Source organism: Accipiter gentilis, chromosome 8 (genome assembly GCF_929443795.1).
Source record: "Accipiter gentilis chromosome 8, bAccGen1.1, whole genome shotgun sequence".
NCBI lineage: Eukaryota > Metazoa > Chordata > Aves > Accipitriformes > Accipitridae > Astur > Astur gentilis.
Genome location: NC_064887.1, coordinates 3,205,796 through 3,349,064, shown reverse-complemented (window position 1 = coordinate 3,349,064; position 143,269 = coordinate 3,205,796). Strand labels below are relative to the sequence as shown.

Genomic DNA, 143,269 nt, shown 5'->3' with positions numbered 1-143,269 from the left:
CAGTAAGGAACTAGTATTATTCCCACTCGACAGAGAAAAATGGAAATGTTTTGCCCCGGCCCTTCTCTCGTCTGGAGCGGTTTTACTCTGCCACTCTCATGGTGTAACTCTATTTACGCTGTTACACGTGACCGTCAGTGAGATGGGATTACAGCACAGAGAGATGAAGTGATTTACCCGGGGCCGTATGATAGGAAAACCAAGCGTCAGAAGTCAATGACTGTGATACCCAAATCGAATACAAACTTCTCTAGGCTATGCTGTAGTATTTTTTCCCGAAATTCAACGAATCATCCTTAAGAACTCTCCTTAGAACATCCATTGCCTCCCTAGGGTAAGACTAATCACAGGAAATGTACATTTGCTAATCTATAGCAAAAATACTTTGCGATAAGGCATGCTTAGCACCAACTTCCACGGAAATAACATTTCCAAATGCACTAAACTGAGAAACTGCTTGATTTTGCAACACACGCCCCCCTCTCCGAGAGTGCAGGGCAGGACAGTGCTGTCCCTTCCCCAGCCCCCAAATCTCGCTGCTTGTTCTGCCAAGTAGTGAAGGGGCTGGAAGTTTTTGGAGCCCTGCTGTTAGAGTACAATGTTGCCTAAGCAAGCATTAAGAGATTATGGTAATAATAGGTATGCTTACTCCAAATAAAAGGTTTCATTAATCAAGCCATATTGAGATAAACCTGTCAGTGGACAGAGGAAACTAGAAATCAAACGCTGTGAAAGTTCTGACAGATTGTTAAATAGAAACCCTTTAAAACTGAATTTAATTTACTGTGATATTACAGATATTTATGCATCAATAGGCAAGTGCAGATTGAGTTCGGAGGTCAGCTCTGGTGCTTGAAAAATAAACGCGCAGAATGAAACAAAAGGTGACAGTTACCTTTGTCAGAAATTACGGTTTATTAAACTAAATATGAAGCTCCCATCTGATTCGTGTTACACAGAAAGCCACGGGGCTGGGGCATAATTTACTGCGGTAGATGGGTTAACGAATAATTACAGAAAATACTCCCTCTTTTTTTAAAGTTGCATCTATAAACTTTACCAGAAGAAACCAGGCACAAATATTGCACCACAGAAGCGCAGTACGGTACCAAGGGGCTGCGAGCACAGAGACCTTTCAGCAAGATCGTTCACTAATTACACCATTAAAGCGCTGCTCGCCCATTGGGCAGTGTGTGTTTGATTTCTATACCTAGCGTTTATTTACTTAATTTCTCCTCTTGAATTTTTTTGAAACTCTCCGTTTTCAGATTCGCAGCTTCTTGAGAATCAGGACATTCTTCTTCCTGCCTCTTCCTCTTCCTTAGCGTCATGCATTCAGGCAAGTAATGTGGGAGAAAGGTAAATTTAAGGAGAGATTTCTGTCCGGGTAATTCTGCCAGCAAGTTGCACAAAGTTGTTTGCAAATTCACCCATTCACCTGGGCCAGAGCCACAGCTCAGCCTGTTTCACGTCATTCTTTGAAGGAATAAGACCCCAGAGACCAGTCGCTGAAGTGTCATGGGCAGCTAGAAAATAAAACATCGTTCCAGTTTCAAGGGATTACCTAGCCTCGTACAGACAGGCATAAATCTTTTTGCCAATGACAGGACGGATCCGTATCTAACATTCACCTTTGACTTAAACATAATGGCTAGGTTGCATAGCATGTTTTTTGTTCAAACGGATGGCTGCAATTTGAAGGGAAAATTTGGACCTAATGAGGATTCAGCTAAGCCAACAGCAAGGCTTCTGCTGACTCTACCAAGCACAGAAAGAAGTCCTTGAATACAAGCAGTCCTAAGTAAAAATAAGTATGTCAGTGCTATATGATATGAACGTATTTATCTGCCAAACTTATATGAGATCATATCTAAATACATGACTCCAAAACATATAAGTATATTACATTTCACACACACAAGAAACACGTAAAACATGCAGGACATGTTAGCTAAAGCTATGCTAGACATACGTCCTTCCCAGAACAACAGCCCAAAAAATCCTTACCAATCCTTACCCTCTTATTCACGCAAATAATTACTGTAATGGAGAGCAACCACATGAGTAAAGTTGTTCAGGATCTGGCCGATCTTTCTGAGAAAATGTCCTTTTTTGTCCTCGTAAGGGATGCAGGACCGGGCCATTAGTGGTTAATAGAAGCCAAAGGGGCAGGGTACTGTGACAAAATCTCAGCCGTGTACCTTCTCCGGTCATCGTCTCTCCGTGAGCAGCGCCCGTTAACACAAGCCAGCCCTGCAGGACCCTTCCAGCCATCACTGGAGTAACTCAGGAGCTGCGTTGGTTGTAGCTTCGATACAGGAATGACCATTGCTCCAGGTCGAGGTTCACTAAGAAATGAAAATACAATGGTAAAATCTATCAGGAGAAAGCAAGGAAGGAAGATATTTCATATATATGAAGATGAAAATTTACCTTACGAATTTTAACAAGGCTTACCCGGAAAATGAAACTCTAGTTCAGCTTTAGAATACAGTTAACTTGAAGCACGTATTTAAGTCCCATTAATTTACACGGTTTAAATGCTACGCTGAGTAATTCTGGAAACACGGGCTATAGGGCTGGAGGAAGTTCACCCCTTTGCTTTGAGAAAGACCCTGACAGATCTAACAAAGCCGGACCTGGAACTGCAGGCTGTAGGGATGGGTAGACGTCGGTTATACTCCAGAAACAAACCGAACGCGTAAGAGAGGAGCCACCTCCTCACCTGTCAAGCCCGTGTGAGCTTTACCCCGTTCTGAAACAGCACCGGGGTCTGACCTGATGTAAGCCCTAACCCCATCCCAAGAGAAGTGCAATTAGTTTAAAAACGCCTTCCCGAGCTGCAGATACACGTACGCACAGGCGGGGCTCAATGGGCGTAGGGACCTAATGACCATTTTCACCTTGGAAAAACTGCAGCCGTTTCCTATTCCCGAGCAGTTCGGACGTCAGTCAGTAACCCCCAAACCCAGAGCCACGAAGGACTAAGAACTCATTGGAAGTGAATCCGAAAGTCCTTTTTCATTGCCGCAGCGCAGTTACCTGCGCTCTGGGGGCCCAACGCTCTTAGGGTGAAATGTAGCGTGCCCTCGTGCGCTGAGCAGCGATCTCTTTTGGATTTTGAGGAGGAAAGCCATCTCCCCGCTTATTTGGAGCAGGGCGGAGAGTAAAAGCTGAGGATGAGGAGGACTTGGCAGAGCCTGCAGAAGGGTGAGGGTGCAATCCCACGAGGACAGACCCGAGCGCTAGGCACTAGGTGGGGTTGCTCCCGGTGAACCCCAGTATCTCCCTTTGCAGCACTGGGGAACAATAAACGCTTTTCCGTAGTTAAATGAGTTGCACAAGTTAAATTCATTCATTCCCATTCGGTGTTTTGAGATCACTGGCTTGAAAGCTTTATGTCAGCACAAATGTCTCCTTATTATGAATGAACGTTAACTCTGCATTGGTGCTAAGAGGTGTAACAAGCAGTAATGAGGTAAAATTAATAAATGGCCTATGTAGACCAACTACAAGGAGAAGTGTGTCGTAGGCAGTGGAATATTTTCCCAAGGGAAGTAGGGAAAAACCCCACAAATTGGGCAGCTTTAAATAAACCCAAGGAAGCAGAAGAAGCCCTCTTACACCTGTGCTGCGTGAGTCCTCAAAGCAAATGACCTGCAAGTATCGCCCAGAGCCATTTTCACCAGTAAAACTTACAAGCAGCGGTAAAAAAACTGAGTAAAGAGGAGCCACGACGCCTGCCAGAGTTTCCAGCGGGGCTGAAAGCCGCCCGAGCGGCTCCTTTCCACGGCCAAGGGCTGGTGCAGGGGATGGGTCCCCGTGTCAGCCGCCCAGCCGGTGGGACGGCAGCCCCCACACACCTCCACGACCCCCCCACAAGCCCTGTGAAACTTTCCTGCCCTCCCGCACCGGCCACGGCTGCAATAAACCCCACAGCAGCCCCGAGACAGGAGCGAGCCCAGCCCTGGGCAGGATTAGATCTTTTATCCCCAAGCGATCCTCCCCGCTGCGCAGACCACGCTCGTCCGTAGCAGAGAGCTGCTCCACGTTTTATTTATTTAGATGAGTTTACAAAGCAATTAAGACATTTTGGCAAATGCTGAGGTGCAGATTTCCTCCCTTATGATAGATCATTCCTGGCTTTTTTTTTCCCTCTCCTTCTGGACAGATAAATGTTTCATGGTCCCACAGACATATTTTTTCTCTGCCCAGTTGCTTAGAATCCATTTAAACATGCCTGTTGAACTCCTCCATCATGTAATATTTTAACAACAGCCCCTAAATAAGCTTTATTTACAGACTGTAAATGCTGCCTGATGAGCTCAATACACTGTTTCTTCACCTCCTTAGCTGGAGTTCCTCTCGGAAACCTTTTCTACCTGGGCCAAAGCAGGAAATCCAACCAAAAAAAAATAATAATAACGTCGATGTGGTTTAAGGAATAAACACTGAACCTTCACATCCTCCCCTTTTGATTAGGAGTACCACCCCTTAGTGATTTTTGTCAAAATTAAAACCCTCCCTGGTTTTATCCGTCCTGTCCTAGGCACGAGCGAGGTTGCCGACGCGTGCTCCCATCACACGAGCGCTGGAAACGCTCATCCGGGCTCCGCGCTGCCTGTGAGCCCTCAAAGAAGCTTTCGAAATCAGTAGGGTTTTACAACATGCCCTGTAAGGCATTAAAATACTTGAATAAAACGTTTAATAAAGATTCTTCTAATAAGGCGAAGGATCTAAATAGAATTCACAGAAGTACCCTAGTGGTCAAACTGACAAAGAAGCCTTGTGGGGAATGGCAGGAGGCAGCTCTGCTGGAAATGGTCCGTGTTGCCCCAAAAAAGAAGAAAAAAACCTTATTTTGGGCCCAAAAAATGGATTTTGGAAAAAAACCCACAGACTTTTTTCTTTCTGAAGCTGCTGGTTCTGTTTCCAAGAGGTCTGTGGAAGTCACCCACTTTTCATAGAAAAGTTGTGATGACTCAATTCTATATTTTGAAGGTAGGGGAGGAAAATGTTGGACCGGTGCAGACACGTGGCAATTCGGGACGGCCCTTTGGTGACTCCCCTCACTCTGCCACTAAGCCAGGACTTGGAGGGGTTTAGTGACGCGTATTTTCTTTACAAAAAAAAAAAGCAAAGAGTCCCCTAAAATGTGCTAGAGCACTCTCCAGATAAGGAGCTACCTGGTTTAGCAGGTGAAGAGGTGCTTGGGGAGTTTTTGATGGAGAGATTATGGACCTGATTACATTAATACCTAGCAGGGGTTTTAACCTGCATTTTGGGTAAAATTCACCGTTCTGCAGAAGGCCCATAAAAGGCCTGTGCACCACTTACGCTCCACCAAGGCACCATTTGGATGGTGTACGTGGAGCTGCGGTGATGCATAGGCCCTGCGCCGGCCGCCTGCGTCAAGAGGGGGTTCATCCGTTACGTATCAATAATATTCAATGTGTTGGGGAAAAATATTAGCAGAGTAATTTTATTAACAACAGCGATAATTCACCGCTTGTCTTTCCGTGCTTAATAAAGGGAATCGAGGGTGTTATACACGAGCCAGAGGAACGGCTTACAAAACTATCCTGGAAAAAAACAAACAAATGAAGCCCTGGGAAGCATGAGAGCACGTGGAGGGGGAGCTGGCTCCCGCTGACGTCCTGGCTGCGCCGATCTGTAAAACTAAATCCTGAAACAGCTCGTGGCGCTCCGTGGGCACTCTCACGATGTGCAAAACCTCACGGGAGCGTCTCTGAGTTAAGTACGTGTTAGCGTCACGCTGGGAAGAGGACCGGGCCAGCCCATGCGGGGCTCGCGGCGATGCTGCTTTCGGCAAAGGGATTTCCTCACATCCCTGGAAATCCTCTTAGCTTCTTCTCAGCCATTTGCATCTCACGGGCAAGGGGAACAACGGAGACAAAAACCTGCTGTGCCCTCCTCACACCTTCTGCCTACCTGCAAAGTCAGTATGAAAACACACACGGGCAGCGGTTTGAAGGAGCTTCCACCGCTGCCTCTCTGCGGACCCTCATTTTGGGTTGCGACCCTTCTCTTTGGGTTGCGTCCCCTCTTTTGGGGTTGCGTCCCCTCTTTTTGAGACGCATCCCCATGTTTGCCACCACATCGGCACCGTTTGCGCCGTCCCTTTGGGCCGTGTGTAGATGAAGGGAAAAATCTTAGGTCACGTTGATTTACTCCCCTTCCTCAGACAAATAAAGGCATCTTCATCTGAAATGTACCTTCCTTCCCAAGCCCATCGAGCCTCCCCTCTCCCTCCCTGCATGAAGAAATCCCCAGGTTTTGAAGGAGAAATGATGGCCCGAGAACATTCCCTCACCGACCAGCCATTCCCTGGAGGGTGAGGACGTCGCACCCCGGCATCGCACAGAGCCGGGCCGGGGGCTGCCGCCTGCCTCCCCCCCTTACCACCCCAGGAGCTGGGCCAGGGTCACCCCTTCCCACCCATCCCCTCCCTCAAATAAAGCAAATTTAAAGGATTTTCTTGAGATTTGCCTCTGCGGGTTTTTTGCTCTGTATTTATTATGCCTCACAGAGGCATCCTCCAGGGACAGGGATTTGAGCAGGTGCGTAGAGGGTGAGTTTTAGCCATTTTGTTGGAGATGGTCGGGGCGGTTCCAGGAACCGTCGCTGCTGGATGACCGGGACTGTGCGGGAGTGCAGAGCGAGCACAGGCTGCTTGCGGGCTGCAAACTGGGGGACACCTATCTGCTGGTTTAGTGTGGGAATTTGCAAAATGAAAATCTGAAGAATAAACACATTTGTATTGAACAACTGCCAAACGGTTTTGGTGGTGTGGGTTGTTTTTTTTTTTAATTGGATCTCAACTAACTTTACCGCCGTCTTGCACAAAAGGCAGCAGAGTTCCTCTGCTCTCACAGTCCAATTTGCCCGACAATAATTCTGTATTTTAGCGCACTTGACTAATTTTGCCCTCTCCCTGCTTTGTAAAACACCCGAATCTAAGCTGTACTGGCCTCCACTCTTCTGACAATCTTGCTTTTATTTCACGAGTCCCGAGAGAATATGTTACGGGGACACCTGAGCACTTCTACCTGCTTTTGCCAGGTCCCCGGACGGTTCCTGCCTATGGCCAATACTGGGACGATCCCAGCACCGCTGGGTGCCCCCCCCCAGCACCCATCCACCGCCTTGGTTCAGCTCCCGTGGGAGGGGAGGGCAGAGAGAGGAGGCAAAGGACCGCATAAATACGCACCTAAAGGAAAATAAACTCCACGCGGGGGGAAAGTTCCGCGGCCGCGCAGCGCTGGCAAAGCCCCCAGCTTGGGTTTCCCTAAAGGCGAACTGGGGCTAAATAATGAATCGATCTAAAATTAACCGGAGGAATGGAAATGCTCTAAAAATAAGCCAGCAGCTGCCGTGGTCGCAGCCCCCCGCTCCCGTGGGGAAGGAAGGGGGAGCTTGGGCTCACCGCGGCGCGGCCGAGAGCCGGCTGGGCTCACCGCGGAGGCTCCGCGGATGTTCCGCGGGGCTGCGCGGAGCGGGAGAAGGCGAAGGCCGGGCCGGTGCAGCACCCCGAGGGCAGCCGGCATCGACGAGGGCTGCGCGGCGGCCGGCGGAGCGTTTGCCGCGGACTCTCCGCGGGCGCGGAAGGCGAGAGAGGGGGCTGCTCCGCACCTCGGTGCGGACAGAGCCATCCCCTCCCCCCCCCCCCCCAAAAAAAAAAAAAAAAAAAAAAAATTAAAAATCCAACTTCGCCGCCTGCCCCGCTGCTGGCTGCTCCCCAAGCGGCAATATATTTATTTATTTATTTTTTAATTGATAGATTTTTTTTCCTTTTTTTTTTTTTTTTTTTTTTTATTTTTTTGGTGTGTGTCTTTTTTGCACGGCAGCCTTTCGGAAACCGGCGGATCGCCTCCCCGGTAGCACCGACCCTGCGGGGGAGAGAGGTTGGGGGTGGCCCCGGGGGCTGCGGAACGTTTGCGGGAGCCCCCGCCGCGCTCCTGCGGGGCAGCGCCGGGCAGGGAGCCGGCCCCGGGCCGCTGCGAGCCCCCACGGCGTGTCCCCCCCCCCCCCAATCACACCCTCACACACACCTCCTCCTCTTTTCTCCTTTTTGATCCACGCAGCGATCCTATATTCTCCCGGCTTGTCTCTTTTATTCTTTTGTACTCAGGCGTGTTGTCCTGGCCAGCAGTGTGAACGGGGGCTTTGTAAAACGGGACAGATAAAAATGAGCAACATCATATTGTTTGACAGAATGATCCAAAATGATAAAGTGCCTTCTCCGGAGGGGGTGAAAATGGTGAATTCCTAAAAAACAAGAGCGTCGCTTCTCTCCTCTGCCTCCCTGCGCTGCTCGCGGTAGCCTAAAGGGATCTGCCGCCTGCACCAGCCCGGATCACGTCCAGCCACTCTTTTCAATGGGAAGTCCTCTTTTAAAAAGCCTTCATTTATTTATTTTTAAATACATAAAGAAGGGGGGGGGGGGGGGGGGGAGAGGCTTCGGCTCGGGACCCCCCGTTCTCCTCGCGGCGAACGAAAAGCACAATTTTCGAGAGAAAGGCTCGTTTTGATTAAATCTGACATGCTGCTGATAACTCCATGCTAATGTGAAATAATTAACATAATAGCCATAATTAAAAGCACGCTAACAATGCCATAAATTTATCACACAATTTTACTAGCTTTCTGCCCCTAACTGCTCTCTCATCGTTAATTAAACGTGTTGCCTTTTACAGAATGGATGTTTATACATTTCCAATACAAATAAATCCGAAACCGTTTTGGAAACATGACCAATTTCGTTTTACACTGAGGTCCGCCGGTTTTACAGGCGATTTATTACAATTAAAAAAAAAAAAGGAAAAGAAAAAAAAAAAAGAAACCAAACACGTGCAAATAGAGGCCTTAAAAAAAAAAAAAAAAAAAAAAAAAAAAAGCAGATATATTTGAAAATCTGCATCTTTAGCCCAAAACCCGGCCGGGGGAGGGGGGATCCAGGCCGGCGCTGTGGCCGGCTCCGGCCCCGCAGCTCCGGCCCCGGCCGGGGGATGTTTGTGCGGGATGTGCGGGATGTGTGTGTATGTGTCCCCGCCTGGGATATGTTTATTTTCCAGGGATTTCTCAGCCGCAGCCCCTCTCCTGCGAGCCCCTTTTACCCCCGCACGTTTATAACGAACCACAATGCTGGTTTAATCCAGGTCAGGTCAACGATTTATATAACTCATTAGTGAAAGTAATAGGCTTAAGGAGATGAAAGGGGACACCTTCGGTTTCTCCTTCCTTTAAAACGATTACAGAAGCAGAAATTGCCCCAGCTCTGCCTTTCCTCCTCAGCCCCCCCCCCCCCAGCACCCCCCCACCCCCGAGGCTCAGCCTCCGGATTTATTTTTAACTCGCCTCGCAGCCGGGATCTCGCTTTGCCATATTAGAATCAAATTGAGTTGTAATTAATTTCTCCCTCTCTATCATAAGTTATTCCATCCTCCCTTTCCCCGCCGCTTGCCGTGTCTCTATTTGACTCCGTATCGATCCGGACGATACAGTTTGTTTTTCTCCTGTTGCTAAATCTATCTGTCTATATGGGCGCCCACTTTCTATTTCTGGCGGTGGCATTATTGTGGGTTTCCACCTCCGCATCGCCTGCTTTAATTATTTTTATTGCTTTGCGGGGCGCAGCTCACGTTCAGCCCTTGAACTTCGGGGCTTCCCGGGAGATTTCGGGGAAAGTTTCCTGATTTTTGGAAACCCATTTCTCCTTCCCCACTCCACCCGGCTAGGCTCCTCAATACTTTCCAGCCGGGTGGGCTCCTAAATACTTTCCTAAACTTCGCCGCCTGAAGCCCTGGGAGCCCCAGCAGCCCCCCCCCCCAACACACACAGACACACACACACCCCCCCCGGCCCGCGGAGGGGCGCGGAGGGGCGCGGAGGGGCGCGGAGCGGGGCCGCCCCGCCGGGCCGGGCCCCTCAGTCGGCAGCCGTGATTGAACACGGGATTAGCACAATAGAGCCCTAATCGAGGGGAAACGTTTCTTTTCACGCTAAGCACCGTAATTAATGGTATGAATCAATTAATTTGACTTTTATTGTGTCGAAGAAAAGCGCAACAAATGAAACAGGGGGCTGCGGAGTCGGTCTTTTTTTTTGCCTTCCCTTTTCCCTGGGACAGCTTTTGGGGCGGGGGGGGGGGGGGGACACGGACACGAGTGTGAGTGTGTGAGTGTGCACGTCGGTATGTGAGTGGGGCGGGCGGTACGCGGGTGCGGAGGCCAGGGTCACGGTCCGCGGAGATCCGCCGGGAAACGCGTAAAAAAGGAGCCGGAGAAGGGAGGGGGGGGGGGGGGGGGAACAACCCCGCGGGGTGGCGGGTCCGCGGCCGCGCAGGGAGGGAACCGGCCCCGTGGGAAGATTGTGAAACTGTTCGCTCGTGGGGGCATTTTCCTCATTTAATTGTATTCCCCGAAATCCGACAACACCTGCGAGAATGACCAACAACGAGGGGATGGGGATGGGGATGGGGATGGGGATGGGGGGGGGACACGAATTAAAAAGCAAAGCCCCGTGAACCACCCGTGGCCGAAGTCCCGGGCGGGGGTTCCTTCTCCGGGGCGCACCGGGACACGGGTGGGTGGGTGGCCGGGCCCCCTCCCGCCCCGCCGGGCGCCTCTCCCCGGGCCGGGGCTTACCTGGGGCCGCGTCAATACGGTCCTCACATTCACACACACTCCCTCATTTCCTACTTTTTCATATGCTAAAGCCCGCAATGATTAAGTCGTTAACACCTCTGGAAAAAAAAAAAAAAAAAAAAAAAGAGGAGGAAAAAAAAAAAAAAAAAAAGGAACCGGCTAAAAGCTTCTTTATTTATAGTTTCCCTTTGTTATTTTACGTCTTTTTTATTTCTCCCCGCGACTAACCTAATAGATTAATCAATAGCCATTCTCTGATCTTCCGTTCCCAGCTGGTGCTGCTGTTGGAAAAAAAAAAAAGGAAAAGAAAAAAAAGAGGAAAACCACGGAAAAGTGACTGCAGAGCCCGAACTTGGCGGGTTTAAGCGCTCTTACGGCGACGCGTCCGCTGAGCCTGCGCTCGGCTGCCGAGCGCACCGCGGCGGCCTCCGGGCACCGACAACGACATCGGGACCCCCCCCGGGGAGGCAACTTTTTGTTTTGGGAGGGGGGGCGGTGGGGAAGAAGAGACAGACACACACACACGGCTGCCGGTTCCCGGCGGGCTGCGGCGGAGCCGTCGGGACGGACGGACGGGCGGGCGGGCGGCCCGACGGGGCGGGCGGAGCGGAGCTCGGCGCTGCTCTTTGTTGACGGTCCATGAAACAAACTCGAGTTTTGCATGACTTCACAGCGGGGCGCCTGACGTCACGCGGTCACGTGGCGCCGCCTCCGAGTATATCTTTAACGGGAAAGTAATCTATCAGGCAGTCCGGACCGCGCCGCTCTTCCAAAGTGGCGAGCGAGGCCCCGCGACGCCCCGGCCTCCTGCTCTCGCCCCCCCCCCGCTCCCCCCCTGCCCCGCCCGGCCTCCGGGAGCTCCGTCCCCTCCCTCCGCCGAGGGGGGGGACCAAAAAAAAAAACCAACTCCCCCCCCCCAAAAAAACCCCCAAGCAAACCAAAGGCGGGCAAGAGGAGAGGAGGATCAAAAAAGCCCTAAAGCAACCCAAAAAGCCCAGAGCGCGAAAGGAAAACGACCCACACCCGAGCAACCGAGAAACAACCCAGCCGACCGAGCCAGAAAGACAGAGCCGAGGGCGGCGGAGCGGTGCGCGGCGGGGGCCGCGGCCGCGGAGCGGAGCGGTGGAGCGGCGGGTGCCCGCGGAGGCGCGGCGGCGGCGGCGGCGGCGGCCCCATGCCCGGCGCCCAGCGGCGCCCATCGCGGCGGGCGGGAGCCAGCGTCGCCGCCTGAGCCCCGATGCCCGGCGGGGGGAGCGGAGCGCTCAGCCGGAGGTGACCGGGCGGCCAGGGCAACAGCCCCGAGCCGCGGGACGCCGCGGACGGGAGAGGAGCGGGAGCGGCCGCCCCATGCCCCGCGGGGACGGCGCCGCGGCGGGCAACCGGGCCGCTCGGGTCTAGCCCCAGGGACCGGTCGGAGGAGCGGCGGCGGGTAGGGGGCCGCGGGGGGAACCCGCCGCCCCGCCGGGTGCGGGCGGGAGGCCCCGCCGCCGCCTCCGCCGCCGCCGCCGCCGCCGCCGCCGCCGCCTCCGCCTCGCCGCCGAGCGGGGATGACCCTGTCGGGCGGCGGCAGCTCCGGCGACATGTCCGGCCCCGCCGTCCCGGCGGCCGAGGATGTGGATATCGACGTGGTGGGCGAAGGAGACGACGGGCCGGGCAAGGAGAGCGACGGCGAGGCCGGCAGCCCGGCCGCCCTGCCGCGCCTGCCGCTGGACGAGGCGGCGGAGCCGGCGCCGCCCGCGGAGGCGGGCGCGGAGAGCGGCGGCGGCGGCGGCGGCGGCGGGAGCCCGGCCGAGGCGGCCCCCGGCGGCGCGGCCGACAAGGGGGGCGGCGAGGAGGGGGCGAGCGGCGGCGGCGGCGGCGGCGGCGGGGCGGCGGCGGCGGCGGCGGCGGCGGCGGCGGCGGCGGCGGGGCAGAGCAAGCCCAAGAGCAGCCTGGTGAAGCCGCCCTACTCCTACATCGCCCTCATCACCATGGCCATCCTGCAGAGCCCGCAGAAGAAGCTGACGCTCAGCGGCATCTGCGAGTTCATCAGCAACCGCTTCCCCTACTACCGGGAGAAGTTCCCCGCCTGGCAGAACAGCATCCGCCACAACCTCTCCCTCAACGACTGCTTCGTCAAGATCCCCCGGGAGCCCGGCAACCCGGGCAAGGGCAACTACTGGACGCTGGACCCGCAGTCCGAGGACATGTTCGACAACGGCAGCTTCCTCCGCCGTAGGAAGCGCTTCAAGCGGCACCAGCAGGAGCACCTGCGGGACCAGACGGCGCTCATGATGCAGGGCTTCGGCGCCTACGGCCTGGCCGGCCCCTACGGCCGCCCCTACGGGCTTCACCCCGGCGCCTACACCCACCCGGCGGCCGCCGCCGCCGCGCTGCAGTACCCCTACATCCCCCCGGTGGGACCCATGCTGCCGCCCGCCGTGCCCCTGCTGCCGTCCGGCGAGCTCGGCCGCAAAGCCTTCAACTCCCAGCTCAGCCCCGGCCTCCAGCTGCAGCTCAACAGCCTGGGAGCCGCCGGCTCCATCGTCAAATCCGAGCCCAGCAGCCGTCCCTCTTTCAGCATCGAGAACATCATCGGCGTCCCGGCCGCCAGCTCGGCCGCCGGAGCCCAGACTTTCCTGCGGCCGCCCGTCACCGTGCAGTCGGCTCTCATGGCCCACCAGCCCCTGGCGCTGGCCAGGACCACCGCCGCCATCGCCCCCATCCTCAGCGTGCCTACCAACATCATCGCGGGGCAGTTCCTGCAACCCGCCGCCCCCGCCGCCGCCGCCGCCGTGCAGGCCAAGTGGCCGGCGCAGTAGCCCCCCGGCCGGCGGTAGGTAGCCCACCGCCACCCACCCCACCCCCCCCCGGCCGGCGGTAGGTAGCCCACCATCCCCCGGCCGGAGGGTTCCTGCAGCCCCGCCGCCGGCCGCCCCCTCGGGGCTGTGTGTGTGTGTGTGTGTTTGGGTTGGGGGGGGGGGGGGTGCGGGGGTCCGCGGTCGCCCCGCTCGGGCTCCGGAGCCGGCGTCGGGGTCTTTCTCCCCCCCCCCCCCCCCGCCCTTTCTCCCCAACGGCCACCGCCGCTTGTACATATTTGTATCAAAAATCGCTGACGTTGCTTTCGGGGTTTTTATTTTTCTAAAGAGGCGAAATGACGGTCGCGTTTAGGAGCTGCGAACTTTCACTTTTTTTGAAGGTTCCGGCGCTCCGAGCGGTTTTATCCGAAGTAAACGAACAAACGAGGAAAAAAACCACAAAAAAACGAAAACAAAAAAAAACCAAACAAACCCACACACACACACACAAAAAAATGTATCCAAAAAAAAGAAAAACGATAAGCGGGGGAAATTTTAAATAGGAAACGAACGAACGACGACAACAACAAAAAAGAATTTTGGAGGAAAAAAAAAACCCACAGAGGAGGAAAACGCTGTCAACTCTATTATAGAAGTCTGTTTATATATGAATGAATATATGTATTCTAAATGTTATCCCTTCGTGTTGTACACAACTTTGTAAATAAATTTTTAAAATGCTCTGCCCGTCTTTGTGTGAGAGGCGTATCTTTGAGCACCCACCCGAGCGGGGGGCCGCGGAGGCTGGAAAACGGGCGGAGGAGCAGCCGCGCCCGCGGAGCGCCGGCTTTCTCCTTCCCACCGAGGTTTGGGTATCGCCGGGCTCGGTGCGGAACCGGGTGGGTTTCCCACGGCCCCGCGGGTTCCTTCCGCGGCCGCGCAACGGCAGCCACCGGCCCCGCTCCTTGCCGGACCGGCATCCCGGCGAGTCCTTCCAAATTAAACCTTCCCCGGCAGGTCCGAGGCTCTCTCAACCGTGCCGTGATTTTTTTATTATTATTATTATTATTATTTCCCTCCCCTCCCCCAAAAATATTAATTTTTTTCTCAGCCTGACTCCGGCTCGGCATCCCGGGCGCTGCGGGATCCTGCCCCTTCCCGGCCGGACTAGGTACGCTTTGGGTTGGCTCTAAGAGCAACGGGTTTAAAGAAAAGGCGTTGGGGCGATCTAAGCGACGTTTATTCTTTATTTTGCAAGGAACCAAAATTGACCGAAAAAAATAAAATTCGAGCCGCGCCCGTGCGGTGTCCGAGCGCGGCTCTTTCGTTCAGGTCGGGGAAATAACCGGTGATAAAGGAGCGGCCCCGCGTTCCCACGGAAAGGGAACGGCCTTTCCCGGCTAATTCCTAATAACTAAGTTTTAAGGGCAGCTGCCAAAAAAAAAAAAAAAATAAATGTACATTTGCGTGCATTTTCGGGGCTAAAATACAGAGACGGCCGAGATGAAAAAAATAATAAAATTAATAATCTGTGGCGCGTTGAAAACCCCGCTTTGGGGGGGGGTTTAGTGTGGCGAGCTGGCGAGCTGTCTCGTACTTTATTCTCTCCCTCGCCAAACGTGGAATTTTGGAAAACCTTCGCGGATTTGGCTTTTCCGCCTAAATAATTCGCGTTCTTTGTTAGGAAAAACAAAGCTGCAGCGGGCGCCGGGGTTGGCTTGCGGGAGGAGGAGGAGGACGAGGGGCTTCTCCCAGCCCTGACACCCACCGGCACCGGGGGATTTTCACCGTCACTCACTCCCTAAAAGTGTCCTCGCTTTCCCGGTAAGCAGTAAATATTATTTCTTCCTAAGTAAATATTTATACCTCCGCACGCCCGGACTAAAATAAAACCAGCAGCCCGGCGATGAGCTAGTTTGAACTTTCGAAAGAAGGACTCGCTAATCAGCTGCCGGGGAAAGGGAGAAACGGGCACCTGAAGCGAACCGGGCCGGGGGTCGGGGGTCGGGGGTCGGGGGGGGGGGGGGGGGGGATTCGGTGTCCGGCCCCCACCGGGGGCTCCTTTGCCCGGCGGATCTAAATTTGTTTGTGCTCGGCGGCTATAAAAGTCACAAGTTGGTTCACAGTTGTGTCTGGCTAATCGGTTTTACACAAACAGCAAATGGTAGGTGATTTGGGCGAACACGCGCGGAGGTTATTTCTATCTTTAGCGGATCCCCCTGGGAAAAGGGAAAGGAGCCTCTTCTTGAATTCGCTTTTAGGCTCAAGAACCTGCTGATCCAGGGCTTCCAGAGGACACCGGATAACAGGGGCTCATTCCATTCCCCGGCCTTTGTTACTTATAAAATTACTCGCTCATATTTCCCCACATAGCAGCAATACCTCGGGCTCGGCATCTGCGGAACCGGCAACTTTCCTCCCCGCCGGCCCCGGGAAGGGTTTCTCCCTCCGTTACCTCCGTCCTCTCCTTCTCCCCCCGGCTTTCCCCTCCAACCCCCGTCCCTCCCTCCCTCCCTCTTCCCCGATCGCCGAGGAAAGCGATCGGCGGCACCGGAGAAGCCTTTCCCGGGGAAGAAGGGCCCGGCAGCACCGGGAGGGAACGGCACTCGGGGAAGGACGGCGGCGGCGACAATCCGTCCGTCCGTCCGTCTGTCCGCCTCCCCCGTGGGAACCGCTGCCTTCCCGCAGCCGCGGGGCCGGCCCGGTTGGGGCAGCGGGGACCCTGCGGGCAGGTGAGGGCTCCCGGTGGCGGCGGGGGGGCTGCAGTAACGCACCGGGACCTGCAGGGGGCGCGTCCCCCCTTCCTCCTCCTCCTCCTCCTCCTCCTCCTCCTCCTCCTCCTCCTCCTCGACCCCGGTCCCGGGACCTCCCCGGGGGGGGACCGGGAGCGATCCCATTGCCTGGAATCGCCTGGGATGGGACCGGGATGGGAGCGGGGGGGGGGGGCACGACTTAGGGGGGGCGGAGGGTCTCGTAAAGCTACCGGCGGGGCTCGGGGGGTGGGGGGCGGTCGGGGGGGGGGGTGTACGAGAAATCGGTCCCCAAACGGCGGAGGGTTTGCAGCCGGGCCGGCGAGCGGCTTTCCAGCGGAGAGGGGCACAGCCCTCGCCGGGAACGGCGGCGGGTCGGGGACGGCATCTCCCGGCAAAGTTTTCGGCAGCCGCTCCCTTCAACCAGATAACAGAAAGTCTTTTTTTTTTTTTTTTTTTTTTTTTTCTTGTTCTTCCTCTTTTTTTTTTTCTTTTTCCTTTTCCTTCCACAAACTTGTGGGACGCATATGGTAAAACTTGACACGGTCGGTGACAGATGCCTATTAGTATAAGCCGTGTCGTGTCTGGTCCCTGGGGTGTATTGAAAGTAACTAGATCCTAAGCACCGGGAAAATGACCATCCTCGCAGCCCGCAGAGTTTACCCAAAGTCGTTCCCCCCCCCCCCCCCCCCCCCAATTATTTATTACAATCGCGGACCCGCCGCTCTCTCCGCCCGGAGAATGTACAATGGGGCTGGAGATAAGATCTGGCCCTAAATCCTCTAAACCACCAGGTTGCTTGAAAAAAAGGGCCGAGATGGGCTCAGCAGGGCCGTTTCCTCGGCTGCTGCGGGTCTCCCGGGGAACCCTCTCGCTTTCGCAGCCGCCGGGCTCGGGGCGCTGCGCGGCCGCGGGAGTTGCGCGTCCGTGTGTCCGTCCCCCCCCCCCCACACACACACTCCCCGCTAATTGCTCTCGATGCCGCCCGTTTAGAGCGTAATTGATCTCTGCCCGGGCACAGAGCGGGGCTGAGAGTTAACGGGTGTTGAAAGCCTGCGGTCCGCCCCCCCCTCTCCATCCAACCCCCCACCGGCCGGGCAGCGATCGGAGACCCCGCTCCGGAGCTGCGGGAGGGCAGAGCTGAGGCCGGGTTTGCCGGTACCGGCGGAGGGAACACCGGGGGGAACCGGGTGGGGAAGATTCCCACCCGAGACCTTTCCTTCTCGGGTGTCCCACGGAGAGGGGGCCGGAGGAAATCATCCACTGGAGACACCAGAAACCTTTGGGACACGGGAAGCTTTTGGGGATCGCTCCGAGCGAGGGGTCCGGGGGTGGGGGTGGGGGGGCACTGGGGGATGCGGTTCGCCCCGGTCCCCACCCCGCCGGCCCGGGCTCCGAGTCTTGGGCCAGAAACAAAGGAAAGGGGGCGAGTATTTCGGTTTGGGAAGCGCCATCCCTCGTCCTTCGTGGGGGTCTCCCGCTCCGAGAAAAATGCCACGGAGACTTGTTTTAGGGGGGTCGTGGGTGTTCCCTGGGTCAGCAGGGCCCGGGATTTTGGGGCCTCGCCATTTTGGGGGTGCACTTCCAAGCGATTTTAAAAAAGCGGCGGCTGAGGAACCACGGCGAGAGCGGCGCGGAAGTTACGCCGGCCGGCCCCGCGGGTCCGCGGCTGCGGACGGGGCTCGGCTCGGGCACGGCGCTCCGGTTTAGCGCATCCCCCCCCCCCCCCCCCCCGGGGCTGCCTTCGAGACGACCCGCGCCCGCTTAAACCTCCGCGGAGCTTAAGTCTCCGCGGGAGACTGCCGGGGCACCCGCGTCCGCCGTCCCCGCAGTCTCCCCTCCCTCCATCTCACCGGGAACTGGTGCAACTGGACAAACACTGCGTTCTCCAGAGCCAACACTTCTATTCCGGGGACTTTTACTGAATTCCGTTTTACTAGTCCTAAAACATTAAGCGTTATGTACTTAAAAGATACAGAGCATAGGTATTACATCCACAGAAAGTATTTTAGTCAGTGAATGTTCAATGTAGCAGGTAGAGATGAACTTAGCACGTCTTCCAGACTGAACTGGGAACAGACTCTTCAGCCATAAAATGCACTTAACAGTCTATTTAATAGTGGCGAGGTCCTTGAAAATGCAATATCCATGCTAATCTTGCCTTTTTCTAAATCAGAAATGAAAAATAGGTCAGTAAGGTAGAACCTTCCCCTTCCATTTAAAATGTGACATTTAATCTATTTAAATAACTAAGTAAACTTTATTAATTCAAGATTTGGTAAGCAAGCTGAGAAAGTAGGCACTTCCCAACTTTATTAAGATGGCAATAGGGGAGAGGGAGCGTCCTTGAACTCCAGGTTCAGCAAAATCCCCGTTTCCTTCAGCTTCAGCAAAAGGGGACAAGCCGGGACACGCCAAAACCGCCCAGCCTCCCCTCCTCTCCCCTCTCCTCTCCGTTAAGGGCTGAGACCTCTCGCCCTGTTTTACGGGGGGCTCGGAGCATCCCCCGGGCGCCGAGGCAGGAGCCTTCCCGGGGCAGGCGGGGGAAGCTCCGCGGTCCCCCTGCGCCCACCCCCCCGGCACTGCCTGCTCCGAGAATCGTAGGAATTTAAGAAAACAAACCCGAAACCTCAAGCCTTTCGAATTACTTTATTAAGTACTGGTATTTCGGGGCGGGGGGCGGGGGGGGGGCAATAATCAATCTCCCTGCGGGTTACGGTAGTGGTTTCAAAGGCGTTTGTTTCTCTTGCTGGGGAAGTGAGGAGGCTAAAGAATCGTGGCTACAACGATCCGTCAGCGCAGCCCGGCTGTCTGTCCGCACCCGCACCTACCCCCCCTCCCCAAAGCCTGACAAACGTGCCCGCTAAATTACGGGCGATTTTATAGTGCCGGGAACCCGGGAAAAGGTCAGATGGTGAATCTACAATTGAAAACGTCTCTGGAGTTTGCTTCCCCGCTCGCTCCTGCATCACGGCTCAGCTCAGAAACTAAATCCTGGATGAGTTGGAAAGCAACTTTTTATAGCCGCAGCCTCTCCCAGGACTGCCTTCCTCCCGCCCGCCCTAGGAAAGACTTTCTCATTATTCTGACCGCATTTCGCTCCAGATTTATGGAATACCTGGGAGATATTTGCCTTACCACCGCTCGGCTTTACATCAACCCTACGAGCCGGGGTGGAGGAGAAGAGCCAGCAGACCTGCTGAAGCCTCCCGAGAACGCCAAGGGTTAAGAAAAGCCGTTTATCCGCTCATTATCGGTTTTCTCTTTACTACCGAGAACCAAAACCAAGTCCCGCTTGCCTACTACCCCGCGGTATCAATGTGTCCTTAATGCCTTTTCCAGTCATTGATCTGGTCAAAGTCACCGCAGAAATACTAGTGACAGAGACTCAATGCCAGGCGACGTGACCGATGCAAGTATTTAGAAAGCATTCAATAAAAAAGCTTTCCCGGGGAGTGAATGATTTCACCTTGCAACAAAGAGCGCTCAGCTAATTGAAATAATGCACTTGAATGTGCAGCCAGGCACTCCTGCTCGCCCATGCCGGCTCCAGGACCAAATTATCAATAACCCGCAAGGTAAAACCTGAAAACTCTTCTTTTTTTTTGCAGTAGGAGCCCATAGGCAACGCTCACGGACTTGGGGGTGGCGGCGTAGTACTGCTGTGCTGCGTCGCCCGGCCTTGCGGTTCGGGAGCGGGCTTTAGGGAATTCAGGGCATGGAAAATCCTGGAGGGAAGACGAGAAGGAAAGGATCGAGGGGCTGGGAGAGGAAAAATTGAAATAGGAATCTGACCTGGTGATTCTCCCCCCTGGCTTCAGCTGGGAATTCACTTTGCACCGCGAACCTTCAGTGTCATATGCCACGCCAAAGCTGTACTGGGGCTCAGGAGGTGTAACTCTTCCCGTCTTCTAATTTCCTCTGTAGTTGATGAATTTTTAGGACCGTGCTTATTGTACAGATTTGTCACCTCCAGACATCCCTTAGGATCTTGTTACTATCCTAAACTGGAAGCATTTTCTTCAGCAGCTATAGGAGTGATTAACAGCTTTTGGTAAAACATGTAAAATTTGATGATGGTAATCGGCCATTTTCAATAGGATTATGGCTCCAAACACCTTGGCAGGCCAGCAGACTACTGTGATTTTTACATTTATCTGTACAAGACCGCAAACTTCTGGCCTCTTCATACCGTCCTGCTTGAGGTAACACTCAGAAGCGACAGTTGCTGAGAACGCTGAAATTACGGCAGGCGTAAGACGGACCAGGACATCCAAGTAAAGGGGACTCAACTGAAGAATGGTTGGGAGAGTGGAAATTAGTATTCTGTAGGTTATTGCACTAGAAGAACTTAAAGAAAAGCCATCTCTGGGGGTATGCAATACTGTACGTTGCCTAATGTTTATGTATTTTGAAAAGAACTTGCACATGTAAAAAACCAAAAAATCTATGAAGAATTTTGTTTTCCTATCATCTCTGGTTGCGTTAACGTTGCTATTGTAAGTCATCAGATACTTCTTGACCATACTTCCATTTTGTACCAGTTGGGTTTAAATCCTTTACCACCTGCAGTCCTGGGATTCCAGTCCAAGGAGAGCACCACTGGCAATTCGCCTGGAAGATTTGGCCATGAAATCCTCAGTATGTGGTGTCAGTTGTAAAAAATAGTCAGTTTTCTATTAAATTTCATATCCCAACCTCAGTGAGACACACAACCAGAAGAAAAAACACAGCAATCCAAACAAAAACGGAGAGCCTTCTTCTAAGAATCGGGAAGGGTTGTCTAAAGATGATCTAGTATCACTTATGTTACGCTATGTACTTTGTCAAGACCTTAGAGAGAATCAAAGAGGGTAAAACTGAAAGGTTGTAAAAGAGAGGTCTACGGTGCCCAAGATTTTTCTCCTTCACGTTGGTTCCCCTCCCAGGCATAAAGGCTGAGGGGCTGCTTCCCAGCTCTCTGGCGCAGTTAAAGAACAAGTCTTCCAGCTGCTCCTTTCCTTCTGCAAAACCAAACGAAACCCCAAACACTTAGATTCGTCGCCTGAATAAACAGCTGGTCTTCCCGTGTGTCAAGACTATGCTTTTCACCAATAATACCCACTAATACATTTTCCCACTTCCCTTCACCGCTGTGACAGACGTAAGCACGACCTGCGCCATGAAGGAACGCATGTGAGCAGGGTTAAAAAAAAAAAAAAAAAAAAAAAAGAATAAAGGAGCATCTGCTTCTGACAGCACCAGCCGGGGTAACACCGAGCCCGGGGCAGGCCCCTGCGCGGGGCTATCGCCGTTTCCACAGCGGCCGAGCACCGAGGAGCGCTGCCACGTCTCCTGAGGTACTGCTCGTTCAGCCACCTCTCCCAGAGACCTCCGAGGTGGGCCGGAGCCCCGCGGCCCAGCTCCGTCCATCGATCTCCCCCCGTCTCTCCACACACGCTCCCGCCAAATCCCATCCCCGATCGCCAACCGCCACCCGAGGGCAGCCGCCGTCCCGCCGCGGGATGCGACTGCGCATGCGCAGACAACACACGCACAACACCCCCTCCCTCCTCACTCCCCCCTCCCTTCCCTCCCAACCGCCTCACTCCTCACGCGCATGCGCGCTGCCCGGCCTGCGCCGCCTTACGGGCGCGCGCGGGGGGCCGGAAGCCCCTCCGAAGGCGGAAGCGCGTGCGCGCCGGTTGTGTCCAGTAAGGAGCCGCGGGCTCGCGCCGGTTTAACGGCGGGAAGGGAAGGGACCGGGCCCGAGGGGACCGGGCCTGAGGGGACGGGACGGGGCGTGAAGCGAAGCCTGGGTGGTGTTAGCCCGCGGGTCCGGTGTACCGCTCCTCCCTTCCCCTCCGTCGCTTCCCCGGGGCTACGGGAGGCGGTTGTTGGGACTGAGGGGAAGCGGGGGGGTGGCCCGGAGCAAGGCGGGAGGGAGGCTGAGGGTCGGGTCGGTGGGCGCTGGTGGGTGAGGGCAGCGCGGCTGGGGGAGGGCCCGGGGCGAAGTCCTGCTGCAGCAGCTGAGCCTCGTGTCTCTTTCTGAGGAGGCTGGGGACAGAGGGAGGGGGGTGTGTGTGAGGAAAATTGAGGGATAAACGCCTCTTCTGACGAGGAGTAGGGAGACAGTAGGCTTGTAGAACGTTCGTTTGTACTTCAGCAAATGAAATTCTTTGCGGTTTTGAGCAAGGAAAGGACGCCGTTGAGCTGCGTGCTGATCTCTTTTAAAACAACGACTTATATTAAGGGCCGTGCATCTATGACTGAGTTTCGTAAGCTTCCCTTTGGCAAGGAGTGGGTGGTTTGTATCGGTGCTATTCATCTGAATCTTCGTGGTAGGCAGCGTGGAAGGATGTGGGTTTTTTTGGAGCTGTGATTTTCACCTTATGCTTATAGGTGGCATCTCCCTTGAGAGACCCTCTGGTGTTGCTCATCCAGAGGCGGAAGGCGAAACGTTTGACGCTTGCCAAACCAGCTCTGTCGTCTCCTGAAAAGTCTTAGTTGTTTAACGTTGTTACCCATGGGATCACAAAAACTAGAGAGCCATGCTTTAGAATCTAATAAAAGCGTGGTTTTTGTTTTGGGAGGTATGGAATAATTATTAAAGATGAAAAGGAAGTAGGAAAGAATATTTTAAGAACCGCTTTTGAGAGGAGAGGAGGAAGGAACTCTGTACCCCAGAAAATGACAGTTACTCCAAGCGCAGGGAATGGCAGATGTAAATGAGAGGAACAGTGATGGGGGAGTCTGTCTGCAGGTGAGACTGGCATTATGTAAGAATTGAGAAGGTACCATTAAGTAATAATTGCTCTAACTGGAGGTAGAAAGGAAGGGCAGGTGTGAGTATTTTACAGAAGGGAAAGGCCAGGCCTGTGACACTTGATTTTGGAAGTCATATAGGGCCCAGGTCTTACTGGACCCAAGTTTAGGAGGCACGAGAGTTCACTTCGGGTAAAATCATCTATAGAGTTGACCTCAGTATCTTTTATTTGGATAAATGTGCCTAGCTTGTGGTTTAGGCACAGGTGTACCATTGAAAGCATGCAAATATCAGTGTTCATGTTTCTACCTATAGATGGTGATCTACTGCTGTCATAGATTTATATTGTTAAAGTAAGTTTGTGGGTTTTGCTCCCCCCCCCCCCCCCCCCCCCCCCCTTGGTGGTGGTGTTGGGTCATACCTTTCTGTGAATAGCAAATAAATATGGATTTAGTTTGAGCAGAATAACTGAAACATGTCTTAGATGTTGCTTGTCTGTTACTAAAACAGGAATTCAGTACTGCTGCTGTGTTTTGTTGTTGTTGTTGTTGCTTTTTTTTGGCAGTGGCAAGTATATTAAAGTCACTTAAGTCGGATGATGCCCCTTCTGCAAGGAAAGTCTTTGGCAGTTGTACCCAGGCTCATCCACTCTTCTGTAATGTATCTGTTGCTGACTGGGGAGGGAATGGTGCTGCTGCTGCTGCTGATTTGGCAGAAGTACAGCTTATGGATTTACTGCTGTCTCTCACTGTCAAGACTGGAGTAGTTTCTTCTTCAATTTTTTTCTAACTCAGGCTAAAATATTTTTGATTCTCTGGGTCAAAGTTTGCATATTCTATAGCTAGTGGTTTTTTGCGTAGGGCAACATCATTACTTTCCTGTTTCTTGATTTCTGAGTTTGAGGAATGTGGCCTTTAACTTTGCAGATCTAGCAACATTTCTTATTGTTACTGGATCCTTAGTATGGTCAAGCAAGCTCGGTGGGAGATCAGTCCTCCTGCCTTTTTGGGTAGAAGAATGGAGAAGATCTCTTGAGCCTGGTAGGTTTCATCTGGTATATCCTCTAGGGATAGTGTGCTTATGCTTGGGAAGGGAGAGGTGGAATTTCAGGCCCCCTTTTGAATATCAGGGAGACTGAAGTAAGATTCAGATCAGGGATTTTTCATCATTAATGCCCGATGTTTGCATTCCTACGTCAGTAGTATGCATTTAATTTTTTGATTATGTGCCGGCTCATGACTGTATTCCTGTGGAATTAGTTAGAACACATGATACAGAGTTTATGGTGGGCTCTCTGCTTTTATAGTGGCTGCAGGAGAACAGACAATAATATCTGGTCCAGCGATAAGACCTGCCAGTACATAGTTAAATTTTAAATAGTGTCTTGAGTATGTTTAAACCAACAGAGAAGCCTATACCAGATCTACCTTTTTGCATAATTTGGCTGTGGTGTTCTCAAGAAAATAAGTGGTATTAACTTAATTACTGGGACATTTACTCACTTTTTAAATCTGTGGGCTTATGAATGATAGATTTTATTTTTTTTCCTAGTGAGCTATTAATCCAGGAATTTTTATAGACCTCTTTGAAGAGTTTTTTCTTGTTCAGTGGCAAATACTAGTTTGTAAGCTACTTAACAGACATGGCATAAGTATTTTGACTACCACTACAATCTTCTCTACTGGTCTCTTGTAGAATTTTCTCTTGTCACTCACAGGTAAAACATGCTACGTGTTTGTGTAACAAATTGTGTGGAGCCTATTAAGATGAAGCTTAAGTATGTATGTGTATGTACAGCGTAGTGTTGATCTGGTATCTGAATTCTCTTAAGTGGTTTGAAATCTTTTACCCTTCTTGCTGCTGTTTTTATGCATTTTGTCAGATACCTTTTCAGCTTCTAGCTCAGAAGTGGGAGAAATTGCTTCTGGGCAGCATTTGGCTTCATGGTTAGAAATTCTCCAGTACTGAAAACCCCTCCTGATCGTAGTGAGCTTCCAGACGCAAGACAGTAACAGAATGCTGCTGTGGGGGGAGAAAACGGGTACTATCAGTAGTACCATTAAATGCCTAAGGAACAAATACATGGACAGTATTGTAGCGATGTTTATGGTGTTTTTTCAGGTACCTTTTGGCTTGTTACAAAGACCAGCTATGGAGAAGTGGAGCTTAATGACAATTACTGTTTTACTAGCACTTACTGTACGCTGGACTGTATCGCTTGGTTCTTATTCAGGTAATACATGTTCATGGTCTGTAAAACAACCACATGAAGGTGAATTATGGAGCTTGTGATAAATTAAAATAAACTTGCATGTAAAATCATGAATAGGAAGCAATGTGTTTTTTCAAGTATTGTCGTATTTTAGTGCCTCTCTATTTCCTGAAGGTTCACAGAATACCTTGTCCTTATTTTTCTGAAGTGTGCAATGATTAACGTCACAGCTGCTTGGAACAAAATGCTGGAAAAAAAACCTACCACAACTTTTTTTTGGGTGTGGGGAGGAGGGGTGACTGTTAGTAATGTTTTAGGAGGAGCCAAAGAACAGCTGGCTGTTTACCCCTGTGCCTTTGTTGTTTCAGTAGCTGCAGAATACTATTGCAGTCCAATTGTACATTTGATTAATTTTGTCCTTTAAGTTCTATAACAGATATAGCCTTACTTTATATTTAGATAAAACTGTACTGGAGATAATGAAGACAGTGTAAAGGTGACGTGGAGTGAACGATTACGCTCTGCCTTGTAGCTATACTTCCTTCAGATTGTTTACAGCGTGAACTAGAGCTGTATTCTTTTAATGGATGAGTTTTTCCCCTCCCCGTCTCATAATGCTTGCAAAGAACTAGCAAGTTTTTTTCTTCCAAACCTCTCAATGCTATTCCTATGCTTAGCATAAGCTTGCACAAAGCTTGCTCTCTGCAAATTAAAAAAAAAATGAAAATGAACCATTACTTCCCCATCAGCTAAAAGAATCACAAGCTCAGTCAACTTCAACTCTGGTTTTCTGTTAAGGCAATTGGGAGTCTCATCCCGTGAGTAGCTGGAGCTGTTCAAGTAGTATTCTAGTGATTTTAGACTGGTAACTCCTGGGTTTCATCTATTTGAAGGAATTTGCTTGCAGATAAGTTGCATGCATGCCTTCTTGCACGGTTGTTTTATTTTGAGTTTGCTTTCTGAAAGTGCCATTATGAGAGATCTGTTTTGTCGGTAACTGAGGCTCTTTTTTACCCACCTATAGGCAGGAAAACAAACACCCTGTCTTTTGCCACGCAATACTAATTTTCTGTTGCACTGCAAGTATTTACAATAACATTGCTACCTAGGTTTTTTAAAGTTGATTTAATTTCATGCCAATCAAGACTCTGAAAGAGAGTCTTAATGCCTGAATTAAAATAACAGTCTTGTTTCCTACACAATGATCCTATAAATTCTTTTGGAATAGAAAAAAGCTGAGACTTTGGTCTGATCCAATCCAGCTAGTTATTAAAGCATGGGCTTAACTTTGAGCATTGGCTGGCTGAAAAAAAGACAAATCTGAATGTTAGGAAGGGCTGTCAAATTCATAAGTACACTGGAATTTTTTTTTTCCTCTTTGACTTCTTCAGATGTAATAAACCTTTAATGACGGGAACAAGAAAAAAAATTGGGCAGAGTAGTGTTTAAACTGACGTGGCTGTTTTGCTTTCACTGCTGCTCGATGCAATAAAGTTGAGCAAAGGATTAGAAGTAGTCATCCTTCTCTGAAGCAGACTCTGGTAGAAATGCTGATTCGGCATACTCTGAAACCGTGCGTGGCATGGATGGCCAGAAGCAAGGAGGTTAATTCTGCCCTCATTTACCATATAGTCTTGGATTGCTGTATCATTTCCATTCTGTTGTTGCTTGCCATCTAGCATGCTTTTGGATCTGCCTCTGGAATTAGGGTCATGATGGTGAGAAAGCAGATAACTTATACCTAGTTTTGAAAGATTACCATTTACGATGACCTTAGATCAGTTGGTCTTGAAGAATTATTGAAGAAAAATTTGGCTTCATAGATTAAAGCATAAATTTTTTTAATGCATTGCCAAACTCCTGCTAAATGAGTGGAAGCTAAATACTTATGTTGAAAGGCAGCTTCAAACACTTAAAAATGTCTATTTCCAGGTAACAGTAAAACTGAATAAGTCCATCCTAAATTTAAAGTATTTGTGACCCTTTTAAAATAAAATACTTCATTTTTATTAATTCTGAGTTCTGTTTGGCTGTATACTTGATTCTGGCTGTAGACGGAAGCTAAACATGCATCTTCAAACTAACTGATGTGTGATCAGTCTCTGTATTTGGCTTTTAGTAATCAAACCTTTGGATTAAGATCTCTTTTGATCATTCTGAAACCAATTAATTTCCTTTTTTTGGGGGGGGGGGAGGGGGAGAAGCTGAACACACAAACATACAGAGAACACACACATGGATATACACACACTCTAAAATTTGGATAACACCTATTTTTGTATTTCAGTAATCCTATGACAGGTTCTTTATTCCACTAGATTTATAGTTACAGAATGGACACTGATAAAACTCCTATTCTCCAGTGACCTCACTTATTTGGAAAACTTTTAGTTTAATGTGTCATATAGCGGAGGCAATCTACTCTTTCTACTACCCAGGAATAAATTAGTGGAAATAATCTGTTCTCTCCACTACCCAGGAATAAATAGTACATATCTGAGCTTGTGTGACTCCCACAGACATAGATCATGTGGAAAAAAATATAGATGGCTTTCCTATATTTTAAAGAAACTCTTAAATCTCTGTCTGGCTAGTGTCAATATTTTACTGGAAGTACTATCAGTCCAATTTCTGTTCTCAATAAGCACAGGTTAATAGAAGTAAATAAACTCTGTGATAAAGATGCTTAACATACTGCCTTTATCAGAGTAAGGCTTACATTGAGGGAATTGTTTATGAGTAGGTATCTGAAGTATTTGTATTGATAAAGCTTTTTTCTATGGAAAAAAAAAATAATCTTAGTTTCCTGAGAGACTTATGTATGCATGTATAACAAGTGTCCTTTAACATAATTCATTTTGCAGAATTGCTACATAACAATCGCTCAGTTGAAAAATGTGAGAGACAATTCCGGTAAGCCAAAATGGAGCAGTTATTATTTAGAAAGCTTTGTAGATTATAAGAAAAAATTCTTCTAAACCTATTCCGTGTATTGAATGATCTGATTTAGTAAATAGCTCATCTTAACTCTTTATTAAGAAACATGGGGAAAGGGACAGATGCAGTATTCTTGCTAGCGTTGCAAAGCAGGCAGCAGAGGAAAGGGAGAGGAACTGGAGGACTTGCAGCAGGTCCTAATTGTAAGTAAATTTAAAAATAAGGCTGGTTGTTACTTTTAATAGCAAGGTACAACAACATGGCTGAAACACAAATGAGAACGTTGTCAATTACTATATACTAAGGAAGTGTAGTATTTCACACAAAATCAGTGTAAGATGTCCATTATGTACATTTTCTTATTTCAGAGAAGGTGCCACATTTTTCATCTACACTTGGAAATGATTTTTTTTTTTTTGTATGAGGAAGCAATTCTTCACAGTGGAATATCTTGATAAATGCTTATTGCAGAAATATCCAGAAAGCCAAAGGAACGTGTAACTTTTTTTTTTTTTTCCTCACTGTTAGACTGCATAGCAGATGAGGTCTCTATTTTGCTCTCAAATATCATAGAGGAATGGAGAATAAAATTAGTAATATGTGAATACGCAAATACATATCTGGAGGAAGAGCAGTCTGCATAAACTGAATAAATTCCTAAATACTCTTGTCATCTCTCTTTAGGTGCAGGAAAACCACCGATGTATGGAGACTATGAAGCTCAGAGACACTGGCAAGAAGTTACTTACAATTTACCCATCAGGCAGTGGTATGTAGTGCTATTGTACTTCAGGTTACAAAGGGGTAAATGTAATGAAACTTTAGTTTGTATCTTACTTTAATATACTGTTAAGTTTAAGACCTCTGCAACATCTACTATCATCTGAACTATTCTAAAATCCCTTTTGTAGTAATAGAATATCACCCTGCTCTTAGATTGAGGTACCATTTTCTTCACAAGAAAGAAAAAAGCTAAAATTTGGAACTTTGACTTGCTAGCTATGAGCTTGTATAACAAAATATTCTGACTCGTATGTCTCTCTGTTGTGAAGCTCCAGCTTTGTTTTGAATTGACTGGAAAGATCAAGAAGCAATTTCTTTAGCAGGCTTATATAAAAGAACATAGAGAATCTTGTTTTCCTGGTTTAGAAAAAAGTCAGTTCAGCTTCTTGAGTTCCAGTTCTCTAATGCATAAAAACTTTCATCATTATCAGCACCGACAAAGCCAAAACGAACTCTGCTTATCTCTCCTAAGCTAAAAGGCAGGGGCATGACAGTAAATGCAGAAACTTGGATTCTTGTGCTGGAGGCACCGGTTCTTTTTCACACCTGCAAGTTCATTGTTCACACCCGTGTTCTTAATATAGATTTTAAAATGTAGGTGCCTGGAATCTAGATTTAAGAAGAGTTAATTTGTAGAGATGACTTAAAACAGTAGGAAAGTTATTCCAAATACTTTATTTTTAGATCATTCCTAATGTTCCTTGGAGCTTGCATGGAACGGTAAAAATTATTTAGTCTGTATATACGCTACAATACAAGAGGGTATACGTTGGAACTCCAGGTCATTTTCCAACAGGGATAGTGGCATTCTGTTTGTCTGGTGTAATTTTTTTCCTCTGCTCTCTGTTGGGGAACAGACCGATACGACAGAATAGAATATTAATTCAATTGTAGTTCTGTAAATATACGTGGGACCAATTCTGAAAGTATGGCACTTTGTGGAACTCTGCAGATGGCTCTGTATTGTGTCTTCAGATCATCGTGTTGTATCTATATTCTCATTTCTCTTCTACGTTTTTCTGGGATCTCCAAACCCCTCATTATATCAGAGTTGGGATAATGGAGAGCCAACATAATAATAGAGTTGGCAGCTTTGATCCACTCTGCTACGCGGAACTATATGTACTTAAAATTAAGAGTTATAGCAGTCGTTACTTCTAGGCATTCCCAGGGGCCAGATGAAACTATATTGCAGGCTGGAATTAGCCTATGGGCTGCTAGCTGGGCATCTCAGTCTTGTTGTATTTGCTCTTCGTTTTATTTATGACAAAAGTTTTTTTGCGTTGGATCTGCTTTGGGAATTGAATCTCTAATGCAGCGAAGTCATATTCAGTTTTGGGCGTTTGGAAGAGAACTTCTTGGCTGACATGCAAGGCATTACGTTCTAGAATACTAAGCTGTCTTTCCCCTCCCGTGTTATAGAAATACGCAGTGTGAAAAGATGTTCTACTCTGGCATGTAAAAATAGTGTTCAAATTTGAAGATGAGATTCTAATCACTTACAGTGCTGTTTAGTTGTTTAGTATTTAGAAAAGCTGTCTATGCAGCAAGCATGTGTTCTTCTGTAAATTTGTCTAGGTAGATACAGGGAGCAGCTCTCTCGTGAGGGCATAGTCCTAGAAGATCTCTTGATCTTTTCACAGACTTAATTGTCATGTTTACTGTTAAACAGGCATGCATAGGTAATATAGCTCCATGTTCCATGCTTATTTTCTTTGATCCCAAACAAAGATATGTTAAAAAAAAAAAATGTTGCAGTAAACTACAGTGTGGTTTGTAGTTAAAGAAATCTCACACAAGGAAACTGAGCCAGAGGCCAGAATTTAAATATTTCTTTTCTTATATTATTCTTTAGAGCCTTGACATTATTTATTAAAGGCTACTTTAAAAACATACTTTCTTTTTATACTGCTAATTTAAATTGTGAAGGGTTTTTTGCTAATTATTACTGGATATAGGCATTGTTTTTTCTGCTGCAACTATGGGTTTATGAAGGGTGAAATTGAAAAAAAACCCCCAAACTGGAAAGTTTACTACTAAGTTGCAGACTACTATGATCTGCATGAAGAATCTGAACTGCCTTGGCATGAGCAATCTTGAATCATAGGATAAGAAGCAGAGATGCAACTCAAAGAAATATGATTTATCATCAGTTCGTAAGATACTTCAGGCAGCTCATAAAGAATTCAGGAAATATCATTTACTATAATAAATGTCAAAAATTGGCTGCATTTGAAGAGAGAAACTGGAAAAGCCAAGAGCTTGCCCCTTGGCAGTTAGAGTAGACTAGTCATTCTGTTTCACTGTGAGCTGTAAAGGGTCTGATGCCTTACTTCTGCAACTTCTGTTTTCCTTGGGTAAAACCTTCTGTTTCTCATTTGGAAGAGGTGACTTAATTTTCACTGGTGCTAGCCTTCCATAGAAGTACCGATACAACATAATTACAAGTGGGAAAATCCCTTTCCTTTCTCTCACGTGGTCCACCTGAGTTTTGAGGCAGAAGTAGGTGAAGTGGTTGTGACTGACATATCTGATTGAGGTTCATGACCTTGTCTTGGTTATTCAGGGGATGTTACTCTGATAACTTGTGTTGCCTTCTAAGGAACTTTTTAGCCCCCTGACTCCTACGTTCATGCTGACAGAATTGCCTAGGTGCACCTGCTGTGGCATGGTTTTCTTTCAGACCTATGCTGCTTTTTGTTTATCTGTGTAATATCTTTATGCTACCCTTCCCCACTTCTGTTCAGTTGCTTTCCAGCAGTATAACTTCCAACAGATGGTTTTTCAGAATTTTCACATTAAGGTCTGTTGAGCAGAAGCAGTTCACAACTTGCTACATTGCAGTCTAAGAGTAGCAGATAAAGTTTAACTATTCAGAAGTCATTGTCGCATATTAAATATGCTGTCCAAGTCTGGGAAGGAAAGAATCTAGGATTAATATATGGAAAAATCACTAGTGAATTCAATTTCTTTTGAAATTTCCTTTTAACTGCATTTGTTTTATTTCCTTTTTGGCAAATTGACTGCTGTCTTCTGGAATAATTGACATGCATGAAAAAATGTAGGTTTGGTTTGTAGGCGGAGGTGAGGACCTGCAAAGCCTACCACATAACTCTAGAGCTACAGTAGGTGTGTACAACTATTTTTTGTGCAGGCTTTGTCTTTGTCTCTGGATTTTTGTCAAAGTCTGTTCACATCAAGGATTTTCCCTCTCCAGGTAAGTAAGCTTTAGCAGCTTTTAAAAATCTGTTTTGCAAACACCAGTGAGTATACTCTGAAGCACTTTTGCTTTTGTTTTGGTGCTTGAGATATTTTTGTGTGAAGTAAAATAAAGCAGATAGCTAGAGAAGTTGCTAACTTCTGTATTGGATTTTAAATATGTTGATAAAAATATTTGGTTTAGTAGCCTTTTCTCTGGGCTGAAACAAAGCTGGAAATGTAGTTCCTTCTTTAAATTATTATTATTATTTTTTTTTAGGTACTTCAATACAAGTGATAACAACCTACTGTACTGGGGCCTTGATTATCCACCTCTTACTGCCTATCACAGTTTTGTGTGTGCTTACATGTAAGTTCTTTATTTTAAATAATTCTGTGGAGAATACAAAACACCAAATTTACCTTTTTTTTTTTTTTTCCTTCCCCCTTCTTTTCTTTTGTCTTTGTCTCCTGGGGAGAGAAACTAGTAGCTAAAAACTACCAATCTGGGCAGCTGATGAAATGGGAAGTATTGTTTGCTGCTTTAAAGCTGGGGAAATAGATTTTATGTGTATCCCTATTGCTTAAAACTAATACTGCTATTTTTCTGTCTTGTAATTATTGCAAGGAGGACTGAACGGTTACATTTTTCTTTTTGCCAGGTCCGGAAATTTTAGCAGATTTAGGTATGACTTAGATATTTAGCTTTCCACATAAGCCACTGTTGGATCCGTGATGCACAGAGAAAAGTGCTGTAGGAATTGGGTGCATTGCATGGGAAAGCTTTCGTGTATTGAGAGCCCAAGTGACATTTGATGACTGGATATCATGTAAATAGAATTCTGTTATTGGAATACTTTTTCCACAAGGGCTTTACTGCTGTTGGAATGAGACTTATGGAATAAGAATGTAGGTTAAAGTGCACAGGCACAGTTATGTGGGGCATCTATGTGAACTGTAAATGGTTTATATTTAATACTTAAGTATGAAAGGTATTTACAATTGTTTTTTTAAAAGTTGGTGGAACTAGACTGAAGGTGGTTTATCCTAATAAATATTGTATTCCATTTTTACTGTTGTAAAAGATTTTTTTTTTTAAATTGTGAAAGAGCAGCTAAAGTCTATAGTGTAAACTGATCTAGTGGTGAGGAAAATATTTCATTGATCACTATTGCTCTTTGAAATATTTCTTCTCATTCATCTTAATTCTTGGAATATGCTCCTGTGCATGTCATCTTTATTGCTGAAAGGAGTGTAAAGGGAAATGAGAACTGTCTACATTTTGATGTGTCTGTACTTTGTTTTACAGTGCAAAGTTAATAAATCCTGATTGGATTGCTCTGCACACATCTCGGGGGTATGAGAGTCAGCCACATAAGTTATTTATGCGTACAACAGGTAGGAAAATTATATTTCCTTAGGATGATCGTACAGATTTGTCTCGCTTACTAATTTGGCATGTTTAATATCATGCAGCCTCTGTCTTCACCAGTTTATTCTCAGTTCTTTAACTTGGGTGGCTTTGCAGGTCCATTTATGAACCAAACTCCTGTGTTCTTCCCTCTTCTGCCATGATTTGTGAAGCTGATAAATATAAAATATGCAAACAAGTTTTCAACCCAGTTGATTCAGTAAAAACTCTAAAACAAAGCTACTTTTTTTTTTTTTGGTAGCATAGACCCATTTTTTAATTTCGAAAATAGTATTGTTGTTTTCCTTTCCATTCTGATAAATATACTTTTCTTTTTCAGCTTAGCTTGGTTTTTATTGTAAAATTATTCTGTGTGTAGACTGGCATTCACTGACTTAACAGCCTCTTGAGGTCTCGGGGATCTTTAGTATGAGCTGTATACTATACATGAAAGGGAGAGGTATTTGATGTTTTTAAAGATGCTACTTTTCTTTCAAACGGTCACCACTTTCTAGAGATAAACTTATGTTAACAAAAATATAAAAATTTATTTTACCACTTTTATCCTAAATTTAATTTTCCTGCGCTCACTCGTCTGACCACTTGATTATTTTGAACGGCTTCTACAAAAAAAAGGATAAAACAAATGCAGAAGAAAATTTGTAGATAACTTAATTCAGTAGCTGTGTCTGTAGGACAGCAAACAATGTGGCCATTGAGCTCTTGTTCTCTAAGTGATGGCAGATGCCATATTATCCTGTTGCTATTTTCTTTCATTTTAAATCTGTCTTTTGCTTTGCATAACACTAGAGTTCCACAAAATACTTTCTGATTGCAACAGCAGAATTTGTTGTTCATTGATAGCTTTTCTGTACTTCACAAACCTCTCAGTCTGGTCTCTAGTAATTGATTGAATTGGAGAAAAAAAATCACTAGAACTTAATTATCCTTGAAATGGTCTTTATTAATTTTGAAATCAACTCACTTGACAAACCACTGATGGATCTAGGAGAACTGATAAACACTTTTTAACAGTAGCCATTAGAAGAATGCATTAAAATAATTCAGAATGGTCAATGTCAGTTGTTGGTATTACACCTTTATTTTAAGTGTCAGTGTATTTGTTTTGCTAACGCCTTGGGTATATTTGTTTAATTGTGGCTTAAGCCTGCAAAACAATTCATCACTAAATAAGTGATATTTTTAAACATTTTCTTCCAAAGCCTGTGACTAAAAAGAGGCAAAGTATACTTTCCCTCTTGGAATAATCGGACATTTTCTGAAACCGGTTTATAGAGATAATCTGAGATTTTTCTCAGGCTCTTAAGATGACACTCAAGAAGAATTCACCTCGTGGTTTAAGCATGAGCAGGAGTTGACATAATTCTAGGCAGATGAACCTGCTGGTTCTATTTTCTTGGTGACCCTCTTACATATATTTGCTGTAGGCAGATGATCAAAGCCAAATAACTAGTTTTAGTCTATTTATCCACATCACTAGTAATTCACGCAGATACATTGGAGATTGTTATAATCTAGGGTTTCTTAATTATTTGTGTCTTCAGACTATCTGTTCCATCAAACCACTTGACTGCATCTAGTCGTAGTTGATTTCTTTTGAGAATTAAGAATGCCTTCTCTCATTTCGGCATGTGAGGAACTAGAGTGTGCTCTCTTATTGACTGAGGCTGTGCCAGAAGCCAAAACAGCTGAACACATGGAAGCAGCAGCTTTTGGACATCAGAAATGATAGCGTTAGAAACATTAACAAGATCAAATTCTGTAGACGTATTTCTTTTTGTCCTTTGAAGTGGAACTACCCAGTTTATTCCATCGGAGGACTTTCTGATATTTTAATATTTATTTGTCTATATTTTTTCCTTTTCTTTCCCAAAACAATTGGAAAAAAATTAGTTTTGGTGTAACTGCCAAACCCGAGCTGTCTTTAAAACTATGAAATGTACTGTAACGCAACGTAAGACAATAGAAAAGCGCAGTCAGCTGAAACTATAGACACATGACTTCTGAACTTCAGTTGAATTGAATGACTAAAGTAAAATTTTCAGTGAGGGTACAGATGCAAATCCCACGTTCCAAAGGTAGGCAACTTGTCTCACTTCAGCACTGTGTAGTTGTTATCGTCTGAGTTTTTTTTTTTTTACACCAAATACAACCAAGATGTGGAGCACTAAGAAGTTAAAACTCTAAGCAGAGTCCAAGATTCACAATCCAGATGAAAATCCACAGCTTGGATAGCATTAAGATGAGGTACGTGGCAGGATTCTAATGTAAAGTTAATCTTTATTTTTCAGTGTTTGTTGCTGATTTGCTGGTCTATATTCCTGCAGTTATTTTATATTGTTTTTCCTTGAAAGAAACATCTACTAAAAAGAAGGCAAGTATCTGGTGTGTGTGTAAATTAGAAAACCAAAGAAAACATACTGTTAAAACAGGGTAGAAATGCAACAGTATGAGAGTTAATTAACCTATAGAACACAGTGATGGCTTCAATTGACATAAAACTGATGACAATCAGTGTATCTCATATTAAAGGCTTTTCAGTTAAAAAGATAAAAAAAAAGCCATTAACTTATCTTACAGCAATTATTTCAATGCTTTCAATAACAATGTGCTCTGAAGTTTAGTAGCCATGAACTCCTGAATTATATTTCTTTCTGGATTTATTACTTGGGTAATAAAAACAACATTTGTGCTGTGACATGGGGGAATCTAGGAACTGCTTTGTCTTGCACACTCCTTATGGTAGAACCAATACATTTTGGAATAATAAGTCTTCTGATTTTTGGAGTGGTGCCAAGGTTTAAGATGGGTGTGGGCGATCTTTGAGCTGGTTTGCAAAGGGCAGGCTGGTCTCTATTAAATATTTTCTTATTTATGGAAAACCTTTATCCTTTTTTATTCCTCAAAACATTACTGACGGAAGGTTACTTGTAGAGAATAAGATTCCTACACAGAGGATGCATCATGGAGGGGCAAATTTTTGTACTGGAGAAGTAGTACAAGTTCCTCTGTCTAAGGTCTAATAATTATTTTTGCCCCTCTTTTTCGATCCTTCTTTCCAGGTTTCCAGTGCTCTCTGCATACTGCTTTATCCAGGCCTCATTCTTATTGACCATGGACACTTCCAGTATCCTTGTTCTGCAGTGAAATGAATTTCCATTTACGAAGTAACACTGTTCTTTAGCACTTGTCTGTAGCTGTTACTTTTGTATACAAAGTCATCCAGGGGCTTCTGCCTACCCCAAAGCAGAGATATTAAAGAAAACTGCAAGTCTGAAATATGTTGGAGGTAAATAGTTGGTATTGGGACAAATCAATCCAAACATGAATAGCATTCTTTCTGTGCCTCAAGCTCATATTCCTGTCAGTCACTTTATTGCAGAAAACATCAATGGTACTATGACAGTGAAAAGAATGATGACTTGTGCTCCTGTGATTTGTGCTTGGAGAGACTCACCTTAGATCTTCTTGAGACAGCAGAGGAGTGTGTCAAGTGTAGTTGTGTAAAATGTTCAGTTCTATAAAATGTGCCGTTCTGTCTTGCTTTTAAAATTACTTGAAACTGGATTCACTTGATGCCTAACCATTTAAAAGCGAGGCATCTAATATGAGTTAGGCTGTCAGAGCTAACTAGTCGATATTGGTGGCAGACACCTTCACAGGTGGGTCTTTTTAAATAAGATTTCTGGTTTTATACTTGCTTTGCACACCAACAAGCAAATGCTGTTAGTGACTCCTCCAGGCTGTGCTGATCAGTGCCGTTGAGCCAGAGGGACTCAATGCTGGAGTTGTGATAAATGTAGGTATTTAGGTATTCCAAGGAGATAGGAATCTCAGCATCTACTACTAAATCAAGTTTTGACAAATAAATAGTTTACTAATTTGTATTTTTCTTCCAAGAGAGTGCATGGTGAACTTGGAGGATAATATAGCTTAGAAAGCAGATTTCGAGGGGAACACCCCCCCCCCCCCCCCCCCCCATAATGCTCTTGAATATTTCAATTACAGTTCAGGAATTCTGAAATTCTATTTTTGGCCTGATTCTTTAAAGGTGTAGGTCATCTGGAGGCATCACTTACAAGAATGGGGATGGGAATGAACGCAATTCATCTTAGGTGAGAGAAGCTGGTGGTCAGAAGAAGGCACAGTGTTACGATTTTCTAGTGTGTAAAAGATGTACGAAGAGGAAGGCAATAATCTGTTCCATGTGTCTTAAGTTGGATAGGACAAAAAGTAACGGCCCTAAGTTACCATGGAAAAACATTTTGAGCCTTAATTACAGCAAAATGCTGGAATAGGTTGTGGATGTTGAGGAATCTGCAGCATCAAGATCTTTAAGAAAAGGCTCAGCAAACCTCACGTCAGGGGTGACGTAGTTGTAGCAGAGGCTGTGTTGAAGCAGGCAGATGGACTACATAGTCTCCTGTGGTCTGTTCCAGCCCTGTGACTCTTACATAAATAACTTCATTTTCTGTGACCAGCTCCCTAGAAGTCAATAGATTTACTTAAGCTTTACTGCTGCTGCACATTTCTGCAAGATCAGAGCCCTTTGGTATAACAATTTTTTGATGTGAAATTGGTGAGATCTCAAATCTACGTGGTGATTTTGACTTGGCTGAAAACAAGGTAGACAATCTGAATGTGATGTGTTGTCACAGCTATTTGTACTGACAAAGAGAAGACAAGATATTGTGAAATTTCTGACAAGTACCTCTTACTGGTTCCTCTCATTGTGGAAAGATAAGGTAAAAGACAAAGCTAATATTTTGTTGCAATTTAATAGTAAGTGTAGCTTAGTCTCTTCAAACTCTGCTGAGCTTGGGAACCTCTTCTCAAAGTCATAAGGAAGTAACATTGCTTTTAGTAACTATTATTCATTGTTCGTACAGTATTAGCAGCGAAGGGAACTGGTCATGGATGAGGGTGTGTTGTGAGTGCAATATAGTCACAAAAAATCTCAGGAGTCCTTGAACTGAATAATATATAATTTAAATACTGACGTATTTGAATATTCTGCACATGTCTTTTGGGAGGAGAGGCTCTTGAAAGCTTTATCTTTAATCAGGTAAATAAAAAAAAAAAAAATGTTCACCCTGATGCATCTTACAGAGTACTGTCACAAAAAGCTTGGTTGACTGAATGTACGTTACATGTATAATTAACACACACATACACACACTATTTTTCCTTATACTTGCCTGTGCAAGCTTTGAATCAAGCCTTGGAAATATATTACACTTTAAATAGAAGTAAAATTATTTCTGTCTGTGAACAACATAGTCACAACTGGCAATGTGTTTTTAAAACTAACTTGGAAAAATGTATTTTGCATGCTATTTTACGCTTGTCCCTCAGGGCATTCATTACTGACTTCGAGTACTAATATGTGTATCTTGTCCTTGACATAAAAAACCATATACAACTCAGTGAGCCTTGGCTTTGCCTTGTGGGGTGTACTTTATTTGTCTTATGACTGGGACCTTTTGGGGTCAGTGGCATTTTGCTTGGCCTTAAATTATAAGCAGATGGAACTCTACCATTCTCTGCCCTTTTTTTGCTATTTACTGGGAAAGTGCTTCAAGAAGGGACTGAAAGGAAAGGGGTAAGTGACTTTAGACCGTTCTATCTTTCTCAAGAATATACCTGGGCAGCCTGGCATTGAGAATGTGATTCTTTTTATTTGTATGTGGGAATTTCTGAATTAATTTCTAGTGGAGGATACTTACCTTATTGTAATGCATTCTTCTCCTACAAAATAAGTATTTCTTGTTGAGATCTACATTATGTATTTCCACTGAACTAATAGCAAAATCTGTTAAGGTGTCCTTTCTTAACACTCTTCATTCTGTAAGCTAAATTCAATGTCGGCTGCAGTGGGCGACCAGATTAGATTGACAGCAGTGGCTCTGTGGTTCTCATGGAGTTGTTCTCACTAATCTGGGGATGATGAACTTTTTCTGTGGTACTGGTAGCTCTTTCTGTTTAGATTTGCTACCTTCAGTTCTGTAACCCTTTTTTTAAAAAGGTTTATGCTGTAAATAAAGTAAGAACGGACTTTTGTTACCAGTAGCTGGATTTATCTTTTCTGATGTAAGCTTTTCTCTTGATTGCAGATTAGTATTGTTAACTAAAATAGCAGGGACAGTGGTGGTTTCCTTTGCTGTCTGCTGGCTCCCGTTCTGTACCGACATGGAACAAATCATGCAAGTACTCAGAAGACTCTTTCCCATTGACCGAGGCTTGTTTGAGGCATGCATGTTTTCTTCTCCCCCACCCTGCTGTAAATGTTCTGTATTCTTAGATCCCTTGAGAAACCTTCATTGTGACCTTTAGGGATTTCATGTGGGAGACACACCACAGAACTAGTAATTTGAGATGGCTTCTTCAGCAGTCATTTCTTGCCAGTTATTTAATCCAGTATTTAACCCCAGCTCAGCTGGCATCTTCCAGGATATTATACGAGTAGACAACACTTATCCCATCATCAAACCCATACTTCAATCCATACATTTTTCCATTGAAATAGATTCCATAGTAATTGACAGTGTCAGAAGATGTAACCTTAAAAGTTACCAGCTTCAGTCTCTGTCTCTGATTCAGCTCAGCTTTTTTCAACAGGATTCATTATTTAATAAAAAAAATTCAGAATAGTGTTTTGGGTGCAGTCTAGAACTTCCTTTGTGACCCACCTTATATTTTCAGTGCAAGTTTCCACAATATTTTCCAAAAGTTTTAGGCCAGTCCTGCTTTTACTTTTCCTCAGGCTATGGCCATTTGTACGCTGCAAGGTGCTGAGTACCGCAGCCTTAATCCAGTAAAGCAATTACTCATTTACCTAACGCTAATGCCACAGAAATAAAAGAAGGGGTACTCATGTCCCAAGTGACAGTGAGTTGCTGCTGTTGTTTTGCCTAATTAGGGCATGAGTCTTATTACACTTTTAAAAGCAGATTCTCAACTTCCAAGTTTAACCAATAAAATGAAGCTTTGAATTTCCATGTTTTGATGTCACAGGGATTTAAGCAAATGTTTACATAGTTTGTTTCATCTTATATTTTCTTTTAATCTTCTTTAGAAATAACTAATATCACAACTGGCACTTTTTTCTTCAAAAGTTAATGCTGATGTACGAAAGGCAGCATTTTATTTAGGCAGTGGTACAAAGTGTTCTCAGTGTATTCTCTGCTAGTTTATTTAAAAAAAACCCAAACAAATGCCCCACAAAAGACCCCTCCACCAACCCCCCAAAAAACCCAATGACCTTATTCCTTGGGAATTATCTGGAATTTATAAATAAATAGTTTTGGCCACCACGCTTTTTATTCAGTACCAAGTTTAAAAATAAAATCTGTAAATGACAATAACCAACAAGTCTGAAAGAGCCTGAGGATTTTAGTCTAATATTAGCCCAAATATTTTCTGAGTTGATCAGGGGAGTGACTTGCTGGATGCTAATCTAGATAAAATGAGAAATTGTCCACGTAAGCAATGCGCAGTAAATTTATACTGGGGTGCGTGTAACAGGTTCTTTGAATTGGTTCCCATTTACAGAAGCAGTAACAAATGCTGATGGTTGTAAAATCGTATTGGCTATTAAGTAGGCGTCCTGTATGTTTGCTGGTGCTGCCAAACCCTCTGTTCACTTGTAATCCTCAGCAGATTTGAAGTGCATATTCTGTATTGCTAGTGAGCATATGAGGAAGATGGCTCAGTTGTTGGTGCTAGTAGCTTTCTTGCTGTTATGTCTACACAGCTGTGATTCAAGCAGCTGTTTAGGGATGAGTTTCATGAGCATGATAGCTGTAGTTACAAATTTAATTTTGAAAGTGATCCTAGCACAACTGCTAATGTCTTTAGACTTCTTGATTTATTAGAGGTTAACTCTGTCACTGCTAGCAAGCAGTAAGCACAGCTAAATACATTCAGATATGTAATGAAATGTGACAGTATACAGAATGTCTTCACATTTGAAAAAAGATTCATATATGCCAGTGTTTAGTCAGGGACAGGATAGTTTCAGAGCCTTATTTTCACAAAATGTGTGATCTCGTGAGTTAAGAAGTAGTCTCTTGTGCTGAAGAATTTCTCAGTTAATTTAGAACATGCTTTAATTGAGTCTCTTGAAACTTTACATTTTTGAAGATCAGAATAATTTAAAGTGTATCTAAGAATATGATGTATATCTGCAAGTGTCTTCTTGCAGTGTCATGGTAAAAACCCAACAATCCCCCATCTCCCAAGCCCCATTGTTGTCACAAACATAAGTTTAAGTGAATATAATTATCACTAATTACCTTTTTTTTTTTTCCTCCTTCTTCCAGGATAAAGTAGCCAATATTTGGTGCAGTCTAAGTGTCCTTATAAAGATAAAGAATATAGTATCACCTCAAACTCAGCTAAAACTCAGGTAAGACATAACTCAAGTGCTTTAAGTAGTTTATCTGCATTATTTGTTTTGCAAAATGAGTAATTTTTGTCAAAGAATTATGAGAAGTGGAGTTTAAAATCTTGGAAAAAAGTTTTCTTTCCTATACTGTACTTTTCTCCCAAGTGATAAGGATTTCCCCAAGTACCGGAATATTTATGACTGAAAAATTTTCTGCTTGTTTATATTATGATGTAAGCTACTTGGTTGGTTAAAACTGAGTTAAAATGTGCATGCTTTCCTCTTCAAAGTATTACCTCTTAGAAGTCAGAGTTCACAGTTCTGCTTTTTGACCAAGTGCAGAATTCAAGTCTAGGTCTAGTCTGAAATATTAATGGAAACGCTTTATTCCTTTTTCAGAAGCATTTATGTCAGTGAAGACTGTTCACTGCTCTTTTCTTGTGATTGAGTCTCCTTGAGTGATTTTTGTACTTCTGAAAATTACAACTGAATTCCTAATTTAATGTAGCTTTCAAAAGTGATTATATGGTATCACAGATGCAGTTACTCATGTATTAAAACTGTTTTTCTTACAAAATTCTTTAGTTTTGCTGTAACATTCCTGAGCCTGCTTCCTACTTGTATAAAACTAACTGTCCAGCCTTCTCTCCGAGGATTTAAATTTGCTTTGGTAAGTGTATGTTTTTAATTGCTCCTTGTTTTATATCCACCACTGAGCACTGGTGTGCGGCCAACAGTTCTACTTACAGTTGCTGCAATGCGCAGAAGTGCGTGTACTGTTAAATGCCATCTTGTTTCTGCTGAAGAGATTGGTTAAAAAGTGTTTTGCTATCACATGTCCAGGGAGGTGTGATGTGTCTTTTAAATCCAGACTTTTTCCCTTAGCTTCGATTTTCTTTATTTAGTTCTGTATTTTTATTATCTTCCTCTGAAGAGTCTTTGGAAGATTCCATCCAGTAAGATGACTTATGTGCAAAAATCAGTTTTCCTTGAAATCAAACTTATATGGAGCTGGTCCTAAGGTTTCAAGAGTTACAAGATAATTTCTATTTTTAATTATATGTGAATAATGTTTGAGAGTTTATCGCAACATTGCCTAAAACTAACATTTATCCTAAGAATTGGTGTATGTTTTACAGCGTGTTTTTATTTGGTAGGAAAAAAAGACAGTTTGTTTACTTTGCTGTATTGGCTGTTCATGATGATGAGCAAAATTTTATGTCAAAAAGGTGGGTAGTTGTCACCATGACTGAACTTTTCCAGTGCTTCTGTGTGTGAATATTGTGTTTACTTGGTGGAGATACTCTTGTCAGTAAAGCTAAGCAAGTGAAGGCTCTTCACATCAAGTGCTTTCTGAGTAATTCTGGGTAAACTTTCAAACTATGTATTTTTTAGTATGTATGCGTGGTTACAGAAGCAGCTCTGTGTACTTGTAAATTGCACTGGAGTAAATGTAGCAGTTAATTAGAAAAATCAGATCATTTAGCTCATACATTCATGTAAAGTCTATGGCGGCAGAGAAACAAAACCAGTGCTTTGCATTGCAGTCACGTATACTAATAGATCTCTGATTTCCTTTTCTAAGGTTAGTTGTGCGTTGTCATTTTTCCTGTTCTCCTTTCAAGTACATGAAAAATCTATTCTTCTAGTGTCAGTGTAAGTAAATTATTTTTCCGTGGACTTATTTTGATCTTCTTTTCCTGATCTTGTTATTCATGCTCCTTTCTCACTTACAAATGTATCTGATGTTAAAAACTCTACACGTTTGCTTTTCTGAATAACTTTTAAATGAAAGTATACAGCTGGTCTCTCCTGCTTCACTCGACTCCAGACTGCGTTTCCTGGAGTACGGCGTGGCACAGAACAGAGCTGTTTGCCCAGGGATAAGACTGGCTATGGGGTTGGTTAAGGTGGTGCTGCTGTAGATGGCAGGGACACGTACTTAGCTGCCCAGCAAGGCTGGAGCACAGTTGCAAGTTGAACTGGGCGATCCATACCTCAGTAACGGCGACGGTAAAGGGGCCCTCTCTCCCTTTGTCACTAAGGTATGTTTTTCCCATCCGCTGCCCCAAAGGAGGTGAGGGCAGCAGGGACGGTCAGCAGCTTTGCTCTTTTGCGTGGATGTCCTACGTGTACCTGAAAGTCATGTTTGATAAAGGAAGATTTGGAGAGGCAGCCCTCGTAACGCTTCTCGTTCACGCCTGACAGGAGGGCTAAACTGGTGGTCAGAGAACTCCTGTTGCCCCTGTAGGCAGTTGTCTAGAGGCTGCAGTGCGGGTGCTCCTCAAAGCCAACGAGCAGCCTTGCACAGAGCTGGCTGGCGGCGCGTGCCCGTGGTACGCGCTGTAGGGGTTCTGCTGAGCGACTCTCCGGCTGCAGACCCCCACGTGGGGCAGAGTATTTGCACGTTGGGGTTCAGTGGGGCGCTGGGGGGAGCAGGGTGCCCTAGCAGAGGATGCAGCGCTTTGGGCGCTGCCTGTTCCTGGATTTTCTGAGCCTGTGCTGGTGGGGAGTAGGGCTCTGCCCTACCTCCCAGAGGAGAGGGAGTGCAGCATCCATATGAAAGGTTGAGGATGAAGGGCTGTCACTTCAGTGTTTGCACATCTGTTTTTCCTCTTTTCATTCTAGCCCAGTCTGCTTAATCATAAATGAAATCCCTTTTATGGCTACGTGGTTTTTACTTGTATCAACTTTCAGGTGAGTTGGACACTATTAACGTTATTTTAAAACTGTGTTCTTCCACGATTCTAGGAAGTATAAATGTATTCTTTTTCCTCTTCTTTTTACATTCTTTGAAATAGAACTCAGAATGCGTACTCACTTCTGCGGGTAATTCTCTTTTAACAGTATGTTGCCTCTTCTACTGAAAGATGGCCTGCTGCTGGCCTACACTGTGACGATGCTGGCATTCCTGTCAGTCTGCGTGGCTTCCTTTTCCATATTTGAGAAGACTTCGGCAGAGGACCTGCAGCTGAAGCCATTCTCCCTTTCCCTGAAGGGATATGTTTCTTGGGTTAAGTCATTTCCCAAGATTGTCAGGAGTCTGGTAAGCAATTTTAATTCCTATAATTCTTACTCGCAGCTCTTCAGGGTACGGAAGTACTTGCATAAACCAGTTTTATGTCCATAACTGTGCATAAAGCCCCAAACAGGGAAAGCCACACTATGTCAGCGTAGAGGTGTGCTATAATTTCTTTTTCTGCAATGTCATCTATGTACAGATTGAAGAATACAGCGTACCCAAGTAACAAAAGTTACAGCTTACTTGTTTGAGGTGTTAAATCACCATTAGCTAATACATCTTTCCTTATCTTACAGTTTCTTCTTTCTGTAACCCTGATGGGCATCCTGTCTCTAATGAGTGCTGCAGTGCATCCTCCACAGAGATTACCTGATTTATTCCCTGTATCTGTGTCTGTTATTTCTTGCTTACACTTTTTATTATTTTTGGTGTATTTTAATGTTGTTATACTCTGGGACTCAAAAAATAGTAGAAGTCAGAAGAAAATCAGTTAATCAACCTGTGAAGATCAAGGACTAAACTGTGAAAGGACAGAGCATTTTCAGTGAACAGTGTCTGGCGTTGCAGGTAAACCTGTTTGTGATGTAATACAATTCCTGTAGCCTAATGAAAATCAGGAAACACATTATGCGTATTTAAACACAAAATAATCAAAGACTGTTTTAAAGCAGAAGTGTTTTGAAGAGCACTTGGAAATGTGATTTGGTGTGTTTTCTTCAGAAGTGTAATGCTTTTGTTACCATTTGTAAAATTAGAATACATAATAAAGGACCAAATTTTGAATTCATGCTAAAATACCCCAGCTGTATTAGCAAAACAGCAAACTGTTTTGTTAGCATGAAGTTTACACGTTTCCCAGTGTAAAAAGCATAAGCAAGTGAAGTAGTGCAGGTGAAGTAGAAACTCTTGACTGGTAGCTCTTGTCTTGCTGAATTGTTTTAGGACATAAACTCCCTTGTGTAGTCAGTGACTGTCCTCCATCCTCCTTTCATATAACACACTGCAGTTCATCCAGGCGGTTGCCCGAGGCTGTGTATAGGTGTGAGGCGCTGCCCGGATGCTGTCATCTAAGCAGCCAATGTTCTTCAGCTAATGTTGTAGGGGAGAAAACTCAGCCTTCCAGCAGCAGTGTCACTGCCTGGAGACCCGTGTGCTCAGCCGCAAGATGGACCCCAGTTCTGTAGCACATCAGGACGGTGGTTCTGTAGCAGCTTCGGTTCACCCACAGGCTTTTGGTTTTCTTGTATTATGTGTTATTTTCCACAGAACTAATACTTTCAGAATGCTGAAGAATAGCATAAGCCCCAGAGATACACCCGGGTTAGTGCTGGACAGAGAAGTAGAGGCTTGGAAGTGACGTTTGGAAGGGGGAAGGTCTCGTATATGTGCAGCAGGTTGTAGTACGTTTCTTCCTTGGCTGTAGGTCAGCAGCTATGATTTGGTTTTAACACTGTTGTAGTCTTCTAACTCTCAACAACTGTTTCTAATGGGACTGAAAAGCCAAAAGACCTTGGTTCTGCTGAAATAAAAGCTGAGGTACTGCAGTGCAGTTTGAAAGCAGGTATGAAGCGCTTCAGGAAAAAAACCCCAGAGCAAACAAAAAAACCCCACAGTAAAAACCACCCGTTATTGCATAGTAATTTGCAGATGTAAACTGAACTAAACTCTGCAATTTCTCCCTCTGCACAGTACAGCCTCCAGTGCCAATAGTTCAGAGAATACAAATTGATTGAATAATTATATATGTAACAAAGCATGTAGTAAGAAAATAAATCATAAACCAATTCAGGGTAGTATACTTTAATTAGGAGTCAGTCCATCCTTTTTCTTCATTCTGCTCTGACACTATATATATATATAAAAAAAACAAAAAGCAAACCCATCCTTGTTTAAAGGCTTCTCCCCTGACCTCACTGCGCTCTGTCACATACCAGCCTGTCATTGACATTAGCACATTCTGGGGCTGTCTCTGCAGCATCAGTTGTGAGTGTGTGAATCAGCTGTTCTGGGAACTTCCAACTGTGTCAGTTATGAATACTGTAAATGAAGTGTCTACAAGCTGAGTGTATGTATTCAGTTTTTCCAGCTTTATTTGTTGTGGAAAAAGTAATTGCAGCCAACATTATACCTATGGCAGCTAAGACAAAATAAAAAAGGTGCTCTTGAAGTAGTGATTGTAATGTTATTGGGGTGAGTACAGTTCAGCAATTTACCTACACTGTAACAGTTCGCTATAAAGCAACAAAACTTCAATATTTTCACAAGTATTTAGAATTTTTCTGAGGGTGTAACTCTAACTGCGGCATGCAAGAGCTCTGCCCACAGCATGGCCTTTCTTTTCAGAAGCGTAGGGTGAGTGGCATTGATGTGTATCAGGACGCCTAAATAGGAATCTTTGTTTCCAGAGGCTGCGAAAGCTAAAAACCACAGCATTCCCTCCAACCGCAGCTGGGTGAAAGACTGCCAAACGTTCAGGCAGCTTGAAGAACGTCTACTTCCAATGGAATAATGTGTGAAGTGCCAAATTAAGATGGAAGGAAGCAGAACAACTTCAGGTTCTAGTTAGCCTGGTCTCTTGTGTTTCATCATGGGATCCCAGTGGGATCCTTCCCCCCATATAAAAACATTAGTTTTGAGTGTATCTCTTTTCTTTGTCCTTCAGATGGCCTCCAGGGGTGATAAAGTGAGAGTCATACGATCCACCTTGTGTGGAACTGGAAATGGTTCTTAACAGACCCAGCTGTTTCTGAAAGGCAGAAGCCTAGTACAGCAAGAGGTCAAAGAAACAGTAACTGCTTAAATAGCTAAGGCATGTATGGGGAGTATTTGCAGCAGAATCTTAGTATATCACTTTGTATTTCCCTAAAAAATGACTCTGTAGCAAATTTCATGGTATTTGATAATTGCCATGGTGTAAGTGACTGCTGTAACTTGTTGTCAATCATCACCTTCGTTGTTATTTTCTGTAAAAGTTTTATTTTGTTCTTCTGAGACTACACAAACCAGCTTGGTTTAGACTGGCATACAGTTCATTTACAGACTCTTTTCAGATCAATAATTATTTAATTTCCAGCTACAGTGGTTACAATCAGGTTATATAAACTATTGCTGCTTCAGGCTAACCTGCCATTATGATACAAAGCAATCAGCTGGTGAATCTTGTACATACAACAAAAACCAACAGCATGGAAAGCTTAAACAAGATAGAAGGTAAACAGAGCCACTGGCACAATTCCCTTCACCCAATTACTAACATTTTTTTTTTCCAGTCAGACTGAACAGTGTAAAAACATTTTTATTAATTAAAAACTCCCAAAGCTCGAGTGCGTACATGTTTAACCACAAACTGGAGCGCATTTATCATTTTGGTTCTTGGCATTTTAGTTGTAAAAATCAGTTCATCTGTTTGAGTAGCAGTACTTTGCAGTGGTAGAAAGGACATTCAATTGTGTGCATTTATGTTGAACTTTCTGGAAGAAAATTATAAATCATTCTACTACACTCTTTCAACATGAGAGAGGCTGCACCTTGCGCAACAATTTGAGATGCAGGGTATTCGTGCGGTTGGAGAGGTGGTTTTGAGGATAATGAAAAAGAGAAAAAACTGTTTTATAACAATTCTCCCCCTACATCATTAAATAGCAAAATGAAACTGAAATGTTGACCTAAAAAGCAAATGTTATTAGAGCCATCTGCTTTAACATGGTGGGCTTGAAGCCCATACCTTTAGATAGAGTGTCTTAGGTGACTTCAGAGGAAACATCTTTGTAGATGACAAATATGTCCCTAACTGTGGCAGCCACAGACAGGGAAATGGCTGTTTGTAAACCACTTAAACATGTTCAGCACTCAGAATAATTCCTTGCACAATAGAACTTCCCCTATCTTTTGATCCCAATCATAATTAGAAAAAGTTGTAAATTTTTAGGCAGGCTGCTGCAAAACTAGATGCATTAATTTAAATGTTTTGCTAGCTTTTGGGGTGATGATGAGTAGATTAAATCATAAGCCTGCACCACCCCCCCCCCCCACCCCCCGCCCCATCCTGGCAGGAAGCAACCGTTTCCCACTGGAGGCCTGGCAGCCAAAGTTCATCTTTTAACACCGTTCCTTCTCACCCAGTTCTTGGAGGGAGGGTTATAGTGGTGGGGTTTGGTTTGGTTTTTGTTTTTAAAAAAACAAGGCAGCATAATTATCTATTTGCAGTAAGAACATACAGAAAATACAGTTTATATTTTCCATGCAGCAGCAAACCTCAATCAGCATTTTGTACACACGCTTGCATAAAACAACCATGATGTATTATTTACATTGAGATTATCTGGTTGTGCACATTGTTAAGTTTAAATAGATGCCAGAAATTTTATCTAGATGTGCACCTGCCTAGAGCAATGAGCAATCCCAAACTGGTATTTGCTGGGGAGATAGGTTTACAGTCATTTCTTCTCTCCTTTTAAGTACAGTCAAGCAGATGTAGAACTTTGGGTTGCTGTGGAATGCATTTTTCACATAATGCCTGTGTGGAGATAAGGAATGACAAAAATAAATAGCAATTAGACAACACCATCATCATTCATGTGATCTGTTCAGAATTATCTGTGTGTCCTACGTCTACTGCTAGACTCAATGCATTAAAAAAAATACAGACACATGTACATCCTAAGGCAATGCAGAGCAACAGGCAGCCTCCCTTGAACTACAGTAACATTTTAAGATCTTTGAAGGAAATGCTGTAGGTTTTATCTGTAGAAAAAGTTGAGATATAATTGCTAAAAGATCATTTAGCGATCACAACTATGTTTTTTTTAAACAATAAGAAAGCAAAGAAAGCAAAACCTGGTCACACTTGGGAAGGGACAGAGAGAACCAGAAAAAGTAAATGTATCTTTGTTTGGACATAAGGTGCAAAACCACTATTCACTGACTAGACAATACTATCCATGGACATAAACTAACAGTAGAGATACAACTGCACTCTGAGCTAACTTCACCTTGAAGCCTTGTAGTTGTCAGCATGAGTTTACTTCAAGTTAATAAGCCAGTGTAAGACTTAAACTGGTTATTGTACCATAGAACGGGCACTCTCTGCATTCTGTAGGACTCAGAAATTATGCTCCGTGGAGAAAAAGAGCTGCTAAACAGGATGCTCTGCTCTCCTGCACTGGTTTCCATCCCTCAATTACTCTGCCTTTGGTGTCATAGCTGGTTTGGAAGGAGTAAGGAGCAGAAAGAGTCTCTGGCATAAGCAGATAGTAGTATCAGGGTAACATTAGCTTCTGGACAAGCAGGGGTTTAAAGCTTTTTTTTGCTACTTGAGATTAGAAAATAAAGTTGAACCTTCACCGAGAAGCAAAATGCATGTGTGAGCTCACCCCTGCACTAACTGAGTTATACACCTTGTAAAACCGGTAGATCTACTTTTCCGTATTCCTCAATTACAAAAATTAGAATACTTTTAACTTTCCAAAGGAGAGACATTCTCACATTATACACAGAATTGATATAATCTGCAGATATTGTCATCTTTAGAGACTTCTTTGTCTCATGAGACTTTATGAAACATATGAGCAACTAGTTTTCTCATGCACAGGTAATACACAATGATAGACAAGGTCCATCGCTAACTGGGCTTCTCCTTACAACACTGCAACAAAGACCGGTAGCCGAAGGAGGAAGGATTTAACAAAACATAAAACACGTCTTGAGGTGTCTGTTAGTGTATCGGTTTATGCTTTCTGCTCTGGGAGTGCTAAGAAAGTTGATGCGGTGGATTGATCAGCAGCAGGCCCAACCTGTCTGAGGTGCACGTGCAGAGATGGAACAGGGGGGCGAGCTGCTGCTGGGGAAGGGGGTGGTTGGAAGCGGGCGGCTGCTCCTGCTGCTGCTTCAGCCGGACCATCTGCCCTGCAGCCCACTGTCCTCTCTTGGAAAAGAGCGCTGCTTGGAGGCCCTCGGCTGGCTGAGTGGTTCTGGCTGCTGGCAGTGAGCTGAGGAGTCTTACCTGTGGGTTGACGCCACAGTGAAGGAGGGCGCACACAGCCCCTTCGCAGGGAAGCAAAGCCCGAGCGCAGGCAGTGAAGTACCCCTGCCACCAACAGCACAGCAGGGCTGCAGTAGGCAGCCTCCTTGTGAATCCCAGGGCATCGGTCATAGCGTTTAAGAAGGTGTAACCTAGTAAACAGCTTTTCTTGCTTTCACTACATGTATTACAGCTGAATTACCGTTCTTGAAAAAACATCCAGTTAAGTTAGAAACTGACAGCGTTGACGAGGAGAAATGCTATCGGGTGTTTTAGAGTGGGACAGTTTCTACAGATTAAACATGTCATTTTGCTTAACAAACCACTAACCAGAAATACCACACGCAGAGTAACAACTGTTTTCTCATCAAGCCATTACAGTCTTGACTGCAGGCATCCACACTGGATCACTCTGCAAACGTTTTAAAATGAAGTACCTCAGTCCTTACGATTATACTACCTGGACGTGGCAGCTGGGGAAGGCCCAGAGCAGACCCAGGGGCTGCTTACCTCAGTCAAAGAGCGACTTCAGGAACGCGGAGCTACTGGCGGGCTGAACGTACGCTGTGGAGAAGGAAGATTAGCTTTGATAAACAGAACAATGGTATTATTACAGAATTTTTGAAAATCCCTGCATAAATATGAGTTAAACAAGTTACTGCAGTGGTTAACAGAACCCCTTCTACTCCATAGAGTTACTGTGTCTTAACAGTAGTTTAGGAGACTGTCTTAGTTACTGGTGAGTGTGTGCACATACGCTACATCATTACCAATGATGACAAAGCAGAACAACATACGTTATGAGTTTTAGAAGCTGGTCCTTCATTTTTTGCTATTAATAATAAAAGAATAAATAAAAATCCATAAAGACCATATCAGCAGATTCAGCAGAATCCAATCAAGGATTGCACAAGAGGAACAACTATCCCCTGAGTCCTCCAAGGGGACGGCGAAGAGAGAAGCAACCACACCTGAGCCAGGGCAGGGCGAGGGTGAAGGGCTGAGCAGATGGCTGGAAGAAGTAGAGGAAAAGTGTGCAGGGGAAGAAAGGAACTCGGGGAGTGAGAACATACAGGGAAAGGGTCTGGGAGCAGGTGCATCTGAGTGCCAGGATTGCCAAATGGCTTTCTGCAACAGACAATCAGCTCTGGTCTTGGTACCCTCAGTGTCTGCTGATGGTTCTTAACTGCATTTTGATTCCACCACCACAAAGGGGTGAAGAGAGAATTCAGAATTATTCGCTTTGTATTAAACATACTGAGAACAACAAACAGATATGTACAGCGGCTTATAGCTAAAAAGACTCTTACTGTGAGGAAAGGGGCTGCATATAAACCTAGATGGAGAGAAGCATCAAAGCCACCAGAGACATGGGTGGTGGTGGGGAAGATTCTCCTCGGCTCTCCTCATTTGGCATGCTGTCATTCCTTAGGTGTCACACGCTTCCTCTACGTGATGTGACGCAGAAAACCTGCCTGTAGGTCTCACGTGAGGCGCCAGGGACGTTACCTGGAGCTGACCCAGACCACGCCAGAAATTCTGCCTTAAGCTAGGTCTCATAAGGTTACTCCATAAAGAGGCATCCAATGCAACTTTGCCTCAGGTACAACTTTTTCAGCTTTATACCTAATTAACACCATTTGTTTACACAAATTATCATCAAAAAAATACCAGTAACTATTGCTTAAAATAGGAAACTGTCCAGTCTTGTATGACAAGTAACAGAAAAAGACAAAGATTTAACTCCAAGTTGGTTTCTTTGTACGAAATGCAACTTTCTAATTCAGTCTTTATGAACTCTTTAATTGCGGCATTCTGACTATGCAGTACTTAAAGAACCCATACATGCCAAAGCGACCATGCCAAGATCTGTATTTCACTCTTGAGAAGCTGTCTTAAAAATGTAAGCTGCCCAGATTCATATAAAACATCATTAACTCAGCTTTCTTTCCAAATATATACCATGACAGCATATTTTTTGTCAAAACAGCCCTATTTATAGTGATATTTATATGGATGGCATTAAGATTTAGATATCCAAATAATCAATATGTTTTGCTACTCATATGCTCCACAACCTTACAATGCTTGTTGTAGCACTTTAAGCTGGTTTTGTTTGTTTGTTTTGGTTTTTTTTTTGGTTTGTGAGCTAATGAAGTTCATGAGTTGCTCTTAAGAAACCCAACAAAGCGTTAACAACCCTTCTTTCTCTTGATATTTTTATATGCAGAACCCCTAAGTTAAACTACATAAAAGCAAAGAGAACATTAGCAAAACCTCTGTATGAAAATCTGTTGCGACCAGAGCAGCTAGGAAAGGAAGGGGTCTGTGGAGGTGACCAGAAAGACGTCTGGGCTGCAGCCGACTGCGGCACAAGCACTAGCTGGTGTAGGACCAGGCTGCCCTTGCTCTCTTCTCATCAGCTCAACGTTTTTTAGGGTTGCGTAGGTTAAGGCAGCAGCTGGGTGGGTTGGTGGAAGCTTTGCTGCCCTTTGCCGTGGTGTCTCCTGTCCCCGGCCCACAAAAGCATTAAAAGGGCAGAATCTTGCCAAGTTTCTTTTCCCCTCCTACTTCCACTGCCATTCTTTCCCAAGTTTGACTGCTCTAAAACATTTACAGATCTAAAAAGCAGAGAGAAAAAAAATGTTCACCTGTCAGGTGATATAAAACCAATCTTCTACTAAATGTGCCAGAATAATTTTTCTCCACCTCAACCACAGTTAAAACCTTCAGTCTATTCATTACTGTCTTTTTATAGTATTTTTATTTAATAAAACCTATTAAGACTACCATACAAATCTCTTTACTTATGCTTTTATCTTTTAACTGATCAATTTTTATATTGCTGACATCCCTTCTTCACCATTTGCTCATTTAAAAATTCATAGTATATGAGCTATGTCTCTGGAGAAAACGTCTATAAAATTTGTTACAGCTGGCAAATGTGTATGAGTCAGTGATAGCACATGACTAAATGCTTCACAGAAAATAAAATTTGTTTCTGTAGTAAGCAGAACTGTTTAAATGTTATTTATTTTTATGTTTCAAAGAAAATATATTGTGAAGTGCTGCATTGATTTAATACGCAACAATGTCTGTGTACACGCTGTACAAGGAAAATTTATGAAACCTTTGCACAACTCCTTTAATTGAATTTTCCAAATCTCTCACCACACACAAATAATCAATATCTTCTGCAGAGAAAACCAGTCAGAATTATTACAGTCTTTCTTTTCAATTTTGTTGTCATCAGCACATACAGAGCACCTGGATATTTGTAATGTCTGGATAGCAAGTTATTTACACCTCTTAAACATATAATTGCTACTAAGTGAGTCCAAACTAATGTTTCTTTTCTTTTTTACTTAAAATAATTATATTCATGGGAGAATGCAGCATTTATTCTCATGTAGGACTTGCTACATGTAGCTGTTGAAAGAACTGCAATTCTTTTTAATTTTTCATTAAGCTTAATACTCCAAAGTCTAGATCCACTGGAATTAAAAATTAATAGCTATTGCATCTGTAAAAAGGTACATAGGAAAATAGAGTGTAAACACAAGTGTGAAATTCATGAATAAATGTGGCTGACGCCTAAATATAAAATACAGGTTGACAGTTCTATATGTATATATGTCTGAGGCCTATAGTCATATGTCTCATGTGCATTTCTGTATCTGCCACAAAAGCTAATAGCTTAATATTTCATCTACATAGCAGAGAATGTTAAATCATTGGAGAGGTTTGTAATTTGCCCCCTTCCTTCCATCCAAAAAGCTTATCATGCCGGTGACCTCAGACCCAGACACTTCTCAAATCTCAGGTTGTATTTTAAAATATGCACTCTTAAGGTGCAGGTACAATCCAACAGACCCAGAACCTGCTGGGAAAGAGCGCAGCATTTGGGGGTCAAACAGAAACCTGTCCCCCAGTTCCTTTGCCTTTCAGTAGCATTCTTCCAGTAGACAAGATTACTCACTTGTCCTAGGAAAATCACTAGCATTGCAGTTTTTTGGTACCAGGCTAAGCAGTTTTTGTTACCTCTTCTAGACTGTAAAGGACTTTGCATGGTTACAGACTAAAAATAGACCTGCTTGCACAGAATGAGAGAAGACGTACAGTCAAATTTAGCCTGAGCAACAGCAGCTTTTAATCCACACAATACAAACCAGAATACAACACACTCCTCCTCTAGGTGCACTCTGGGGCAATCTCACAATGAGTTTTGATTGTAAATGCAGGAAGGCAGAACAATTTCTCTAGGTCTCTGCATGGGGACATAACTTATGAGTTAACAAAACCTGTGAGTCGCAGTAAGTCCGTGTGTGCACACACACACTTGCATGTTCAGCACTGAAGTAGTCTTGATGCAGTCCCATTTACAAGTGTTCACACTGAGGCATAACTTAAAAACATAACTGAGATTCACTTCTCCCCGTGTCTAACAGTAGAAAAGCCTTATGAGCAGAAATACAGACAGATCTTCCACACGGCAGAGCAGATGGACAAGGCCAGATTCCCTCCAGCGTCACATAAACAAGTTACTTGCCTTCTTGAAATTGTCTCACGAGTGACATAGAACGTAACACTCACAGGGCACACTCATTTCCATCGGCTGGTTTCAGCTCCAAGGAATCATCTACTAGTTGGGAACGTGAGCAGTGCCTCTGCCCGATCTCTCTCTTTAACCTCTGCCATTCACCTGCACCTTAAGGGCCTAAGTCGCGCCAGTCGCGGCGACTGCTCTTCTAGAGGAAATCCTGCAAAGTGCTGCCATGCTGCAGCCCCTTCGTGCCACCTCTGGCCATGAGCAGATTCTTGGCCCAAGGGTTCTCTGTCTTGTGGTAAAGGCAGGTATGTACTCCATACTGCAGCTGCATTACAGATCTAGTCTGTGTAAGCGTCAGCTCTGGCCTACGCAGCCTTGGGCATACAGGCTTTAGAGCGTATTTTCAGCCCTTCAGAAAATATTAATTCTCAATTCAACTTCTGTCTTGGTTTCACAGCCTTTCTGAATAGGCCAAGAGGGCAACTCATATCCTGGTTGGACACAGGACTTAAGTGAAAGAGTACCGATGACCATCACCTCTCTTCCAAACGCTATGTAGGGACATTAACTCAGAGCAGACATTTCTGGTGCGTGGCAAAACACCAAACCTGGCTGTTAGTCTTAAGAACTGAAGTAAGCATATTGTTTGCAAACACAAGCCCTAAGCCTCCATCTAATAATAATCTATTTGAGAAGAAGTCCTTCAGCATCATCTTTGCTGCTTTCAGAGATGATGTACACCACAAAAAGGCTGCTGGAGAGATCTTGTAAAACTTTTGCTGGAAAGAAGCCTAGGATTTAACTGAAAGGACCTTGGTAGAACTAAGGAACGGCTGTTTGTGTCAGCATTAGCAGCTTTTTCCAAACAGATTAAAAACATGGAAGAACTGAACCTCAGAAAAGCCTCTATCACAAATGCCTAGAAGTAGGGCTTGCTCAAACCACAGCCTGGGTCCAACCCCTGCATCTACCTCATCACCTCCCTGATCAGTGAGTATTTGTTGTAAGCAAAGACAATCATGATATTTGTTCCATTTGCTCTCAAGGAATGGAAACTCTGGAAAGAAACTCAGTTTCTGAATAAATTTACTTGTGAATTCATTCAGTTCACTTAATAAAATTCTGCTTAGCCAGTTCATGAGACTTGCTTTGCCTAGAAAAGGTATAATGACATTTCTTCCCTGCAAGTGAATACAAAGTTGGGCTGAGAAAAAAAAAAAATAAATGTTTTTTTAGGTTAGGTTTTTGCAGTCAGAAAAATCCACAGATATGTTCCTGAAAATATACACCTGAAGTCTAATGTATTCCCCTTTTCCCCAAAAGATCCCAAAGGAGGAGGAAGGGTAGGTGGGACACAGACACCCAAATATGTTTAAAGGTCAACAAATTTATTCTACTTTATTTGAGGATGATGTAGAAATATATTGTAGACTTGATTTCCCTTCACTCAGCAGCAGCAGTCCAGACCCAAGCTATTTAGTTGCCTGTACACAAACACCCAATATAAAGTCCAAACTCAAACTGACATGAGTTGGGATAAATTGCAGAATATTGTATTCTTCCCATTTTATCTGTTTTGAGAAGGAACTCTGCTTATTAAGGAGGCATCTATATTTTGCAGTGTTTCTGAAATGGGATTTTATGTTTCTCCATGTATACACCATATTCAAAAAATTGAATTGGTGAGTGGGAACTCAGTATTACTTGGTCCCTAATCTCTCCAGCTTCGCTTTCATTAGTAATTTCAAGTGGTGTTAAATGAAAATCCACCTAGTTAACCCTGATCTAGTCTTGTGGAAAGCCACCACTACTGTTGCAAAGAGTGCAAACTTCAGTCACTTGTATTAAAAACAATATGAAAGTTAGGAATGTTTAGAACTAAACTTAATAGGGGTGATCATATTTGTCCATGGGCTTGGCAGGATGAACAACACAGAAAAGAAAGTATTTTTTTTATTTCATTACAAGATATAGTCCGAAAATAGTTTTCCTTAACACTGCAAGTATTTGATCTTCTATAACACTCTCTCATTTCTTACTTGGATAGCAGACGCAGTCATGGACATGATTTATGTCAGTGTTTTTCTTTTTGGGAAGCAAAGTATTAGTATAATTTGTAATAGCCAGCTTAAGTAGCTTTCCTGTTTAGAATGTTATCTTCACAAACTCTGAACCTATTAAATTTTCCTTTAAAATATGCATATCGCAACCTACACATTTATTCTCGACACACATAAAGAATGTTTTGGATTGCAACATACCGACTAGATTTCATCTCTTGGCAGTTGCATTACTGTTTGCTTACATTCTATTCAAAAACATTTTGTTTACTGTAAATGCTAGTCATGGACAAACAATGATGCTATTTTTTTATGCTGGTCACACAAAATGATATACTAAGTTCTACATAATGCTGCCCATTGAGCAAGGAATGTTTTGTATTAAGTTGTTTTAAGTAGAGGTTGTTTATGTAAAGTAAATAAATTTCATGCCTCACCATGTGATGATAATGTGACATTCCATCTGTATCAAGCCACAGAACAGTCATAAGTTTTAAGTCCTGAGCATAACTAATTAAAAATAATTATGAAAAACCACATCCAAAACTAAAAGGCAAAGTAAAACATCTCCAAATGGTTTTCTTTTATCACATACTTCTTTGCCTCTCCTCCTACTGTGTTTTCAAGACTGCAACATTCAATTTCTTCTTTATTAAAGCAAAACTGATGTTGAAACATCATCAAAATTGGTCAACTTAAACTCATAATTCTATTTTCCATCCTGGTTTCACAAAATATCTCAATTCTCATCTAGCAAGATTGGATATGTGCTTAGCATTATGGGCTAGTTTCTAGAGCAAAGATGGAACTATAAATGTATATCCTTGTGACCATTAAAAAGCAGTACACAAGGGAAGCAATGACTGTTTAAATCTGCAATGGCCCGTGGCATTCACTGTTATCAGTGCCAGATAGGGGCTGTGATCATTTGAACAGAAGGACATAGGGAGCCGTAAATCAGAAACAGCAGATTGCACAAATGAGCCAAATTTCTTAAAAAGTGATGTCACTCCTTTTCATTTTGTGATAATCTGCTGGAGCTGAGGAAACTGAAGTTTGATCAATTTTCTTTCCTTTAAGAGAATTCCCCACAGCAGAAAGAATTTAGGCCTGCGGAAGTGCAGATACAACCGAAATCAAAGGGGCTACTTGTGATATGCAGCAGTTTTGCTGGTTGGGACAGCTGGCGGACAGAGCAATAGAGATGCCATCACCAATTTTGAGTCTGGTTTTGCTCTATTTTAAGACAGAATGTGTGAAGATAACAGAAATATCAGAATATCAGTGGTGAATGTTTGCTGATTTTACTGGGTGTGAGAGAAAAAAAAATAAATCTTTTGTGTATCCTCCTGCCACCTTCCCAGCTAGACAAGGCACTAAAGTGGCTATGTGGGCCACACTATATTAAATGCCACCAACTTCAAATATTTTCACAGCACTAGTTATGAAGAAACCTAATAGTTAGGATTTCACAGTCCCCTGGAGTGTGCTAAGGTGAAAAAGGTTTTGCTGCAAAGACTGTATGCTACTTGGCTTATACACTGAAAATGCAGGGGGGAGGGAAGAGAATGAGAAAGAACAAGGATAACTGGTATACAAAAAAGGTATGTAAAGTCTCTAAGGACCTGACTGCACTTATTTCTAGACCACATCTCAAAGTGCAAGATCATTAATGATTTCTTCTCCTTGCACAGTTTCACGGAGAAATACCCAATACAATGAAAATAGCAGAAAAGATGAAGTTTACATTTAAGTAGTGCAAAAGTTTTCAGAAGAAAGCAATTTGATTATCATCATTTTCACATACCAACAGTTACTCATTTCAAGTGAAAAGAACTAAGAAGGAATCAACTAAAACAAATCATCAAAACAGCTGTTACGAAGGAATGATAAAAAGTTTCTTACCTTGGGCAGGAAGTTTTCTTTTCAACAGCTGCAGTTCTTCTGCTTGACTCACTAGTGAAAAAATAAGTCTGAAATCAATAAATGTTGCCCCAGAGATTTCAAAGAAAATAAAACCTATGCCGCCTTTTTCACTTTCAAAGCATTTGGATTTTTCTTCAAGTGATGACAAAAACCCATTTACCTATGTAATTGTGCTCAAAAAATTAACAAAAAATTTTCAAAATTAACATAATTTCGAGAAGTTGTGCTTATAAACCTCATACCACATTTTGCTCCCGTTTTTGTCTTCTAGTGCTGACATGGTGCTTTGTTCCTAATTCAGAGATGGGGGCAAAAGACGATTGCCATTTTGAAGGCAACAAGAAGATAACAGAAAGAGTGGACGTAACAGAAAGTGTCAACCATAGGCCTGACATATCATTTGGACAGTCTTACTGCCCTATCCACAGTGTAGGGTAGTAATGTAAACACAGACTATTTTCAGGAACCTTCATTCTGTATAAGAAAGCATCTGGTTATATGCATTACAGTGGGAACTAGTGCAGTGTATACACATGCAAAATGAAAGCTGAATGAGCACTGGAATACAACTCGGGAAAGAAACGGTAATTTAAACAACAGTAGTTGCTGGAATTGCATGGTGCATAAATTCCACTGCCGGGGTGCATGCACCTAATGCATTAGAAGAGTCTCAGCACTCTTTGGTAAGAAAAATTCTCTAGCACCTGTGGCTTTACTGTCCACCTGTTTCCAACTGCAAATAAAGTAGCAGTCCCAGACACCCTAGGTTTTGTTTTCTTACAGCTAGTTCCAGTGTTTTTACACTGTGCCGAAAAGAGAGCAACCAGACAGGTTGTAGAATAATGTATACTGGCAAAACATCACATTTGCTGCAGGTTATCATCTGTTTTATCATTTTTGCATGCTTGTCCCGAGACTGGACACAGGGACTATGTGTATGGATATATTATTCATATTCCCTGGTCAGCTGGAAACCAGATTAGCAGAAGTTGGTATAGAAAGTCTACAAGAGCAATGTTATATATGCAAACCTTTGAGAAATAGTGGTAGGCAAATGCAGTCTTAGACACACATCTGTACCACAAACATGTCATGTGGGTACAGATAAAAGGTGTTGCTTTTGTGAAAATGAGTGAATGAACTGTTCTGAGGCATAAAGATTGGAGCCCTTTGGGTGCCTACAGCTACCTTTCACCACTTTTAACTCTTAAAGAAATGACCTGGTAAGGGAGATCTTTATTTCTTCTCCCTGAAAGCCAATATTTTTTTTGTTGGGTTTTTTTCCTGCAGTTATCCATAATGCAAGTTTTTTGCATTTGGATATTTCCCCATCACATACTCCCCTTCTAGTTACAGAGGCAGTTGGGAAGAGAAGTATGAATGCACATTTTGCTGCTGAGGATTCACATGTCCCAAGAACCTCTGACTTGGAGTAAGGATAAAGAGTTTCCTAAAAGTAGACACACATAAATGAAAATCTTTGGCTCTCTGGGTTCCTTTCGAAAAGTACTACAGATGTGCCATCTGTAAAGTGCCTTTATCCCAACACAATAAGCATCTGGTATGTCCATCATTTAAAGACACATGAATAGCAATTTTAAAAGCCTGGAAACCTATATACAGCCTAATCCTCCTAACAGGCAAACAAACAAAACAACTTCCTTGCAAAAAGAGAAGAAAGGCAATGCAATCAAAGTGCAAACATTTAGCCTAATCACTAGCTAACTACCCACTAAGTATCTAACTATTTACATAAGAAAAGGTGTTGCTTTTGCAAGTTTTTCCTCTCCATCTGTGACTGTGAGTTAGAAGAGTAGGCCGTTGGGGCTGCCTTTCTTTTCTGTCCCTGGTTGGATGCACAAGGACATTTAAGGTGCATTTGTCCTGACCAAAAGAACTCATGCGTCAGAGTCCTGGGATATAACACTCTGTTGTAACAGAATGAGGTATGACTGTAGGAAATCTTTGGATTGATAATTATTAAATTGTTATAAAGGAGATAGATAAATATTATTGAAAGTCCTCCTTACTTAGCATTTCGGTCTTCTGCACTTCAGCACTCAAGACGCAAGACGCGTCTGAGACACCAATAATATTTTCAAGCTCTCTACTGCCCTCTAAAGCCTGGAAAAAAAAGCATAATTAAAGACATTGTTAAATCTCATTCCCAACTATCTACTTAACTTAGACGTCTACAACTTATTAAAAACATCCGAAAGAAAGAACTTTTGGAATTTTTGCATAAGGTCTAAACGATGCATGAGCCTCCACCTCACAGAAAGTCAAAGGCACTATAAAGTTTAAGGGTGTAAGAACATAATGCTACTTCTGAAAATGGCATTCAGGTGCCTTTTAAAGTGTTACTTAAAAATCTCCTGTTGTTTACGCTTCATTCGTAAATCTTCAGCTGTTTAAACAGATTAACACTTGATCCCCAGAAAAGCAATCTTGGCACATGTACAAGCTTGCTGTAATATGTTAGTAAAATGGAAATCTACAAGCATTTAAGATTCTATTAAACAGACTCCTCAGCATTTCATGGTAGACCTAAAATCATACGCTATCAATCTCAGGAGAAATAGAAAGGAATTTTCAATAGGGTTTTAAAAATAAATATTTAAATTAAAATATTTTAAATTAGTATCAGTCTTTTTTTTAAATAAAGCATTGTTAGACCACATATGCAAGTAAAATAATTTGAGTACACTGAATTATTTCTCAGATATTGATATACAGCAACAAACCTTGTGCTGAATTTATTCAGGAAACAAAATGTGAATAAAACAGAAAAGTGATTTGCATTTTAGCATGTATTAAACAGACTATTAAATGATGATACATTAGTGGTAAATTAAATAGTACAATCACTTCAACACAAAGGGATATTTAATCTTCAAGGACATAAAAATCTATGCCGTAATAATTCATACTTCAAGTTATAAATAATCGTTGATAACTACTTCATATGCTTTTATTCGTGTACAAAATCAGGAGTGATACAAATTAAAAATGGTGTAGTTGGAAAAGCAACTGCTCCAGTTAAAAAAAAAAGTCTACTAAATTCTGGGGTTTATTTGCATTTTCTGGATTTCCAAGTCAAACCTGCCTGGTTTCAAGTATTTTATTTGCTTCTTTATCTCTTAAAACTCAAACATTGCACGCAAGTTTTTCATTTTTATTTCAAATCTTATATAAAAGTAGATTAAAAAAAATAAATCAGTGTAAACCAGACCTGTAGGCTTCTCAGATTTGCTCTTATTTTCAGAATTTTAACCAATGAACTTTTCACTTTGGACTGCAATTCCATGAACCTGCACAAAAAGTTAAAATAGAAGAATTTCAATTAGCCACATCACCTCTTGCTGAAAATCAGTGTTTACAATGTTTCCCAGAGTTTCTTCACATTGTAATCAGGATGGATCTAGATAAGCTGTGAACAGATGGGCTGTGCTACCTGATTGTGTCATATAACACCAAATATAACTTGCCTTTGGTTAGGATTTATACGCGAACTGCCAAAAATACTTATATCCTAATTTTAAGGATAGGAACTCAGTTTCAGCAATATTAGAGGTTTTTCTTATGACCGTGCAGGAAGACAATAGTAAAAACAGGAATTTAATTAATTTGTTCCTGAAGAACAGTAATTTAATCAAAAGGACGAGCTTCCCAAACCCACCAACTGTTAAGACCATATGACACTGCTTGCAGCCATAGGGAACATGAGAAGTTAAAACTGAGCCCAATAGGGACAACATTGCATGATGTTATTTGTTCTGCTTTATCTCCCCTTTTAAGCCACAAACATATTTTACTACTGGTGTAAAGTTGGTCAGCTTTCAGAATTTAATGGGTTTTGCAATAAAAATTAAAATAATATACAATCAGATTAGACCTAAATGGCAGACTTTAATGCATGATTAAGGATTTGCACTGAATACGTATTGAAAAAATTCCTCCAATGAATGTTTAGGCTATTTTTATTTTGAACCGTTTAAACATGCAAATCAAATGGAGACAACAGAGAAATAATCTGTTTACTGCTTCCTCCCACCAGAGGGAGAATCACCCTTATAAGAAACCTCAACTTTAGAAACAGAACAACAGTATGAGAAAAACTTATCACTGTTGTATTTCAACATGGGAACAGAAGGCTATGCAGGAAAAATGCTAATGCCAGTGTATTGTACAATATATTTTCCACCTGTAAAAATAAAGCGTATGTAAGTTCACATAAATATTACCGTGTAGGTGTTAGTTTATAAATGTGTTTTTCTGGCATGCCGCTAACTGCTAGTCTTCTGCAAATCTTGCAATTTTTAAAAAACATACTGAATTATTGGATGCATACATTTACATGTCAATGAAGACTATGATTACTCAAATTGTTCTGCAATTCAGGGTTACTGCCACTAAGAAACAAGTCTATATTTGTTGACCAAGGGATTTACTGAACCACAAAAAATCCCAATTAATCAGTTTATAGCTTTCCACTGGTATAACTGTAAGATTTTATTTTTTACTATCTAACATGCCATCCAAATAATTCTACTGTCTGTCAAGCTCCATCACTTAGAAGATACTGTCCTACAACAAAGAAATTTCAAGCTAATGGTGGGAGAAAGCATCCATTACAAGAAAAGAACCCAACAAACACATTGAGAGCTCAAGTGCCATAATCAAAAGGAAGAGCTACAACTTCAAACATAAGAAACGTAATATTTAGTTGAATAAATGTCACAAATATTATTTGTTAGTAAAAAAGAAATGTATGCATAAAATATCTAGCCCCAAGGGAATTTTCATCTGGGACACCAGGTACAACTGTGATACAAATATTTAATGCATACAACAGAATACAGAAGAGGGATAACAGGATCAAAATATACTTAAGCATATGATGAAAGAAACCCACTACAGTACAAAACCCCAACTCTTTAATGTCGGTTAACTAGCCTGCACAAATACTGCACACTAGCATGGTGATACTTCTTCCAGTAACACAAGCTGCAGCACAGCAGCTGCGCTCTGCCTTCAATATCAACAGGACTTACAGTATGACCTGTTGTCAGAAGCAGGAACACAAGGGAAGTACAAAGCAGCTGACCAACAAAGGACTATGCGAGCAATGGAGGTTTGCATTACACTGAGAGGTGAGCTCTTAGTGACAAAACTGGGGTAACAGGAAACACACCTCAGATTTTTGAAAGAAAGTGTGCCAGACGGGAGAATTTATATAACAATCTGAATTGGATGCACAGGCACTGGGCCTGAATGAAATACAGGACAGTCACATTACACAGAATGATATAAAACTATATAATGTTGTAGAGGAGAGAAGAAGAGATGTGATATAGCCATGTTGATGCTGAGCTGTGAATTAGACTTTCTTGGATAGATGTCAAAGATATATGTCAAGATTCCAACACAGGACAAGTTGAAGCATCAAATAAAAAAGCAGGACAACACAACAGTATATTAAGATTTCAAGAACAAAAATGTGGACAGTGTTGAAGAAGAATGAGAATAAAGATTTTTTTTTTTTTTTAAATTTTGCTAGTAAGAGATCACAATTCTCTGGTGAATGCAATTTCATTTGAGTAAAAAGGATGGAAATGGATGGAGGACTACCTAGGATTAGTAGCAAGAAATATGAACATGCTCGCTGAGGAAGGAAACATTCAGATTTTTAGCTAGATGAACACTTAAACTCTTAAGTAGTTTTACAGAGCATATACAACTTCCATATTAAAAAAAACTCGTAACTTCCAGGATTTCCTAATTGGGTAACTTCCCATAAAGATGAAAGGCATCCCTGATACAATCCAACATGCAGAGGTTCACAGCTTTCCACTTTTTCACCAGATTCTATCATAGATGAAACAAATATTTCCTTTATCTCACTCCTAGGGATGGATGTGTTTGTTTTGGCTGAAATGCATAACACATTTAGCCTGACACCTCACTGTTGGCACAGAAAATTTCAGTTCACTTCTCAGCTGAGATTTGGCAATGTTGCAGACAATTAAATATGTTTTTCATAACAGAAAAGATTAAGCCATACTAACAACATGAGACACTAGCAGCCTTACTTCTAACACATTTTATCACTTCTCCTTCCTCAACATCTATCAAGTTTAGGAAAGCAGTTCATCAGATACTTCACCTGAAACATTAATTTAAGTGCTTTACTAACTGTGGCCTGCCCTAAGTCCATTAATGCCAGGAAGCTTATAGCTTAAAATAAGATTGTGGCAGAAAAGACAAAAATTTTAAAAGATTTTGCAAAGCACACATGAAGTTTCACCATGACCATCTGTGACTAGTTTTTAATCAATAAGTGTCCTGCATTACTGGCCCTGTATCTTTGGCAGTTAATGCTTCCAAAAATAAGGTAAAGAATGTACACTTTCAGAAGAGGCTGGAAATGAAAAACATACCTTCCTTTCAGTAGTTTATGATACCTCATTGCGTAGTACTATGAGCATGACTCCAGTAATTGGCAGTCTCATATTCCCAACACTACCAGTGAAAGACAGAACTGGCTGGACAGTTGTATTGCAAACCCTGCATTAATTTGTACCTATAACCGTAAGCCTGCTATTCAGTGCCTTTGAATATCCAGTCCTGTGGAATTATAAGTATTAAAAAATAATCGCTATTAATTTAATTCTGTATGAAATATTAATCTTGCATAAGTAAAAAATCACAGCACTACACCCACAACGTGTTTAATACACTTACGCATCCTCCTCTGTTTGAGGCTGCCCTCTTCTGGATAAGCTGCTGCTTGAATTGTTCTGCTTAGTTCCTTCTCCTAGGGGGTTCACAAGAAAGAAAAGAAACAATAAAGATGAGAATATGATATCGAGTATTTGAAGCACATGAAAAAGGCGTTAGTATGAACCTTGACTGTTGAATGGTCTTTTAGGAAGAGGAAAAAAACCCCAAAACTCACTCACAGAGCAGGACAGATTCCTTTGTAATGAAACACACCAAGTTCACTATAAATTACTCTTTTGTAATTTGACCTCTCATCAATTCCATTACATTTGTATTTGTGGAAACCTTGGGATTACAGTGTTAATAACTGGAAGTTAGTATAATTCTGACACGTAGCTAGTGTGTTCTACTCAGAAGGTTTTTATCTTATTAACTGCCTAAATACAGCATATTAGCCCAGAGCATCATCATGAAAATATTGTAATGACTGAGCAACGAAACCTCCATTTTCCTTTAATAAAAAGTGCCTGGGCCAACTCTATCTTGTAAACAACTACAAAGAGATACTGCAAATTACTTCCAAAGGCTCTGACATGCTATATTGACAATATAATATTCTAGCTCGTCATATGATGGGGCATGATAAATCATATGCCAGTTGCCATTATTCTGCATGGTGAGTCATATTTCTACATTTCAGTGCACTGATATTTTGAGCAGTTGCATGTTTCTGTGAGGAAACAGGAACAGGTTATTACAACAAAACTCCATTCCTATGGATTTTTTAATAAAACCTAGGCTCACATGTGGTGTTGGTGAACTGGTGAACTGCCTTTCTGTCACTGTAGGTTGGGCATTCAGAAATTACCAGATTCCAAGATAAGCATCTAACACAGACTGCCCCCCCCCCCCCCCCCAAAGCACCTGGACAGGGGAATGTTTTCAGTGATGCTGATCAGATTAAGAAAGTTAGTGCTGCACTGAAATAACATCTTTGGCTCACTGGCTGCAATCTACTTGAGACTGTTCAACAGACACTTACAAAGGCCTCATTATGTATATCGTTATGTATAATAATACACCTCTGACCACAAAAGACTTTCTGTATTTACATCTATTTACACAACTTATCACAACCTATACAATTCAGACAGAAATCGTATTAGAACCAATGTAGATTAAAATCTCACCCTGTGTATCAATTACTATTGGTTTTAGTCAGTACATTAGCTTGTCAATTCTGCTTGCCCTCTAGTTAGCATATCAGGACAGTGATGTACTAGCAGAAAAAAGTACTACATCCCTCCTAATTAATATTTAAAAAATAGTATATACTGTCACATTTGATAGGATCCCACTGTACAACAGTCTCTGGTGAATCTACTGAAACTAGCGAGGCTGTAACTATTCATGGTATTGTGCTCCATGCAATCTATGTGGTCACCTTTCAACACTTTAGATGTTATATCTGTCTAGGTTCCAGCAATAAAGAGGTCACATCTGAACAGCAGAAATGCTTTCTGTTTAATTGTGGCTGAAGCTGAAAACATCATATAACATGGAGGTTTTTATAACTTCCGCCTTAAGAATCTCCCCCCTCAACAGTATCAGTTACATACTCAGTCCCTCACATTCTACCTCAGTGTAAAAGCTCCCTTTTTTGGACACAGTTCTATTTTCCTGTGCAATGGATTTCTTTTGGATCTGATACTCATTAAAGACAAAATGGTGGAGGTGTATGCATACATACGAAGCGGGAGAGGTATAATCATGCATTCATTCTTTTTTTTCTGCTAAGTTTTCCCCTTAAACAATGAGATCATTAGTGCATTCGACAATTACTGACTTAGAATCGCATACCAGTAATTCAGCTTCAGAGTTCACTGTACTTGTTGCCATTCAGACTATACTCATCTATCCAATACCCAAGAAAGATCTTTTCTTTCTGGTGCCAAAGAAGTTCACAAGGTGTTTTAAATTTGTTCTTATCTACTGTCCCTTCAACTGATACATATACATTCTTACAAATGCGTCATATCTAACAGCTGTTTCTGTAAGGTGAAATTCACCTTTAAGTGAAAGATTTGGAGGAAATTACCAACAAGTCTTTACTGTGGCCTTAACAAATGCATTGATCCTAGAACAGACCCTCTGGAATGAGGTGCTTTTCATGTTTCACTGTAATATGTCTCCTTTCTGACATCAGACTAAAAACGAGAGGCCACAATAAGCATTAGACTCTTTGATTTCTCCTTGCTAGATCTAAATTATTACATACAAGTATGAGCACTCAAGGATAAATTAACTTTTAATTTTAATATTTTGTAAAGCATTTAGAAATACCTCAGAATGACAAGGTGCTATGAAAGTTTAAGCTGTTCCACCACAGTAGCTAAAGGTTAAGAACCCAAAAGATTTCATTTTAAATCTAAGTACGCATAGAACTTGCACTTAAATCAGTCATCAGTTATCAAACAGATACTACTTTTAGACCAGTGCTACGGAATGGTGGAACCCTGGACTGAGTTGAATAAAAATAAAATGATTTAAAATAACTCTTAAAATATGTTAGCCAACAATGATGAGAATCTAGTGAAGATTTAGTATTCTGTTATTTTAGAAAATTACATCATAAATGGGTTGTGAGATTTTGGGTAGTTAGGCAATATATGAATTACCAGGTAGCCCAACAGGACATACATAGGACAACATCGTAAAGATTGGATATATATTATAATTCGATTGGTTCATGTTTTCTCCTAAAGTAAATCTTACTTTTGAACAATCTTAGCATTCCATAGATATTTAGTCTTTTTTGAGGCACTCCTCCATACTGTTACTCAAAAGAAAGTCATGTTCCTAAGACAAATAAGTTCCATGTGTCTCCTCAGTGAGATAGATGCATGCTATTTTGTGTACTTCGCACAATGCAAAATATGTTTTCATAGCAAATGGCATTAATTCTGTAATAATTTTCATTCTGTTGTTTTCTTACATATTGGTCACAGAAAAATAGAACACAAATTATACTCTTAACACCTGACTTAGAGGTGATATGCGTAATCTATTAAAACACTACAGCAGTTAAAATAAAAGTGTCTTTTCAGAAGCAGAAAAGAAATTGTGGGTTTAAAAGGACAACTTGAAACCTGTGATATAAGAGGAAGTTTTATATACCACCATCTTGTAGCTATATGAACACAGGGAAAAAAAAAAAAGATGGCTAGTACTACATTACTGAATAATTACCCATCTAAATGTCAGCTATGATCATGTGATCAGTCTTTTTTATAGGCAAAAAGAATGTTCCCCTATGTCCATACTTAATATCAGTATGGAAATACAGTACATGTTCACCTTTCCCATTGACATCCTAATATACAGGCATTTTAATAGAAGACATTTTGCCCCCTTTTTTCTTTCACCTAAGAGATAAGACATGTAGTGTAAATGCAGAGATGCTGAGAAAATTTTAAAACTTGAAGTAGATTTAAACGTTTGTGTATTACCGTGTATTGTGTGTGTCGCCAAAAAGGCATCAACTAAAACTAAAGAAAAGAGGTCATTAAAGCAGGTAATTACAAACATGTAGGGATATTCAAGAGAACATATCTAAAGAGCCTTAGCATTTTCAATTTTGTATCTGACTGCTATCATTACACACAATTTTAAAAGCTTTTTGCAAAGGTAAATGTTAAAGTGCAGGTGGATATCCAGCCAGGCTGAGGTATAGTTTCATATTCTGCAGACAGCCACAAAATTAAAATCTGCATTTATACATAAAAAAGTATAAGCTTTTATTCAGAACTGCTTTTGTGATGTGGCAACACTAACAGAAAGCTTACTGCTCCCAGAGCCTCAGACTGTAGTCAATAGGGATATAGATTGTTCTACCGCGATTCTTCCCTCAGGATACAAGCAGCGTTAATTCAGCAGTCATCAGCGGCTAGGTATAACATGCAGTTACTTTGCTTGAATCTGAGTATTTATTGCTCCATTCTGAGTGAGAATGTAGGACGCCACATCATGACAAAACAATTAATTGAAGTATGGTATGAGCTGACCTTTCCATGACATGACTGATGCCAGTACAGTTATACCAACTGATTGCACTAACAACAGCCGTATCTCTGATATGGCAGAGAGAACACCAATTGGCAACTATTCTTATTAAAGGTTTCTTTGTACAGGATGAAGAAATTCCTATTTAGAATGAGGAGGAAAAAAAAAAAAAAGACACATATGTTCTCCTTTTCATCCAGGAAGTACCATCAAATCCTGAGACTAGTGTAGGAGTTAATACATGCAAACACAAAATTTCCTTCTTACTGATGAAAGCAGAGACTGCCATAGAAATCTGACCTGGGAATACCTTGAAAATACCTTCCTCTCTGTAGAAAAATAGAGTAGATAAATTTACGTGTCAAAGACATTAAGTTCCCTAACAAACTAAGTCAGAATGCTGCTCACTGGAAGAGTTACTTTTCACAATGAGAAGAAAGTTGGAAAACAGTGGGGTTAGATTGCTATCTAACTTGGTTTAAACTCCAAGGAAAAAATTCAACACATAACCAGGGATATCTGTGGGAATACTTAAGACAACGCTTTAGGCAACTTCATCGAAGAGGAAAACAATCCCAAAGGGAAAATGTTTACAGTCTTTTAAGAATGCAGGGGTCAATACTTTAAAGGGCTGATTAAATGCCACTAAAGATTTCTGGATGTGAAGTAAGTGGGAATGTGGAGATATGCACTGTGCCAAATAATCATCTTTTTAGGAATCGAGAAGCAGCCATTAGTCTTGAGAGGAGGAATTGTTCACAAGACAGGGCAGGCACTGTGGCAAAGATCCTTACTTTCTGACAGACACAGGCTTACTCCCTCCATCCCAAACCAGGAAGTACATAAACCAGGCCTTCCATTGCAAATCTCAACATAGTTCTCAAAAGGCCACAAAATTAAACATGCATCAGCTGCATATATCTTACATTTTGTGAAGGCAAGGGTGTTCTAAAATACAGGTCCTCTCAATATACCAGGTTTGCACAACTAGTTGAGACATGCTATCACTCACTGAAAGAATGGGGAGAAAAATTAGTGTAATTCCTCCTCCAAAGGCTCATTGGAATGTCAGTAGTTGAAATAGTAATTTTAGTATTAGTTCCAGGGGCAAATGCCCAATTTGAAACCATAGCACTGGCAGAGAACAACAGCTATTCTGGGGAGAACTGGAATCAGCAGAGTACTTCGTAGGAAAGTTGTGAATGTTCTGACTGGCAGTGAGTGCTCATGAAAACTCGACTGTGTTAAAACTGTTTGACAAACAGGTAACGAGGACACAAAGCCAGGTCATAATGAAGACTGGCAGCATGATAAAGAATTAGGATATAGCTGCTTCTGTTTAGTTTCCTAGCAAGACTACTGATTAGGAAAAAAACAAACCAACACCACCAAAATCTTCACACACAGGCCTGTAACTATGTGCAGCTATACTGCCACTAAAACACCCGATACTTCCATGCTTCCTCAAGTACTCTGCTATTTTTAATAAGGAAAAGGGATGTAATGGTTACAGATTGTAGTATTTTCAGCTTGAAGGCTTCCAGTAATTTTCATTTTTTGGTCAGCCAGCCTTGACAGAATCCCAAAATTTCCTGATCCCGTTCCTTTAAAAAAAAAATATTTTTTTTAAAAAAACCCTTTTTTCCTAGAGGAAAAATCCACTTTTGCAGATCCATCATGAGAGCATATGGTACAATAGCTAGTGCAAAAATCTGCAGACATCTAGATAAATTTCAAACAGTGGTTATTCTATCCTGCTCAGAATATTTCTACTCATCATAATTCATGAATGTTAGTGAGGCCTCAATTACTGCACATAAATTCCAAAATATATGGGGCATAAAAAGCTCTTTAACCCAACAAAAAGGCATAACAAGAACTGATGGCTGAAAATTAAAGCCAGACAAATTCAAAATCAGACAGAATTTTTTTTTTAATAGAAAAGGTAATTGAACAAGGAACTTCCTAACAAGAGAAGTGATGGACTTTTATTATTATTATTATTTTTATAAATAATTTGAAGTCTTCAAATCAAGACTTAACCATCTTTCTAAGAGTTGTACTGCAAGGAAATAAAAGCTCTTTGGCTCTACATGGGAAAGATGACAAGAAAGTCTCTTTGTATTTTTTTAATATAAAAAGGTCACACCAGGTAACCTAATAGTTCCTTAACACTTAAAAAGACCACAATCTATACAGCCATAAAAGCAGGTTAGTCTACTGAATATATACATCTTGAGCAGTCATAGTTTGCATCAAAAACTGTGACTGTAATTAAGTGGACGGATATCCTAAAGTGAACTGGAAATAATATAATTATAAAAACGCATATATTCTGAGAGCTAATGACATTCAGTGTTATGTTAGATTAATTAAAAATTGCCTTGAAGTGCCTTACTATGGAAAACAACAGTAAAAAATTACATAAAAGAATGCAAAGCGAAAGAGTTAAACTACCCTAACTTCCCTTTTAGCTCTGATTTGATAAAATCTACCTAACTTTCAATATTCATAGAGAAAGACCCAGAGCTGGGAAGTGCTATACGTATGTATGCATGCACACATGCAAGCATTTACCACCAGAAACCTGGAAGTACATAAACTAGGACTTGCATTGCAAATCTCAATGTAGTTCTCAAAAGGCCACAAAATTAAACAAGGTTCAACTACACACATCTTTTCTTTCCAGCTCTCCTGACCAGGAGAGAGTCCAGACCTCAACTGTGTATTATAAACAATGAATTGCACTGCCTTGCAAGAGTAAACCAGGACTTCCTTGCAATAATCTGAAGTAGCACACAGCAACCTCAGAACATCTCCCTGTATAATCCAAAGAACAAAGTCACTGTCAGTAGCACATACCAGCTCTGCCAGTGAAAGTTGGAACTTAGAAAGAAAGCAAACAAAGGACATTGTTAGCATGAACATGCCTAAGCAGTGGAATTAATGGAATGATTGACAAAAACGCCAGTGCAGGGTTTTTTTTGCTGAGCCAAAGCCAAACATTTTTAATATTGATCAACAGAAAGCAAAACTTGTTTCAAAAACAAGTTGTTTCATAAATACCCCCAAGATTTATACCAAAAAGATTCAAGCTTTAAAAATCACCATCAGCTTTTCAAAAAGAGATTAAAATTCTATAAGAAGAAAAAGAAATCAAACATACTACATGAGACATAAGTTACTAAATCAAGCCAATAACCAGAAAAATGTTGCCATAAGAAAGACAGAATGTTCAACTAACCATTTGATGGGCGATTTCTGAGATTTTGTGCATTATGAGTCATGGGAGATGAAGATGGACTCATTTGGCGTGTTCCTGTTGTCGGCGAGTAAGAGTTTAGATTTTGCTTTTTGGTCGTCAAAGGTGTTGCATCAGATAGCTGAAATGTAGCAAAAGACAAAGAATCTAGATGAATATTGGCTAAAGATAAAGAAGTACCTATGTCCATCTAAACCTACAACAGTTGTAAACTTCCTTCTGCATACTAAATACATTCTGACCTCTATCTTTCCTATCAGTAGAGTCACATATTGCACCCCAAACCAAACAAAGCCTCTCTGAACATTTACTATCTGGTAATAGATTTTTCTAAGCAATTCTTAACTTTATGTCCTCCCACTTATGGAAAGCCCATGTTATGTGTTGTGGTAGGTTGACCATCACTGGCTGCCAGGTGCCCACCAAGCTGCTCTATCACTCCCCCTCCTCATTAACATTAGTTCTACTCAAAAAAATAAAAAGCCCTTCAAACACTAGCATCCCAGTTTTCGTAAAAAGTATGTGGATTCCAGAGATTTAGGTATTCTGGCATGAACACCTGGAGTTTTGTTTGTTTGGTTTTTTTTTTAAAAGCAGTCAAACCCTGTTATTATTTTTCCTACAGTATTGGGAATTTAAGACATATGAATGATAAGAATGAAAAGAGTTATTTCTAATGACTTTCTAAACAAGTGTTAATTAAAAAACCCCAAGTGAGTCTCTTAAATCCAAAATTTTGTCTCTGGCTTAGGATTTCAATATGTCTAATTACATAAAAGGAGTTATTTAATGATGTTAAAGGAATTGTGCAGAGAAGTTTTCAGAAGAACTAGTCTGCAGTTCTGAAACATTAACTGGGATTATCTGGGACACAGTTCACTCTCTAGATTGGATGTTGAATTGCAACTCTGAGAAACTGGGATTTCACTGCACTATTAATATACAGAAGAAAAAAACAAACCAAAACCACACTTTGTTTGCACATAAAGGGCTTCAGCTCTTCAACAACTTGATTCCAACTAAGAAGTCTAGCAGCTTTAAATAATGCCATCAATGACTGTCAAAAGGAGACGTACACAGAATAGAACACAAGTAGCACTTAAAGACGACTCTGCTGCCATCAGCAGCATCTTAATGTCATCTTATACTCTTAGAAACCACTGATCAAGTGGCTACAGGATTTTCCAGGTAGCTGAACTTGAAGTATTATCCAATATGCATGCTTACCAGACCTACAGTACTTCACTGCTGTGTAACCAGCTGATCCAATAATTAAACAAAAGAGCTGGAAGGTATACCAAGTAGCAAGCTGGAAGATACAGCTTCAGAAGGGCAGCTTTCCTGTTCTTACCTATCTCTCATTTCAAGGAGAAAAAGTCAGCAGGCATGTAAATTACTGCTTCCAAAAAAGATTAGCCACCTCTAAAGAGGAGAATGCAAGTAGTGAGTACACAACTGATTTCACTGTATTAACATCTGTCACACGAAGATTAAAGGGACATTTTGGGCAAAACCACTTTTTCCAGTCCCTTTCAAAATTTTCTCAAGGGCTTAAAGAAGGGCTGTCTAAATGCAGTGAAACAGACACTTTTTTTCCTGTGGTTAAATGTTTGGGTTTTTTTCCTCATGGAAACATAGTATCATTAAAGCCAATACCACAGAAAACCAGAGTAAGCGATTTCTTGATTTTTTTTTTTTACTTTGTTACAATCCTGCGGCTTTGAATCTGAGGAGCAAATTAATTTATTTCTACTTTTGCAACTGTATCAAGCAAAGGAATGACTCATCCACTTCCCAAACAACCAGCCTTTTCTATCAACTTAACTCACTACATCTGTAAAACTATCTATCATTTTTCTTCATGTCACTCATAACAGTCACTCAATTTCATACAGTATTTTTTATTGGAAGCCTTATTGTACATGATTATTCTGTAATCTCTTTAAGATCCATTTATTAATGTTAGAAAAAGTATAACAGGTAAGCATACTGTACTCTTTCAATACCATGAATGAAATAGGCGAGGATCTGGGGCTTGTAGTCATTAAAGAATGCATAGTACATAAGCCAAGTTGGGAAAAAACCAAACCAAACCAAACAAAAAACCAAGCCAGACAACCTGATATTTGCACTTTGGTAACTGACATTTCCACTGCAATTGCAAATTAATAACTCATTTACTCCCTTTTCATACTTAATCATATGTTGTCCTGTTTTGCTGGAATAAGACCCTCATGCTACTATTTTTCAAACCAGATTAAACAAAGGGCATACAAATCTTCAGGTCCAGTAAGGATTCCTTAGCACGGGAATCTCCCGTGTGCTCTGGGAAAAGGGTCTGCTGGGGACATGGTTGAGAGCAAAGGCAGTCTGAGTCCAGAGCATGGTACAGAATGGAAGCACAACTCTGAGAAAGCCAGAACCTCATAGGTTTAAGGTCTCACAAATATCCCTTGAAAAATTTAACTACAGCAATTTTAGATCTCAAAAGGTGTGTACAGGTGGCAAAAGTGGTATTTTTAAGGCCAATAATCAGGTTCACCAGGTAACATGTGTGAAAGCCACAAGTCATATCAGGATGCAAGTCCTATCAGAGCACAAAGCTACATATACAAAGGTGACAAAGCCTCTACAATCCAGCAGGAATCTGGGACCTGGGAAAAAGTTACATTTCATTACTGAGTAAATTAATGATAGAAAACATAAATGTTTATATAATTAATCTTAAATTGCTGAGGAGTTATAAGGAAACTTCTTCTAAAAAGTATACATTTACAGAGGCCATAAATATAAAACTAGGACTACAAGCTGTACCTAGAAGTAAAATGGACAATTATGTAACCCTCAGAAGTTTTCTTCTCAATTGCAGACAGTTAGCAGTTGATTTAAATGTCCTGAAGCACAATACTCCTATTTTTCACACCTACATGGATATGCATACTCTTGTTATCTGTATGAATGAGTGTTTTTATTACAGCTTCTACTATGTTCTTGACTTCACCAAAATTTCAGGATGAGTTCTAGAAGTTAATGTGTCGTATAAAAGGTAAGTCTCCATTATTGGCTTTCAGTTTTCCACACTGCAATATTACTAAATTCCTCTTGGTTATATAAAAGTATAAAGAATGTCCAATATCCCCTCTAAAAAGAATACAGCATATTCTTATACCCCTTTCCTGCTCTTCACTACTGAACTCCTATTAAAATATCCTGATCTTTTAATCGTCTTCATTTGAAGGCATTTCTTGTGGCACTTGTACCACAGCCTATGTTCACACTTATTTTCTTCCACAGAATGATACAGGTTCAAAGTATAATTTCTGCAATTATACTTTAAAACAGAGTGACAGTACCTTCAATTCTAATTCAGGTGAAGACAAAATACTGATTTATGTAATGGCATTATACTTCCAGTGCTACTTGCTATTCTATTTCCAATGGATCTTACTGCACTTCTACACAAAGCTGCAGTTTTGATGTTTTTCTTCTCCTACTCTGCCTTGAGTGCTAACCCTTAATCTAGAACCTAACAGTGTTAGTATTGGTCATCAGTAATATGACTTATACGGTATTTCAAAAGATTTGATTTGCTGCCCTCTTACCTACCTTTCTTATAGCTCCTGGATGTTACTCTGTCTTGTTTTAGTCTTGAATACCCCTAAATAATTTCGCATCAGCCATATATACTCTTTTTGCAGTCTATCTGTATTTAAACAATACCTGGTGGAAATCTTCAGTCTGTTGTCACTAATATTTTGCCACATTCAAGCAGGTTAAAGAAATGTTTCAAATCATCTTCAAATGAAATATTAATTACAGTAAAGTAGCAATGCCACTTTAGGCATTTAAATGTCATCAAATCTCTTTTGTAACAGGGCTTACGCTTTCAGGATATTTTTCCTGCTTCAACAGCAGTCTGCTCAACTGCCATATTTCTGGATATGAGCTGAGACTCCTTTGAGCAGCTACCTGAAAAAAGTTACTGTAGTACTTCAAAAGACAGTATTTGGCAGTAAGAATTTCTCTTCCAGGAAGAAGAGTCTTAGTCCAGTTACACAATTTTTAAATTATACCATACTAACATTACAAAATCTAAAAATATTTATTTCTGATCTGGTTAGTTCAGGCACGCTTTGGGTAGTCTGACCAGCAGGTGGAATAAGGGCCTCCTGAATAACAGGAAAGAAATTGTAGAAAACAGCAATGGATGCATCAGAGCTAAAACAGATACTTCATGCAAACAGTGTATATTTATTACCTTACATTCCTTCCTACCTTCTATAATGTTATTTAATTATGGTACACTTTAAATTTTTGACATGTATCTATCTGTTAGAGGCTCCATATGACCTAAAAATCGTAGTGTAAACCTACATTACTGAGATTCCAGTAAAAGTTTTTATCATTCACATGGGCTTTTGTTAAGCTTTTTGCTGCACAAGAACCTGCACGCAGGTAACCATCAAGTAACTCTTTATCTTATGGGGAGGGGGCAGGGAAGGAATAGCTCTAAGACAGAAAAAGGATTCCATGTAATTTCAGCTGGACCACTCATCTACAAAAACGTTACTACAGCCCAAGAAACAGATGCAAAATTACAGTCACAGCTGCATTCTGAGCAGAACAAGTTGGGTAATGGTACACTAAGCTGCTAATTAAATTGCTAATGATTTTTTTTAGTGCCACTGCGGTGTTTTGCCACCTTTGTTTAAATTAAGAAAAAAAAGTATCTAGAAAATTTTTAAAATTGCAAATTTCTATCTTGCTAAATATCAGTGAGACCTCCAAGTATGTGCTGCATATAAACAAATCTCTTCAAAATGACACAGACATGGAGATTTATTGGGAGCTTGTTTGCTGACCAGCTATTTCTCTGTATGTACTTTTCCAAAATTTTCCTTCTTTTAAACACTGCCATCCTCACAAGCTCCTCTGTATTAATGTCTGCAGCAACACCCACTGTTGGTAGGAGCAGATAATAAACTGACATATGTCATGACATGCTGGTACTGGGAGTATACTATAGCTGCATTTACAAAAAATAATAGCAACAGTACAATTTTATTTTTATTGTGATAACTGTGGTGAAATTTACTGCAGTGTTAGTACTTTATTGTTTCATTATGCCAGATTAGCCGAGGGAGGTAATTATATCCTTGACATGAAAATGCCTTTAATGTTTTCATTTCAATTTTGCAGTTTATAATATGCAGATTATAGCATTATCATAATTCCATATTGTTACATGTACAATTACATGGCAGAACATTTGCTTCCAGGATAATGGAGCTAATTTCTAATAAATGATTTCACCAAGGATCTTAACTCATTCAGCTCTTGGGTAAATAGTGATGGCAATTAAAATATGCATATTTCTCCATTATTTTCAAGTGATTCATGCAGATGTACATTACTTAAAGTCAGGCAGTTCTATGACAAATGGAATACAATAAATTTTTTACTAATACTTTCAGCAGAAATTTTTTGCCTCGTTAAGATTTTTCTAGACAACATCCAATCTGTAACAATATAAATGCAAATCTAATGAAATATGTTTATATACACATATGTGTGCATATACAGGTATATATACACATACATATATATACAGCCCAGATGACTCCATACACCAAAAAATACTTACGTTATCTTTTTTAGCAGTGTCCAACTTTAATGCTCTCTTAACTCTGCAAGAGAAAAATATGGACAAGTTTCATGGTCATTAGACACAAAGATTTCTGGTAGTAAAGTCTATAACCTGTAATTTTAAAGACATTTTCCTTTCTCTTGTTTCACATTTTTTACACTACACAAGAAAACTAATCTCATCCAAAGCAAATACATTAACTGATTAAAATACTGTGTAACAAAAACGTTGCTTATTTAGAAGGACAAAGTGTTTGCATAAGAAAATCCAATTCTCCATTTTATACTAGAGATAAAAATCAAGACACTGAAGTGAAATTGCACTGTATATTTGTCTCTTTCTCAAAGACCATAAACACTGAAAAAATGCAAAAGCATTATCATTTACATACCTTCTGAGCAAGGGTTGAAATTATTTTGCCATTAGTAGAAATAATGTATGAGGCATTTAAAACACAGGTACAGCCAAGGTGAAAAAAGTAGTTCTTCCCATCATTTTAGCTCTTAACATGATTCAGTGCTGCCAGACTATGACTTAACTGGGGAACAGATGCTCTATGTCTTTACAGGTCCCCAAACCATAAGAAACTATTTTCTAGTCTTCTTCACTATACTGATTCAGGAACATGCCAAGCTCTCTCTGCAAAATCTGCTCTGCTGAACTGGATGCCCAGCTGTTAATGGCAACGCTAGAAGAGGAAAGCTGAATATTTATAATACTTTATATCGTACAGCTGTCTTCTAAAGAGCAGTCATCAAAATTTTATTGAATGCAGACTAAATGCTCAAAGGAAAGAAAGGTCAACATAAATTAAGACTATTTTTCCCACAGACAATTGAAACTTTTAAAGCACATTCCTAAATCTTAACAATAGTTTAAAGCATTATATAAAAAAAATGAGGAAAAAAATTAAAATAATTTTATAAGAACAGTCCCCAAGAAACATAAATGTTATATCAAATTAAACAAGATTTAGAAAATACATCATATTTCAAGAATTTAGTTCACAGTTTTCATCTTGGAAAAGAGTGTTTTGACTTGTAAGCAATTAAGATGACCACATTCCAAACATACCATTTTAAAATTTTTGTTACTATTCCAAAAATGTAAATTAAAGTATTGGAAAAATAGAATGAAAACACATCTTTAAAATATATCTCAGGCAACAGTCTTATATGAGTACTGTTTTACAACTATCTCTTTTACAACAAGGGGAAGAGAGGTATCCTATCTTAAAAAAGCCAAGTAAACAGGTAACATTTAAATTAAAAAAGCATGTGAACTTCTTGCCAAGGGGCAGTCAAAGCTGTAACAGTTTGATGGAATTCTTTACAATGTATTTCTTTTTTTAAATAGAAACCCATATTGCTTAAGGAATGCAGACTCCATTACACCTTCCCCCCCAGTGGCAGCAGAGAAACATTATATTTATTAATACATCTACTCTGAAAGGATGCTCTAGGGGCCAATGCATTTGCATGTTATACTAAGGCATGTTATGATGGAAGTTTTTATGATGGACTTCAAAAGAAGCTGGAAGCCAAAGTAAAGCAAAATCTGGACTCAACATAGCTGTAGGATGAAGATAAATAAGAAACTACATGAAAATCCCACTGAATCATAAACAATTAGAAAATTTCTTAGAGAGAAAATTGTGGACTGGTCAAGACTATGTTCTTTAAAGCCTGTCAAGTACTGTGTACAGCAATAGAGCTGCAGACAGCCCAAATTTCTCTCTGCTGGCCTGCAAAACCCCTGCAAACACCCTGAGCTATGGCAGTGAAGAGGCAGCCTCATTCCAGGCAAGCACTTCAACGTTGGAAGGAGCTGCATGGATACAATTTTGGCTTCAGGAGCTCAACTTTGCCTCACTTTTCCCAATTCATCCTACTCAGCAACCTGGTTTGCTTGTGGACTTGTTTTTAGCAATTGTCTTTCCCGTGCCACAATATGAGAAGGTAAATCTCTGGCAACTGTGATTCACTCAAAATAAGTTAAAATTTGTGCTCTTAGTCTACACACAGTCCCTGGCAAGGACCACTGAAACAAAATTCATCCAGACATCTAATGTGCAGACTCAGTTGGCCAAAGCGTCTTCTCTCGGATCTTTCAAAAGATGATCATGGAGAAAAACCAATACATGCATCTAGGTGCAAACAAAATTCCTAAAGTATTTTAGGAAACACCATGGAAGAAGTGTACAAGCTTTAGTTTGGTTTAGGCTGGAAAAGCCTTGCTGTGGCTATGGAGCAGAATAAAATGTCAAGAGTGTGAACAAGAAAAGGAGATAGAAGAATGTGGCAAATGTGATGACAGTACATAATAACTTATTTATCTGAGTTTCCTACCCTTGAATTGGTTCAAAATTCCCTGAGAGGGCTTAATTTATTTTCTTAACTATGCAGATTATGGTGGCACACTTTTATAGCTAGCTGTATAACCTGCAATGATTATTTTGCCCATAATATTTATCAGGTTAAAAACCTACATATTACTTCTATAACATATTGTTCATCTATCATTCCAGGTCATGTTGTCAGTTCCTTGCCAATACTGGGAGACCTTTACTCACTTGAATAGTGCTTTGATGAAACCACTTCTTGGCTTAACAGGAACTGCTTAACAGTGAAAGTCTGGGTATGCAATTTAACCTTCAATAAAGAAGTGGGGGTTTTACATTGTTTTTAATTCCACATACACTTAAACTTTCCTTCACTCTTCATTTATGAATGAATGCAACGGTAACAGTCACATACAGATTTAATGCACAAAAAAGAGCATACAGAATCAGGGACTTGATTATATTATTTCATTAAAAATACCCTAAAGAGTATTGTAGTGCATTTTGAAGCCATTTCAGTTAGCTTCCTCTTAGGTTTCTGCTTTCACTGGGGGGAAAAAAGAAAACACCTCTGTGCTCTTTACATATCGCTTCATCTTCAAAACCTGGCAGCAAAAATGTCTTATTAATTGGAAAAGCAGAAAGAATACATGATCATTTTCTATGTTCAGCTTGCATGGTAGTTAAACTTGGTGTGCAACCAGTGAGAAACAGACTTAAACACCAAAAAAATCAAAGCTTGTGGACTGTTTCCTTTGTATTACTACTGTCTGGCATGATTACTTCAACCAGTGGTCAGGAGAAAGACTGGCAGAAGTTGGAACCTATGGTAGCTCTAACATAATTTATCTTTGAAATTGCATAAGAAGCCGTAAACTGGGACAGTATCCCAAGCTTATATTTAGGCTGCATAAGTCTTACGGCCACACCTTACTGCTGAAGTTAGCAACATCCTCCACGTTTTCTTTGCGGTTCTTCAGAAGCCCACAATTAGCAAATATACGCAAGAATAGCATCAGACTGACATGACTACTGCTCAATAAATTGCAAAGAATAGAACATGAAGAGGATTTATTCCCACTGGAGGCAACACGAAGAGACACAGCCTGATGGAAAATGGACCTTACCGCCGCAGGCCTGCAACACCTTCCCACAGCAGCACCAAACCCAGGTGCCAAACTCCGCACAACCCACCCGTGACATGGCTCCTCTCCCTCTTCCACCTCCTACCACGCAGCCTCGCAAGGCTTGATTCGTGGGGCGTGTGGCAGCCGTGGAAGCCGGGAACAGACACATAACGTACAAAAAGTACTACCCGTGCCAGCGGGCATCGCCCGCCCGACGTCCGTCAGGGTGAAGGCTCTGCCCCCAAGGAGCCACCATCTTAAACATTTCCCGCTCGCATCCAACAACGGGAAGCCAGAGCTAGAAACAAAACCCGCCCTTCCCCACGCTAACGGCGTGCTCCTCCCCTCTCCGGGATCACCCGAAGAGCACATTTCTCCTCAGGGAAAAGCCTCTCCGCCGTATAGGACGCCCGGAGGCCGCCGGGGAGAGCCGCTCCGCCTCACAGCGTTCCCACAACGGGCCCTCGCTCCCTCAGCCGCCCGCCCCGCTCCCCTCCGCTCCGCCGCCTCCTTGCGCGCCCTCAGGGGCCGCCCCGCTGCCAAGAAGCAGCTCCTAGAACCGACTTTATCCACTCCACTACCCGATACCTACGACATCGCGGACGCCCGCAGCCGTTCCCGCCGCCGCCTTTGTAGATCTCCCGCCGCTGTGCACCGGCCAAAAGCCGCCGGCTGGAAACGGTGCTGAGAGGGCGGGTAGGCGGTCTTGGCAGGGCGGGACGAGGCGAGGCTGTGGCCGCTGCCGGCAGGCCTGAGGGGAGAGGGGTCGGTTCGTCTGCTGAGCTCGGTGCTGCGCAACGGTAGGAGCCGTGCCCGGGGGAGGTTTGGGCGGGAAGTGGTGGGTGGCGAAACCCGGTCCCTCAGGGCTGCTGGGGACGCCGGGCAGGGCGGGAGAGTCCCTTCCTATCTGAAGGGCTGGGAGAAGGGGATTGTTAATGTCTTTTATGGGAGGGTGGGTGGTGAATTTTTGCCTAAGAAGACCCCTGTGCCCACCGGAGCGCAATGGAGTGAGGTTCGTGTGGTAAAAGAGTTTCCTCGTTTCAGGTGAGCGAGACCTGGCCTCGGAAGCTTGAGAAGAAACAGCGGGAAGCTTCCCTGCCGGTGTGTTTGCTGTGAATGGAGGCGAACCTCGGTCTCGGACCCGCGACGAGAAAGGTCGGTATTGCCAGGAAGGGTACGACTTAATTCCTGGTTGGAAGATGGTTTTTATTTGTTAGAATCATAGCAACTAAAATTGAAAGCAATAGTTAGGCTGCGTTGTCCTCCCACTTCAGCCAAGGCTGGATTGCTCCCTTCTGTCTATTTTGTCTAAAGTGTCATTTGTCCGGTAAAAATTTAACAACCTAAGCCATGGGGCTGCTGGCGGTGCTGCCACTAAACTATTGCTCACTGGATTTCTGAGCAATGTATTGGCAGTACCTCTCAGCAGAACTGTGGCCCACGTAAGAAATATCTCGGTAATGGGAAGTCTAAGGAGTATAAACGAGAGTTCACATTTTATAAACTAGTTACTGGAAAATTAACATTTATTCTTCTTTTCCTCCTTGACTTTAACCCACTTCCATTTTGTGTGTGTAACACTGGTGCTTAATTATAGTGACACCCGTTTGCAGTAACCAGACTGTATCACAGTGTCCCTATGGGGTCCTTCTAATGCCAGTGTAATATTAAAGTGTCAGGCAGGCGGTCTGTGTATTATAAATAGGGTACTTCATCCATGATAAGCGATTATTATCTTTCTTTCCCAAGTGTAAAAGACCTATATAACTCAACAAGGTGCGAGTGATTTAGGCCTCCTGAGTAAAAATCCAATGAGTCCTGAAGGGGACCCTATGATGTCGTCGTCTTGTTGCTGAACTTGAGATATTCCATTTATTATACTAGAATATATTTTCTGAAGCCAACATTGGGTAAAATAATATGAGAGGCTGTTAGACCAACAGTACAACACGATTTAGTGTCCCTCTGCGATGGCCTTCTAAAAACCTTAATCACCCTTGGTAAAAGCAGAAAGCTGCTGTTAAAGTTTGCTGGCCGTTGGTGAGCAAACAGCATTAGTTACTGCTTTGAATCGTTTTAGCAATTTAGAAAAAATGCATTTTGTATTCTTTTTTTTCCATTCATTTACAATTATATGGGTAGTTCTCCTGTTCTCGTACTTAAAAGGCCTAAGTTGCGCCAAGTTTTATGCACAATCTTAGCTTCGTGCTTGTTTATTTCTATTAATTATATTTAGATAACTCTTAAAAGTAAATTGTGTGCTTAACTTCACATACTTGAAGGATTAAGGGTTACAATTTTGACCAATTTTGCTGTTAGCAAATTAGTATGTTTTATTGAGTTATAACTGTAAAAACAGAAAACAAAAGCCCATTCTGGTATGGATTGGCACCAGAAAAAAAGCATGTAATCAATTTAATAATTATTATATCCCTTTTTTAACACTGAGTGTTATATGGTGTTTATGATATTACACAGTGTCTCTGCCCAGTTTTCCAGCTAAATCAGTCTTGGAAATATGAAAGTCAGTTTTTGAGTGAGGGAGGAAATCCTGACAAATATGCAGTTCAATATAGACATGCTCACATGTAGTTTTCACTGGAGGACAAAGGGGGCTTTTACTCTGCTGTTGACACCAAGAAATATAATAGAGAATCCAACATGACATGAGCCAGTCGTGATCATGCAGCCACAGAGCTCTCTCCAATGACATAAGCGCTGCATCCATTCTTGATAATATTTACTTTGTTATTGTTGTTTGGTGAAAAAGTCTTTTAAATAATTCTGTGCCTCTCACACCTGTGGCCATGTCTAAATTGGCATTTTTTTCCTAAAAACACTCCACCTTTGCTACTGCTGGTGAGCTGTAGCAACAATGGGAGTGGCACTGGCAGCAAAACAGTGGTAGGTATCATATGTTCATTAATTTACCATTTGGGCAAATCGTGCTAGGCATAGACAGTGGTAGGAAACTCATCAGAGCCAACAAGTGTGCTTCTGTACAAATTGTCCCATTGTTTCTGTCATTAGGAGAATTTAGCTAGTGTGGCAAGAGTAGAAATTCTAGTGGAAATGTGTAGTAAGGACAAGTCCTAGTGGTTTATTTCTAAACATGAATAGCAATGGTTTGTATCACAGATAACTTGAAAATTTGTTTTTATGCTTTCAATTAACATGATTATATAACCATTGTCATATCAAATGGTCTGAAATTAAAATAAAATACAATAAAATGAAACTTTGTTTGTGGATCTCATGGTGCTTACCTACAAGCGTAGGTAAGTATTTCCCAACCGAGATTTCGAGAATGGAAAACATATGACCCAGATGTTAGGATAATTTGTGGTAGTCTGTGTTTCAGAGGACAAAGCAGAGGTGTTATTAAACAGGCAAGACAGTAACAAATTCTAACTGTAATTGTATTCTTCACAGAATGGCCAGCAGTCCTGAGAATAACGCACCCCCCTCTGTTCAGAAAGTCACGCACTTGGAAAGTTCCCAAGGAAAGAAGTCCCAGCATGCAGAAGAAGCGATCTTTTATATGAACTGCCGAGCAGCTTATCTAACTGTTTTCAAAAGCAGTTTAGAAAATATTAAATCAAAAGAACAACTTGGTTTAGGTAATGATTAAGTATTTTTTTCCCCCTAACTGTTGTGTGTGATGATTACAGTGGGTAGTTTACAAACAGCAGTCAGCAATTCAGTAGCGAGAATATTCTAATACATAAACTCAGTAACTGTTTTAAGGAATCTACAGTAGTTTTAGGTAGGGTTCAGATTTCAAGTGTTGATGGCTGTATCTTTGAAGACATATTCATCATTTACCTGTTATAAATTATGTCACATAGTGTTTTTTCAAAGTTTATAGAAACTGCCATTCCTCAAAGTTTTTCATTTTCTTCAAATCCTTAATCTTTGTAACTAGGTGCTGGATGACTCATGGAAGTGGGAATAGTATACAGAGCTTTTCATCTGTAAATCACCAGTAAGAATGGGCAAAAGTCAATATTGGGTGACAGCTTACAGGGGACCTAAGTGAGTTGTTTAACAACACCAAATTTGATGGTAGCATTGTTGCTTACTTGAGGTGGGCCTAGGTCCTGCTTTTTGATTACGACATTTCTGCAATAAATTTTTGCCTATCCCTGACAGATGATTGAGTCGGTCTCATTTCAGCTTATAGTGGGCAATTGCCCTGGCACAGAAAATTGCCATGATTACTGGCATTGATTGGCATAGAGATTTGCAGACTTATATGACAGGTTGTTACTGGGTGCATGGATATGGTAATTTACCCCTAAAAATAATCTCACAGATCAGTTCTAAGCCACTTTGAGTAATATGTGAAAATATTGCCTTTCCTCTACTAACTTTATGTGATCAAATGGACTGTTTCAGACACTGGTGTTTCATAAGAATTCTTACTCTTATTTTATTTAAACTCCCACTGAATTATAATGTTCCCATAGACTAAAATGAAGTTTTCATTTTTTATCCATATTATATTTGTGTATAAGTGGTATTGCTGTCAGCAGTACAATAGGGGAAAAAAAAAATCTCTGAATGCTTCACCTGTACTAAATAAAGGTGTTAGTAGATACTGAAAACTGTGGAGCTTAACAACATTTGTTTTGAAAACCTATGGAATTTCAAAGTGCCTTGTATGGAATTATTAGGAAGGTTACAAAAGTTTACCTTAAAAATGATAGTTAGGGCTGTGTATTGGAAATTGATTTCTTTATAATATATTTTAGTGACCAAGTAAGATAAGACTGAGTAATAACCTGTTTCAGTTGTGAAATAGCTTTCACTATCCCAGATAAAATTTTTCAAGCAAATATCATACCAACTTTGCTCTCTCTTGGAGTTGTAGGATTGTGTACTATGTCTTACCATGTTTGGGGTTTTTGTTTCTTGTTTTGTTTTTATCTTTCTTAGAGCATTTTTGTCCTTTCGTGAAGGAGTTTAGTCATGGTTGTATATAATAGCGTGGGCTTGTGTTAGGGAACTCATGAAAATGTATTTAAGTTCTGTTTTCTACCTGGAGTTTCATGATGTGAAAATCTTAGCTTGCCTTATTGGAAAAAATGTTTCCAGCTCACATGGTTGACAAAGAAAACATGAGAACATAAACGTTCAGTTAGATAAAGAGAACCAAAATGTATCATTAAAAAAATAATTTTTATTTTGTGGTTTTGGGGTACAGCTCAGAATACACTTGGGATTGGTAGTAGTACAGGTTGTTTTCTTGAGTCATCGTCATAGATTATGATGCCAGTAAAAGGTATGTGTGTTATGGCATTGCGGTTGCTCGTAATAAAAAAAAAACCAAAACCATGCAACAGCTAAAGGCAAAAACATGCTAAGCTATCAAATAATTTATTTTTAATTCTAGTGACTGTATTTTATTTTTTCTTTCATACGTGAGGAAATGTTTCTCACTAATGGCTGCATTGCCCATACCTAATATATGAGAGGTCTCCACGTGGAAACCACCACTATAAAAGCTGAGTGTACTTCTCTGTTGCACTGATTGTTTGTAGCTTCTTTCCCTATACCAGTACATGAAATTCTACACATTAGCAAGCACATTCTTTCAGCATGTGACTTAGTGTTACCCAGGCTTTCTCAGCTGTAATAAAAGTGCCTTTATAACATCCTAATGATAGTTTTGGATAATCTGGATTTTAAGATAGGAGTGGTGTGAACAAATGTAATCTCTTCTATATAAGCTTTGGCTTTCATCTCTATCCATATGCCACTTTGCTACGTAGCAAGTGTTTGGGCATTTTGGTTTCAAGGTCAACTTGGAAAGGGCAATTAGTTGCTCAGGCTCCCAGTTTTTTCAGAGATATTTAAGAACGTCTTTTAAAATTTGTTGGCATTGAGAGTTATTATAGATTTATATTGCATCTCAAGTAAATTCTGGCATTTATCAAATGAGTGGTGCCAATGTTTAAGCATCTCTTGCTGCATGATCTTTGGCTAATATTCTCAACTGTAAAATATTCACTTAGAGATTGGCCTTGCAAAATTTTATTTGTAGGAGTTTTACTTATTCATGGATAGTAGCTGTGTTGTAATATTACTTAAGGTATTTAGCAGAATCAGTCTGGAATGAAGTATAAATAAAAGGTGCAGTCTAATTGAACTTTCAAAAATACGAACTTGGGAGGCACGCAGGGTATGGCAAGTGCTGATCTCCCTGGATATATAAAAATACAAAATTGTTGCATATTTGAAGGATACTCTGTTAAATGTGAGTGAATACTGTGCTATAATGACATTCCAGGGAACTGGGCTATCCATGTGAACAAACACACAGAGTAACTGCCCTTCTTTGGCTGACCTTGACATTGAAATCCTTCAACAATTGCTATGTGCCCAAGTCTTGCATGATAAAGATGTAAGCTTTGCTGTATTCTCCTGACTCTGCTTGTAGAGGTGACAGGGCAGAAATCTTTATTTAGTCCTTGGCATTCAACTGGAGATTAGCAACAAAGGTGTCTGGTTTTGTTTGTTTGTTTTTATGGTGACACAGTTGCCTACTGAGAATTGTAACGATGCCACCACCTCATTTCACAGATGCTACTGAACTGCTCTCAGCCAGTATAGACTTGGTCATTGGTCAGCTGGCTAAAAATCAAGCTGCCAGCCTAGGTAGAGATGAAGGATCTCTTGTGTTTCCCTAAAAAAACTTGATTATATGGGAAGATATAAAAACATCCCTCCAGTTTCAGATAGACTGTGCATTTTAATTTAATTTCAGTTTAATGTAATACATTCTTTGCCCTGGAAACTGATGAAAGGATGTTTTCAGTAAAGACTTGTAAGAGGCTAACTAGATCCAGCAAATTAATTCTGAAGAATGCCAGGTGTAGCAGCAGTGGGACTGATTGCACGCATGGTATTGGCTGTTGGCCTTAACAATATATGTCTGTTGGTATCATTTTTCCTTTACATTTGAAATTCACGTTGCGTAATTTGAATTGATAAGTTCAAATGTATAGAAGTGACATAAAATATTGTTTAAGATAAATTCTACGCTAGATCTCAGCTCTTGGCAAAGTGGAAAGACTTATGTGAATCTCAGTAGAAACAGGATTTAATGATGTGCAAGCTTACAAATAAGAGTTTCCTGATATTAAGGCAGGGGACATAGACAGTGGGCTGAATTTTACATCTGTCTTTTGAGGAGACTGTCTTTGAATTCATGGATATTTTGCTTATTTAATAGTTTGAACCCATTAACTTTCTTTAAGGAAGACATCCCATCGAGTTTAGTAGAGCAGTGCATATGAGTAAGTGGAAGCTGCAGATCAGAGCCTTTAAGCAAAATAATTCCTGTGATATTGTTGTATTCTAAAAAGTCACAGGCTGCTCTCTGGTTTCTTCCTTTTTCTGTAGAAGAAAGTGGGTGTGATTCGCAGCAGTGTGGCATATTCATATCTGTGCTGGATCATAGTTTGCGAGGGATGATCTAGGATGCCAGGCAGTGCCTCTTTGATGACTCCTTTCAAAAGAATATGTGAGTGAGCTCATCTGCCCCTCAGGCTGCTTGAACCTCTCTGGTACAAACCACAGAATTCAAGGCCACAGAAGGTCACAGTCAGTCCGTATCAGTAGAGTACAGGATTAAGACTATAAGCAAAACTGTCCTTTAGAGCTGCTTTTCCCTTGGATTGATTTGGCTTAAAAAAAAAAGTCTGAACATGGAAAGTGATTAAAGGATGTTTTGAAAAAACTCCTTCGCTGGCAGCTGGAACATATAGTTAATATTATGTTTTATTGTTCAGTACTTCAACAGGCTGGAAGAAATCCATGTCAGAAGACAGTTAGTAAATATTGGACTTCACAAACAACTACACTGAATTTTGATGATTTTTGTACTATTTTAAAAAAAGAAAAACCAGCTACAAAAACTGAACTGCTCGAAGCATTTGGAAAAATAGACACAGATAATACTGGATATATTTTACATGATGAACTTTATAAAATTCTTACAACAGTAAGTATCAGTAGAAACTTAATTATCCATCTTTAACCATTAGTAGAGATTTTGGAAATTAAACAGGAAAACTATTCTGAATGTGTAAACACATATTCCTGACCAAAAGAATCAATAACTGATTCATGGTTTTGGGTTTGGTTTGGTTTTGGTTTTTTTTAATTTTATGTCTAATTGTCTGTGGTTATCTGATCTTTCTTTCAGTTTTTCCCCTTACAGTCTTGCGGTTGCTAACCTGTCTGTTGCTTTCAGCAATTGTGCCTTGAAGGTGGAAGCTGGCAGAAAAAATATTTCTCATATTTTCACAGAATGCTTTGTTGAAACTCTATCAATACAGCAGTGGAGCAACAGAAGGGGAAGCACATGTCTCTCCCTTGGTTCAGTTAGTGCAAATCTCTCTATTCTCTACAGAGCCTCTCTGCAGCCCTTTGAGGTTTTGAACTTTTACCAAGAGAATTAATGACATACCTTTGCTGTTCTCCCCTCACAAGTTGTTGTCTATGTATGTTCAGAAGCAGAATGGTCTTCCAAGTTGGTGTAGAGCTGATGCTCTGACTTTAAGCTAATTGATGTACATCACAGATAATTACAGTGATTTTCTTTCTCTGTTCTGTCAGGTTTTTTGCTCTGTGCAGCCAACCCTGCCCCCCCCCCCCCCCCTTCATTGTAAAAGCCAATCGTCTTGCACAGCAGCAACAATTAAAACCAGACTGATAGTAGAATTCTAGTAGAGTTCTCAAAAGTGAGAATAAAACAATTTCAAGGACATGTAAAGAAGAGCAAACTGGGACAGAAGGATCAAACAATTTACATACTATATTTGTTGTGGTTGACCCAATAAAACAAAATTATTTGTATACTTCAAACATTGTGGCAGAACCTTCAATCCTCATTCTGTATGAACAAAAAGATATAGTTGCAATGGTAAGGAAATATTCTATATATAACAAAAGATAGAAGTAACAGATGTTGAGCGCTACCGTAGTTATGCCATGAAGGGCTACAAACTCTGTATTGTTATATAAAGTCAGGGCATTGCTTTATATAGACGCAGACTGAAGAACTTACTAGATATGCCTGCAGTAGCAACTGGTGCTGTTCAAAGAGCGGAGGATCAGGATTTGATTTATTGCAATCCACTATGGCTCAGGGACCATATGTCCACATCACATGTTTACCAACAATGAAGTTCGTGTTAGTTTTCAGTCCCAAGTTTTACACCATGCACCTATAGCTGAAAAGTGTGAAGTAGATTTCTGTACAGCAATCGCGTATTTCTGTGTCATTGCTAACAGCCCTGTGTATCTGTGTAGAGGAAATTGCTGGAGGACCTTGTGGAAGACATGCTTTCTTCCTGAGAGATGCATCTTGTGTCCCCATTGCAAGTGGGGCACTCCAGATGGTATTCTGACATGCAATTCAGACTTGGTTCCAAAAGGAGGGAAATTGCTCTGGCTTCACACTAATGATTCCAAGTAGAGACAGGTGCAAGGCAAATTCATGCCTGGAATAACTCTTCTAGTGAACCAAATTGCAGGTGTAGACTGGTATAACAGGATAGCTCAAGTAAATAAGTGAAACTAACCATTATGAAGTTAACTCTTGGTTGTTAGTGTGCTACAATATAAGTAAGAATGACTGAGAGCTGGGATTCCCCAGGTTATGGAATATTTTCTGAAAATGATGTAGGTGTCATTCACAGTGTTTTTCCAGAAGACACCACAGAATTGTGTAAACTGATGCAATTAATCTGTTCAGTATTTAGTAGCATTGTAGGGACATAATTTTTTATGATGTTGACCTCTATTTTGACGATTCAAGTCAAAACCCATTTAAATCTATTGCAAGATAAGATTCCCTGAAAGGATATTAAAAGGATCTTTGTGTTTCTATTAAATGTGCACTGTAGGTGAACAGCATTCTTGATGAGGAACCCAAACTGAGTTGTTTTTTATTGCAGAGAGGTGAAAAAATGACTCGGGATGAAGTGAGTGCCATTATTAAACAAGCTGATTTTAACTGCAGTGGCAAACTTGACTACAACAAGGTATGGCAAACAGAGTGATATTATTTGTTCTTGTGTTATTGACTCAATGTTATTGATAGTATTAGCATTATCAAACTCAGTACATATCACCATGTGTGGGTCCATTGATGACCTTACCCCAGCACCCCCCTCCCCCCTCCCGCCCCCAACTGCCTACGTACTGAAACACGGGCAGGTATATATTTCTGTTTCACTCCCTTTATCTGGCTATTATCCTTGAAAAGGTCACTTGCTGCAAGTGAACTTAATGTTTTAGACAGAGCCTAATAGTAAGCACAAAACCTTAACAGCATGCGTGAAGGTAAGAGTTAAAGGAATGGCAGGTTAAAGATGACCATTGGCAGCAAACTTTGCTAATCAGTGAGAATTGCTAGGTCTGTGACATTTCGTAATTTCTTGTGTGTGGGACATTATCGTATATGTGAACATCTAATTTTCAAGATGCAACACCTTATCAGTTTTTCTGACATCATGTCTAGGTGTTGAACTGAATAAACAGTCCAAAAGATTTGTGTATAAATATAGTTTCATAGAAGAAAACCAATCCCCTATTAAAAATCCTATTAAAAAAAAATAAAATCAGTCTTCAAATATCTAGAAAGAAATATAAATCACCTCTTGGGTTGAAAGTTGCACTTAATTTTCATTCAATATTTGGACCTCCTTGTTGAATCATGACTCCATTTTACTGTGTCACTTGAGTGGTTGCTCTGATTCATGAAAATGAAAATTAATATTGTGCTTTAACAGAAAATGTATTACATCTCTCTGCGGAGATCTTATAGCAGCCTTCCAGTACTTAAAGGGTCTGCAGGAAAGATGGGGAGGGACTCTTTATCAGGGAGTGTAGTGATAAGCTGAGGGGTAACGGTTTTAAACTGAAAGAAGGTAGATTTAGACTAGATATTAGGAAAAAATTCTTTTCTGTGAGGGTGGTGAGGCACTGGAACAGGTTGCCCATAGAAGTTGTGGTTGCCCCATCCCTGGAACTGTTCAAGGCCAGGTTGGATGGGGCTTTGAGCGACCTCATCTAGTGGAAGGTGTCCCTGCCCATGGCAGGGGTGTTGGATCTAGATGATCTTTAAGGTCCCTTCCATCCCAAAGCGTTCTAGGATTCCATGGTTCTGTCTATTGACCTGTCCTTTGCTTATTAATGTTATATTTTAATCCTTAAAACTGTGAGAAAGAATGTTTCACTTAACTGATTACTTCTCTTTCTCTAAAGTTTTGTGACTTATACATGACAACCAGTGAGCAGTGCTGCAAGACTGCACGAGAGAAACTGGAAGTTGATAGTCGATTGAGGCAACAGCAGTTTGGAAATCAAGCTGAATTGTGCTCTGAAGGGATCACACTGCCAGTGTCAAAACCATCACCAAGAATCTTGAAGAAAACTGATCACAAACTAGCACCAACAAAAGGTATTTATATTTCATATTGGGAGTTTTCATTCTGTTGGAGATCATGCTCTGGGTCAATGAACAGTTGAGTATTTGTTTAATTTTTCTCAGATTAGTGAGGATGTTACTGACTAATATTCATTTTTACTGTGGCAAGTGCATAAAAGTCTCAGTAAAATATCTGATCTCCATGTTCAAATGGACATTGGCTGCATCTATGTTCTGAAGCTCTCAAATTCTTAAGGGTGAATTTCATTGACTCTCATGTGACACGGTTCAGAGGGGAGAGACAAAGCGAATGCTCAGATGTTGCAACATAGGCAAGTTATTTATTTCCTTCCTTGATCAGAGATGAAACCTTACATGTTTATCAATCAGCAGTCTTTCAATTATCGAGGCTACTTTTAAAGCACAATCAATACAAGAGTTTAATGTTCTTCCTGAAGTTGCAAAGATACTTAAAAACCTCCTCAGACTGGAAAAAGAGTGCAGGCTAACAGACTGCAAAGGTACCATGTGTGAAATATTTGCATGTAGTGCATATTGTTTACTTTAAGTTGCTTCAATTCTAGGCAATACTGAAGAGGTGCAAAAATGACAGAACAGTCATGAAGACTGAGTTTATGTAGCTAGATCAACAGTTGTATGAGCAGAGTTGCCCCGACATGAGGAATCAGGAAGTAAAGGCTTGGAAGTAATTGTGTTGGGCAACTGTGCATATAAGTGATGTGCTGTCTGGCAGGGAAACTATATTGTCCTGAAAAGAAATAACTTTAAATTAGAAGCAGGTTAAACATATCCACATAGGACAGGTTTACCTTGATTCCAAGGTAAATAGAATCATGTGGTAACAATTTTTTGTCCTTCAGGCAGATTTGGTTCCCAGGTTCTGCTGTTCATATGCCCATTCACCTGGGATGTACAGTCAGGGAAGTAAAGATGTTTGGCTAATGAATTATTAAACGTTATATAATTATAAGGGAAGTCAGCTTATCTGATTGAAGTTCTTGTCATCCAGTTTTTCTCTGTATGCCTATAAATGTAAGGCTTTATGACAAATAGCACTAGGAGTGGGTTGAAATAATGTAATTGTAACAAAATATCTATGTTTATAGGTGATAGTAGAACGCCTTCAAGACCCTCATCAGCTCAAAGTTGCAAAGCATCCATTTCTACCACTATCAGCATGGATGCCAGTAGCAACAGAAACACAAAGCTAATTGAGCCAGACACAATGAAGGTATCATGTAAGCTAGTCCTATTGAAATTATGCTGTTTTCCTCTAGGCACGTATGTTATTGCATTTTAAATAAGAAACCGTTTTTCTCTGATTTTTAGCTTATGTTTTATTAATAGTTTGTCAAGGGCAGCTATAAACTACTGAGAGGTTTCTTGATACATATTGTTATTAACATTTTTATATACTGTTGGTTTTGCTGACATCTAGTTATTGAAAATAATTTTTCAGGTGTGAAGGTTTAATAGAACAAAGTGTGGTTTTTATAAATGAAACCACTGTTGGATAAAACATTTAATGACTTTTTGAGAAATTTAAAATTTAATAATTTATTAGGTTGGTGAGAACTTTAAATGCTTAAGTAGTCTGAAAGATTGTGTATCATAAACCTTTATATGAAAGGTAATTGGAAATAAATAACAGATCTGTGAGCATATTCAGTTTGTTGGGCATTACTTTGTAAATATATGTTGTAGCCTGAAAATATTGATTTTTAGTTAGACTAATATGTTCTATCAGTATTTTCTTTTAAATAAATCACTCATTCAATATAAATTCCTGTGGGAGAAAGACAACAAAGTCACTTTGCTAAGTCAATATTTGTAGAGTGTTAATATTGATCTTTTCCCTTTGTTTTCCCTTTCTTGACTGAACCTTTACTAGTTTTCTTTCAACAGAAAATAATAGCTGTAGAAATATAAAACATTAACTGGAAAATGCTAGGATACATTAAAAATGTGCACCCTGAGACTCCTGTATAAAAGGGAAAAAATGGTTATGACCACATAGTATAACTGCTGCTAGAAAACTGAACTGATTGTTCTCATGAGTTACATTTTTGTTTCAAATAACAACTCTGTATTTGTTATTGAACTCCAAAGTCCTTTATATCTTCGACATTGCTATACAGTGACATTTGTTCTATATTAAAATTTAAAAACATAATCTCAGAGGAATTTTTTGCAGTCTGTTTAGGTATCTGGACCTCCATGCAATTTAACCTGCAATTTCACCTTGTTCAAACATGTTGGGTAGTATATAAAACCATTGCACAGTTTCCCAATATTGGATTCCTCTTTCTTTGTGCAAGCTAGTAAGAACTCACTGAAAAAAAGCAGCTGCAGATATCGATTACTATTGATTAGCATCACACAAAAACTGAAATCAATAAACATGAAAAGGTATAATTAGAACTACTAATTTTTTTTAACCCTAACTATTAAGGGCACAATGCAAACTGTCAAAATCAATTAATAAATACACAGCGATTCATTTGTGGTGTGGATCAGAATCTAGCACCCCAAAATTCTTCTTATTTATCTTGTATTCAGAAATATTTTTTTCTGAAGTTCACCTGTCTTTTGGGGACAGTAAGAAGATGTTGCCATCATGAAGTTGGACCAATGCCGACTTTATGTTTCTGACAGAAGAAAACAGTGGAAGCCAAAACATGGTGAATGTCTAAATTTTAAAAACCCTTAGAAAACATGGAATATATCCATAGTACATTCTTCCATGTGTTTTCTTTTTGTTAGTGAAGTTTTGTGACATGTTCAAAGCCATATAAATAAATTTGGGGAGGAAAAAATAGACAGTTACAGAAGTGCTACAGACATGCATAAACAAGATGCTGACCTGTTGGGCTTCAACTGTAGCTGAATCACAATTTATTAAAAGATGGCTAATGGAGATCTTAAACTTCTGCAAAGTATTCTTTGTGTTGGTTTTAGTCAAGATTGAAAGACATTACAAAAAAAAAAGCAAGCTGTGTATCATGTTCTAAAATCTTCCCTCTGCACTGGGTAGCTAAATTATCCCTGCTAAGGAGTCTCACCTTTGCATTCTGTGCTACTCAAGTCAGTGAAAAACCTGTATACACAGTGGGTAGCAAAAGAAATACTTGAGAAAAGTCTTTTTCCTGAAAGAAATAGTTATATGCTCCCACTCATGTCTGTGAAATAGCCTCATGCAATTGAACTAGCAAGACTTTTTCTGTGCATATGGAACAGGTTTGTACAAGACAAAGCCTTGAACTGAAGTTCTTTGCTTTAATCATAGGAACAATTCCTCTCACAAACATTGCTTTTAATCTGGAACTATGCATGAGTGTGTGGACAATTTCAATAATAACTTAAGTTGTAATAGCAGTGGAATGCATTATTTGGGCAGTGACCATCACTGGCAGCCGCAGGTAGTGCCTAACATTTCTTTATGATTAACATTTCTAATACAAACATTTCCCACTGTGTTAGCTATTATTTGATAACTTTTGTTATGCTTTGAAGGAACATACTAAAATCAAAACAGAAAATCTTTTAGCTTCCCATATTTACATACCTGTTTGTAATTTGACATGGGTAATTTAGAGAATATAGCACCACCTTATGCTCCCTGCAAGAATAACAGTTTAGTCTTTGATTCGTAAAGCATTGTCAAACTTTTGCTTACTGTTGCTCACATCTAAACCTGCACGTTGTTCCTTGAGATATTTTATTTTCTCTGCTTTCTGGGATTGTTTGTCCCTGTTGTAATGATGTCTATCTGAATGCAAAACTGCAAAACCAGTAGTCTCTCATCTGAAACAACAGCTAGAAAAATGGAAGGTAAACAAACAGGACAAAGCCATTCTCCATGGACTGTCTGTAAGATGATGGTTTGAAGACCACTGCCATAGTGAGAAGGGGGGAATAGAATGTGGCTGTTACAGTAACTTTTGCACAAGAATATCATCACAGTATCTTTTTGAGTAGTCATAGCACATTTGGACTGCTGTTTAAACTTATATTATGCACTTTTATGTCTCAAAGAACAGCCATATTGCTTCATTAGGAGACCTTTTGACTTTGATCTTTTTGAAATGTCATTAATTTTTCAAACAGTTTTGTAAGGTATTAAGCTTAGAGACTAAATGAGCTAACAACCAGTTATCTCAGCTGTGTCAAGTTTTAAGGAAATATCTCAATTTACTGCCTATGGACTTTAGACAAAGTTAGGAGTCATGCAAGTATTGGAATAAACAGTTTACTGAGAATGGAATAGTGCTAGAAATTATTTAACAGACTAAACTACATATTCGCATTCTAGCAGTGACTTATGTTGACTCTAATGTTAATATCAACTCCCATTATCCACTTGTTTGACTGAGAGAACCCTATCTGTTGCTCGATGTTTAACACTCACCATTAAGTCCCAGTAACGTTTTGTCTCTGTTCACTTATTTCCCAATTATTCTTTGTGATTGCACCCCTTTTGCTTATCCTGTCACTAGAAATCTAGTTTCCTGGGTAGAGGTCGGTATAAAATTTTTAGGTGGCCTTGTTAATTAGGTCTATACCGCTATGTAAAAGGTGCCCAGGGACTGATCTGTGACTCTGTGGACCAAGTAGCACAGGTAGCTGTATTTCCACAAAGCTTAGGCCTAGCACCCTCTCAAGCAGATTGTCCACTTTAAATGGCACTACTTGCTTTTTTCCTAGAACCCATGTGGTAGTGTTGTGGGTTTAAGAAATTATATTTTCCAGTGCCATTCATAATCTTATGAATGACCAATCTTCATAATCTTATGCCCTGACCAAGCATATATGTTACAAGCTGTGGGGTAGGTCATGGCATGGAGTGTGCAAGGTTATAAAACCTGATGGGTTGATGTGGACTGTGTAGGTCACAGGAAGCCAAAACGAGTGGAGTTATATCCATATTCCTTTTTAAAAGTGGTGCCTGAAGTGAAAAATTCTTTGAATTGCATACACATTTTTTTGAAGAGTGCTAGTTGTAGTCATCTGAAACAGGGCCATGGAATGAGCTTACAGCTAGGTGTTGCTTCTTGCTGTCTTTTATTTCTCAGTGCAGATGTAGCTAGTGATTGTTGTTCCTCCAACAGCACGTTGTACCCTTTGCATCTCTCATGGCAGAGAAGATAGGTTTCCATGAAGGCCCTGGATCCAACATGTTATCTTAACTGGAAAAGATTATGGGAGGGGAGGGACTTGGATATTAGTTTCCATCACAGATTGGATGTCCCACTTTATTTTAGATAGCTTAATTGATCTTTGTCTTTTTGATAGCCTGTACTCTGGGGAAGTATGTTTACTTTTAAAGTTTCTTAGAACTTCCTTAGCAAAGTCTTAATTTTTTTTTTTTTAGATATCTCAAACCTCCAAAGAACAGCAGAAAGTGAGTTGCAAAGTATATAGTATTTGTACTTAAAAGTACTCCATATTGTTAGCTGTATGCAAATATAAGTAGCAGAATTTGACATCTAAAATTGGTATGATGCATTATGCTACCAAAACTATTGGGGTACTGAGGATAAAATAATTGTTGCCTTTAGATGAACATCTTGGATGGGACAGGGTAGTCTTGCCATAACCATAAGTAATTTGAGATGAAGATAGTTTCCAGCTGTGTAAAATTTGGAATTCTCAGTGTTTATCCACATTCATGTTTTCAGGATGATATATTTTTATTCCTTTAGTGTGAAGATTCTTTTCATAGCTGAGGTTGTGCTATTTGGGTGAAACTTATAAGAGTGATTCAGAGGCAGAAAATGAAGTGAGAGATAGTATTAGATTCTACAGTCTTTCTATGCCAATAGAGGTGGTGAGTTTTCTCAGAGTACATCTCTCTCTTTGTTTTGATTTATTTATAAAAAGTTCTTAAAGCAGAAAGAAGTATAATGAAGATGAATTCCGTAATGTTTGAATGAGAACTGTCTAGTATAGAGGAGCTGATCCTGTTCCCACAGAAATCTGTGGCAAAACTGTGGCACAGGACTGAAGGCTCTTAAATCCATGAGTCCCTGAGTAATTTATATTCTTAAGAAATGTAGAGTTCCGAATGGAGAAATCTAAATTCAGGATCACAGCTACATGTATTACCAACTGTGTTACTTGGCATCCCGGATGGACGTACGCTAGCAAAGTCCTATTCTTGCCTGTCACCTTTAGGTCATTGACTGTCAAGTATCATCAACTGAGCGTGAATGCATTGTAATGAGAACTGATTCTTTAAGAGGAGAAATGAAGTGTAGCACTTTGATGAAGACTGTTTGACCTTGGATGGAGTTAGTAGTCAGCCTTCTTACTGGGAGTTGCATGCACACCTTCCCCATTTTTTACAAGCTCTCTTCTCAAATCTGTGTTAGCTTACCTGTGACACTGAACACTAAGCATAGTTACAGCCACCTGGACAGAGCTCTCTGCTAAGATTACACTGGAAGATTCCTTTAGCTACGCTCTGCTCAGAAACGTTATCTTGCATTGTTAGGAAAGTGACTAGAAATCATGGAGTTAATCCAGACCAGGGAAGGCAAATCAAGAACATCTTGTGTTCCTCAAGGCATACAATATGCCTGCAAGGACTTTCTTTCTATTTTGCTAAAGAAATATCATTTGAATGATATTTGAAATTGCAAATAGGGACATGCTGTTTAAAAAAAAAAAATAAAAAAAAAATTTGAAGCATGTAGCTGTTTTATCATCTCGGCAAAATCATGGCTTCTCTAGGAACAATATTATTCACAAATACAGTAGTTTTTAGTTTGCCTTTCCAATAGCTTTGACAGAAGTCAAGAAGAACCACTTAATTTGACCAGTACTTGTGTTTGTGATTTGTCTGAGCAAATAACTCCTCATTGTTCAGCTAATCAATTATGTTCTTTGCTTGATTGGCCTGATGGAACTAATGTAGCAAAATTCCACCCTTTCAGTGGTAAATCACACAGTTCAGAGAATTTAATGAGTTCAGTTTGATTCTTCACGGCAATTCAAATTTCATTTCAACTGTCTGAGCATTAGGGTAATCTGTATGTTTTTCAAGCATTTTCACAAGTGAAGCAATGTTACTAACTGCTCTGCAAAAGTTGACTACAAATTAATATATTTCAGAGAAGGCACTTTTATCTTCATCAAAGATCAAGGCAACATCTAATATTTGCTTGGTTTCCAGGAATGGCAATGTGCACAATCCAAAGGATGCTTCTACTTAGAAGAAGATGGTGAAATCATTAGTCACAAGTACAAGTTGCATTTACCTCAAAGGTCTACAGTATGTATTACCATCAAGCCTTTAAACGTTCGTCAGGTAGAAGGTAAGTGTATCTGTATTTCTTTGGAGAATTTTCCTCTATTACAAATATTTTCTCTTCTGCTGATCTCTCTCTCCCTTTCTCACTTGTAATACTTTGCAATATTGCAATACTTTTCTCTGTTGACGGAGTCCTACTAAAAATATAACTTAACTTGTCACACCATATTTTCTGCTTAGTTATTTTGTGCTCACTGCCTGGGCAGTGAAAATCAGCTAGGCCCATTATCTTTCTCTCTTTAGTCAGCCAACCCCTTAGATTATTTTTGGCCATAGATTTGTGAAGTTTCTTATTTCAAAATTCAAATTTTAGCACTGTTTGCAGTATCTCTCTTTAAGATGTACTTTGTGGGAAACAACAATACAAAATTTAGTCAATATTGTATTCTCCACCTAAAATGCTTTTGTACATAGTTAAAATAGATTATGGCTTTTTATGAATCTTGTCTGATGGATTTATAGCTTAGTTTGCCTATTTTAATCTTCATCTTAAGAGTGAAGCCCATCATTAGAGCCACCTGAGATTAGTCAGCCTTTGTGAGCCTTTTTTCCAAATGCTACTGGCTTTGTTCTCTCCAGTGATTTACCAAGGAGCTTTATTTAGTTGCTATGTTGGAATTATTTTTTCCCCAAGTAGATTATTTCCTCTTTAATCCTGTGAAACAGGAGCCATTAGATCCCAGAGATGTTCTAGAGTCATCTGGGCTGGCTGTTGTGCTACAGGTTGGTAACTGATTCTGACTGAGGTTGGTAATAAAAACTTCACTGTAAATAATTGACAGAAAGTAGTCGTATTCCAGTTACTACCTGGCTGAAATGGGAAGCTGATCAACAGACTTCTAATGGTGAGGAAACATGGTCCGATACTAACAGATTTGAGTAACAGAATGTCTCAGTGTTCTGCTCATAACTTTTCTTTTTTTACATGTGGCACCCTCTTAAACTGTGCCTTAGAATAGTTCTGCTGCAGGATTGTCCAGACATTCTGTGTAAACAAAAGAGTACTTACTTGTCTTTTGTAAAAAAAAAAAAAAAAAAAAATAAATAAAATTTCCTACTTTTGCACAACATAATTGTCCTGTATATAGAAATATCTTTCTGTTTTGTTGTGAAGAGGAAGGCATAATATTGGTATGTAAGGAAAGGATTCATGTTAGCAGAGCAATTAGCTTTTTATGAGAAATCAAAAATATCTTAAAATTTTTAATAAAGTTGTGTGGTATGTAGCCACTCATTAGTATTCTTGACTCCTAACTGTAGAAAAACTAAGCCCTTGCATTCATTGTTTTGCTGTGGTCCGATTAACTTGAAGACCACTTAATAGCTCATTGATTAATTGCCCTCAGGAACTGAGAAGTTAGAAGAAATCAAAGAGATTCAAATGGCATCTATTCAACATGGCCTGTAAGACCAAACCTCCATTCCAATCCAACCCAAGACAAACAAACCATACATGATCAGACAAATTGTAAGTGATGCCACGTAGGGAGATCTTGCTATTTAAATCTTAAAAATGATTGAAACTTATACTTCTGAGATTCACATCTTCTAGTATCCCTAGCTTTTGCACATAATCTGGGTTTCCAGTCAAGATGAGTTTAACAATATTTTACAGAACATCAGAAGAGAATTTTATATAATTTTGCTAACATCCTTAATTGCAAATATCTAGGAGCCTTAGTATAAAAAGTAAAAACCAATAATGTTATACTAATAGAAGAAAACAATGAAACAGAGTTTTTAATTTCCTTAACTACCTTTCCTTCCTTAACTACCAAAGGTTTTAATATTAGAACTCATAATAGTAATCATTATCTGTAAGACAATCACAAGACTTCGAACAATTTATCTGATTGGCCTAAATAGGAAGGAAATACCAATAGCATATAATGGATTTTTTTTCCATGTTACATTAACAGGGATCAATATGATAAATACTATAGAAATATCTACTTTGGCATTCAAAGAAAAACTATTTTGTGCCATTATTAAGCATTTGTGTTGGGAATGCTTCTCTTTTTAGGAAAATCTTACCATTGGTTGTCAGTGGATACAGCTTTGTATATTCTCAAGGAAAATGAAACTCAAGAAAATCTACAGCTTGTGAGCTTTACTGAACAACAGAACAAAGAGGTTAGATGGTTTTGTATTCCTATTTTAATTATTGTATCTTTAGTGTATGTGTTAATGCTGCATGGGTGAGTTCCCATGTGTTTGGCAGGAATTCAGACTGTACCTAATCAGGCTAGAGGAGAGAAGAAACCCTTGTTCTGTGCATGTTCTCTTTCAAAATTGACAGAACTTGTGCAAGGTAAGATGTAATACTGTCTTAGTTATGCCCTTTGGATGGGCTGAAATGCAAGTGATGTGTATGGAAGTAATGAAATTCTAGCGAGGACCGTATTATCATGTGGTGTGTAGGCAAGTATTGCTGAGTTGCTGGCTATATATATCGATACTCTGTGGAAACTCACTTGTATTCCTGCGCCTTCAAAAACAAAATTTCAAAGGTAAAATTTGTTAAAATCTCCTTTAATTTTCTTTCTCATTGCCATATACATGATTTTGAACTTCATAGTGCACAGAATATTCTTATCCTATGGCAGAAATAAAGGAGGAGAAATGGCAGCATTAACTTGCTTCCTCCTTCCAAGCCACAGGAAACTCAGCTTGCTTCTTAAACCCTAAGTCACTTGTGACTTTTTAAACAGGAAGGTTTTGCTGCTAGTTTGAACAAAGTTGATAAATCAGGGAGGAAATTAAAAACTCTGTGGGTTTTGTCAGGCTGCTACTGGCTGCTTTTGTTTTAAAGTTAAACAATTAAAAGGTGTTACAAATCTGAAAAATGATAGGACTGTTATTAGACACTTCTAGTAATGACTGTTCTCCCCTCATCTCTGGTCCTGTATGGTTTTCTAACTTTTATTATAACTAAGAGATCCACTAGTTTTTGTGTCTTTAAAATAGCATCATACAGCATGTCACTGTAGACATGTTTTCTTTAAGGAAAGAACCTGGCGTTACCAGTGTTTTCAAGTAATCACTTTTGCATGAACATAACTAGTAATAAAGAAAGGTATCATTTGAGGAGTAACTTACAAACTTGTCTGTCTTCCTTTAAGAGTAGATGTTTGGATGGAAAGGGGAGCTTGGATCAGGAGTTTACTGGCTACTCCCATTTACAACAGGCTGTAGGTTGAAGAAGGTAAAACCACAAATTGCTGGAGAAGCAAAACTGGTGTATAGAGGTGAAGATGGAGAACTGGCTCTGACCAAAGAGTTCCGGTGAGTCGTATTCCCAAATAGGCATGGTAACTATTATAAACTTGTGTGCTCCAAATAACATCTAGCTTTTTAAAAGCTGTATGTTGCTCAAGTACTGTTTGTACAGAATATTCTCAAATAGACTGAATACTTACTGACAATATTATGAGACAGTAAAGGAAACAAGTGTTTGGAAATAGTTCTGCCTTTTTCATCTTTTAGAGCTGCTTTATTGGATATATTTGAAACAATTGATTTGGATGGAAACGGCCTTCTGAGTTTGGAGGAATACAATTTCTTTGAACTGAGAACTAGTGGTGAGAAATGTGATGAGGAAGCATGGGCTGTATGTAAAGGTAAGTTCACTGCTGTGCTTGATACAAGTAATTAGGTCTATCAATCTACTTGCAAGCTGTTGTTTATAGCATCCTACTATAGCATGTATATAGTGTAGAAGAACTGAGTATTTTGTAGCCTATACTAAGAACACATGTAGATATTGTTCTCTTCTCCCTTTGTTTTTCTTTTTTTTTTCCTTTTCCAGTCTCCTGTCCTCTGTTTTGCTTCATTCTGGATTGTGTGACACTGACCTTCTGCTGAGAAAATTCTTCCCATTGCTAATTTCAAATTTTAGTAGTTGAAAGATTTTGTAGCTGCCAAAAACTACAGTTTGCTAATCATGGATCATATGGTGAATTAAACTGTAACAGGTATTCATTTAATCAATCTCTTTTCTGCAGACTGAGCTGATACTGCTTTCATACCTCACAAAGTGTTGAGAGGGACATTTGATAGTGTGTATGTGATACTTTAAAAATGGCATCTAGAGCTTATGATGATTGTTCAGAAAATTAGACGTTAGAAAATGCCTATTGCAACTATATATTTTCTTCAGATGTAAGCAGTTTTTCATTAAAAATCCATCTTTTGAAGGTTCATATATGATGTGTCAGTTTGTCCATATTGTGCTATATGACAGCCATGAGATTCTGAGACTTCTGTGAGTGAGTTGAGGAAGCTGGCAGTCAGTTAAGACTCTTGCAGCTGTGCTTTCTTTTCTGTCTGCTGATACATCTCATCAATGTTACTGGACACCCTGCCAGCTTGCAGGAACAGTGTTGGGCCACAAACATGAATTTTGAAGAAAAAAGGAATTCTGTGGCATTGCTTTAAGCTCGCAAAGGCCTTGAGAATGCACGTATTTATCTCATAACAGGGCTAAGAGAAGTCAACCACCAGTGACCATAGGCTGCTGTGATAGTATGGTGCATGAAAGCAGTCGTTTCAAAGCATGGGCAGTTTAGCTGCAGTGAGTGAACAAATTTGAAATTTAGAAGCCACTGTAAGAAAATTAGAAGTTTCTATAAGAAATGCAGTTTTTCTGCAACTCATGTCTGACATGCCAGTATGGCATATCATTGGATATTGGCCCATGTCATGTTTGATATAATTCCTTTGTGGGCTCTGATAGATTGCTTAATTTGGGCCAAAATACTTTAGATTTGGAAAGTCCTGCTAATTATTTCTCCCCAAAACACTTTTAAGATATTAGACTTTTTCCTAAATGATGGAAAGATCATACACAAATACTTTTCTATATATGAGTTTCTTGTCCCTTTCATGCCTGTACATGCTATCCCACACTTTAGGACTTTGTCAGCGTTATGCCTCTGTGCACTGGTCTCAACATGAGTAGGATGGGTGGGTGTGTGTGAAGTGTATAAGAGAGGAAAGAAGAGAATACAGTGAATGTTTTACCAGGTCATTAATCAGTTGAAGGGTTCAGACGAATATCATAAATCTTGACACCAAAGTTCAAGCCATTTATTATAGTATCTGTACCCTTAGATAGATTTATTAAATTGGTAATCCCTTTTTAATAATATATAGTAAAGATTTAGCATTGTTATGAAGATGAGAAAACCATTTTTAAAAATCTATGACACAAGGACATTTCAATTATGTGTTTGCTGACATTAGAGTGGTCGATCTATGATATTCTATCTAGAGAGGGGTGTTAGGATTACTGGCATTTTATTGCTTTTTAGGAACTAAGTAAATCATGTCTATATCAAGGACCTCAAGCACTAAGGGTGCTGGCTCCAGCAGACTTTCATTTCCCATTCCTAATACACCCCATTCTGCAAATCTCAACCACAACAAATACTGCTAGCAAAAAGAAAAAAAAAAAATCAGTATGAACTTTTTCTGTTTTGAAATTTTGCCCTCTTTTGGGTTATACAAGGGGCCAGCTGTTTCTAGTCATTATCTAAAATCCACAGGGAAGCTCTGCAAAAAGCACATACCTGGTCAAGGACATTCTTTCCCAAATAATACTGGAGAGCCTTTAGGCTGCAAGATGGCTTCATCTTTCAAACCTCATTAACATAAGCAGGAGTTTAGCTTTGGAAGAATACGGGGTGTTTGCAGAGAGAACAGACGTTAAGTACTACCTTATATTTCTTTTTAAACAGAGAATTTTGATATGAAGAAGAATGAACTAACAAGACAAGGATTTATGGATTTGAATCTCATGGAAGCCAATGACCGTGAAGGGGATCCTAGTGACCTTTGGGTCACTTTATTGTCTCTGGGCTACAATAAAGCATTAGAAATGACAGAGGTATGGTAGCCATATAGCAAAAATAACTGCTTCACATACAACTTGCTGCACATGTTTAACTGCAGTACCGTTTCTGTCTGTCATAAATTGATTTCAATAGGTCAGTGATCCAGTCTGAACACTGTTAATACAGCGTTTACACTATGACTTTCAGTCATTATGATATCCTGTTTCTTAGGATAACACTGACGTTGTTGAAAGAGGCAATTTGCCTTTTGCTTTAGAGAAAGGGACTATTTTGTAGGGTTGTAGAGGAAGGAATCTTGGCTTATGCCTGTTGACAGAATTCACGCGCCCTGCTCGTGGGAAGTGGTAAGAAGACAGCGATGGTAAACTGACTGTCAGCAAACCTACAAAATGCAGGACTTTCTCTGCTTAAAGTCACTTCCCTGGCCCAAACCACAACAGAAGTGGATAAGGATAAGATAACTTTTTTTCCCCCCACATGATTCAGAATTCGTAGTTTTCAGACATGGCTGTTTCTGTTACTGTTGCCTTTCACAACCGTGTCTGAAGTTGTTCAACACAAAAATTTAATGAAGGGGCTTGGGGTGGCATACTGTTTACTTTACAGTACCAGGGATTATTTCTCTGCTGTTTCTGTGTGCTTATAGATTTCTTTATTTATTTTATTTTTACAGAAACAGTATCTGTCTTGATGTTAATAGTTCTCACTAAAGAAAGAGGATCTCTTTAATGAAGAGAAAAAAAATTATGAAAAATTAAAGAAAACATTAAATATGCAAATAATTTAATCATATAAATTTCATTCCCAAGAAAAGCTGATTGTTTAAAACCATAGTCTGATTATATTATACCTTTAACTCTTGTGAAACTACATCAGGTCAGCGTAGTCACCATGTAAAAACATACGTGTGTGAAACAAATATGTACAGAACCAAAAATACTCAGTATGGTTGAGAGACATCAGTTGTGTCTCGGTGAAAGTCTTGAGATCATGGTTAATGATTTCTTAATGATGAGCACTTTCTCCTTTTCCTGTGAGCATGGTTAGTAGAGCAATTACAAAACTGTCTTTCTGCATTTCAGACATAAGAGGGAGCTATCTTCTAAGAAAGTAGATTTTGGGGAGTGTTTTATCAAGTTAGAAATTTCAAAAAGGTGGTTTGTGCCTTACACTAGCTGTGGTTTATGGCTGTAGTCTTTGCTTTCTAAAGAACAATATAGCTCTCCAAATGCTTTAGTCATTCATCTAAAAATGTACATCTACTTAACTTGTGTCTATAACTTAACTCTTTAATTCCTTGATTTCAGATGATTTAAGAGATTGATATTTCAGGAGCACTGAGCCTCTAACAAATTAAAGATAGAACTTGAGAAATCCTAGTGGATTCCAGTAGCCATTTGAAAGAAACCGAGGCGCTATTACTGAGTCTAAGAAAATAGAAGCTCCTGGTTGTTGCACATACTAATCTTAGCCAAGATACTGTAAGAGCAGAGTCCTTAATGCAAAATTGCAGATATTTTAAATCTGTATGAAGTGGCACAAATAGCAAAAGCGTGACAGGTAAAGGAGACAGGTTTATTTCAGACACTGAAATACATTCACGCTTCATCTTAATTCCTGTATGTTTTGCTATCCAAGAAAGGGTTTGCTGTGTTGGAGCCGAATGTGCCAAACTGCATATTGAGTGTACTGTGATTGGCATGAAAAACGTTCATTTGTCCTGAGCTTTCATTTGGTTTAAAAGATTGCCACAGCTCTCAGGTTTTGAATATTTAATATTCAGTGACATACTTGTATTTGGGTAATTCTACTTCGGACCATATATGAAAATACTTAGGAGCTGTGGGTGAAAATCTGAGGGGAAAAACTACAGGAAAAAGTGATGATGAAACTCATGTTCTCCATTGCAGGCATGCCCCTTTGTCATTGACATCTATGCAGAAAAATGCAAACCCAGAATTAAAGCCATATATCTAGAGGCAGGGAGCTCGCAACTCAACAGGGCTATTTGCAAGTCTGTTGTTAATAAAGGAGAGGCCAAAGTAATGGATGGCTGTGAAAACATAATCATCTATACCTACAAAGCGAGCAGGAGAATCACTTCTGTTATTGAAAATAAGGTATGGCATGAGATTACTGTAAGGTACTTTGTGTTAATTATTGTCTGTGTGTCTATTATTGTTGTTCTTCCCTCCTTGCATCGTTTTTGAGAATTACGTTTTCTGATATTTCTGATATTGTTTCTGTACCTAGTTCATTTAAAAAAAACAAGTGCCTGATCCAAAGCTCTTTTTGACAAATGACTCAGAATTCAAGAGAGTCTGGATCAGTGTTCTTGGAAGGGACAGCTTATTATGAGGCAAGCAGTTTTAAGTATCATATAGAATATTTGTTCGTGTTCACATTCCAAATTTTCAATATTTTGATAATTATTGGAGACATAATATGTTCATAATACCAGAAATCAAATACTAAGAACAAGAAATACAATTACAGAAAGAGTAAAGACTACAGAATTTATGTTATTTAATGTTTTCAGTGTGTATAAGAAAGCAAAAGGGCAGTGATTTGCATTGATTGTGTTTTAGAAGCATATTATAGAGGAACTGTTAACTGGCTGGCAGGCCTACTTTATTACTAATCCAAGTTAACAATTGTAAATCCAAGCAAAAGTGGTTCGTGAGAAGCAGAGATTTTAAACCTTTTTGCATAGATCCTAATGAATGTGCTGTTCATTCTCAGTTTCACTTATATCAGGAACTGTGAGTAAATAAATACAGTGCAGTAAGATGCTAAACTTAAGACACTTTACATCTTGAAAGATCACAGCAAGAAGTATATTTTTAAATGGACAAACATGCAAAAGGGGGTGGGTTGGTGGACTAATATTAGGCCTGAATGCCAAGGCTCCTTGGAACTACGGGTTTAGATCTGCACTTCGCCCTTTAGGGTAGATATACTGGAGTTATTTATATGTTTGGGGATATGTAAGAGAAGGAGATGAGGTCTGTACTGAGGCAACTGGATGCTGTCTGATTAAAATCACTGACTACTGCCATTTACACCATTTAGGTTTCACAAATACCTCTGTTCTGCATTGAAGCAAATAGTTGCATTTCCCTGAAAAATCTCATTAGAATTTGTAGACTGGAGGCTTTTTTGTATTGTAAATGTCTGGAAAGAAATAATAAAAAGGCAGCTTTATGCATCAGTCTTCTTTTAATCTTCTCACAGTGCAAGCAGCCTGATTATATCTTCAGTTATGGTACTGGTGATTTTAATGGAAATAATAGTTTCTTTGTTATTTCTGTAATTAAATTAAGGAAATATGCTAGTTCCTGAGGGATTCCATTATAGTCTTGCATATGTATTTAATCAGTGGGTAGAGAAAGGTGTCTGGCTTCTAACCCTCCCCAGTCAGGGTGTGAACTGGGGAAATTAAAAGACCTTGCATGCAGAGGAGCCTCAAATTTCTCAGGTAGTAAGCAATATCAAGTCTACTGTTTGCCCATTTATATGCCAAAATAAATAGTTAATGAGGCATTTCCCATCACCCAAAGCACAAACTTACTATAACATACCCTCTGTGCTAGGTGAATATCTGTGACCTTGTTCCTGTTGCTGTAAGTATCTTCCAGTACAGATAATTCTTTTGTTTGCCTTTATCTCACTGCCATGTAGACGAGGACTTCAACAAAGTGATGCCAGAGCAGCTAGATCGAAGTAATGAGCAGCTTAACACTAGATTGTGTTTACATTTCCATAATGGTACCATATTTGCACTCTGCTGTCCACAAACCCTTTGTACTGTAAGCACCAGAGATAGCTCTTTTTTTTTTTTTTTTTTTTTTTTTTTTTAAGGTCAGACCTTACCAGTCTAATAGTAGCTTCTTTGCTGCGTAAGGCTGATTGTGTAAAGTAACTGTGTTTCTATTCCATTTCTCAATACAGAGAACTTGTTGGATAGCATTGTCTAAGAATCAAATGTTTCCCAGTGTCTCTGTCAGATTTATCTGGAGACAACTGAATAATGGGGTACAGTAGCATGTCTCTAGGTCTTGTGTCTGAGTATTGTCTGGGATAAACTGGTGGTTAAAGAATTTTTTGTTACCCAAGCTTTCAGTTTTATATATTGGATCCTTCTTGGAGAGCTTCAGCAAGAGCATCTCTTCTTTAAGTGATTATACTTATATTAATTTCATCAAATATTTTTAAAAATCTCTATTAATGAAGTCTTCAGAAATGGCCTGTAGTGGATGTTGCAAACAAAAATTGGGCAAACGTCCAGTGACACTTCTGTAGATCGCTGTCTTAGCCTCTAGTGATTTGCAGTCTGAGGACTACTTGAGACAAAAATATTTTCTTTGTACTTAAACTCTAGTATGAATTTGTCCAGTTACTTTTTGAAACTATGTAAATGGTTAGAATGTGTAACATTCTGTGGCAAATAGTTTACTCACTAAATGGTGTTCCCAAGTTACATCTTCATAAGTGCTTAAGTTATTTCAATGAGCCTTAAATGACTTTTGACGATGGATCTGGGCTCTGATGATGCTAAGGTACATTCGAAACTGTTACTCTTCAAAGAGAATAGACATCAGCATCCTAAAAGTGTTTCTATCCTATAAAATAGCAAAGTCAGAGGAAGTAAGAGGAATGTGTAGTTTTTATATTAAGAGCAACCACTTATCCATTAAGACTAATGGGTTCCTTCATGTTTTTTCGCTTGCAGACTGAAAACAAAGTGATTATTCATGTCAACAATGAGCAGAGTAAGAACTGCCTAAGTAATAGGGGACTTACTGTTTTTGCTGTGGAAGTGGCACCAAAATCCATGATGGTAAGATTTTTATTGTTTAGCCAACTGAAAATCTAAGCAAAAAGAGAAGAATCATGTGACACCTTTACAGTTTCCTTTTGCAGGTCTTTTATCATGATAATGAGCATGTGGATAGTGGCATCTTCGTCACCAATACAGATCAGCTATAGTTCTTGATATTTTAAAGCTGAACGTGTACTCGATGTATCCACGTTTCCATGTGCAAATTGCTATAAAAGTCCATAGCTGTTCAGTTTTTCATATGTGTGCCTGTTTCAGTTGCCCATTCGATACATGTACCATTTACTAGTATTTTTTTAATATTCCTTTCTAAGGCTGTATTTTTTTTTACTTAGAAAATTTTAATTGGATATATTGATGTCTGTGAGAAACAGTGCAAGCATGTGCTAGTCAGAAACAAAAATATGTGTGTTGCATTCCTTATGCACAGTGTGATTTGCAGATGGCTAATTTTTGTTAAACTTGACTTACGGATCATATTTAGCCACAAGGCAATTTGATCTGCTGATCCCTATTCCAGAGCTGGGCAGGCTTTAGTGGAAATTCTAAATGAGGGTTCTAAGGGAGAGAATGAGATTGAAAATGCATTACAAATGCAGATGATATTTTTCTTCCATCATTTATGAAGAAAATCCAGTTTTTATTATTCTAAAAGTATGGTCTCTGTCTTTAAAAGAGGAGGCATCTGAACTATTTTATATTTCACAGCTTTCCAGTGTGGATGCATTCAAACCCATTGTAAACAGATACAGTCCCATGACATGGGCAGGGTTGGGGCCTGTTCTAATATCGCTGCTGACGCTTTCGATATCTATAGCATGATCCTGTAAGGTGTTTTATTAATTTTAATTTTGGCTTCATTCAGTATAAACTGTAGGCTCAGTGCCCCTTATGGATATTTTGCTGTCATGCAATTAAATTCAATAGTATGTTTTGAATACCAACTGTCATTACAGATGATGAATGTTTGTCATCTAATGTTAGTGATATAAGTACTGAAACAGATTATTTTGCTTACATAGCACTTTAGGTAACATACACGCAGTTCTCCAATAGCCAACTATTTCACCTCTGTTTTCTCTCTTCTACACAGGTTTCTCAGCATGTGATGCCACTGAATGAGCAGGAAGAATGGCTTTATAATTGTGTGCATTCCCTCTTACGTTAAAAATTCTAGTTAGAGAACTGTTTCTTGGTAGCCTTCAGACTAAACCAGGATTATTTTTTTTTTGACTAGACAATTTCTAGTCTTGTCCTTCTCAAAAAGCTGGTGTATATTTATGCTTCCCAGTGTTTGATTTGTTAAAGCCAATGAATCACATAAGTACTTATTTCTGGTATCACACTTCTGCTAAAGGCTTTTAAGAAACATGTATAGTGATAGCATAGGGATGGAATAACTGTAAGTATGTAAAATCCTTTGACAGAATAGAGTACTCATCACAGTCTAATGAAATACTTCAGCATGAAAACATTGAGACACAATAAAAATTAGTACTGTTCAGTAATATAGCTAACAGTTGTAATGTAACTGTGTTTCATAAAGGCTAATTTCCACAAATATACTCTTATTTTCTGTAACATATTGTGTAGTTCCATCACATGCTGGAACTGTTTCACTGAGGAGAAACTTGCTTTGTTAAATTGGTCTGATGTGTTCTTAATTAAACACTATTGTGGTTTTGACATGAGAAGTATAGAGGGGTGGTGTTCATGATTTTATTTTGCCACCTGATAAAGGATTTGGTTCTTTCCCCTTTAATTTTATTAGCTTTTTTTTGTCCTTTGATCATAATACTCATCTTACACTTGTCGTGAGTAATTACTGCCTGGTTTTATACTCTTTCATATAAAATAAAGTCTGCCTTTTCATATGCAATAAGGAAATAACATCGTTTGAGGAAAGCGAAGGTTTGTCTTGGGCTTTTGACTGTTAACAGCAATTATTTCCAGGGTAGCTGAAATAAGGAGACTGAAGTCCAGCAAGTGTAAGCCGCAATAGCCATGAAAAACAACTTTGAGGTACTAAAAATATTCAGCCTATTATGTTTCTCTGGTTCCTCTAAATGTCTGTTAATGTGGAGAAAAAAAATTTGACCTTGGTCACTGGATGCTTAAAAAGTGTCTGAGTTTAAAATAGACATTAAATGTATGTGACCTCATCTGCAAAGGCAGCAAGTAGTCTTGAAAAGCTATATTTGTCTGCTAGCAGCTCCTGCACTCTGCTGTTACTCTGCTGTAATCGTACCCTGGGCAAGTAAATGTCAGTTACAAAATGAGAGCTCTGCTAGAGGCCGGCGGTGATTTACGCGCTTCAGTACTTGGTGCTCAGGCAGGTTGACTGGTGATCCTTTAGTTTTCTGGGTGTTTTTTTCATAGCAGGTACAGCAGATATTGTTTTCATTTTCAGGATTGTCTAAAAAAAAAAAAGTAGAAGTTGTATTAAGAGGCCCCACAAATGTTTGGTAATTTCTAGCAAACAACTGAGCTCTGTAAACGCTGCCTCAGGCGATGTGTGGATACATCAGAAGTTCCTAGCTCTAGGAAGGAGCTGGGAAATCACGAGCCGCTCTCTGTGTACAGCAGACAGTACCAAGCGAGCACCCCAGTATTTGCATTTCTTTTGTTTATAAAATCAGTCTTGTTAGATGTGGCAGGAATTCCACATGCACTCTTTCTGCATTTTAGGAAAGGAACGGTTAAAACTGGAAGAAGTACTTAGCTGAGGAATCACTGCACGTGAAAAGACTTGGTTTTGCTGCAGGTAGGGTCTAAGTTAAACAGGACGCAGCAAGACAGGAGTGGAACCTTTTTTCTTTTCCAATCCCCTTGCTGCTAGGAAGAGTTTCATTTTCTAACTTTTTAAGTGGGAACATAGGCTAGCTCTCCACGGTAGGTTCTACCTTTCCTGCCCTGGAGAGATGAGAAATAGAGATCTCGGTTGTATCTGCAGGGTCATTTCCAGCTTGCTCTAAGCCCAGGTGCCGCCGAGGCAGAAAAACCATTCTAGCTGCTCTTTTTAGGGCTGAACAGGGGTACTAGCCTCTTCTCTTCAATGGGAGGCAGTTGGGAGAAGACGTGCCTGTAACAGCTGTCAGCTGGATTTCTGGTGTGTTAACTTTCTTTGGAGAACCAGAGCTAGAACAGCACAAGGCAGCTTCTTCATGGCTTCGCTAACGCTGGCCTTCCCCGGCCACCCTTCTGGGGGCACGGGGTGGGTCTCCCGCTTGTGTCGGGCAATCGGTCGAGGCCCGAGGTGCCCGGGCCTGCGGTGCCATCCCGCTGGCGGCCGTAGGGACGCGGGGCCCGACCCGTGCGAAGCGCCGGGACGGAGCACCTCCATCTTCTTCTCCCCCACAGAGTCCTTGGCAGGGGGCGGCCTCGGAGAGAGCTCCCGGCGCAGAGATCCGCGGCTCAGCGGGAAAGCCTGTCGCCGTCTCCCCTCCTCCTGACCGCCGGTACGAGGCTGGGAAGGGAGGGAAGAAGGGAGGGATCCCTCTCCGCTGTCTCCCGGGGCCGGCGGCACCTTTAAGGGGCGGGCGGCGGGGCGGGAGCGCTGCCGGGGCCGGCTCCGGCTGCGGGTCCCCCCGCCCTCCGCTCCGCTCCGCTCCCTTCCCTTCCCCGCGGCCGCCCGGAACTCGCAGCGGCGGCCGGCCATGGTGAAGATCGTGACGGTGAAGACCAAGCCGTACGGCGATCAGAAACCCGGTACCAGCGGGTTGCGTAAACGGGTGACCGTCTTCCAAAGCAATGCCAACTACACCGAGAACTTCATCCAGAGCATCCTGGCCACCGTGCCGCCGGCCGAACGGCAAGAGGCCACGCTGGTGGTGGGGGGGGACGGCCGCTTCTACATGAGGGACGCCATCCAGCTCATCGTCCGCATCGCCGCCGCCAACGGGGTAGGGCCGCGCTCCCCGGCGTTTACCTTCGCCTCTCGGAGGGGAAACGGTATCGCCCCGTTCGGGAGGTGTGTGTGGGGGCGTGCGAGCTGACAGCGGCAGCAGGAATTGGGAAATCGCCGGTGCTTTTGCGCGTCCGTGGCGTGGAAGTAAAGCCAGGAACGGCAGAGGAGCTGACGAGGCTCAGGTCGTGTTTGACGCAGCACGAAATCGCCCGGTGGTTTTATCTCTCTTTGATACGTGCGGTTGCGATCGGGTGTCTGCGAGCTCGGAGGTGGGGAAGCAAGTGCAGCTTTCCCGTTACTGCTTTTTCTTGCTTCGGGCGACGGTTGTGTTTTCCAGTTAACAGCACAAACCAGTGGCACGGCGTGCTGGGTGGGGAGCAGCGTTTCGTTCCACCACGCTGGACTGCGTCTCGCTGCCGGAGACTTCGTCCCTGGGGCTTGATCTTGGTCCTGTCACTTGGTCAACCCAAGAGAAGCCCAGCAGGGAATGTGATGTTGTTAGGAATAGCCGCCCCAAAGCTGAATTTGCGAAGGGAGGCCTTTCCCTGTATTTGGTCTTTTCCAAATGAAAAACATCCCATTTTCCTGGGACACCTGACTCCTCCTCGTCAGCAGCAAACTTGCTTCCTCATAGACCAACAAAGAGGGAGCGGGTTGAGGATGCTTGGTGGTTAGGGTTGGACATTAGGGTGAAACCTTAGGGTTACCCATTTCAGCTTCCCAGTGGCAATCAGGTGCCTCAATGCCTTTAAATGTCTGGCTTCTTAAGAAAAAAAAAAAAAAACAAACCAAAATTAATTTGAGATCACTGCCTTCTTATGGCATAAAGAAACAAATAACTTTCGAAGCCATGCAGAAATTGATCTTTTGTGATTTGTGGTAGCTGTTCAACTTTCAGTCCATGTCCCAGCATCCCTTAGCAGCACCGCCCTTGCTGTATGCATCCGTGGAAGCGATGGATAGTGCAGCCTTCCCTAACGGGAAAAGCAGCAGACACTGGTTTGTTTATTTGTTCTAAGAAGGGCTTGGAGTTGAAATGTACAGTGTTCATGCCTGACTGCATGCACAGACAGCATCTTGGATCCCTGTGAATAAGCAGAGTGGGAGACTTGTTTCCTGGGATAAAGCCTTAGTTTGCCCAGGTTTTTGGGTATGCACCCAGGGCCTGGTGGGATGTGGCAGCCTTCCAGGCACCAAGGAGTTCTCTGTCATCTACACCTTGGCTCGATCCCAGAAATAAGAAAGGGCCTGAAGGTAAAACCATGCTGGGGTCTGATTAGACGTTTTCTTGGGAGAGGGTCGAGGGCCAGTCACTGCTCGAATCCTCATCGTGCAGACACTCGTGTACGTGCAGTATTACGGTGCTGAGCTTGCTGCCAGAGTTGCAGAAGCAGGTCCCAAGGGGCAGACTTGCTAATGGGCATTTGCCTTGTAGTATTTTGTCCGCGTGAATTCAGAGTGCTAGGACAGAGTTGGCTCTGAAGTCAGAAAAAGGAAATGGGAGGTAGAGGAAGAAAACAGGTAGAAGAATATGTGGGTTAAGAGCCAAGACGCTAGTATACAAATTGAGAAGTCTTACTTTAAAAGCTTTTCATTCTGAATCATTAATTTAGAAATCAAGGTAATGGCCATGGCCTGAGACAAAATGTTAGACTATTTCAAGCAAAAATTTGGCAACATCACAGCATTACCAGTCAACTACTGACGCAGGTTCTCTATACCTTTGTTGTAGCAGAACAGAGGTAGTGGTATAGGCTTGCCAGAGTGCTATAGAGTGCCATGGAATTAGCCCCCCACCTTCCACACCCCACACCCCCCCCCCCCCCCCCCCCCAGATTCAAAGAGGACTGGCAGGTCAAAAGCACCGCAAAATGAAAGATCTAAGTATCCCATTTGAAAAAGAGGACGAAAAAGACCTCGTAAGGGAGCACTGAAGAGAAGAGCAAAATATTCCCCAAATTTTTTAATAAATAAACAGCAGGTAAAGCCTGAACACAGAGCCATTGAAAACTTGATATATGACTGCTGGCTTAGTTTGAGTGGCACTGGCCTACGTAAGACAGTGCAAGTATTGCATTGCCAAACTCAAGAATGGTAAAACCTTCAGGTCCCAAGAAATGAGGTGACTAAAAATAGAAAGTTTCTTTATCAAATGCAAAATGCTAGTTTTTAATAAATTTCTATGTACTTGCTTTCCTATTTTGGAATGGTTAGGATGCTTGCTTTGTGGTTTTTCTCTGTAACTGCAAGTATTAGTTCCCTGATAATTACCACAGTGTAGTTGAGTAAGAGCCTATGAATATCCTGTTTCTTTGTAATAAATGTGAAGTAACTGGAAGTCGCCTACCCTTCAAAGAGAAGGGTGGACTACTTCTGTTAACCAGTAAGAAGGCTTACTGCGGGACAGGGAACACGTGGTAACTTCTTCCTGGAGACTGTGGTATTGTCTGAGTGCTGGAGCTCCTGGGGGTCTCCTACTTCCAGCAGCCAGGTCTCAGAGAAAGACTTGGTAGTCTCATGCTGAGAAATACTGAGTAATACAGAGAAAACTCCAGAGGTGGCTGCACTGCCCTGTCTGGACACCTGAACTGCCAGTGCTGTTTTGTCTGTAACAGAACGATTATTACAATGCATGTAAGGGGGAATGGTGTATAGGTATAGTAAGAATGTGATAGAAATTAAACCAAGAAGTTTTAGCTTTTCTGATTGCTTGATTGACAAGGTATGTTATGCCAGGCTCTATTCACTCATCTAAAGTCAGCCAGCCACCTGTCCCAAAGCAAGTTCTGGAAAACTGTATTTCTGGTCCTATAGAGTAAGAGGTGTTTGGATTAATAATGTAAAATCATGTGATTTTTAAGATCTGGCTGAGTGGTCCTCTCAAGCCACAGGAGAAACCTGAGGACCACAGTTTGATTGTTAGTTTTACAATGTAGAAGGAAAGGATACTCAAGTGAGTTTTTGGTTTTTTTCCATCAGAAATGGTTAATACATAACTAAGTACTTCTATTTGACTAGCAACAACTCAATTTGTAGTTTTGTGATTGAGTGTTTATCCTATTTATAAGTTTGCATTATATAAGTAAACTAAAATAGAGTTTGTTGGTTTTACCATTCTCAGTTGGCATCCAGTGTAGCATGCCTGCTTTGTTTTGGTCTGTTGTGCCAGGTTTCCTTCATGTTACTCCCACAGAGTTAGTGCGTCTGAGTCTTTGATTACATGAATAAAATCTTAGAAGCTTCTGTTGGAGCATCACCTGTCAGAGTAGAATTGTGGCTGTACAATCGCTTTTTGTCAAAAGCATGCAAAAATTACAGAATTGAAGCTATAGATCTAGATCTGATCATATACCTAGCACCAGGTTGATTCTCTAACATTGTCACCCGCTATGCAACAAATTTACTGTGCCCCTGGTTCCTTCTTAAATACAGAATTCATAGTGCTGCAAAGTAGCTACATTAAAGCAAATTGCTTGAAGGTGTTTTGAATGCCAGGCAGTGCTTTGCATATTAAATACTAGCCTGGTTTTGTTTTACTGCTGCAGGACAAACAGTGCTTTTATTAGAAATACTGCTCTCTACCCTACAAAGTTTGGTTTCTTGGCTTGGCTGCTGTTAGTCTTTTTCCCCACTCAATTATCCCAGGGAAACCAAGTGTTTAAATTGTGTTGCATTGCTCAGCAGCTCTTTATTTGCCACTGTTCTACTTCTGTAGCTCTGCTCCCTTTTTCTTTGTGCTGTTCTGCCATAGCCTCCAGACCAGTTCCCATTCTGATGGTGCAGCTGAGTCCAGCCCATAATAAGCAGTGTGGTGCAGTGCTGGCTTGGAGAGCCACATTCTGGTCCCAACTAGAGCGTGCCCGTGTTCTTGGCCTCAGCATCCCAGCTGTGGAAGGGGCATAGTAGGACCGGCATGTCTGTGATCTGCTTTGGGCATGCTGATGGGAAGTGTTGGTTGTTGCTCGCCCCTATCTCAGCCTCACTTGTTTTTCTTGTCTAGGTTTTAAGAAACCTGTTGCCAACATCTCTTCTGCTTGTTCCTGGCTCCGCACAGCACTGCAGTCAGCCTTAGCCTCCTTGGTTTACAGACCTTCATCCATTCAGCAATTGGCATAATTATCCTGAAGAACGGACTCCCTCAGTCCTCAGGGTCAGATCTTCCCTTTAAGTAAAAGCTCTTGCTATTAGAAACATCAAACTAAAGTGATCGTAAAGAAAGTGCTTCCAAAAAACAATCCCTGTGTACCAGAAGTAGATGCTGTGATGCTAGATCCTATAGGCCATTAAGAAAAAACTCGGTTTCTGGTCTTATGTTACTGTTTTTCTCAGAAGCAGGAGGGGAAATAGAGATGTGATATCTGAAGTAAGGAAATAGATTGTGCCATAAGCATTCCCGTGCAGATGTATGCTGGTTTCAGGTTATGGTGGGTTTTAGAAGACAACCATGCATGCAGCAGCTCTTCCGCTTGGAGACTGCTTTTACACTAGCTTAAGCTTCTTTTTGCCTGTAAAGCTAATTGGCTTATATCAGTTTACAATTGAAGGTTATTAAGGCAGTGGCCAGGTTGTCCAGTTTCAGTGCCTTTTTGGAATTTTAAACTCTACAATAATGAAACTCCAGCTCAAAGGAAGAGCTAAGGTGCTTTGCAGTTAATCTCTGCAAATCCAGCAGAGAGAGTTGAGATTCATACTAGCAGGGGTTTAACTGTAATCTCCTGGAACAATGACTCCGTATAACCAGAAAACTCAGCTCTGGCTGTGCTGGTAGGGCAGCAGGATGGAGTCTAATGCCTTCTTTTTGCCAAGGCAAAGTTTGGGATAGGTGAGCTGGACTAAATAGGTGCTACCCATATGTCTTATGCCAAGATTGAGCTGCACCACGATCAAGAAATGCGCTCCTTGCCATCCTGCCATGATTCTCTCTGAGCTAGCCAGTATATTGATTGATGTTTCAAATGATGAATTGGAACATATCTTGGAAATAACCAGAAATAACATAGGGTATCAGTAAGAAGACGTGCAAAGAAGGATGCGTAGGCAGAAGTAATAAAACATAAATGTAATATGTACATTTATAATCATAGTACAAGTTGCAGAGTAACGTACTAAGCAGCAGATCTGATGAGTAGACCACAGAACTGTTGGCAGTATCATCCAGTTATCCAGAAAAACAAACATCATTCCTAGATTTTTAAATGAGGTCATTGTAAGTGAAACCCAGGAAATAAAGTCTCACCAGGAATCTAAGTCCTGATCTGGGGTACCACCCCTCAGAGAAGATGCAGTGTGCTTGGGGGAGACTCTAGCAGGAATGACCTGAGTTCGGGCAGATGGGGCCAGTGAGGAGGGAATGAATTTAGCTGAGAGATGGGGAAGCATGCTGACAGTCTGCCGTGATGCTGCAGGGAGGAGGGTAACAAATTGTTCTCTGGCCTTCTGGGAATAGGGCAAGAATTAAAATTGTAACAGCGGAGGTTTAGGTTAGCCATTAGAAAGTGTTTTGGAAGCTTACAGCTAATGAAACGAGTGCGTTGCCTGGGGAGGTCATTGAACCTCTGCCTAGGAAAGCCTCTAATGAGAATGGTTTGGGTAGGGTTGACCTTGCCTAGGGCAAGGTCTAGGTGACTTCTCCACAGCTTTTCCAGCCCTCTTTCCTGCTACTGTACTTCAGCTGCTTTTTATCCCCGGGCCCACAGACAAGGCTTCTCTACCACATCTTAGTAAGTCTGTGAGAAAATGCTTGCGTACATCTCCCTCTCTCCCCTTCTATCGACACTACTCCCTGCTATGTATAGCCACCTCACCATTATGTATACGTGTTGTGGGTTATTGGCATGCTAACAGACAGCAGCTTGGCTCTCTACGCCTCAGACCAGAGCTTCTGTCCCTGATCCCGCAAGGTTTAACCAGGTATGTCTCTGCTCCTCAAGCTGGCATCTGGCTGAGCCAGCCAGTGCCGCCTCCTGTTCCACAACATTGACTGCATTTTGTAATTCTGGATTTTTTGGGTTCAGGTGCTGGTTTCCAAGAGGATCCAGGGACAGGGGCTATCTTTCAGCAGGCTGGGGCTAGAAATCTGGAGCATTCCTGGGTCTGCTTGAGGTAAACCAGCTGGAATTCTTCTCCCCCCCTCCCTGTGCAGGGGCAGGACTGCAAATGCCAGGGCAGTCCAAGGTAATATGCAGATTTGGGTGTGCTTTGAAGAGCTGACCTTTGAACAGAAAGTTTCACAATCTTGGTCATTGGTGTGTACTTCTGGAAAAGGGAGGGTTGGCCCTTACGAGCGTGACAAACCTGGAGCCCATCATGGGATCTAACAGCAGTCCATGGGATCTATAGCAGCCTTGCAGATTGTGGTTTCATCCCTAGCCCTGCAGAGCCCTTTCTCTGCCACCCATCTGGCTTGTCTTTTAACTGGGGTGAAATGTAGGTACAGAACAGCGTTTCTTATTGCTGGAGTGACTTGTATGTACATGGTTGCACGTATGCCATCAAGATGGTGCCAGATATTTTGCCTCTCTGGAATCTCTACAGCAACTTCAAAATGTAGATTTTTAATTCATTCATATGGAAACAAAGAGTTTTGCAGTTGGAGCAGCATTCCTTCTATGACTAATAGGCTTGCAGTTGATCTATTTATTTTACTTTGGCTCCGTTTGTCTTGGCATTACCAAATGTCACAGACAGAGCAGTGGCTCCCTGGACCGGAGTTGTACTCCGGTAGAAAGTACGTGGTTTTGGCAGCTGAACAGCAGGGTTGTTCAGGGCTGTTGGCACCCTCTTACGGTGAGTGTGCAGGCAGCAGTGCAGGGACTAGAACTTTTCTGTGGGCAGGAGTTAGGGAAATGCAATTTCTGTCTCAAAGGAAAGTTGCAAAATAAGTGTAAAATATCTGATTTGACTCCAGTTGTTCCCCTGGGGTTTCATGCAGTGTAACTTTTTGACTAATCACAGAAAAAGAGCATAGGAGATAATGCCTGTTGCCTTATGGTTGCTGTTAGGAAGATTCTCGGAAAGCAGGAAAAAGTTTGCATCTAAACGCAGCCCCACAGTGAGGTACATTGACTTTATCTGCCCACTGAATGGGGAGAGAGAAGTGTGAGAAAGAGACGTGGGAAGAAGCTGAAAGGAGACGAGAAGAAGGGCTGCTCACGGAGGAGAAGGGATCCTGGTCCTTGGAGATGCCTGACCCAAGGGTGTTTCCAGGGGATGAGAAGAGAGAATTACTATTCAGTCTGGCTTTTGCACAGTGGGTTCCCCCCGCAACTATTTTGCTTGCCTGAACGTCAAAATATAAGATTGTACCTCGGAGGAAGGCTGTGCAGAGGATGGGTTAGTGTCGGAGTGGTACATTGGGAGAGCCTGGCCGCCTGGTCCCAGGCTTGGGGAAGGCTCCAGACAGTCACAGTCTGGAGTGGGTGGGATGAGGGAAGACGGCAGAGCTCATGGAGGAGGAGAGGGGACGGGGCAGGGACCGACAGTATTGAGCCAAGGGTGGAGCTGCGTGCTCTGCAATATTTTAGTGAGTCTTAAGTCTTCTCAAAATAGTCTTGTTTGTCTTTTTATCATTAACCAAAGTCAACAGTTAGTACTAACTGTTAGTTAGTACTAGTTAAAACATAGTTTTAACTCTGTTCTTTTATGTCTGAAGTGCAAGACAGTAAAAGGGGACCTAAGCTAGCAAATGTCCCAGCCTACGGCAGATTGGCTGGTCAGAGGGGGAAACACCCTCACCAGCCTCTGACTGCCATGAGGAATAAGAGACCTAGGAAACATGACCATAAGGAAAAGTTGGGGGGAGAGAAGAGGAAAAGAGATTGGGGTTATTTAGGGTAGCAAAGAGAGGGCATTCAGAGTCTGTATGCTAAAGGATTTTTTTTAATGTGTGAGAAGTTGTCAGGAAGAGGATTATGATCCATTTGTTTTCTGTGTCAGGTCAGGAGGACTTAAACCACAGCAAGGAAGGTGTCCAGGAGATTGTAGGAAAACACTTCTAATTGCAAGGCTAATTATGTACTGGCACAGTTTACCTGGAGAAAAAGATATCAAGAACAAGTTATAGCCACTTTCTGGAGGATGCCCTAGGTGTATTTGATGCCGTACCAGTTCTGGGGAGGGAGCAGATGACCTGCTGAATTTCTTTCTAGCCTGTAAGTGATATGCAATGATCAGAGTCATCCATCCCAGAAGACAGATCAAATGATCTTTCCCCAGTCTCTGCTCCAGTCCTTCAGGTGGATAGGATCCACCTTTGGTGAGCTTTTTGCACCTCTGAATCTTCTGGCCACTGTGAGATCACCAACCCCTATACCAGCCTTTTTGGCCAATTACTGGTGATTTAGTTTGTCCCAAATAGTGATGCACGTGTTGCAGGAGAACCCTGGGACCAGGTGAGCGCCCCAAAGGTGGGGTTGGTGGATATGCCATTCTTGTCCCTGTGCTTTACATGCACTAGCTCATCGCTGAATTTTATATTTCATTTGATAGAGTGTGTTTCATTTTATGTACATAAGCAGGCACTAATGACCAACACCTTCCTCCTCAGCTTAGTTTAGTTTGATTTCTCTGTCTAGTACATGTGCACTTAATTACATGCACAAATTCCTAACCCTCCGTAGGCCTTTTCCCTGCCAGTAAGTCCGTGTGCATCTCCTCCCTGCAGCTGTGGGAGCTGGTAGGTGGCCTGTGCCGTCCTCCTGTCACTTAATGCTATGGCATTTTGTAGGGCAGTAAGTTTATCTTGCTGGGAATAAGAAGGGAAAGAGCTTGCTTAGGTCTTTTCCTGCCAGTCTGGCGTGAGGCTCCTCATGGCTCATTTTGGGAGCTGGATTTTGTTTTCTGTGCCACTAGAGGGAAACCTGTGCCTTTGCATGAAAATAAAGGGCATCTCAGCTGCAGGATGCTGAAATAGCATGGATGTATCAAATACAAACCAGTTGTTTCTAGCTGCATATCCCGGGCAATCTTACTATTGGTGTAAAATACGTGTCGTCCGAGTTCTGCAGTACACATGCTTCAGTGTGGTTTGGTGGGGAAAAGAGAGGAATTAAGGAAACAAATTCTGAGCCCATGCAAAATGAATGGCTTCTGGGGCTCTGAGACAAGAGGGCTCTGGATGGATCAGGCAGCTCGGTTCACGTGCGGTGTGTTCAGGCCAGCACCCTGCAATGTCCCAGCTTTTGTCTAAGCCAGTGCTTGCCCCTTGGACAAGCCTGGGTAGGCGGCTGTGTGGGGCAGCAGCCTTTAGGCTTCCTGCAGATGGCTCAAATAGCTTTGCTTTCTCAGATTAAACCTGTATTAAATTCCCCTCCTTGGGAATTGAATTCCCTCCCTAGGAAGCTCACCTGGCTGCTCGGCTCCCTTGCAGGACCTGGCTGATGCCTTTGCTCAGGTAGAGCCTCTCTCTCCAAAGGTGTTTTTCTGCCTTCAGTCATGAGGTTTCCCCTCAGTCTCGTACAAGTTACCCAGCTGGATTTCAACGTATTGATGCATATAACAGGATCTCTTTACCCCTCGGAAGAAAATTTGTCAACTGTTGGAGCAATGACAGAGTTGGCACCTCAGGAAACAGTCCCGTGAGTGCCTTTGTAAAGTGTCACAATTCAGCTGCCTACATGTCACCTTTACCCCCCTGCTTTTTAATAATGGGACAAACTGAGTCATTACAAAGTGTATGTTCTTTAATTGTTCCAGTAATATCTATAAATTGTTTCGAGCAGCTTGGGCAGAGGACTCTGAATGTTATTGAAGAGGTTTGGAGGAAACTCTGATTTCATCTAGCATTCAAGGTTACCTTCCCCATGTTCAGGAAGATGGTGCTTCATAAGTTTCTTGGGATCTGAGTCTCTTCTGTATGTGTTTAAGCTGCTGCAAAACAAATAGCTTTATCAGATGCAGTTTTCCAAAACATCTGGTAGTTTTTTGTGTTTTTAATAACTCCGGTTGCATATACTGCCCTTGGTGAGAATTGTGTGGGTATTCAGTTGAAACCATTGCTCTTGTGGATTTTTAGCTACTCTGGTTTTTTCTTAGTCGAACAAAGGTTGATCCGCTGTTCATCGTGCGTACTGTCCCTGTGTTTGAGAGGGAGCCCATGGAGAAGTCAGGTTGTCAAAGCAGGAGTCGTATGAGCAAACTGTAGGTAACAGATCTGTTGCCTTCCATTTTAAGAGTGACCTTTAACTCATCAGACTTTGCAAAATAACTCCAGCAGAGTGCTGCTGTGCCTGCTGGAGGCTTACCTCCAGCCGGCCGGTCCCGGCCAGCGGCCTGGCGCTGCCGTGCAGATCTGCTTGGCTGGCGAAAACCCTGGGCTCCGTGCTGGGGCAGCACGTCGGTGCATCCGAGCAGAGGGCTGAGCTGCTTGCCGCCTCCCCAGTCGCCCCTGCCCTAAGGGAGAATTGGATGGATTGACGGTGCTGGGCTCCGGCGGGTGATCACACCGAATGGCAAGGAGCTGTGCCTGTGGAAAACAGAAGATGATAAAGAAGACCAAAATCCTTTACCAGCCGTTTCAGTGAGGGACGGCAGCGTGGAATTGTGTATTCTCTGTGACATTGATCCTCCACAACAAGTGCAAGGAAACGTCTTCAGTTACAGAAACCACATTCAGCTCAAGGTTCAAGGAGCTATTTTTGGGTGCTCAACAACTTCACTGAACTTCTGTGTAATAGGTGGGCCATTGCTGGTGTCAAGATTGATTTTTGTATTTTGCATAATTTACTTTTTAAATGCATTTGTATGAAAAAAGAACATGGAAGACGCTCCTCTGCCTCTGTTGACCATGCCGACAACTCCTTATAACGATCAGAAACCAGGAACCAGTGGATTACGGAAGAAGACCTTTTATTTTGAATCCAAGATGAACTATTTGCAGAATTTTATCCAGAGTATATTTTTTTCCATAGACCTAAGAGATCGACAAGGATCTTCTATGGTAGTTGGAGGTGATGGGAGATACCTTAATAAGTCTGCAGTGGAACTGATAGTCCAAATGGCTGCTGCCAATGGGGTTGGTAAATGTTAAATGACTAAATTCCTATAGTTGTGTAGCTGATAAATGCAGAAAACCATAATAAATTAGTCACTATGAGATTTAATTGCCCCAGACTTTATTCAACTACTTTATTCAATTAACTTTTTAATGGAAAACGAGTTTGATAGTACAGAAATTACTGTTTTTTCACTTTTAAGTGAGGCAGTTGGATAGAAGTATGTGGCAATACACATGCAGCAAAGAAAATAAATACTGCTGGGTTTTTGTGTGTTCTCGTTTTGTGTTTTGACGTGCCACAAGCTCTTGGCATCTGTGGATTTCATAGTCCCTCCATCAGATCATGAAACCCTAATACTGTTAAGAAGTGAAGAACTGGTAGAGCCATGGCTCACTGTTCAATGGCAGCGCAGCAGAAGCTCTTTCGGCATTGGTCTGAGCTGCTCAGCAAACGAAAAGGCAAAACACAGGTGTTTTTTTTTTTTTTGTTGGCAGATGTAAGTTGTGGCTATGTGATAAGTACTCTGAGAGCCTTTGAAAATTGAAATAAGATGAGTTAGCAAGCGAGTGGCAACCTTTACAGTGATCTCTGATTGTGCTGGAAATCTAGTTGGGAAGCAGAACAGAAGGCTTGTCTGTTTGCAGTAGAGCACGGTTCATGCACTGCAAGACTCTGGGCACTGAGGTTTTCCTTTTGCTTTTTAATAAGAAATGACTCTGCTATCTGTCCTGGATCTCTTAGTGCAGAGCAAAACTTTAAGAGAACTGGCTCTTAGGAGTTCGTTTGACAGAAAAACTTAGCTGATCACAACAGGGTAATTTGTAAGGAACAGATGAATAGGAGGAGAGGTGTTGGTGGTTTTTTTTGTTTGGTTTTTTTTTTTAAATTTACATATTTTCCGTTTTGGAAAAAAAAAAAAATCTTTTGGCATTGCAAATTAATGTATTCCTCTTAAGTCAGTATATGGGCTGAGCAGAAGAGCTGGAAAATGTGCACAAAGAACCAGGTCTGCTGCTGGCACTGTTTGACACTAGGATGGATTTTCTGCTGGTAAAGGTGAGATTAGACTGATCTTCACCAGCTGAGACTTTTCTTATGCATTTCTTTCCAGCAGTGTGGCCCATGTCTGGCTAAAATATAGTTTTGCTGCTGGTTTTGGTATTTTTCATAGATTGTTTTTATACAGTCTGGCTAATATCTGTGTCTATCAGCATTGTGCTCATCTTGCTCTATAGAATAGAAGGGATGAGTCCAAGGATGTTTTCAAATATAAAAAGCCATGAGGAGGGCATGCATATTGTGTTTTGAGTATGCAAAAATATCTTTGTTGGTGTGTAGCAGAGATGTGTACTGTTACCTCTACGCATGTGCGATCAGTAGGTTTTCCAAATTGCGCCAAACACGCTTGCTATGTCAGTAGCATCACATTGCATGTTTTAAATGATGATTATTTGGTCAAAGGAAATGACCACGGTAGTTTGTCCATTTAACCTGACTTGTATAAATAGAAGTGTCTCTATGCAGAGGCTGTAGCTGTGGCACAGTATACAGGATTGGTGCATCTTGTGATGCGTCTCTTTTACAGAAGGAGGACTGGAAGGGTGCGCTGATGACACGATGGAGCCGTAGACAGCAGCTTCTGTGGGCTGGAAAAGATGTTTTCAGTGTGAAAGCATCAGCCTGTGATACTGGGCGGGGGGGGGGCTGCAGGAAGTCTTCTCTATTGCCCGTGTGTATCTTTGGGGGGGTTTCAGTAAAACCAGGGTGCAAGTGTTGCCTGGATTGCTTCGAAGTGCTGTAACCCAAAATTGCTGCACAAAGTGGCTCTGTTTGTGAATGGCTCTGTTTTGAGCATTCTGTGAAAGGTATTTCTGCATCATTACATCCTTGGATTATTCTCATAAGAAATTCCAGAGAATTAAAAAAGATTAAGTGTAAATTGCTCAGCACGCTGCTACACTGAGCAACCTTTTCCAGTAGTTACCACAAAGGATTTAGCATTGGATGGGGGGGAATGACAGCTGAAAACCTCTGAAAGCCAAGGAGGACCCCATATCAGAGAGCAGCTTGTTATAGAGACAAGTTTTTCTTCTTTTTCCTTCCTCGCTGCATGAGCAGCAATACGCACGCAAAAGCTGCAGTTCAGGTGTGCGGGGAGGACAAGTAGAGTAAGGACAGTGGATTTGATGTGTTCACCCAGCTCTCCTGCAGCTGCTGCGTGGTTTGGGAGGGAAACCCCCTTGTTTTGCCAGTCCTCTGCAGCATCCCTTGAGCTGCATGCAAGCCCTGGCAGAGCAGTGATGCAGAGGGGCCTTTGCAGCTGAATGCGACCCTTGAAACGAACCTGGGAAACAAAAGATGAAGTTTGAGAGGAGCTTCCTGGAGACTGCATTAATCCTCGGTGAAACTGAAGGAGCAAGACATGGAGGCTGGAATAAAACATGAGACAAAGTGTGAGAATGGGGAAAAAAAGCAAAACCCATGTAGGTTGGGCTACTTCAAATTAAATGTATGATGTAATAAACTAGTGCAGACAGCCTGGTAGATAGGCACTGTGAGGGCTGTAATATTAGCTACCATGGCCAGCTGAAAGAAGGGCATTCACTTTGGGTTTATAAACTGCTGTTTCACATTTCTGCTCATTGTTTGCTAGTGGTGCAGTTCTTTTAGCGGTGCCTCGCTCGCCCAGCTGGTCTGTGACAGCTGTAGCATGTAATAACCGATCGGCAGCGAAGCTGGAGCTTAGCACCAGGCAGTGCCGCAGGAGAGGAATCACAGTCATCCAGTCCTCTTGGCTTAGCACCGAACGTGGACCTTCAGTCTGGGCATGCTGCCTTTTGTTTTCTGGTTTATGCTGTGTTTGAATGAAATTCCTCCTCTTTTCTCAGTCATATACAGGGTCTAATCTCCTCAGTTGATGAAGAGTAGTCTGGTATTTTTTTTAAATCTCTGGCACCTCATTTGGGGGCTATGGTAAGGAGCATGTTCTTCCAGAAAAATATTCATCTTCTGTTTTATTATGTGAACTCCAGCAACTGGATCCTGATTACCTTGTATTGCTTAGCACATTGGTCTGGATTTAATCTCAGTGATATTACTAAATTTATTGGAAGGAGGTGTGCTACCCGCTGTGAGTAAGAGAATCTGCAGCTGGTCCCATGGGAGTAGTGATGATGTTTGATTTTTTTTGTTTGTTTGGTTGGTTTGTTTTGGGTTTTTTTGTTTTGTTTTGGCTTCTCTCAGTCCCATTGTGTCCTTTGAAAGCAAAGTTCGAGACCATAGCCAAAGGGGTTGTTGTTTGGGGTTGGTTTTTTTTGGTGGTTGTTTAGATGCCTCTGGAAAGCTCAGCCCTTCAGTGCAAGCTGCCATTTCCAGTTGAGCTGTAGCATTCATAAAGGAAAATGCTAAAAAGGCACAACAGAGTGGGGTCAGATGCTGACCTTCACAGAGGAGAGTGGAGAGCTTCGACAGCGTCCCAGGAACAAGCTGTTTGCTTGCAGAGAAGCGGCACCTCTGCCATCAGCACACCTCCTGGGGGCTCTGGTTTACCTGTCGCCAATGTTTGGGTTTTGCTGGTGTTAGGATTTGGGACTCACAGTAGTTTGTTTTGCTGTTCAATTTTCAGATTGGCCGCTTGGTCATCGGGCAGAACGGCATTCTCTCCACCCCAGCAGTGTCCTGCATCATCAGGAAAATCAAAGCCATTGGTGGCATCATTCTGACAGCCAGCCACAACCCTGGTGGGCCCAATGGGGATTTTGGCATTAAATTCAATACTGCCAATGGAGGTAAGGTTACTTGGTTCATTTTGATTTGCTTTGTTTCTGTTATGCTGTTTCTTGTGTTGACCCTGAGGAACCTAATATAACTGCCTTAATATTGCAGAGATTCAGTGCCCTGAGCAGTGGTTTTCCCTAAACAGAGCAAGTGATTGATCTGCTCCCCTCACACCCTGATACTCCTCTCCAAGGGAGGTGTTCCCAGCTCCAGGTCTTTTGCTGTACTTCTGAAGTGCACTTCTCGTGCAGTCTGATTCTTTAATGTCTTCCTCCTCGACCATTGTATCTTGCAGGTCCTGCTCCTGAAGGTATCACGGACAAAATTTTCCAAATCAGCAAGAAAATTGAAGAGTATGCAATCTGCCCAGATCTCCAGGTGGACCTGAGCACCATTGGGAAACAGCAGTTTGACTTGGAGAACAAATTTAAACCATTTACAGGTAAACAACTATTCTTCTGCTTGGAAAGTTTCGTATCAGGTGGAGTCAGTGTGGACCTGCCTTGAACAGACAGGGACATTTTGTGTTTCTGAAGGACAGATGTGGCCATTCTGATCTCTCCTTCTCATCTCTTGTATAATCCAAGCAAGGAGATCGCTCCTGGTCACCCTGGCATCCTGGCGGTTTTTTTTGTTGGGTTTTTTTTTTTTTTTTTTGCCTGCACCTTACCTTGTGTAGATACTTTAATTATATCATTGTTTCTGTCCTAAAAAAGGTTGTACTTCAGTAGGTAAATCTGAGCCATCAAACTTCGTTAAAATCAGAGACTTTTGTCTGTAAGATTACCATTAACATGTACTTTTGAAATGGACAACTCTGCAGTTAAAGTGCGTTTTCCTGATTAAAAATTATAGTGTTAGTGTTTAATCTTTGTAACTGATTATTTTTTTTCCCCATGGTTTCACATACAAAAGCTCTCTCTGTGAGTGGGAAAGCCGTTACATTTCACACATGACTTTTGTCAATTAGCAGTGAAATATGAAAATACATTAAAAAAAGACTTTTGAGAAACACTTAACTGCAAGTATTTTTTACCATCTCCTGGTGACCTGTGCTTGTAATTAAAAAAAAAAAAATAAATCAAAAGATTATAAAAGTTGGTATTTCTCTCCTTCTCCCTTTCTGTGTACTGGGATTTTTATGTTAATAGGGTTTTCATGGCTTTGTGTTTATATGGCCTGTTAGTTGCAAAGGTGCAACTTTTTCAAACTATTAGGTGCACAGTTCCCATTTACTTTGGTAGTAGTTGGAGATCTGGTTCTTTATTTATTTATTCCCCCTTTTCCTTTAATTCCAGTCTACAGGTAAGCAGAGTGGAACTGAACCCTCTCAAAAGAAGTCCAGGGAGCTGTAGCTGGGAACAGTGTTTGTCTTAAGGATTATGTTGGTCTGTTTGGTCTGTAACCTGATTAACAGTGACAGCCTGTAATTAAATTATTAATATAGGACCATTATTATTGTCTTTATGAAATGATTCTATGGGATGTTTAAAGGCTTTATGCTGAGCCTTGGCCCTTTGCACTAAGGACTGTCAGCACACTGCCAAGTGTAGCAAAATTGTTTTTCTGCAAAGATTTCAGACTCTAAGAGTTGGTCTCTATTTACTTTTTTTTCCCAGTGGAAATTGTGGACTCAGTAGAAGCTTATGCGAATATGCTGAGGAACATCTTTGACTTCAATGCATTAAAGGAACTGCTTTCAGGGAAAAACCACCTCAAGATTCGCATAGATGCTATGCATGGAGGTACGGGTGGACTTTGGGTTTGGGGCATTGTGGGGGCCAGGTGTCCCTGGGGCTTTGCCATCTACTTCAGGGAGAAAGCTTTTTTTCTGGAATTTATATCTGTCGCTTGTGAATTTGTTTCTTGTTTTGCAACATACTGCATTTTTCTTTTTGCAGGCAAACTTTTTATGGCTTTACATTGTTTTCTTTTGTCAAATGTTTGGACTTGGGAAATGCTTGGGGTTCGGGGAGGATCCTGCGTGGCTCACACATGTTAATCCATACTTGAGAGACAGAGGAGGTTAGAGCTGATGCTGCCCTGGTAGAGTTTACATCAGTCAGTGTCCCATGAAGGTCGCAGCAGTTAGGCAAAGATCTGCCCATAGATATTTGAGTACAAAAATGGGACCATTGGACTGTTTTATCTAATTTAATATATAAGCCAAGCTTGTGAGTCTCTTTCAATAGACATTTTCAGGAGCACCCTAGCTTTCTTAGCATCTTGTTTCTCTTGTCTCCAGAACACTCCCATTCCTATGCTCACTTATTTTTTATTGTCTACATTATTGGTGTTTGAAAGCAGTAAATCCTATTGTACTGCTGGATATCCGTGAATCCTGCATGCGCTTTGTTCTGTTATATGGGGCTGTTGTACCGATACCTCCGTGCACAAGCCCTTCACAGTGGGGTCCTGGCTCACGCACTGAGCTGCTGGCATAGGGTCATCCTCACTTCTAAACCCACAAGTGGTCTTACTTATTTAGTGGGACAGCCCCTCAGCTGAAAAGCTGGCTTTGGCAAGAGTTTGTGTGCCTGGATGGATCAGGCTTGAGCACACCTATGTGCTGCTTGGGGCTTTTGGCGTGAGCGCTTGTGCTTTAGTGCAATAAACCAGATAAACTGACCCAAAGTGAGCGGACCGGAGGCCTGGGTGGTTATGTGGCTGGTGCAGAGCTGCCTGAGGGCAGAGGCTGACTCTTTCCTCTCCATGTTTTGCCGTGATAGTTGTGGGCCCTTACGTGAAAAAGATCCTGTGTGAGGAGCTCGGAGCCCCAGCAAATTCAGCAGTGAACTGCACCCCGCTAGAGGACTTTGGTGGCCACCATCCTGACCCCAACTTAACCTACGCTGCTGACCTCGTCCAGACCATGAAGACGGGAGAGTATGACTTTGGAGCTGCCTTTGATGGAGATGGGGTAAATGGGCTGTTCTGTATTCACCTTTTTGCCTTCTGGTCAGTTGTGTGGGAGTGATGGCTCAGCTGCTTTTAAGCAGAGAAGGATGAAGGCAAAGATCTTTTTTCTCCCTCTCTCCCTTCTGTAATTGCAAATAGAAGTGAACCACTTGCTGCAGTTTGCCACCATGGCAATAGTTGGCTACTGTGTTAATAACGAAGTCCAAACTGTATTTAAGTAGCTTTAAAAGCTGTGAAAAATCAGCAGGAAGGTGAAATACTATACAGGTGTTGCTATTTAACTTTTTCAAAACTCTGTATTTATTTCAGTGCAGTCAAAAATGTCTCTGAGTTGTTGCGTTGATAGGCTGCACCTGCCAAGTGGAACAACTTCTGCCATCGCAGCCTTTTTATGCTAAGCAGGGATAAGAGCTGTTTCTCTCTTGTCTTCACCAGGATCGCAACATGATTCTTGGGAAACATGGCTTCTTTGTGAACCCCTCCGACTCCGTCGCTGTCATCGCTGCCAATATTTTCAGTATCCCTTATTTCCAGCAGACTGGAGTCCGTGGCTTTGCTCGGAGCATGCCCACCAGTGGGGCTCTCGATAGGTAGCATCTACCTCTGTGTGGTGGGAGAGGGGAGGGGAGCCTTGCCAAGGAGGGGCACTGTCCCTTTTTTTGTGGTTTAACACAGGTCTATAGAAGGGAGTGAGTGCATGGTCTGCCTGAAGGGTGAAGCAGTGCCAGGGCTGCTGTGGGCTGGCTGCCAGGGGAGGCAGTGAAGTTTAATGAATTAAATCCTGTTTGGGGCCATGGCAGAGCTAGGCTCTGCTCTTGGCTCTTTCTCTTCTCTACAGATAAGCCCAAACAAATGATCTTCCCCCCCCCCCCCCCCCCCTTTTTTTTTTTAATTTGATAGTGATGCTTTCTTTGTAAAATGCTTTGAGATATACAATTTAAAATTGGCTTTAGAAGAGCTATGTGTTTATATTTATTCTTTAGCTGCGCATCCCACCCATTTTCCAAATGTTACACTGGGATAAAATAGAGGATTGCTGTACAAAGATTTGTTGATTGTAGAAAACCAAAACAGTGGCATGACCTGCTGTCAGTGTTACCCCAAAAGAGATACTTGGTAGCAACTGAAGCTCCTGCTGCAGTATTTCACATGAGAGCGCTAAGAGTCCAGCTGTGATGTGACTTAGCCTTCTTACCTTTAAAGGGTGGCCCATGCTACAAAGATTGCTTTGTATGAAACTCCAACTGGCTGGAAGTTCTTTGGAAACTTGATGGATGCAAACAAACTGTCTCTGTGTGGAGAGGAAAGTTTTGGTACTGGTAAGTCAGCGTTCCTGATTTCACCAATGATGGTATTATTCCTCCTCTTAGTTCTTCATTGTGCCGAGTTGCTGGGGGTTTATCTTTCATGTGTAGTTGTTATTGCTTCTAAAATAATAAAATTAAAAAAAAGCTTGCAAGAATGACTGGTGGAAATGAACACAATGCTAAAAGTTTTGTCAGGCAAGAGCTAGTTCTCCTTTCAGTTACATAGGAAGGCATACGTAGATACGCAGGAAGTTTAAGGGCCTCTTTACTAGCCCGGTCACTGAGTCTATGGGGATTAAGTGCAGTGTTAAATGTATTTTTCAACTCTTGGTGGCCAGGAAAACCTTCTAAATGTTTTCATTTCTGGAAAGAAATATGGTTTGGAGCATGCAGTTTTATTAGGGAAGGTTTCAGGTCACTATTAAATCTCTGAGCTTAATAGGGCCCTCATTTTCCTGTTCTAAAAACAAGGTATGATTTATAAAGTTTAAATTAACACTTGCCTTTGAACAGTCTAAGCAAGTTATTAGGTTACTGAGAAACAAAGTGAACATCTTAAGGAATTTACTAGGGGTGTGCACGTGACACAAAACTATTATTTGTGGAGGGAAGTTAAAGTGAGCAGATTTTGCTCTGCGTTGGAGCGGCGTGCTCAAAACACGCAGTGTTCCCAGGAGGCCTGAGCAGTTTCTGAGTTCTCCCGTGGCATCTACCACATGGTTTTAACGTCGTGACTGTGGAAGCGGGACCTTCCTTGCATGCAGGAGGTCAGCACCTAATTCACGCGCAAAGGCTGAGTTTTACCTGGTCTGAATTCTCCCCGAGATCTTGTTTTTCCTATTCTCTAAAGACCTCTGAAGACTGGGGGCAGCTGGTAGGATACGCAAGGCACAGGGTCTTGAGGGAATTTAGGTTGGATGATTTTAGGCTCAAACCTTGTGTGTTTTCATTCCACCACTCCATATTTCAGAAGAACATTTTAGCCTGTGTGTGGCTGTCTCACAGAGCAGGGATGACCTTAAATCCCCAAATGCCTGAAATTAAGTGCTTTGTGGAACTGGGGTGCACAACTTGACCTGAAAGGATCGCCCCAGCTTTTCTGTAGCTAAGGAAATGGCATCACAGACTCCAGTTGAAAGCAGTTTGCTGTGGGGCTGAAGCAGCCTTCAGTGGCAATATTTTTGCAATCAAATGTTGTACTGATACATGGGATTTGGCTTCAGGTTGGAAGGAAGGGGGGGAATTTCAGAAAATGTGGTATCTCTGTAAAGAAATCCTGAAGTAAATCATGAGTAAAAAAAGATTTTGGAGTTTTGCCCTGAATGATTTCGGCATACGTTAAGTTTATGTGCTAGACTTTGGCTAATGAGAGGGCACTGGCATTTCAGTAAATAAATAAAAACAAAAAGCAGCAAATGATTCATGGAGCTGCTGATAGGAGATGGTCTCTAATGAGCAGCTCTCTAAAATTGTTTCCATCTTTTATCGTATGAGGAATGAGCTCATAGTTTCTCTCCATCCCCCCCAATAGGTAAGTGACTCTACAAATAAAAGTGACTGATTCCATTTGCAACAGGGGCTGAGAGAGAGGTTTGAGATTTTGGCCATGCAGCATCACGTCTGAGTGGCCAGGAGCTGAAGCAGTTCTGGGGAGGGGGACAGATTAAGAAAGGGCCCAGGAGTGTTGGATGCCCCCCGCCATGCAAAGGGGGTTTGTCCATCTGGCAAAGGCACTTTAAGGAATGAAAAGGGGTGAGGAAGGTTTTTTGATAGTAAGTTAATGAGGAGTTGTTTGGAGCCGGACAGAATGTGAGTGCTGAAGGGGAAAGAGGTGAAGGAGCAGCCAAATAGACCCAGTAAAAATTGAAACAAACTGTGAACCGGTGGGACTGGAGTCTAGGAGCAATTAGAGTAATGCGACATGACAGAATTCCTGCTTGCTTTCTTGGGTATTTTATTCCAGCAATAAGTTGATACATCACATGGGACTTCTGTTTATTTAGCATTCCTCTCCATCACCTATGTACAGCTCTCTCCGCTGTAAAGGACCATGAGGATAATTTATCACCGCATCCACAATAGTGGGATTTGTGTAAAGCGCCACGTAACCCATGCCCCAGCCCCCAGCCTCTTTCCCCAGATGATTGCCCACTCTGGCAACTCTTGAGAGGGTAAAATGGCAGCTCTCTGCATTAGCACGTGTACCCTGGCTCCTTGGGATTTCCTTAATTACCTCTTTGGAGGTTTTCCAGAGCTCAAAGGATAAAACTCAGAAGTTGTGCATCTGTGGGGCACAGCGCTGATCTCGCAAGCCAGCAGCATGGAGTCTGGGTTGGATGTATTCTGGGCTGCCATTTAATCCCTTGTTTAATTTAGGTGCTCAGGGTGCTCTCTAAGTTGCAACACCCTCTCGGGTTTCCCGAGGGCCCGGGTGCTGTGCGGTCCCTGCCCTACCGCTGTCAGCCCCTGTCCAGTCTGCTCCCAGGGCAAGGCTGGGCTGGCCTCTGATGGTTTCCTACTCTCCGTGCAATGCTTGTTTTGGAGGAATCCTAGTCTAAACAGGGTTTTTCACAGCCTTTCAGTGCCTGGCACCTGGGAGTGAAAGCAGGCACGAGGTGCTCTTCTGGTTTCCGCACGTGCACAAGGTCTTTCCTTGTGCTGCCGTTTGCCAGCCCCGCTGGCTGGTGCTGTCCAGCAGCCTGCTCTTCTCTCTGTCGTGGGGTAATTTCAGAGTCATTAGGGTTTGGCTTCCTCAGTGAGGGCTGACATTTTTCTTGGTGCTCAGCCAGAATATGTGCTGATCAGAGTATGCTGATTTGGCAAACGGTACGTGACAGCTGCTTGAAGAGGTTGATGCTAGTCCTTCCTGAGCTGTTCCTTTGCGTTTGCCCCCTTTTTTTTTTTTTTTAAATGACCTTTTTACTGTGCATTACCCATTACTTCCTTGGGAACGGAATTAAGGATCTGTGAACAATGAGTGTGTGTGTGTGCGCGCGCTAAAAGGGGCCGAATGTTTTATTTGGGCTATAGCTAAAAGCAGATGATATCTTGAACTGTTTTAACAATACAGCAGGGATCGAGCTCATGAAATGCCTTCCATTTGTGAGTTTGTACGGCTGCCAGTTGGATGGAGAAGAGGAGAACAAGGTAGGGCCGTAGCAGAAACTCTTGTGTGAAAGGAGGTGGGAAATGTGTTTCTGCTGTGGCTCTCTGCAGGCTCCGACCACATCCGTGAGAAGGACGGGCTGTGGGCTGTCCTGGCTTGGCTGTCCATCCTAGCCACCCGCAAGCAGAGCGTGGAGGACATCATGAAGGATCACTGGCAGAAATACGGCAGGAACTTCTTCACCAGGTGGGGAAAATGCTCCTGACCGCCTCACACTTACCGCTGTCCTGTGTTTGACCCTCCAAGGTCAGAGTCCCCAGCACTGATGGCACCAGCATGTGCTACGGCAGTGCTGTTCCTGCCTCGGTTCCTTGCTGTTTTTGTCTTGTTGCAGTAATTTAAAACTCCCTGAGCAGTTTGCTGCAGTGTGCAACGTATCTGGGTGAAATAAAACAGTGGGTATTCACCTTAACCTCTCATGTTGTCCAGTTTAGGATTTGTAAAATAAAATAAAATAAAACATAAATCTAGTAAGTATCAAAGTCTGCAAAGGCTGTACATTTTATATATGCAAGGTATCTTTTTTCTTTTAATGGAGGTTTTTTTTTCTTACAAGATTCTTTTTTGCCATTGGAACAGTAGGTTTCTTGAGACCAGAAATCATAAGTGAATTTGTAGCATCTTCAGTGATGGCAATGTCTTATTGAATAGATGCTCCAGCTCCCTAGGCCATTATTTACCTGGTTGAGTTTCTGTCCAGTCCCAAAATACTCTAATTTAAACTGCAGTAGACATGGAAGGTGAAAAGGGAAGGAGTGAGAACCAATCCAGCCAAATAAGCAGAGGTGGGAACGCTGTCTGGAGTGAAAGCATTAGGTAGAAATCTTTCAGCTTGCAAGACCAACATGAAAATTCTGTCTCAAATTGCCAAATGAAAGAACTTGCCTTTTTCTCCCCCCCCCACCCCCAACACAAAGCCAGCATACATCTGAGGCATTTAAACCTGTGGAAAAAATGCCAAAGTCTAGAATAAAAAGGCAGTCTTTTAGCACCAGACATACGTCTGCATAGCAAGCTAAGTGCAATGGTAGGCAGGTTAGCAAGCCTGTGCGTGCTTCATCTAGCCAGCCGGGCAAATAAAAGCGGCGCAAATCACACTGGCAATCAGAGTACAAAGTCTCAGATCCTGATGTGTGCTTCAGCCTCTCTGCTGCCTCACTTAGCGGGGTTAATGAGATCAAAGCTGGCACTGGTATGTTATCATGTGCTGCAATCACACCTGCATTTTGCTGTGGGGACAAACACAAGGATGTTCAGGCAAAATTGTTACCATGAGGAACCTGCTGAGATCCTATCAGCAGAATTAGAATAAATTCTTTGCAGTCAGCGTTGTTGGAGTCTAGCCCTCTGTCTTCGATATGGCTAGTGCAAGACAGCACAATTTGCGCTTTCATCTCTCCTGACACCAAATGCCTGTGATATTTTGAAGTGTATCCCATGGATCTGTGTTAGATCATAGCTATATTGCTGCACACAGATCCTCCTCTCTTTTCTTCCTGTCCTCTCCTCCAGTAAGGGAGTAGAGAACATCTATGGGGCAGACCGCAGTGTTTAAACAAGGGCATCACAAAACATTGCTATTCATTACAGCCTCCCCTTCCTAATTTTTGTTTGATGGTGACTGGTTGTAGATATGACTATGAAGAGGTGGATGCAGATGCAGCTAACAAAATGATGAAGGATTTGGAGACTGTGATGTTTGACCGCTCCTTTGTGGGGAAGCAGTTATCATGTGGTGACAAAGTCTACACTGTTGAGAAAGCTGATAATTTTGAGTACAATGATCCTGTGGATGGAAGTGTCTCCAGAAACCAGGTGGGCATAGCCTGGCCTTGGCTGAACGTGACCTCAGAGGGGCGCTGCGCTCTGTATTTTGGGCTTAATCTTTGTCTGTTGCATTTGCACCTGCTTTAAAGGCACATGTTGCATTTGTCCCTTGGAAAAAAATTTTCTGCCTATGTGTTTGCTGGTGGGATCCTGCCCTACGTGAGGGAAATTGCTGCCTTGGCGAGCGAAGGGTCTGGAGGCTGCTCCAGCCCCAGCAGGTCCTGGAGGGAGAGCAGAGCTTCCCTAGAGCTGCTCTGAAGGGGAAGGAGTGACAGAGCTGAGTTGAGGGGGATCCTTTGGGAGATGGGTCAGCAGCTGAGAAACGGGTTGTGCTGAAGGCAGCATTGAAACCCCACTGGAGCGTGAGGCACAAACGTTCAGGTTTCGTCTTGTCTCCAGCGCTAGACCCCCCCCGGTTGCTGCAAGCGAATCCTCCGTAGGTGCATTTGTCCCTGAGCTGATGGCACTCCTCACATGCTTGTCCCTAAAGAGGGCAGGCAGCATTGCAGAGCGGCTCTAACTGGGGATTGAGTTCCAGGCTCCAGAAGTCATGGGGGATATTAAATACATGCGAGATGAGTAACCTGTCACCAGAGATTATTGAAGTAAAAATGTCCTGTAGATGGATTGGTTTGACAGCATAATGTGGTAGCATAGTAAGTGGGAAGGAATAATGGGGAGAATGATTGCCTTGCCTGTGGGATGACAGGAGCGTTTTCTTTATGTCCTATTTTCGTGGAATTGGTAACCAAGTGGGTTGGTAATGCTGTGTCTGACAGAGAAGCAGTCCCTGGCTCTTGTCTCCAAGCAAGCACTGAGGCGAGGGACCTTACAGCAGCAACGTGCTTCGGTGCTCAGGAGCTCTAGCAAGTCCTCCAGAGTGGGTTGAGGGACACTAGCTCCTCTGGGAGTGGGCAGAGGATAACTGAGCCTTCTGTGGCTCCCTCAAGAGGAGGAGCTCAGGGATTGTGCAGGTCAGGCATAGCCACGCTGGGTCTCATGGGAAATACTTTGGGTACCCAAGAGGCATGTAGCTGAGAGGCTTTTCTCCTCCCCTTCTGTCTTTCCAGGGCTTGCGGCTCATCTTCTCTGATGGCTCCCGCATCATCTTCAGACTAAGCGGTACAGGCAGTGCTGGAGCAACTGTGCGGCTGTACATTGACAGTTACGAGAAAGATGCTCAGAAGATACATGAAGACCCACAGGTAAGCGTTGCATCTCAAGTCATGGGCACCGCTGGCTCCCAACCTCCCTAAAAAGTTTAAATCTTTGCTTAGCACTGCCTTGCTTAGAGCTATGTGGAGGTGCTAGGTATTTTGGAAGCAAGGGCTTTGGTATCTTTAATCCCAGTATAAAAAGACTTATTAAAAAAAAAAAAAAAAGCTCTATGTGGAACAAGTGTTACTTATTCAGAATCCCTCACAGCTGCTCCTGCAATCACACATTAGTTTTTCCTGTTTATGTTGCATCTGTGCCTGGTTGCAGGTGTGGAAGGACACTGCTTCAGTCCAGAACTGATCTTCTAATTGAAGTGTTGCATCGCTAGGGATAAAATGAGGTCATTCCTATACCGAGTTTGGGAAATACTTGTTTAAAACAAATAGGAGTAAAAGGATGCAGTGGTATATAAGATGATGCTGACCTGTTCTGTACTAAGTTTAACACATATTCTTTACAGCATCATTTAAAAATGCTGTTGACCTCTCTCATAGGCACAGGAGGAAAAGAATCCTCATTTTATATTCCCCCAGCGAACAGTCTGTGAGCTCTTTTTGCGTAAATTACTGTGCCATTATTGACAAAAAGACTGGAAAAAACCCCACATTCTGAGGGGGACAAACTAAACTTAATAGTTTAACTGTTCTGTGCCGATGGCGCAACGGAGTTTGGAGTACAGCACAATGAGGGTGGCAGCAGCGACACTGGAGCTGCGCTTAGGTTTTCTCTCTGCACCTGCACGAGGTTGTAATACTGCATCCCTCACTGCGCCTTTCCTCTCGCTGGTCCCACAGCTCGCGTTGTGAACCTGAAACAGTCCTTTGATCAGCAGTGCCCAGTTTTGGGTGTCCCAGGCTGACACCAGACAGACACCCGCGAGGGAAGGGTGGACATGACGGGCGTAGGCTGCGTGTGCTGCTCTGCTCCGCGGTTCTGAGCCATCTCTTTCCTTTCTGCAGGTCATGTTGGCACCTCTCATTTCTATTGCACTGAAACTTTCACAGCTTCATGAAAGAACCGGCCGCACCGGTCCGACCGTCATAACATAAAACCTTGGTCAGACACCGTGTTGGAGTGCACACCGAGTGAGGGAAGTCAGCCTGTCTCCCCTTTTATTGTCAAATCTGTCACTAAAAGAGGAATATTAATTTTATCTCTGTATTTAAGAACACTATTGAACTGCTAAAGATAGACAATAAAACCCAGCCCCTGTCAGCACTTTGTGTGCACATTGCTGTGCTGCTTTTCTGCGTCACACAGCACTGCTGGCAATTTGTGTATGGTGCTCATTAGCACAGCCTTTTGGTTTAGCATATGTATTTTTTTTTCTTAAACAAAAGGCTCTAGAAATAACAAAGACTAAATTCTTCAATAGCACAGAGGTTTTTTTCTCTCTTGGAAACTTTACTGGAAAAGAAGCACAAATACTTTATCCTTGTTAATACATAGTCTTTTAAATGTGATGTCTCTGAATCAGCAATGGCTGTGTATTAAGGCTGAGTATTTCTCGAGTAGGTGGATTTTTCCCTTTCAAAAACAAATTATGTAAATTGACCTCCATTTGCCTCCTGTATAAGAAAAAACCCACAACAAACCCTCCACACAGAAATGAGCAATAACAAGCATTGCAGGATATTAAAGTGATACAGGCTGCAATTACTGTTCAGTGCTCTTTTATTTTCTTACTTTTTGAAGAATGAAAGATTGTTTTGATGAGCTCTCCTTTGGCCGTACGTGGATGGTAAGATCCTTGGAATAATCAGATTTGCAGACATTAATGTGCAGTATCTTATCCAAGGGTACAGAGAGGGTCACTTTGGAAACACTTGTAGCTGTTTGACGTTAATGCCCTGCAGCTGCACCTTCCTGCCCTTTTCCTGGAAGCCATTCCCTCGGATTTGAGCCGTGTTCCTGCTGACCGGCTGATTTTGCCCTGGAGAGGACTAGATGTGCTCATGCCGCTGACTTAGTGCCCCTCATCCATGGAAATGACACCCTCCAGCAATGAGGGGGGGACTCTGGAAAATAACCCCAGGTAAATCCACAAGACTTACTCCC

General features: G+C 41.8%; 6 protein-coding genes across 7 annotated transcripts in view; 4 read left to right on the top strand and 2 right to left on the bottom strand.

Moving 5' to 3' along the window:
• The window catches only part of DOCK7 (dedicator of cytokinesis 7), a 348,282-nt gene extending 340,828 nt beyond the window's left edge, over window positions 1–7,454 (bottom strand). Inside the window, exon 1 of the mRNA XM_049807269.1 lies at window positions 7,448–7,454. The gene's annotated coding sequence lies outside the window, so the exon portion shown is untranslated. The remainder of the gene's footprint in view (window positions 1–7,447) is intronic.
• Window positions 7,455–11,739: 4,285 nt separating this feature from the next.
• Window positions 11,740–13,541, top strand: FOXD3 (forkhead box D3). The gene has a single exon (XM_049808065.1). It carries the CDS (start codon window positions 12,215–12,217, stop codon window positions 13,466–13,468), a length of 1,254 nt encoding a protein of 417 aa, XP_049664022.1. The 5' UTR covers window positions 11,740–12,214; the 3' UTR covers window positions 13,469–13,541.
• A 9,591-nt stretch (window positions 13,542–23,132) lies between these two features.
• ALG6 (ALG6 alpha-1,3-glucosyltransferase) lies at window positions 23,133–47,076 on the top strand. Its single transcript, XM_049807469.1, has 15 exons — window positions 23,133–23,292; window positions 25,061–25,172; window positions 28,773–28,857; window positions 32,350–32,439; window positions 33,379–33,467; window positions 35,793–35,875; window positions 36,564–36,628; window positions 38,918–39,103; window positions 39,615–39,750; window positions 41,823–41,908; window positions 42,473–42,557; window positions 43,473–43,543; window positions 44,516–44,584; window positions 44,735–44,933; window positions 45,206–47,076. The coding sequence occupies exons 2-15, from the start codon at window positions 25,091–25,093 to the stop codon at window positions 45,401–45,403; spliced, it is 1,524 nt and encodes a 507-aa protein (XP_049663426.1). The 5' UTR covers window positions 23,133–23,292; window positions 25,061–25,090; the 3' UTR covers window positions 45,404–47,076.
• A 4,101-nt stretch (window positions 47,077–51,177) lies between these two features.
• Window positions 51,178–83,289, bottom strand: ITGB3BP (integrin subunit beta 3 binding protein). Its single transcript, XM_049807468.1, has 8 exons — window positions 83,218–83,289; window positions 79,155–79,197; window positions 73,493–73,631; window positions 66,208–66,280; window positions 62,696–62,774; window positions 61,494–61,587; window positions 59,443–59,493; window positions 51,178–51,492 (listed from the first exon to the last, which is right to left on the bottom strand). Exons 1-8 carry the CDS (start codon window positions 83,220–83,222, stop codon window positions 51,440–51,442), a joined length of 537 nt encoding a protein of 178 aa, XP_049663425.1. The 5' UTR covers window positions 83,223–83,289; the 3' UTR covers window positions 51,178–51,439.
• On the top strand, window positions 83,263–113,876 carry EFCAB7 (EF-hand calcium binding domain 7). The gene is made up of 15 exons (XM_049807465.1): window positions 83,263–83,425; window positions 83,670–83,780; window positions 86,058–86,245; window positions 90,422–90,633; window positions 92,594–92,680; window positions 93,906–94,101; window positions 95,196–95,320; window positions 101,264–101,405; window positions 103,425–103,534; window positions 104,529–104,686; window positions 104,888–105,021; window positions 107,140–107,288; window positions 109,167–109,376; window positions 111,989–112,096; window positions 113,190–113,876. The coding sequence occupies exons 3-15, from the start codon at window positions 86,059–86,061 to the stop codon at window positions 113,262–113,264; spliced, it is 1,893 nt and encodes a 630-aa protein (XP_049663422.1). The 5' UTR covers window positions 83,263–83,425; window positions 83,670–83,780; window position 86,058; the 3' UTR covers window positions 113,265–113,876.
• A 1,723-nt stretch (window positions 113,877–115,599) lies between these two features.
• PGM1 (phosphoglucomutase 1) lies at window positions 115,600–142,867 on the top strand. 2 transcript variants are annotated; one of them, XM_049807466.1, is made up of 11 exons: window positions 115,600–115,998; window positions 130,623–130,785; window positions 131,070–131,216; window positions 132,394–132,519; window positions 133,504–133,694; window positions 134,129–134,283; window positions 134,897–135,012; window positions 138,217–138,352; window positions 139,798–139,981; window positions 141,064–141,198; window positions 142,171–142,867. In XM_049807466.1, exons 1-11 carry the CDS (start codon window positions 115,753–115,755, stop codon window positions 142,258–142,260), a joined length of 1,689 nt encoding a protein of 562 aa, XP_049663423.1. In that variant the 5' UTR covers window positions 115,600–115,752; the 3' UTR covers window positions 142,261–142,867. The 2 variants fall into 2 exon arrangements, with proteins under 2 accessions (XP_049663423.1, XP_049663424.1); XM_049807467.1 differs by lacking the exon at window positions 115,600–115,998 and adding an exon at window positions 126,735–127,014.
• Window positions 142,868–143,269: the final 402 nt, after the last annotated feature.

Excerpts from the sequence above, each read along its gene's own strand:
- ALG6 (XM_049807469.1), top strand. The coding sequence starts at position 25,091 with ATGGAGAAGTGGAGCTTAATGACAATTACTGTTTTACTAGCACTTACT. Across the intron at positions 25,173-28,772 it reads ATCGCTTGGTTCTTATTCAG|GTGCAGGAAAACCACCGATG; the intron begins GTAATACATGTT and ends ATCTCTCTTTAG. Across the intron at positions 44,585-44,734 it reads TTACTTGTATCAACTTTCAG|TATGTTGCCTCTTCTACTGA; the intron begins GTGAGTTGGACA and ends CTCTTTTAACAG.
- FOXD3 (XM_049808065.1), top strand. The coding sequence starts at position 12,215 with ATGACCCTGTCGGGCGGCGGCAGCTCCGGCGACATGTCCGGCCCCGCC.
- EFCAB7 (XM_049807465.1), top strand. The coding sequence starts at position 86,059 with ATGGCCAGCAGTCCTGAGAATAACGCACCCCCCTCTGTTCAGAAAGTC. Across the intron at positions 86,246-90,421 it reads AAAAGAACAACTTGGTTTAG|TACTTCAACAGGCTGGAAGA; the intron begins GTAATGATTAAG and ends TTTATTGTTCAG. Across the intron at positions 92,681-93,905 it reads GCAAACTTGACTACAACAAG|TTTTGTGACTTATACATGAC; the intron begins GTATGGCAAACA and ends CTTTCTCTAAAG.
- PGM1 (XM_049807467.1), top strand. The coding sequence starts at position 126,757 with ATGGAAGACGCTCCTCTGCCTCTGTTGACCATGCCGACAACTCCTTAT. Across the intron at positions 132,520-133,503 it reads CATAGATGCTATGCATGGAG|TTGTGGGCCCTTACGTGAAA; the intron begins GTACGGGTGGAC and ends TTGCCGTGATAG. Across the intron at positions 134,284-134,896 it reads ACCAGTGGGGCTCTCGATAG|GGTGGCCCATGCTACAAAGA; the intron begins GTAGCATCTACC and ends TTACCTTTAAAG.
- ITGB3BP (XM_049807468.1), bottom strand. Across the intron at positions 66,281-73,492 it reads CAGAAATCGCCCATCAAATG|GAGAAGGAACTAAGCAGAAC; the intron begins GTTAGTTGAACA and ends TGAACCCCCTAG. Across the intron at positions 62,775-66,207 it reads CCTCAAACAGAGGAGGATGC|GTTCATGGAATTGCAGTCCA; the intron begins GTAAGTGTATTA and ends CTTTTTGTGCAG.